This window comes from Impatiens glandulifera, chromosome 4, assembly GCF_907164915.1.
Source record: "Impatiens glandulifera chromosome 4, dImpGla2.1, whole genome shotgun sequence".
Taxonomy (NCBI): Eukaryota; Viridiplantae; Streptophyta; class Magnoliopsida; order Ericales; family Balsaminaceae; genus Impatiens; species Impatiens glandulifera.
In genome coordinates this window covers 27,426,345-27,570,523 of record NC_061865.1, presented here as the reverse complement: position 1 = coordinate 27,570,523, position 144,179 = coordinate 27,426,345, and positions in this window count along the sequence as shown.

The following is a 144,179-nucleotide window of genomic DNA, read 5'->3' as shown; positions in this document are numbered from 1 at the left end:
GAAGAAGGGGTAAATATACTCCAAACATCCATAAACTCTGTGTCTTGAATTGCGTGTTCTTCATTATCTCATCATTCCTATTGATCATTTGTTGCTTCAAGACCAAACAAACAGTTCCTCACTTGATTTTGTCAAGAGTTTGTGACAGCTTGTGTAGAGTAGAAACAAGATAATCAAACTCTAATAGGGTTATTATTGAACGGTGTGTATGTAAGTGTTCAACGTTGCGAGACCCCGTCTCCTTCGGCGATCCCGATCCCATCAAGTGGTATCAGAGCAAGGTGTCTCTACTCTCAAGCAATCAAATATCAGCATGTCTATCGTTAACAAGGCCCCAATGTTCGAAAGTGAAGACTTAATTGACTAGAAGTTACGCATACAAGTGTACTTAGCTTCACTAGACAATGACATGATGTATATTATCTCTGATGGTCCAATAAAGATTGACAAGGAAAAAATGAGTGGATAAATGATGATAAGAGGAAGAACAATCTTGACAATCTGGCCAAGAATGCTATCTATAACACTCTGGATAAAAACACGTTCGCAAAAATCAGAGCATGCACTAATTCCAAGGAAGTATGGGAAAAAATCATTCAGCTTAACGAAGTCAACGAGCGAACCAAGGAAAACTAAATCATTGTGGCCACTCAGAATTTAACAACGTCAAGATGCGCCCAGGAGAAACCATAAAAGAATTCGGTGATCGCTTCACAAGTATTGTGAATGAACTTTCCCTTCTGGGAAAAACTTACGACAAAAAGGAGACAATCGTCAAAGCGCTAAGAGCTCTTCCTTGCTCTTGGGATGTCAAGACAATGGTGATGAGGGAATCCAGAAGTCTTCATAAGATGCAGTTGCACTTTATATTTGAAGATCTGAAAGCTTATGAGTTCGAGATGAACTCAAGAAATGAAGATGAGCCTTCAACTTCAAATGTGACCAGAGCTCTAGATCTGGTGTCCTCTATGGAACTAATAACCCCTATACCTATCAAGTCAGTTGAATAGTTCAGCGAAGATGCAATGGCTATGCTCGCAAAGAAATTTGAATGATTCATGAAGAAGAGCCAGCCACACTCATCCTACAACAATAACAACGATTACAAGGCTAAGTATGTTATTTCAACTGTGATGCTTTTGGTCACTACAAGTCAGAATGTCGAAAGACAATAAGAGATGATAGAAAGTCAGTCGATCAAAAGAATAAGGAAGATCAAAAATCATCCAACAAGGATCAGAAGGCTTTTGAAGCCAAATCTGATGTAGAAATTATGTTAGGGTATTCTTCTGTGAGTAAAACATATAGAGTACACAATAAACAAACTCTAACTATTGAAGAATCACCCCATGTTATGTTTGATGAATCTGTTGAAAGTAATACCCCTATATCCATTGACTTGTCTAAGAGAATGGAGGATGTCAATCTCCAATCTGATAGCGATGATGAAGTTATAGTGGTCAACTAGAACATTGCTCCTGATCAAGCGATTGAAATGTTGAAGCTCAACAAAATCAGACCACAACTCAACAGACGGATAATAGTCTGTCTAACAATGAGCATATCGGTCGGTCAGATGTTGATCAATTAACCGATCAATCAAATCTTGACCAAATAACCGGTCGGTCAGAAAGTGTTTCGGAACCAAACTTCAAATGGAACAGAAATTGTCCTCTAGAGCTAATAATATGTGACCCCTCTACGCCTATTAGGACTAGACATCAACTTTTAGAAGAATATGCAAATTTTGCTTTCATCTCACAGATTGAACCTAAGAAGATTAACAATGCATTGCTTGATCTAGATTGGATCCTGACAATGCAAGAGGAACTTAATTTTTCACGTCTTAAAATGTTGCATCTTAATAAATTACTCATTTCTAATATGAAGTTTGAGCACCTTACTAGCACTATCTTTGAGTTTCAAAATCTTTTTTAGAGACTACGCCATTTCCATATTAATTTTGCACGTCCAAATGTTGTTCTCCTTCCTTATGAATCTTGAACGCACCATCGAATCCAAAGTGAATCTTGTCACTTTTTCAATGCCCAAAAATGCATATACGTGAGAATTTTGTTCCAATAAATATAATTCTTAATTCCAATACCTCCTTCCTCCGACTTACAAACATCCAGCCATTTCACCTTCATGTCTCTACGTCCTTGACTCCCCCAAATGAAGGTTTCCTAGTATACTAACAAAATATCTAAGAGCTCTACCATTACATAGATGAGGAGGTATATTACGAAAATTTACCCAAATCTGCTCCAATTCTGAAGGTTTGCCATCAAGATTCATCCCTTCTTCCAATTGTTTAGCTTGAAGCATTGATTCCAAGAAACAAAAGTCACTGGTATAGACCATCCTTGTTTCACTTCCATTTATGAAACATAGAGAGTAGCATCCAAAATCATTATTTGCATTGGGTATATAATTCAGGTTACATCCAGATTTAAACTTGCACCATGGTAAAATAATTTTTGATTAAACTGAATTAATAACCCCTTAGTTCTCATGATCTTATTATCTGATTTATCCAAAATTTTGAAATTCTCTCCTTTCAAAAATATATTTGAGTTTTCAGTGCACACTATATATATATATGAACAAACCTCTCAGTTTAGACTTTATCAAAAATTTTAGTTTATATAAGAAATAATATCACCTTTAGTGTTCGTTACTCATATTTTTTAGGTGAATTATACAATGTCAATTCATTCGGCCTCATTAATAGTAAATATCGACTCTATATCATTATACATATTTAAAATAAGTTTGATTTCGTCTAAAAATATATGGATCAAAATGAGACATGATAATATTCTAGTATGAAGATACAAAATAAAATTTCATTTCTAGTCATTTATTTTTGTGATCAAAGTTTGTTTGTTTTCTCACATGTGGACTCATCATTTGAATATAAGCAATTGTAGTGACCTTATACTTCAAAACTATGTTTTCTTGAAAATTGAACATTAACACATATAATACTTGATTAGTCAAAATTTATAGATTTTTTTTTCATTTATGATGAGCATGTGTTTTTATTTAAATATAATGTCTAATTTAGTAATTTCTACTCTATCACATATTTGTTATAGGATTAAGATCTGTAAAGCCCATATTACTAAGAATCATTTATTTTTTTATTGAATCAAGTGCATCAGTTTTGTTTGATTTGTTATTTTTCATCCAAATAAAACAAGTTAATTTATGGTTTAGTATGAATTTAACTTTTCTCCTGAGGTTTTAAAAGATGACATGACACTCACCAACAAATTAATTCAACAATAAAAAAAGTATGACCTTTGGTGAAAATTTAAACAATGTATGATTCCTATAGTTAAAATTGGAGAGATTCTCTTTTATAGAATGAAAACTTTTATTTTTCTTGCATTGTATGTACACGTTCAAGATGTATTTGATTTATTTTCTCTTAATCATAACCCAAAAAAATGAAAAAGATTTGTATTTGTAATTTTAGGATTCAATAAAGGAAAGCAAAAGAGAAGACAATAATTTCACTTTTGTGATATTAACACCAAGAAGACCATAATTGAAGAGGTCATATCCGAGAAGTTCACGCGAACGAGAGCTTTCTTCTGTTTCTGTTGATTCTTCTTCTTTTCCTCTATTCTCTTTTAATTATGCTAAAAATCTAGTTAATTCTCCTTCTCCTTTATTTTCTGAGTTGGATGTTGTTGATGAGGATTCCAGTGTCGACTTTAATGCAATTCATGATTCTGCTTTAGAATCAAATGATGTTCTTTCTAATAATGACGTTCCATTTAAAATGAAACGATTTCTAGAAAATGTAAACGGAGTCTCTTTTGTTGAAGATATTGTTGAAATTAATTTGAATTCAGAAGAGGACCAACAAATTGTCTTAATAGCCCAAAGCTTAAACAAAAACGAGCGTTGAGCTGTTGAAAATTAGTCTTTTGTTTTGGGAATTGAGCTAGGGTATTAGATTTGGAATATTTGCTGAGAGGTTCGGCGGAGGTATTGGGTTTGGGATGGCGTTGTTAGAGATTTAGGTTATCTTCTCGACATTCGTGCAAATAAAAAAATAATCAATATTCAATTTCAAAATCAGATGTGTAACCCCAAAGCGTATACGAAATACAAATATTACCTCTTTCCACGCGTTTTCAAAATAACATTACCTGAATTATTTACTTTTTGCTTTATCACAATAAAATTCAAATCTTTTCTAACCCAACGGTAATAACTAACAACTTATAAATATACCTGGTTTATTCATTTTTTTTAATTTGTTCACAAGTAATTGAAAGAAATTCTTTTCTAACTCTTTTCCCTCTATTTATAGTGGTGAAACAAGTTGAAAAAAAGAATACGATCAATGATGGAAAGAAGGAACAACAATCGACGAAGATGATGATGAACATCAAGAAGAAAAGTATGAATCTCTCCTACTTGTGCGACATTGATGTTTGTTTCCTCTATTTGGGAGAAGATAAGATAATAGAGACATGGCCTAAGAATCCAAATCAACTGAAACTTATCCTCTAATGCTAAAAAAAGAGATTTCAAAGAAGAAAAATAAGGTATCAGCTACTGCTACAAATCGCGTTCAAATATCGACTTCTGAATTGTCTAAAACTAGAAATGGATCTCTACTTGATGGGTTGTCTCAGAAATCTTTAAAAATATTCTCAAACCAAATTGTAGAAAGACTAGAGTTGATTACCTACCAATTATCATTCAAGAATCAATATTTACCTTTGTTAAACTCGGAAGAAGAGACGAGGACCTTTCCCTCCATGGAAAGATCAACACAGGAAAAAATTATTGAAGATGATTTTGATATCGAACATATATGGTCTGAATTTGAGATATTGGAGGATTAAGAGATCATGACACTTGATCAATCATTCTTTTTTGAGTCAAATTATTTTGACTAAGGGTCAAATCATTTTGACTAACGAAATTTTGATGATGAGTTTGTGTAAAACTTGAATAAGAAGGAAACTAAGATGTCTAATTGTTTTTGTGCAGGTGCATCAAAACGTGCTAAGTTAGACTTAAGTCTGAATGAGGTTCATTAGACTTTGACTTACTGACTATTAGACACATGTAGTTAAACGTGTAGTCTAACAAATACGTAGTTAGACGTGCAGTCTAATAGATACGTAGTTAGACATGTAGTCTAATAGATACGTAGTTAGATGTGCAGTCTAACAGATACGTAGTTAGACATGCAGTCTAATAGATATGTAGTTAGACTTGCAGTCTAACTGAGACGTAGTTAGATGTGCAGTCTAACAGAGACATAGTTAGATGTGTAGTCTAACAGAGACATAGTTAGACGTGCAGTCTAATGGATATATAGTTAGACGTGCAATCTAACAGATACTTAGTTAGACGTGTCGTCTAACATATACGTAGTTAGACGTGTAGTCTAACAGATACGTAGTTAGACGTGCAGTCTAACAGATACGTAATTAGACGTGCAGTCTAACAGATAGGTAGTTAGACGTGTAGTCTAACAAATACGTAGTTAGACGTGCAGTCTAACAGAGACGTAGTTAGACGTACAGTCTAACGGATATGTAGTTAAACGTGTAGTCTAACAGATACGTAGTTAGACGTGCAGTCTAACGGATACGTAGTTAGACGTGCAGTCTAACAGATACGTAGTTAGACGTGCAATCTAATAGATACGTAGTTAGACGTTCAGTCTAACATATACGGAGTTAGACGTGCAGTCTAACAGATACACAGTTAGACGTGCAATCTAACAGACGTAGTTAGACATACAGTCTAAGAGATGAATGTTAGACGTGTAGTCTAACTCCTTCAGATTAGTCTGAAGGGACACGTAGTTAGATGTGTCGTCTAACTCCATTAGACTCGGTGGTCTAATGGATCCTGTTATTAGACGGGGGCGTCTAATTTCATTAGACTTGTTAGTCTAATTTGAGCACGTCTAATGCCTTGCTTGCAGCTAGCATCCGTCTACCCACGATTAACTAGTTTTACGCTACTCATGCTCCACCTATTCCGTGCAGATCAGTACGACAGCTAGGTACATCCATTGAATTAATGTCACATAAGAAAATGTTATTCTCACTACTTATTTCTTGCAGGACAATCCTAGAAGAATATTCGGTGCACTACCAGATTGGTATGGCCAAGATCTTTATGCACAGAGTCTGTTGCACCTAGGTACTATGAAGGTTTTCTAATGGGTGCTTTCCACGTGTCATTCTAGAAGATTCGACCGTTGGTACATGTTCTCTATTTAAAGACCCTCGAGGACAACGGACGAATACATATACACGAACACACAAGTTGATACACGAACGAACTACTGAACTTATAATCTCACGAATTACTTTCTTGTTTTACTGTGTTTATACATCAAGAGAGATAGAATCAAAGTATTGTCTAACTGAGTGATATTCTTCAATATACTCTAAGTTGAATAGAGTTTGTTCTATTCAATAGTGAGCTAGCCTTGCAACTATATTTGTTTCTAAGAAAAATATAGTGAATCCTTCTGGTAGTTAGAAGAAGGAGTGACGTAGGAGAGTTTTTCTCCGAACATCCATAAATATCTCTTTGTGTGATTTATATTTTGTCATCTTCTCCTTCATCGGTTCTTAGCTTCAAACTTGAGCAAACGTTTCCGCACTTGAATCGTTCAAGAGTTTGCAAGGGTTTGTGAAGAATAGAAAGTGATACAAATCTCTAACTGCATTTCTATCAAACCATTTTTGTACGAAGTTGTCATCAATAGCTAGACCCCTATCTCTATTGGTGTCACCGATCCTTTCATTCTTCAACATGGAGGAGGAGATAATGAACCTTGATGCCATTACAGGATCCACGCTGGAAAAATACATTGAAGCTGATTATTATATGGAACATATATGGTCTGAATGTGGGACATTGGAGGAGGAGGTCATGCGCCATGATCAATCATTTCCCTTCTTGTTCAACTCGGAGGAGGAAATCAATACCCATGACAGGATCTTCCAATGATAACTCGTCTCTTTTACCACTATACATGAGCCACAAAAACTTGAAAATATTGATTCTACAAGTACAAATGGTAACAACATCAACATAAATGGTCGAATTATCCCCTGCCTACTGGTTTGAACAGGTGAAACTAGCTATCATCATCCTATTATAGATTTTAAAAAATTGTGTAATAAATATATATTAGAGTATATATGGATATTCATTATTTCAAGAACATTCTTTATTGAGTTTATCAACATATATTGAATCAATTTATTAAGTGCTATATTTATATAGGTCCCGCTCTACATTTTTTTTATATGCAAAATTTAAGATGAAGAATTCATTCCATCCATTTCAATTATCTTAAAAATATGAATTAATAGTTATTAAACTTAGATTATTATTATTTTAAAATAAAAATGAATTTAATATAAAATAATTAAAAAACAATTAAAATTTAAATAAATTTAGTAAAAAAATAAAAATAGATTAAAAAAAATAGTATAGTTAAAAAATATTTTAAAATAACATGAATAATTAAATAAAAATAATTAAATAAGTAAACTACTTACCTTATATTCTAAAATTAAATAAAAAAATATTTTATAAAAAAGAAAGAAGAAGTCGTTAACAAAATAAAAAGGCAACCTTATCAATTTTCTAAACTTATATAACAATATTTATAATCATTTTTATAAATATAGTTAGAAAAAATATTATAAAAAATAAAATATTTATTTTATTTAAAAAAACTAAAAATATTAATATAAAAAAAATTATTAACCAATTTATACAATTAAGTTTTTCAAATGAATGAACGAATTATCTATTAGAGTCGATATCGTGTCGTTCATGCCGATTGTGTCGATTGTGCCATTCGTGTGCACGTTCTTGATTTGACAAGTGACCCTAAGAGATTGGCAATCGCGACCACATTAAGAAAACCGCAACCTTGATACTGTGTCATCGTGTTTTTTTTATGAGAGAATTTGATAAGTATCGAAAAATATCAATTTTAATTTAAAAATAAAATCAGATCAATCTCGATCCACTTAAAAATCTAACTGAATCAATTTTAATCTAACTATAAAATTTAACCGAATCAATTTTAATTTAAAAACAAAATCCAATCAATCTAGATCATCTACAAAATCTAACTGAATTAATTTAATCTAACCATAAAATCTAACCGAATAAATTTTAATTTAATTATAAAATCCAATCAATCTTTAACCATTGTTGTTCTTCAATACCAAAATTAAAACATCAAGTTAGACCAATATTCATCATTAACAAAAAAAAATAACAATTTATTAATATTTTGTTGTTTAAATTCTGACTCAAATTCAACTTTAACAAAATATTTGTAAATCAAACATAATCACAACCAAAATAAATAAAAATTCAGTTTCCAAAATAATATATTTAAATGATTTTATAAAAAATATATATATGTTTTTTAAATATCAATAAAAATAAGACTAAACGATAGAGGCCATTAAAAAATTAATTTTGATAAAATGACCTAATCTCTACACGTGGTAATACATTTATTTATTAAATTAATAAAATTATTTATTTTATCAGTATTACAAAATCAAAGATAGCCACTCGAAAAAAAAGCGAGAAGATTGAAGTTGGCGCCTAGTAAAAATAACTCTTTTATCGAAAGTATAAACTCTGGTAAAAGTCTTCTCCCGACAACATGTCAGACTGTCGGTATCTGTTGAGACCTAAGCCGATAGTTTTCATATCTTTCGGTATATTCTTTTCCGAAAGTTTTAGTTAAATTTTTCGGAAATGCTTTTACTACGTTTACCGAAAGATTTATTGAAAATCTTTCGGAAATGCTTTACTTCCTTTCCCGAAAGATTTATGCATATCTTTCGGCTCTGCTTTACTTCCTTTGCCGAAAAATTGTTGCATATCTTTCGGGTTTTCTTTACTTCCTTTTCGCTCTGCTTTATTGCTTTTACCGAAAGATATATGCATATCTTTTGGTTTTGCTTTATTGCTTTTACCGAAAGATATATGCATATCTTTCAGTTTTACTTTATTGCTTTTACCAAAAGATATATGCTTATCTTTCGGTTTTTCTTTATTGCTTTTACCGAAAGATATATGCATATCTTTCGGTATTTTCTCTTTATAGATTTTGAATATTTTGTTTGTTTTTTACATAACATTAACCTGTTTAATTATCAGTCAAACCAAAGAAATACAATAATAAAAAAAAATCATTAAATTTTCTAAAATTCAAAACCAATACGTATTACAAACACGTGTTACAAACACGCGTGTACTAATCCAAAAACATAATCCAACATACTTGTTCCAAACACGATAACATTATCCAAAAGCTACATAATAAACGTACTAACTCGGCGGTGGTTGTGGTGGTTGATTCGATAACCTTGCTAATATTTCTGTAATCTGTTTTTGCAGGTTTTCGTTATTAATTTGAACTATCTCTTCCAGTTTATTGACCCGCGCCCAGAGTTGTTGGTTCTCTTCTCTTAATGACGACCCTCCACGTTGAGAATTTTCGCTCCTCCACCGATCACCGTGAAAGCGCGATGGCCGGACGCCTGACCCCATACCCATCACTTGCCCATGTCGTTGGGGCCCGAAGGCTTTCTTGGTCACCTCAAAGTTGGAGATATCGGGTGTTTCACTAATTATTTACTCCATATCCGCCTGCACATTTTAAAGTTTCATTGTATAAACTATAGTTCTATTAAAATTTCAAATAAACTTTAATTTACGATTTTCTCTTGTGACAGTTGGTCTAGCGTTGGGGTCGGGTTGTCTATGGTGACTCTCGGGGTTTGAGTGTTTCTGAACCTCTCTATAATAGTCGGTGGACGTCCGAGTTCAACCTCCTATTCAATAAATTGTTCATTAGTATTAATTATATAGTTGCATTATTTATAGTAAGTTTAATTGTATTGAATAATGTACATACCAGTTCTTGTTTCACTTGTGAAAATAGTTTACTACCCATATGGTGGGGAAACCTCACTTGTCTTCGGTTTCCAATACTGATTGAGCTTTTTTTCTACATTTAAAATAAAATTATAGTTAGAACTGTCGTCGGTACATATATATTTTTATTATGAAATTGTACATACCTTGAAATTCTCCGTGAAATAGTGGTTTTTGCAGAGGAACTCCCAATCTGTGGGATCATAGCATGGTGGAGGACGTGCAAGTATAGCCGTCTCATCTCCGTTATGAATCCGCACGTAATCCCGACTCAAATCGGAGCGCCACCTGTCCCATATTTGCTTGGCGTGTGATATCCCGGTCTATCTGTACGTGTCTAGAGGGATATCTATGCTCTCGAATGGATCCCGAAGTATAAAAAACAACAAAGGTTAACTTCAATTGATAGTTAATTAAATACAAATTCAATTTCTCACTGTGTCATGACACGCCATAGTAAATCTAGCTGATCGGTACTCAAGGCCTTTCATTTTAGCTAGCGATGCGAGATGAGTGCGGGGTCCCGCACCATCGACCCCACATATCTAGACCACAAACGTCTAGCATCACCATCTGGCCTCCCATGTATATCTCCGAATCTAAGTGGAACCCTCGATCCCTGAGGCCTTCTCGAAAACTCGATATTTTTGTTACGACCACGTCTCCTCGTAGCAAATTAATAATATATGGTCAAATTAATATAAACAATAAATATAATTAGTGAAACATTTACCGGTATCAGCAGTGTCCGGAGTAGACTGGTCACGTTCATCCTCTTGCTCATCCTCACGCTCATCCTCACACTCATACTGCTCAGTCTCCGGATTCTCTTGCTGCTCCGCATATGTACTCTCAATGAATTCCTCCTCAAGATCATCATTCTGTGTTTGGGGTACTTTTGGTGGGGAAAAAGCTATTGGGACCGGATTGAACACCCATTCCCCTGAAGATAACACACGGTCCACTATCGGTTCCCCTGAATGCTCCCCCCGACTCCCTAAAGACCGGGTGGTAAGGTCGCCAACCTGTGAAATGAGCCCCCTAAATTTGTTAACGAGTTTTCTTGGCGACATGGTACCTGTTCACAAATATATTAGTACAAGCATATTGAAGTTTAAGGTAAACATTAATCTAATCTTAACTATATATTTGTAAAACGTAGATTTATTTTTGTCACAATCTTTCAATCGGGTCGTGATGTCATATTAGGGGCGTAGAATACTTGTTTTGCTTGACTTGCCATATGTTGGGGGAATTTCTCCACGGGACTCCATGTTATTACATTCCTGCACATACTCGTTGCACATGTATTTAATATAAAATCATATCTAATGTTAATAATTTGTACTAATATCGCAATACGAAATCATACATGTAATATGGTTCTGCTTCCGGGCAATTTTTCAAGATGTATGAATGAGCACTATCTCGATCACAATAATCCAAGTTGTATATTGTTCTGTTAGATAGTTCTTCCAACGATGAAAATATTGAGAGGCTAGGGATTGAACTGTTCTTTCGGTAAAACCCCTTTTTTTACTAGTGTTTTGTAATTCCCGTTTATCATCTTCTTTCTCTCAAATCAATTTAAAGGACTATATCTTCTATATATATGCCCTTTTCAAAATATCATTAAATAAATGCAATTCAAATTTCAAAATCTTTTATAACTTAACGGTAACAATTAACAACCTATATTATCTGATTTATTCCGTTTTTTGACTTTGATCACAAGTAATTGAAAGAAAGTCTTTTCTAATTATTTTCTCTCTACTTACAATGTTTAAAGAATGTGGGAAAAATAATACAATCAAGGGTGGACAGAAGAAACAATAATTGAAGAAGATGATGAGCATCAAGAAGAAAATCATGGAGCTCTCCTCCTTGTGCGATATTGATGTTTGTTTCCTCTGTTTGGGAGAAGATAAAAAATAGAGACATGATCTGAGAATTCAAATTAACTGAATCTCATTCTCCAACGCTACAAAAAAGAGATTTCAAATAAGAAGAATAAGGTTTTCGTTACTATTGCAGATCGTGTTCAAATATCGACTTCTTAATTGTTTAAAGAAGGAATTGGATCTCTACTTGATGGGTTTTATCAGATATCTTTAAAAATATTCTCAAACCAAATTGCAGAAAGACTAGAGTTGATTAATAACCAATTATCATCCAAGAATCAATATTTTTAGAAGAAAAGACGAGTACCATTCACTCTATGACATGATCGACACAATAAAAAAATATTGAAGATGATTTTGATATCGAACATATATGGTCCAAATTTGGGACATTGGAGGATGATGAGATCATGACACTTGATCAATCATTCTTCAACACGGAGAAGGAAATGATGGACCTTGATATAATTGCAGGATCCACGCTGGAAAAATACATTGAAGATGATTATGATATAAAACATATATGGTCTGAATGTGGGACATTGGAGGAGGAGGATGTCATGGACCATGATCAATCTTTTCCCTTCTTCTTCAACTCGAAGGAGGAAATCAATACCCATGATTCCAAGAAATTGGCAGGATCTCCTAACGGTAACTCTGTCTCTTTTACCATTGTACATGAATAACAGAAATTTGAAAAATATTGATATCACACGTATGAACGGTAACAACAACATCAACATAAATGATCGAATTATCTCCTACCTGGTTTGATAGGTAAAACTAGCTATCATCATCCTTTTATAGATTTTAGAAAATTGTATAGTAAATATATGTTAGAGTATATATGAATATTTATTGTTTCAAGAACATTCTTTATTGAGTTTATCAATATTTCAAGATATATTGAATCAATTTATTAAGTGCTTACAATTTTTGATAGGATCGGCTTTATCGATAGAGATGGGGTTTGGCTATTAATGAAGGCTTATGAAAAACGGGTTGAAAGAAATCTTGTTAAGAATTTAATTCACTTTCTTTTCTACACAAACCTTTGTAAACACTTGAAACATATTCAAGGCGGAATTGTTTACTTGGGTTTGAAGCTCAAGATGAAGAATGAAAAGATGACAGAAATGAAAGAACACAACAGTTTGTTTATGGATGTTCGGAGAAACTCTCCTACGTCACCCCTTCTTCTAACGACCGGAAGGATTTACTATAAAATGGTTAGAATCAAATACAGTTTGCACACACTTAGCTCACTATTGAACAGAACACACTCTAATTAATTTACAAGATGAAGAATATCAATCAGCTAAATGTGTTTTTGATTCTATCTCTCTCTTGATTCACACACAGTACAATCAGGAAAGCAGCTTCACAGTATGAATATTCAAAGGCTTGATTTCTCTTTCTGAAATCTCAGCAAGCAAGACTGTAGATTGGCTAATCAGTTCGTTCGGTAAGGCTCGATTATGAAAATCCAGTGCTTCGTCCATTGTCCTTAGGATTTGATAAATGCTGGGCAGAGGCTAACGGTCGAATCTTTTAGAATGATACATGGAACTCTTCCATTGGAAAGCCTCCATTATACACAACAGGTTCTGAGCACAAGGATCGTGGTCGTACACCACTGGTAGTGAGGCGAATATTTCATCAGAGATGTACCTGCAAAACAAGTAATATGAGGGAAATTCTCTTACGTGGCATTCGTTGGTTGGTTGCATATATCTGTCGTACTAATCTTCAATAGAAAGTGGAGTAGGAGTAGGGTACAACTACAACACGTGGGTAGGCGGGTGCTAGGTTCAAGCATACTGCTTAAGCTTAGCATTAGACGTATTTCAGTTAGACGACCTTGTCTAATGAAATCAAACATCCCTGTCTAAGAGCAGAATCCATTAGACCGCCTAGTCTAATGGGATTAGACTTACGTCTAATTACAATCACTTCAGACTAATCTGAAAGAGTTAGACTTACGTATAACTTTCACCTATTAGACTACACGTCTAATTGTTAAAAACCATTAGACTGCACGTCTAACTCCACTGAGTTAGAATGCACGTCTAATTCCGGTTCAACTTTAGACTTGTCTAAAGGAGTTAGACTTACGTCTAACTTTCACAATCCATTAGATTGCACGTCTAACTCCACTGAGTTAGACTGCAAGTCTAATTCCGTATACATTAGACTGCACGTCTAACTCCACGAGTTAGACTGCACGTCTAATTCCGAGATCTATTAGACTGCACGTCTAACTCCACTGAGTTAGACTGCACGTCTAATTACGAGATCTATTAGATTGCACGTCTAACTCCACGAGTTAGACTGCACGTCTAATTCCGTGATCTATTACACTACACGTCTAACTCCACTGAGTTAGACTGCATGTCTAATTCCGAGATCTATTAGACTGCATGTCTAACTCCACGAGTTAGACTTCACGTCTAATTCCGAGATCTATTAGACTACACGTCTAACTCCACTGAGTTAGACTGCACGTCTAATTCTGGAATTTATTAGACTGCACGTCTAACTCCGCTGAGTTAGACTGCACGTCTAATTTTGTGCATCTAATGCCAAGATCGGTCTAATGAGCCTCATTAGAGCCAAGTCTAATGAAATATGATTTCGATACACCTGCATCAAAACGCATAAATCATTTCATCATCAAAATCCCATTGGTTAAATTATTTCAACACTTAGTCAAAATAATTTGACCCAACAATTTCTCCATTTTTGATAAAACAATTGAAAACCTGCATATATATACCAAAATACGCATTCATCACATAAATAAACAAACGCCTGTTTACTTACATCAAACTTCCCAAAACCAATATTCAGAACATTATCAAAGAAACATTGTTTGAAAGACTTAAATAGAGTAGGAAAAAAGAAGTTATTGTTCTTCCATTTTTACTCGAGGATTGGTTGGGCTCATGTCTTGGCCGGTTAACATGTTGAGAAAAGGAGGAAGACTGCGACCACCACGACCGCTTCCACTTGATCTACCACCACGATCACCGCCACTGGCACGGCCTCTTTGATCAAAGCCAGATTGCCTACCACGGCCACCACCACTGCTTCGGCCTCCACGATCACCACCGCTTCGATCTCCGCCTCTCTTAGTTGGCCTAGGATTTTCATCGTTGCTCGGCGCTCGTCTAGATCTAGTGTCGGTTGATACACCGTCACTTCTTCTGCTTGACTCACCTTGGGTGATACGGGGTTGATCTTTTTCAGCATCAGCTTTTGCATTCTCTTTTGCTTGAAACTTTCTTGCAATAGAGTCAGCAAATTCCAGTCGCTCACCATCATTTCTTCTTAAACATCCTTGGATTTCCATCATCTGGTTCTTCAGAAAGCTGAGTTCATCCAAAGTCTCCCTATGACGATCATCATTGATGTGCCTTTCAAGGTCCATCATTTCAGATTGACGACTGTATAGCTTCTTTTCAAGATTGGAGAAGTTTAAGTTTGAGACGTGAGTCTCATACGTGTTCTTCTTCAGAGTATTGTCCAATTCAGTAAGAACTTTGATGACTTCAGCAAAATCCTTTCTTTCTTCTTTCTGGGTGTTCAAAGCTTTTATCATGTTTGATCCCATTGAAACCACGTTCTTTTGAAGAGAAGAAAGCACAGAAGTCATAGACTTCAGAAGCTTAATACCGTCAGTAGAGGATTCTTCGTTGGATGAATTCTCTTGAGACTCTGTTGTCATACTCTGAATGGGTTCGAAATGGGTATGGATCTGTATGGATTGCTCCGGTTGATCCTTCTCAGCTACCTTAGCAGCTTCATTCTGCTCGTCTTCTAATAGTTCCATTTCAACTCTTTTACCATAATTTTCCATGTCACTAATATCAAATTAACCATAATTTCATATTATAAACTTTTTTTTTAATATTATTATTTTTTTAAAATTGTTATCTTAATCAAAAGTAGTTTTAAAATTATCAGAATGAAAAGTAAAAAATATATTATCTATATTAAAATAATAATGAAATGCTTACCCTATAAAAATTATCCATGATAACATTTTTTAAAAGTGTTATTTTATCAAGATCCTTATCAAAATCATAATTATTGGTAAAATTGGTCAAAATAAAAAGTGAAAAGTTATATTATTTATAAAATTGTGATTGAATTAAATGAGAATTTTATTATGATCAAATTTTAATATTCGGAATTGTCAAATAATATATATATATATAGAAAACGGTTAGAATCATTTCATTAAAATTCCAAAAATAAGAGGGTTCCTCTTCCTTTTCTCGTTCCTCTCACGATTAAAGGAGGTTGTATTGAAGATGATGATGATTATTGTTGTTTCTCATTTTGAATTCTCTCTTTGTACGAGCTCATTTTGATTTGATAGAGAGAATTGTTTCTGAGAATTTCAGAGTTTTTATCTTTGTTATCTTCAACTTTAATTTATATGTTCTTATCTTCATTATCTTTAGCTTCAGACTCCACATTGGTTTTGGAATCTTCTTTATTGGCTTTATAATTTTTTGTTTCATCTTTAAAATTTTGGGTATCTTCCTCTTGAGTTTCCTCAACAACAAATCGAGGTTCTTCTTCCATTTTCATTCTGATCCTTCGCATTATAGAAATTTTTTTCCTCTTCACCTTGATTTCCTTTACTTTATTTCCTTCACTACTTTCTTTTTTCCCAGAATCCTTCTTACTTTTGTCCTCTGCATTTTTATCTTTTTTATCACTATCCTTGACTTCCACAATATGCTCTTCCATTCTTGATTCTTCCGTTTCATTTTCTTACTTTTTTTGCTTCATGGGCGTTCGTGATTTTTTATTTTTCCTCAATTACTTTGGCACATTTAGTACTAATTAACATGTTTGAAAGTATTGCAGAAAGCACACTTGTTTGACCTCCATTCATATGAGATTTTCATTACTGTGGGCTTTCCCTTCCTATCAACAACTATCATGTTCTTTGGAAGTGTACTTTGAGGATGCACTTCAATGCTTATTCTAGAAAAAGTAAGGTTCTCTCCTCCCTCTGTAATTGAGTCCATATATAATAGTTTCCCCAATAGACTAGCAAAGTGACTTTAGAGCTTCTATATTATAGATGTGTGCTGAGATGTTCCTAAGTTTGAACCATATTTGCACTGTTTCCTCTAACTTGCTTAGAACACTCAATTCTTTAGACCATCTCTCAAACTTTATACAGCTGGATCTAATATAAGTATTCCCAATTTTTAGAATATCATCAAAGTTCGTTCCATTTTTGAATTGCAAAAAATAGAGATCATGAATGTTTGCAGAAACTTTCTCCAGTCCTTTCTGCTCCCATTGTTTCATTAGTGATTCCTTAGTGTCTGGGAAAGATACATGGTTCTTTTCTATGTAGTTCCCAACAACTACATTTTCCCATTCTTTGACGCATTTCTCCTCCACTTTAGTGGGAAATTTAAATTCAAAAGGAGAGTTGAGAATCTCAACTTTTATTTAAAACTCACCCAAGTAGATTTGACCTTTGTATGCATGATCTTCTGCTTTCTTTTTTGCATTCTTTTTTTAGACTTCATTTACCTTCCAGTTGGAATTGCTCCTGATAGTATAGCTCTTTGATTTTGGGGACTTCATTAGCTCCCTCATTATTTCTATTGACCAATTTACTATCTTTTCGTATTCTTCCTTCTTCAGTAGGTTCCAATCTTGAAGATAATGTATATTCAATTGGACAGTTGTTTGTTGTATTTTCTTTTTGTTGAGAACAATCTCTCATTTCTTTGCATGCATCAGTAGCTTTGTGATTTGATTTTTAAGTCCAAAAAGGTTTGCTCTTCCATTATATTCAACCTTCAATGTTCCTTCATTTTTCTCCTATTTTTCTGCTGCACTTTCTTTAGAATTAATATCAGTAATTTGTTCTTTACCTTTGCTGCATTCATGCTTTTCATGGATAATTTTTTTCAGCAATTCTATCGATTTCTTTTTCAGCTACCTCCCTTATTCTTTCCATCATAAATTCTCTGACTTTCTTATTCTTATTGCTTTTCTTTCTTCTCATTTTGATGAATAGTAGAACACAACAATAACACAGAACAATAACATAATAGGGTACACTAGAAACCCTAACCTTCCAACCAAGCTTTACAGATGAATGAACGACCTAGTTATTAGAGTCGATACCATGTCGATCGTGCCGATTGTGTCGATTGTGCCGATCATGTCGATCATACCTTTTGCATATGTTGTTTATAATTATAAATAATATTTTTATATTTATTATATTTTATGAGTAAACAAGTAAAAGACACTATGTTATTTTATTTGTAAGAATTATATATATTTAGATTAGTTAAAATTAAAATATTAGTAAGATAATAATTATTCATTAAAATCACTATGGCTAATGTTTAATTTTATAAAGTAATTTATTTTATTATAAAATACATATATTAATATTAAATTATTTAATGTAATAAAATTTAAACTAAAGGTCATGTCTTGTGATGCTACCCTCCTCCATGAAATAAATTATCTGATTGAAAAAAAGACTTCAATTCATAATTTATCATTAATGAAAATTATAAATCAAACTTATTTGTATTTTATTTTACTAATAAATATAATAATTCAATACCTTTTATTTTATGGTCTTAGTATGGCTTATTTTATACATGAAATATTTAAATTTAGATTTGAGTTATATTAGGAAAGGTTAAGTTTCTTTTTTAAGTTTAAAAAACAATTCAATTCAATATTTATGTTATTTATCCTAACATAAAACATTTTAAGTGAGAATTAAATTATAATATTTTATAAACTATTATAGTGAGTAAAAAAATATTAATGATATTATTATTTAATTCATATTTATATTTATTGGGTATATAATTCATGTTACATCAAGATTTAAAACTACATTTTGGTATAAGTGAAAATATTATTACCGGACCGGTAACCCTGAGAAAGTTCTCACGATATTTATCCAAAATTTTGAAATATTTATTTCTTTCGTCATTTCAAAAAGATATTTTTGAGTTTTCAGTACACTAGATATATAAATAATTTTCCCACCAAAGTCTTGTTTAGTCTCTATCTCAAATTTTAGTCTTTGTATATGAGACACAATGTGTTACGCCCTGAAATCCTAATTTCTTGCACCTAATTCAACGTAAATTTGATCATAAATGCGGAAGCGCTAGGGTGCCTTTCTAGGGTTGGTGTTGAAATGGTTGATCTAAAAGTCGGTCCTACGGTCTCGGTCCCTCCTTCCACACACATCTCTAACACCATGCTTTGCTCCAAATCTTCCTTCACTTGTCATAAAAACCTGTGGCTGGGTACCCTACACCACACAAGCGTAGTGAATCGATAGACCTAGAAAGCATATAAAAGAAGACATTAAAGACATTTTAACTACATTGCATCCATGAGTGTTTTTAAGGGAATATCATCATCCATGTGTACAGTTTTATACTTGAGCACATGTTTGGGACCCTAGACCTTGGGAGTTGATCCCCCAAGGTGAGGCATCCCTCCGTCAATATCGTCAGCACATATTTTGGAATCCGACTACTATAGTTCATCTTGGTAGCCATCCTCCCATGACCGTCAATTCCTTCATCATGATCACTTCGATTCCATAACCCTTAACTTAAAAACATCCTTCTTTAGAAAACCATAAACTTGCAATGAAAACATGCTTTGAAAACATTATGCATCGTTTATATAAAATACATGAATAAATAGCACTGTATGGGTTTAGAAAACAATAGAAAAAATACTTACTAGATAATTCCTTGTCTGCAGAATCATCGGTCGGACAACTCGGTCCTTGGTGCCATCATCTACGGTCTTAGATCTCTGTCATGACCGTAGATTCCTCGGTCTAGAAAAGCTGATTTTTAGGGTGTGACAAACTACCCAACTTATAAGGAATTTCGACCCGAAATTTGAAACTATGGGCCGTGCTAAAATTTTGATTTTGAAAACAGCTTCATGCAAAACCTTATTTAAAATCATTTTGAAAACAATTTCATGTCTTGAAAAACATTATTTTAAAACCATTAAATACCCAAAGGCCTTGGAGGTGCATCTGCAGGTGCATGTGTGTGAAAGTATAAAGGTTCGGAACCATTGCTCTGATACCAACTGTAAAACCTTTGACTCCTAAATTACTTAGACCGAGTGAGGGATGTTTTAAAATATTAACATTCATAAACGGAAAAATAGTAACATATGCGGAAAAGATATATATATTCAAGTGGTACTACAAAAATTCGGTCTTTTAAATCAAGATACGGTCTTTTACTACACAATTGTTTAAGATATGGTCAATTGTTACAAAAACTTTGGTCTTTAAGTACTCAGACCCAAAATAAGTACTATGTCTTCAGTCCTGGTCCCTCCCCTCACACATACCCATCACCTTTCCCCACTTCAAGCCTTCCTTCATTGTGTCCCATAAATCTATTATTGTGTACCTAAACCACACAAGTATAGTAAGTCTAAAGACCCAGAAAACATTTATAAAGTGTATAGTAAATGCATTTAAAAACTTCTTGTATTGATATGATGGTTTATAAAATAATATTCCATAGTGATGAAACAATAACATTTCGAGCACATATTTGACCCTTGACCTTGAGAGATGATGCTCAAGGTGAGGTATCCATTTTGAGCACATATTTAGAGGGCACTCTTCGGAGTCTATCTCTAAAGTCCACAACCTGGTTAGACACATTTTGTGTGGGTAGATATTTTGATAGCTCATGTTCATAAATCAGTCTTATAATAAGCAACCATCATTTTTGGAATCGGACTACCAGAGCTCATGTTGGCTAGCCTTCCTCCCATAATCATCATATACATCTTTATTCACTATGTTTTCCACAAAAAACATATCATACCTTAAAAAAATAGATTATACTTAGGGAAAACAGATCATAGTTTGGAAAAACAGATTATGCTTTTGGAAAACCGAATATACTTTGTGAAACAGAATATACTTTGTGAAACCGATCATAGAAGATATATGAACTATATAAACTGGCGTGGGTTTTTAAAGATGGGTTGAGAAAAGATTGATTGCCTTAGATGATCTTGCTAAAGTTGTATGATCGTACTAAAGATGTTATGATCTTGCTTCTAAAATACGCCTTCTGTTTTCTTAATATAGAGGAAGAGAAAAGGGATAAAATGAATAAATTGGTGTAGTATATATATAGGAATCCTAAGGTTGGTTGAGGAAAAAGGGTTGATCACTTGTTGTTCATAGCATGGGTTGAATAATATTATAATGAAAAGTGTTGGTCATTAGCTTGTCATTGGCATGGGTTGGATAATATTATAATGAAAAGTGTTGGTCATCAGCTTGTCATAGGCATGGGTTAGATAATATTATAATGAAAAGTGTTGGTCATCAGCTTGTCATAGCATGGGTTAAATAATATTTATAATGAAAAGGGTTTTTCATTAGATTGTCATAGCATGGGTTAAGTAGTTGTTTAATAAAAAGGGTTGGTCATGGATTTGTCATAGGCATGGGCTGGACAAGTTGATAAAGGAAAGGGTTTGTCATAGCATGGGTTAAATAATTGTTTAGTATAAAGGGCTTGTCATCAGCTGGTCATAATATGGGTTGCATATTTAAATATATAAAGAACTTGTCATGACATGGGGTGACATAGGCATGATGTGGAAGAAGTATGGGTGGCTGAAGTATGGGTTTGAATGACGTGGCATAAGTATGGTTTTGTAGAAGTATGGGTTGGTTGAATTATGAGTAAGGCAATAATATCCTCGGTCGGACCTCCTCGGTCCTAACTCAGATTTTCCTCGGTCTTGACACATATTTTACTCGGTCTTGACACCTATTTTCCTCGGCCCTGACACAGAATTTCCTCGGTCTTGACATAGATTTACCTCGGTCCTGACATAGGTTTGCCTCGGTCCATGATTTTGGCCAAGACCGAAGATACTCTGTCTAAAATGAGTTTTTGGGTGAGATACCAACTTTGTAATGTTTTCAAATGAATAAAATGAGTGAGCAATAAACTAGTGTGAAATGTGTGGCTATTATAGTCATTATTTATAAATTATGAGTTGATTATAAGGGATATGGTTTATAATCAAATAGTTAATCGGTAGATATGTATAAATTCATGTATGGATTACAGCTTGGGCTTACCACTCGCAGCACTTCCATATGGGAGAAATGTAGAGTTACCATGTTCCACCAATAACACCTAACGATTTTGACGGATCGTGCTTTACCCTGTGAACTCATGCGGTTCACCCTGTAAACTCATGCGGTTTACCCTATTTAATAATATTATATTTTATTTATAGTTTTTAAACATTTTTTTTATAAAATAGTGGTTCGATTATTAGTTCAAATTTCACCAAATTTTTTTATTAATTAATTTAATTATATATATAATAAAAATAATAATATGTAGTGAGAGATTTTCTCTCTCTTTTTAATTATTTTTTTAATTATTATTTTAATTATATATAAATAAATTACAAAAATGTATATAACATTTTAAATTTTAATTATATATATAGAATTCAAAACTTGTGGATCGACACTTGAAGGAGGATGATACACGTTCAGAATAAAAAACAATAGAAATTGTGAGTTGTCAAGTCTCGCATTGACATGTTTTTGGTTAGTGAGTCGAAATTTCGGAGAGGTTAATATTTATCAAAAGGTACTTCTATGGAGTTGTTAGGATAATCGACTTATTATATTGGAGCGTAGAGTTGTGACCTATTGTTAGGTTTGTTAGTTATTAATCTTTTTGAGCTATGTAAAGAAGAAGATATCGGGGTTAGACAACGTAGCAGGCTACTTGGATGAGAGTTGGGGATAAATTGTTTCAAGGGTCTTGAAGGCACATGTTGAGTCAATTAAAATGAACTTAGGAAATAAGTTTATTTAAATAAACATTGTTCAAGTTATGGACTAACTGTATTTTGATGATGTGCGGATTAATTAAAATAAAACTTAGTTGTGCACAGGCAAAACTGAAAAACTCTATTTATTATTGCAATCGAACAAAACTAAGATAGGCTATTTGTTTTGTGCATGCACAAATTTAAAGAATTATGCTACTTTAGACGTGGTCTGAAGCAGGCGCTAATAGATGTTTTGCTGCTACAGGCGGAGTCTAGAGTACGCAAGTAGATGTCGTCTAACTCCTTTAGACGTGGTCTAAAGGAAAACGTAGTTAGACGAGGTCTAACTCCTTTAGATGTGGTCTAAAGGAAAAAGCAGTTAGACGAAGTCTAACTCCTTTATACGTGGTCTAAAGTGAAGCACAGTTAGACGAGGTCAACTCCTTTAGACGTGGTCTAAAGGAAAGCGTAATTAGACGAGGTCTAACTTCTTTAGACGTGGTCTAAAGGTAAATGTAGTTAGACGAGGTCTAACTCCTTTAGACGTGGTCTAAAGAAAAGCGTAGTTAGACGAGGTCTAACTTCTTTAGACGTGGTCTAAAGTGAAGCGCAGTTAGATGAGGTCTAACTTCTTTAGACGTGGTCTAAAGAAAATCGTAGTTTGACGAGGTCTAACTCATTTAGATGTGGTCTAAAGGGAAGCGCAGTTGGACACGATTTAACTCCTTTAAATGCGGTCTAAAGGGAAGCACAATTAGACGCGATCTAAAGGGAAGCGTAGTTAGACAACGTCTAATTCCTTTAGACGTGGTCTAAAGGAAAGTGTAGTTAAACGAGGTCTAAAGGAAAGCATAGTTAGACGAGGTCTAACTCCTTTAGACCGTAGTTAGACGAGGTATAACTCCATTAGACTTGGTCTAAAGGAAAGAACAGTTAGACGAGGTCTAACTCCTTTAGATGTGGTCTAAAGGGAAGCGCAGTTAGACGCCGTCTAACTCCTTCTTAGACGCGGTCTGAAGAAGAAAGTCTAATGATTTGCTTTAGCAGTCGTCTAAAGGAAGCATCTGTCTAACTACGTATTCAGCTCATCTAAAGTTACCATTTTCAATAGTCTAACAAGCTATTTGATCCCAACAAATACCACGTACGCGTTTATCAATCAAATTGCCCACGATTGTATCTCTCTACTACAAGACAATATTAGAAGATAATCGGTGCACTACATGTCTAGTACGGCCACGATCCCAATGCTCAGAGTATGTTGTACTCTCGTACTATTAGCGGTCGTCCAACAAAAGGAGGAAACGTGTCTACAAAGAATATTCGACCGTTGATGTACTTCAATTATAAATAAAAGCCAAGGATAACCGACAAAATACTAGAACTCAACAACTTGATAATTGAGTGAATCTTGCTTTTTATATATTGTTGCTTAATCTCTTTCTTTGATTGTCTAATCTCTCCAGCTCAAGCACAAATTACTCACTGTCTCACTGTGTGATTACTTTATAATTCATATATTATCTTTTCTGTGTGAAATCTTAGCGTTGTAAATTGAACAGAGGGTGTTCTATTCAACAGAGAGTTAGCTAAAAGTTCATAAGCAGGCGGTTGTTAAGTCTTTTGGTTTCTGACTGGGTCTGTGTAGTGTGTTCTATACCGATCAAATCCTTCTAGTGAATATCCTTCCAGTTGTGGAAGAAGGGGTGACATAAGAGTTTTATCTACGAACATCCATAAAACTCCATGTGTTCTTTACTTTCTTTTACTTACATTCATTTGTCTGAAACTTCAAATCCAACAAACGATTATGCACTTAAATTTGTTCAAGAGTTTGTGAAGATTTGTGAAGAATAGAAACAAATTTTAACTTCTAATAGGGTTAAAATTGAACTGAAGTTAGTAAGCTGTTTATAATAGTCAGACCCTAGTCTCTATTGTCAACATCGATCCTAACAGCGTAGGCTAGGAATAATGCAATTAACTCAATTTCGGTGAAGGGTGTTGCCCAAGATTGTGAGCATGCGATTTCAAATATTATTGTGCAATTCTATAAAGATTTATTCAAGGAACGACATAGGCTTAGACCGAAGTTGGATGGTGTGAATTTTTTTGCTATTAGCGTGGAGCAAAAGAACACATTGGAAGCTCGTTTCATGGAAAAAGAAGTGGATGCAGCGGTAATGGGTTGTGGGAGTGATAAGGCCCCGAGAAGTGATGTATTTACTCTAGTATTTTTAAAAAAAATATTATTTTTCTCAAAATTTATATCATGGAAGCGATCGAGCAATTTTTAAATTTCCATCATTTGACAAGTGTTATAACACTTTGCTAATATGCATGATTTGTAAAGCGCTTGAGACAATTGATGTGAAACGTTTTTGACTTATTAGTCTTGTTTCACTATAAGATTGTGTCTAATGGAGAATAGGCTACGCGAAGTTCTTGATTCAGTAATCTCGACAAATCAAATGAATTTTATTAAAGGTCGTCAATTTTTTTATGCGTCTTTTATTAAAATGAATGTATTGATTCAACAATAGGGGAGATAAGTGTGCCTTCGTGAAACTAGATATTGAAAAAGCTTATGATTATTCTAATTGAGATTGTTTATTCGATGTAATGGGTATGGGAGAGAATTTGATAGATTAGATCAAATTATGCGTATCGACAACTAAGTTCTCTATAATTATGAATGGAAGCCCTAAAAGTTTTTCAAAAGCTCGAGGGAAATCAGGTAGGGTGATCATCTTTCCCATTCCTATTAGTCCTTGTCATGGAAGATTTTTCAAGAATGTTGGCTTTCGCCGAGCATGCTAGCTTCATTATAGGAGTGGGTTGTGGGATGAGGAGGTCTTCATTTTTCATTTCACATTTACTTTTTGTGGACGATACATTATGTATGATTCATGCCACTAAAAGAAATTTCAAGCATCTTCGAAATATTCTCTGGTTGTTTGGAGATTGTTCTGAATTGTAGGTTACCTCATTAAATCTGAGATCTATGTTTCTCAAATTACGTATCCAATAGAAGGAAGATGACACTTTTGAGCATCTTGGGCATCAGGGTAGGATCATTTCTATCTACTTATCTTGGGATGTCTTTAGGTTCTAAAGCCCGTTTCAAAACTTCTTGGAATTCGATCATCACTAAAATGGAAAGAAAGTTATCATTTTAAAAGAGCAAGATGATTTCAAAATGTAGGATTCTCATCAAAAGTGCTCTAGCATTTATACCTACTTACATGATGTCTATATTTCTTATACCTAAAAGTGTGCCGATAAAGATGGAAAGAATTATTTGTAAGTTTTTTTAGGGGGCCATCCGAGTCATCATTTCGTTATTTGGTAAGCTGAGCTAAAGTGAACAAATTTAAGGACCAAAGAGACTTGAGTATACGAGATTTCACATCATTTAGTAAAGCTCTTTTATCGAATTGGTGTAACAGATATTCCTCGGAGCCTACCTCTTTGTGGCCTACTATGATCAGATGTAAGTATGAGTAGGATTGGTCTGACTGGTTCATCAAACCTATTAACCGGAGAGTGGGATGTAGTATTTAGAGTGACATCTTGATAATATGGAAGTCTTTTCGTGGACAATGCAGATTTTTAGTTGGTGATGACTCTTTGATTAGTTTTTGGGATGATGTGTGGTGTAGTGTCAGTTTTCTTTCTTTATCGTACCTGGTCCTTACCACAATTTCTATATGTAGAGATGCTACCATTAATGATATGTTTGACGCGAGTCTAATAGTTTTGCAATGAGAATCATGTATAAGAGAAGACTAAATATTGAAGAGTTGACTTCACATGATAGAGTGTTGAACTTGATGAGGCATAAATAGGTGAATCATTCTTTGTGTGATATTTTGTATTAGCGAGATGTAAATAATTTTAAGGTTACTCATGGTTACTCTTTAATTACAAAAAATGCTCCTTATGAACTCATATGGGATAAGTTGTGGGACTCTACTTACATGATGAGGCATAAAGATTTTCGTGCTTATTAAAATTTGTTCTCTTTGTTTGATCATTGGTGAATTATTTTTTGTTGTTCTTTTTTCTAAATGTTTTTTCTTTCAATCTTGGTAATATTTTTATCGTTGAACTTAAATAAATCTCGTTCATATCATTTTGTATTAAAACATGTTTAAAATATCACAGGTTGAATCCTATTTTAGCTCATTACATATTAACACTCCCAAACTTCATATATTTTCAAAATATTACAAAATTAAAATTAATATAATTTAATAATAAATTATAATACCTAAATCATAATAAATTAAACATTATTTTTAAGTTTTAAACTATTTTTTTAATAGGTTATAATGTGTTATATATTTATCCTCTATAATATATATATATATATATATATATTTATTGTAATAATTCTTCATAAATGTTATTATTATGACTTAAATGAATGTTCTTGGTCAGTTTTTGATAGAAAGGAAATGTATTTTTATTTGTATATTATATTTTATTATAAATTTGAGGTAAATGTTAATCCAATAACAAGTAATTGATAAAGTTGTAATGTCTAAATTTATTCAGGGACTTTAATGTAATTTACACTTACCTAATTGCTCTAAACAAAACTGGGCTGGGCGGTCCGGGCCCATAAGAAATGCCCGGAATTTAACCTAGCAACATTTTATAGCTAGCCGCCGCTTATTCATTTGTGGAACAATATTTTTGAATATGTGATTATCAATGGAGTTCTGATTGTTGGAAGATGTAAGGCGAGAATCTCCTATTTAAAAAAAAATTAGTGTAACAATATTTTTTTCTCTAGCTCCAGAAGATGAAATCCATTTCTACTCCAGGGAGGAGGAGATTGATACGAGAATACAAACACAATGTAAGTGTATCAGTAAATGTCTATGATGATTTATATAGAGTGACAGAAAACGGGTGCATTTATCCTTCTCCTCTCTCACTAACCTCAATCCATTCTTAGCCTTGATATTTCTATGGGTAAAGAAAGATTATTTCCAATCTCTCATGATTGTGGAAAGTACATTTCCACAACCATTTTTCCTAGTACGGTTAATCTCACTCTCGATGAAGATTTTGGATGTGAATGTGTTGACAACTGCTCGTGTTATTGGAATAATGAAGGCAATTTCCCATACGACTTCCGAGGAGTTCTGATCAGAGGTAAACCAATTATATATGAGTGTGGGCAAGGTTGTATGTGTCCTCCGACTTGTAACCGTAACCGTGCGTCCCAGAATGGGTTGACCAAGCAGTTTCAAGTATTTAAATCGAGAGAGATGGACAATTGGGGTGTCTGGTCATTAGATTTGATCAAATCGGGTCATTTTGTATGTGAGTTTGCAGGGGAGGTGGTCATGAGTGCACAAGCACGGGAAATGTCTATTAATCGAGATCTTAAAGAATGGGAGATTTATCTAGGGCCGTGATGATTACGTGGTCCTAACGTATCCTCTATCCTCCCTGGCAGCCCTTGGATTTCATGATAGACTTGTCTAAGTTTATTGCAAATGTTATGGTGCAAAAGGTGTTGTATAGTCATCATAATATTTTTTACCCACATCTATGCTTTTTGCAATGGAGAATATCCCTACTTGTATAGAGCTTATTCTTGATTATAGAGATGTTTAGCCTTAACTATAAAGATTGGAGTTCAAATGTAGAATCAATAAAACATTGTAATAGTTTATTTCTTCATTTATACTATTAAAATAATTTTGATCAACTAATTTTGAGTGTTTATTTTATTAAAAGAGTTATCAGAACACATATTTCAAATATTTGGTAAAACAATATATATATAAATAAAGTATTAACACATATTTCAAATATTTAGTAAAACAATCATTCTTATTATAATAAAGTTAGATAGTTGAAAAAAATTATTATAAGAAAGAACAGAAGTTAATTTACAATTGTAATATTGCACATTTGGGAACACTTGCGTTATATAAATATATATATTAGAATAAAAAGTAATTGTATGAAATAATATTGAATTATGTGTCCCAAAAGAATGACTTAAGTTATATAGACATTAAATTAAACTTATAAAAAAATTAATATAATATAATATTAATATTATCATAATAATATCTTACATAATTAAATTTACAAGTAAATTAATATAATAATATTATCACAATTTATTATAATATGATCTTACCGTTATATTATATTATACAATATATAAGAAAAAAAATTAACATTAACCTTGTTACCATCTAAATATTATTTGTTTATATAATAATTTGTGAATACTTTATTGATCCAAATTTAATATTTAAAAGTAACATTTTATTTGTTAAAATAATTATTTATCATGAACTTTAACTTTTGTATTTTTATCTGCATTTAAATACTTGTGAATGTTATTGTTAACATGGTTTTGCAAAATCTTAATAACATGTCTAATTATACACATTGTAAAAGTACTATATTTTTCTATGAATAATTTAATTTGTATTTATAATTCAATTAAATTGATTGAAAAGTTAAATTAGAAGACAACAAACATTATGTACGATATTGTTAAGTATGCAGGTTTGCATTTATTTATGTTTTTCCTTGGAGAAAATAATATTGTCACCTTACCAATATTATTTTTTTATAAAAATATTTGTGTATATTCGGTTAATATAAAATTTAATATTTAAAATAGTATTGTTTTTGCTTAAAAAATATTTTATAGTTTGTTTTTGTGTGTCTATTTGCCTTTAAATGTATTTCTTAACATAATATTTTACATTTTTGTTTGTCTATTTTAAATGTATTTCTTAACATTAAAATATCAAGTCTAATTATACATTTTTTTAAAAATAATTATAAAAGTTAATACAAACATTTTTTAATGCTAAGGCATTTCAATAAACGCTTGGAAAATTTTGATCTTCCTAAACAAAACTGGTGCATGTAATAAATTGACATTGATTCTGTTTAAAATAAGTATTCAATGTTTTGCATATGTTATTTATAATTATAAATATTATTTTTATATTTATTATATTTTATCAGTAAACAAGTAAAGAACATTATGTTATTTTATTTGTATGACTTATATATTTAGATTAGTTACAATTAATTAAAATTAAGCAAGATAATAATTATTCATTAATACAAACTCATGGCTAATGTTTAATATTATCAAGTAATTTATTTGATTATAAAATACATATATTAATATTAAATTATTTAATGTAATAAAAATTAAATTAAAGGTCATGCCTAGTGGTGATGCTACCCTCCATGAAATAAATTATCTGATTGAAAAAAAGACTTCAATTAATAATTTATTATTAATGAAAATTATAAATCAAACTCATTTGTATATTATTTTACTAATAAATATAATAATTAAATACTTTTTTATGTTCTAAGTAGGGCTTATTTGTATCACACAAGATCCTCTGCTACCAAATATTAGATGTTCTAGTGTTCTTACACACAAATTTTGATACTAAAATATGTATTTACTGATTTACCCCTTTCTCCTTTTCTCCTGTGAAAGAGGAACAGGGCAGTAGAAAACTTTAGTAGCAGAGAAACTCTGTTCTATTTGTATACCTAAAATATTTAGGTTTAGATTTGAGTGATATTAAGAAATGTTAAGTTTTTTTTAAGTTTAAAAAACAGTTCAATTCAATATTTATGTTATTTAACTTAACATAAAACGTTTTTAATTCAATATTTATGTTATTTAACTTAAAATAAAACGTTTTAGGTAAGAATTAAACTTGTAATATTTTATAAACTATTATAGTGAGTAAATATATATATATATATATATAAATATATATATATATATATATATATATATATATATATATATATATATATATTTAAACATTTTTACACTTTTTATAGATAAATTTAATTAATACTTATTTTTATAATTTTATATCAACTAACATTAAAGAATGTATTTTATTTATCATTACATATTAATTATTAATAATAGAAATATTATATTTGTTATATATATATATAGATATTCATATTAATGAAAAAAATATAAATAAATAAATAAGTAGATAGATTATATTTTATGTAGCTTAAAAATAGTGAGTTAATAAAGATACATATAAATAAAAAGTTTATTATACGTTATATAAATCTTTATTTATAATAAAAATAAGGGAAAAATAAAAATTAAAAGAAAATATGTATAGTAACAAATTATTTAAATAATTTATAATATTATTTTATACATACTTATATAATTAAGAGAAAGAATATTATATAAAATATAAAAATTTATTATGAGATTATTATAACTAGATTTACACAATTGTCTTAAAAAAACATATAACAGATGAAAAGTGATTGTAATTCTGTTAAAATATTATTTTTTAAAATTAAAAAATATCTATAATTAAGTTTATTTCCTTATCTTTGCTTTTGACAAATATATAAATCTAATTATATTGTAGTAAAAATATTTAATAATATATATATGAATATTTAAATATTTTAATTTTAATTTCCACAATTTTTATAAGATTTCATCTAATTTATATATATTTTTTTAATTTTTTCATTATATAAATTTTATTATTTTATAAATGTGAATTGAATATTGTTGATAAGGAATAACATAAAAAATTTCTTTTTATGGTAAAATATTACCTTAATCTTCTTAATTTAGAATTTTAAAAAAATATCACTTTATAAACTTTGATATTATAAGTTGAATATGGTTGAAAATATTACATCATACATATTCTCTTTTTCTTTTTAATGATTTAATTGAATATGGTTGAAAAATATTATATATAATTATATATAATATCACATTGTACCATTATTTAATAATATATATATATATATATTTTCACATTATATAAGATTTCATCTAATGTATATATTTTTATATTTTATTTTATTTTATTTAATATATTAAATTTATCACTTTATAAATATATATCTTATAATTTGAATATTGTGTATAAGGAATAACATAAAAATATCTCTTTATTTATGATAATATATTCAACTAATCTCAATTTAAATTATGAAAATAATATTATTTAATAAAATTTTAAATTTATATGTTGAATATAAAAGTATTACTAACATAAATAATTTTTTGTAATAATATATTCACATAATCTTAATTTAGATTATGCTAGTTTTTATTATTATTATATTTTCATTAAAATAAATAATAATTTATTTTGTTGAAAATTAATAATTATTGTTTAATACTTTTTATGAAAATTAAAAATAAATATTGATATAATGCGAAATTTATTTCATGAGAATACTGTATAACTAATTTTTTAATATTATTTTTCATATTATATAAGATTTAATTTAATATATATTTTTATTTTTTTATTTAATGTATTAAATTTATTACTTTATAAATTTTTACCTTATAAGCTGTTGATATGTATTAACATAAAAATTTCTTTTTTTATGATGATATATTCCCTTAATCTCAATTTAGATTATGAAAATAATTATTACTTTTCATACAAAGTAAATATATGGCTGAAAAGTAATATATATAAATATTATCATTTTTTTATGATAAATATATATATTCATACAATCTTATTTTAGATTAAGATATTTTATTTTAACAATATCTCTTTAATAAAACAAATTATTATTATTTTTTGTTTAAAAATAAAGCTATTTTTAATAGTTTTATGATATTATATTATTTATTTTTTAAAATTGATATTAAGTATTTTTTATAATGTAATTTTAATCAATAAATATAATTAATATTTTATTTTGACAATTTTATAAAAGATTATTTAAATAATTTTGGAAATTACATAATGAATATAATTAGGTTATTCTTCATTAAAATTTATTCTTGAATATTTGATTTGTATTTGTTCATAAAATTCATGCACTTCAATTTTATGACTTCTTATTGAAAATTGAACTACTAATAGGTCTCTTATACACAATTTATTATAACATTAAAGGTTATATAATATTTTTTTTAATGGCGAGAAGATAATTAGTGAGATGTACGTTTAATTAAGTTTTAAATATATTTTATTGTAACTTTCGCAGATTCTGCACTAGTAGTTTAGCACGTGTTTGTGGACATGTATCAATACGAGGATGGGCTCCGGAGTGGCTCAATGTTCGATACGTTTGAACATTGGTTTTCATGCCAAATATCTTTTTAAAATAAAATATTATTTTAAAAGATTTTTGACGGTACCTGGCTGCTTTAAAAACCAATTATTTAAAAATAATTAATTTTATTCAAATTTTAATAATTTAAGTATTTGATTGTAACAAATGATAATTTAACTTAAAATCTGATTTAAATTAATTAAACATAATTAATTTAAGGGATTATTAATTTGAAAATGGAGTCGTCTAATCATTTTAGAAAAATAAGTAAAATATTTGTGTATAAACATATTTTTACCAAAGTTTCTACAAGGGGTTCGTTATTTGATTACGCTCGAGAAATGGTTTTTGCTCTATGTCCTTCGCGCCAGTCAAAGGACGATTTTATTTATTTTTATATAAGTCTGTTATTAAAGATTTATTTATAACAATTTATTTATTAGTAGTTCGGGGGTCCTAAACAAGGATGCGTTTAGATTACGTAAATAATTATACAAAATTATTTAGAAGGGCGTATCTGCGATTGCGTTGATAATAGATTAAACAAAATTTGAAAAATATCAAATAAAGTATTATAATTTAAAAATAAATCCAAACGAGGCCTTATCCAAAATATATGTTTGGGAAATATCTCAAAAATATTCGTATATCATTTTATGACCTTTCGGTCCCAGGCTAAGAACCTCGATCCTTTGCCTTTGTCCAAGAGGACCCGAGTGTTCTTCATTTGGTATGAAGATTGCAGATCTTATAACTTTTGATACAGACCATAAAATCATGACCGGTAAGCTGCAAGCAACTCCTATGGATGTAATAATCATAACCCCTAACCCTAATCCCAATTAATTGATCTTTACAATGATCATTTTTTCAAAACCGTTTTTAGGGAAAATTTTGAGATATTTTGAATTAGGCCATCTCATGGCCTTATTCTTGTTTCAACAACTTTGAAATATTGATTATAGTCGAACACAACCAAAAAAAAGAACATCAATCAAGCTCTGTAACAATTTTTAACACTAATATTCAAATTCATTTTTTTTAAAATTTCAGTTGAATCAATCATGATCAGGATGTTGATATTATGATTTGGAAATCATCCTAACATGTTTACAAATATGTTAGAAAACTATTTGAATCAAAATTCAAGCATAAAAGCTCAATAACACAAAATTCATAGTTTTCAGATTTTCAAATCAAATTTGGATATTTTCAATTTAGGTTGAATTGATTGAATTTCTTCCGTCATAATGCTTATAAATCATTTAGGGATTGGTTTTAAATCACATAATCAACCCGATCAAACTTGGAAAATTCAATTTTGAATAACAAATTGAATTGTAGAATGTCTAGAAAATTACCAACGATTGAAGAACACTCCAATGATGTGTAGGAAGCTTTCCCAAATCCTAGATCAAAGTTTGATCGTCGGAGAAATTTTTACAGAAATCAGTTCGCCAGAATTTTCAAGATATTTGATTTAAGCTATAATATTTGATGATTGTTTGATTGATTGGAAGCTTAACACATAGGGAGTATTTACACTCACCTAGGTCGATTATTTGACGTCAAATTCAACTTCGATTTGGCTATCGAAACTCTTCTTCCCCGTTTCTCTTTTTGGGTTATTTTGAATTCATAAATTCAAAATATTATCTTAATATTATTATAAATTAATAATATTATTTATAAATTATGGTAGAACAAAATTTTATGTTTACACTTATACATATCTTGTTTAATTTTTCTCTTTATATACTTAATTTTATTTGAATTTATATCTTAATATCTAAAATAATTAAAAATATTATAAAATCGTTAATTTGTATTGAAAATAGCACAAATTTCTCTTATAAATATTATATTTGTTTTTCTGTATTTTGTTTTTTAAGTCCTACTACGGGCAAAATATTCACCTTCGTTCTGAGATGACTTTTTTAATTTCATATTAAAAGAACGACGCACATGCTCTGTTTTATTTTTTAGATAATGATGTTGCAGAATAAGGCGGCGACAAAGTTGTTACTCATTCGTCTCCTCCATATTTAAATATTGTGTATTTGTAGTGTGCCTTCAAAAATAAAGAATAATATTGGTGTTGAAGGAAATAAAGATGTTTGATAGTCATATAGTTAAAATATAAATAATATGATAGAAATTACGAAATATAAAATATGATATTATAATACAAAATCTGTAATATATTTGAATTGTCAGACTAGACATGACTTACACTTAAAAGACAGTTAAACTTTAATGAGAATGAATTTAATTTGATTTGAAGAAGAAATTAGTTGATTAGTTAAAATTATGATCTAATCAAAATCTGATAAACATAACATAGTAGGAAGATGATTTTAAATTAGTTATTCATAATCAAAATAATAATTGTTTATATTTGGAGTTAAGTTCTACAGTATCTAAATAATTTAACAGAAATATTTAAAACATAATTATATAATTATACCTATAACTTATATTATTCTATCACATATGATGATGATTTAGTTGAATCGTAATGAAATGTTGCAATCTGGTGTTGAAATCATATAAGTTACTTTTTATAAATTGATTAGGTGTAATTTGACGATGAATTAATTTTTTTCCAGAAAATGACTTAGCGTAATTTCATTAAAAATCCTAAAAAGGAATAAACCGAGATGAGTTATTTGAATAATGTTAGACGAACCCTAGACTTAATTTTTAAAGACAACAGATGACAACAATGAATAACAGAATTGTTAGATCAAATTAGCTACTTAATCTAGAATAATTAGCCAACGATTTTAAATTGACTTGGTTTTGAATATTTATTCTAAATAATGAAAAATGGAGAAATTGTTAAATAAAAATAGTTAATTAAATATTAGTATTAATTAACTATTAAATAAAAAACATAACTGTGATAACTGTGTGAATTTTATGCCGGATTAAATTAAAGATTCCCAATATTGAAATCGACATTTTGTGAAAATCGGTACTTTATCATTTCGATAGTCTTAAAACGAAGCCGGCAATTTGTAAAATCGGTTATTTAAGAAGATCGACACTTTAGATATCAGTTTTATCTCAAAAGGAAGAATCAACACTTTAAATATCAGTTTTATCTCAAAAGGCGGAATCGACACTTTAGATATCGATTTTATTTCAAAAGACGGTATCTTCTTTCTGCAAATTGGTATTTTGTAAAAGCACGTATTCGACATATTGTACATATCGGCTTTCTACAAATCAGTATTTTGCAAAAGCACGTAACCGACATTCTAAACATATCGTCTTTCTATAAATCGGTATTTTACAAAAGTATGTAACTGACATTCTAAATATATCGACTTTCTACAAATCGGTATTTTTGCAAAAGCACGTAACCGGAATTTTAAACATATCGATTTTATGAAATGAAGCGTAATCGGCATTCTAGACATATCAATATTTTGAAGATCGTCTTTTTGTAAAGGAACTTCCGGTATTTTGCAGATCGGCTTTCTGCAAGCACATCCGACATTCTACATTCCGACACTTTGCATTTCGGCATTCTATGAGGCGCGTCTGGCTTTTTACAATTCCCATACTCAATCAACCTAGAGAATATATATATGGACATTTCTAGAAAAGTCAGACATCATCTTTATACTTCCCAGATGAGCATTTCCATGTAAGTGTAAAAACTGATGAAAATCTTCCTGTAGAAACAGAATCATTATCAGACACATGTCAAACAGTCTGATAAATACATTCATTGAAGGTTGAAATCGCATTAATAAGAATTTGGCTTATTATTATCCAAGTACAGACAAGATCAAAGAATATCTCATCTAATGTACTATCCTAGACTTCAACTAATCAAAATCAAGATAGTGGTCTTATGAAGCAGATATAACCGTTGAGCAGCAAATGTATCCGTTGATACTTTTGCCTACTTAAGAATACATAAGTCAATCTTCTTTAACACCTTTTACCTTTTCACCTCTTTATCTTCGAACAACTGACTCTTGAGAACAATTTTTTGTCATCAAATCTTTCAAGCTCTAAAAGTTACACAAGTTCTCTAAGTGTGTTAGAGTTCTAAACTTGTATTACAATACTAGCTATTATGTGTGAGTGGCGAGTATTGTAAGTTTATAAAATTTGTTTATGTTCAACATAGTGAGTGTATTGGAAGATTGAAAATAGGCAATAAATAAGCCATGGTTATTTGACTGAGTTTGTATACGTGTTGTAAAAAGACTGAATATTCTAGTGAATATCCTTCTCAAAGGTTTGAGAAGAAGGGGTGAATATACTCCAAACATCCATAAACTCTGTGTCTTCAATTGCGTGTTCTTCATTATCTCATCATTCCTATTGATCATTTGTTGCTTCAAGACCAAACAAACAGTTCTTCACTTGATTTTGTCAAGAGTTTGTGACAGCTTGTGTAGAGTAGAAACAAGATAATCAAACTCTAATAGGGTTATTATTGAACGGTGTGTATGTAAGCGTTCAACGTTGCGAGACCTCGTCTCCTTCGGTGATCCCGATCCCATCAAGTGGTATTAGAGCAAAGTGTCTCTACTCTCAAGCAATCAAATATCAGCATGTCTATCGTTAACAAGGCCCCAATGTTCGAAAGTGAAGACTTCATTGACTAGAAGTTACGCATAAAAGTGTACTTAGCTTCACTAGACAATGACATGATGTATATTATCTCTGATGGTCCAATAAAGATTGACAAGGAAAAAACGAGTGGACAAATGATGATAAGAGGAAGAACAATCTTGACAATCTGGCCAAGAATGCTATCTACAACACTCTGGATAAAAACACGTTCGCAAAAATCAGAGCATGCACTAATTCCAAGGAAGTATGGGAAAAAATCATTCAGCTTAACGAAGACAACGAGCGAACCAAGGAAAACTAAATCATTGTGGCCACTCATAAATTTAACAACGTCAAGATGCGCCCAGGAGAAACCATAAAAGAATTCGGTGATCGCTTCACAAGTATTGTAAATGAACTTTCCCTTCTGGGAAAAACTTACGACAAAAAGGAGACAATCGTCAAAGCGCTAAGAGCTCTTCCTAGCTCTTGGGATGTCAAGACAATGGTGATGAGGGAATCCAGAAGTCTTCATAAGATGCAGTTGCACGTTTTATTTGAAGATCTGAAAGCTTATGAGTTCAAGATGAACTCAAGAAATGAAGATGAGCCTTCAACTTCAAATGTGACCAGAGCTCTAGATCTGGTGTCCTCTATGGAACTAATAACCCCTATACCTATCAAGTCAGCTGAATAGTTCAGCGAAGATGCAATGGCTATGCTCGCAAAGAAATTTGAATGATTCATGAAGAAGAGCCAGCCACACTCATCCTACAACAAGAACAACGATTACAAGGCTAAGTATGTTATTTCAACTGTGATGCTTTTGGTCACTACAAGTCAGAATGTCGAAAGCCAAAAAGAGATTATAGAAAGTCAGTCGATCAAAAGAATAAGGAAGATCAAAAATCATCCAACAAGGATCAGAAGGCTTTTGAAGCCAAATCTAATGTAGAAATTATGTTAGGGTATTCTTCTGTGAGTAAAACATATAGAGTATACAATAAACAAACTCTAACTATTGAAGAATCATCCCATGTTATGTTTGATGAATCTGTTGAAAGTAATACCCCTATATCCATTGACATGTCTAAGAGAATGGAGGATGTCAATCTCCAATCTGATAGCGATGATGAAGTTATAGTGGTCAACTAGAACATTGCTCCTGATCAAGCGACTGAAAATGTTGAAGCTCAACAAAATCAGACCACAACTCAACAGACGGATAATAGTCTGGCTAACAATGAGCATATCGGTCGGTCATATGTTGATCAATTAACCGATCAATCAAATCTTGACCAAATAACCGGTCGGTCAGAAAGTGTTTCGGAACCAAACTTCAAATGGAACAGAAATTGTCCTCTAGAGCTAATAATATGTGACCCCTCTACGCCTATTAGGACTAGACATCAACTTTTAGAAGAATATGCAAATTTTGCTTTCATCTCACAGATTGAACCTAAGAAGATTAACAATGCATTGCTTGATCCAGATTGGATCCTGGCAATGCAAGAGGAACTAAACCAATTCGAAAGAAACAAAGTATGACATTTAGTTCCAAGACCAGCTAATCAATCTATCATTGGAACTAGATGAGTCTTTCGAAATAAACTCAATAAAGATGGTTTGGTCACGAGTAATAAGGCTAGACTAGTGGCCCAATGCTATAAACAGGAGGAAGGAATTAACTTCGAGGAGTCATTTGCTCATGTTGCCAGACTTGAGACTATTAGAATATTTCTAGCGTTTACTGCTTTCAAAAATTTCAAAGTTTTTCAAATGGATGTTAAGAATGCTTTCCTTAACGGTATATTCAATGAAGAAGTTTATGTTGAACAATTCCCCAGTTTTAAGAATCTTGCATTGATTAGTCATGTTTATATATTGGATAAAGCACTTTATAGTCTTAAACAAGCTCCTAGAGCATGGTATGATACTCTTACAAAGTTCTTATTTGATTATGATTTTACTATAGGATTTGTATATAAGACATTATTTAAATTTTAGAAAGACGATCATATTTAATTGTACAAATTTATGTGGATGATATAATATTTGGGTCAACTAACCCCAAACTGTGTGATAAATTCTCTAAGTTAATGACATATAAGTTTGAAATGAGCATAATGGGGGAGTTGAATTTCTTCTTGGGCCTTCAAGTTCGTCAACATTCCTTCTTAATTTTTCACGTCTTAAAATGTTGCATCGTAATAAATTACATATTTCTAATATGAATTTTGAGCACCTTATTAGCACTATCTTTGAGTTTTAAAATCTTTTTTAGAGACTACGCCATTTCCATATTAATTTTGCACGTCCAAATGTTGTTCTCCTTCCTTATGAATCTTGAATGCACCATCATCCAAAGTGAATCTTGTCACTTTTCTAATGCCCAAAAATGCATATACGTGAGAATTTTGTTCCAATAAATATAATTCTTAATTCCAATACCTCATTCCTCTGACTTACAAACATCCAGCCATTTCACCTTCATGTCTCTACGTCCTTGACTCCCCCAAATGAAGGTTTCCTAGTATACTAACAAAATATCTAAGAGCTCTACCATTACATAGATGATGAGGTATATTACGAAAATTTACCCAAATCTGCTCCAATTCTGAAGGTTTGCAATCAAGATTCATCACTTCTTCCAATTGTTTAGCTTGAAGCATTGATTCCAAGAAACAAAAGTCACTGGTATATACCATCCTTGTTTCACTTCAATTTATGAAACATAGAGAGTAGCATCCAAAATCATTATTTGCATTGGGTATATAATTCAGGTTACATCCAGATTTAAACTTGCACCATGGTAAAATAATTTTTGATTAAACTGAATTAATAACCCCTTAGTTCTCATGATCTTATTATCTGATTTATCCAAAATTTTGAAATTCTCTCCTTTCAAAAATATATTTGAGTTTTCAGTGCACACACACACTATATATATATATATATATATATATATATATATATATATATATATATATATATATATATATATATATATATATATATATATATATATATATATATATGAACAAACCTCTCAGTTTAGACTTTATCTTAAATTTTAATTTATATAAGAAATAATGTCACCTTTAGTGTTCGTTACTCATATTTTTTAGGTGAATTATACAATGTCAATTCATTCGGCCTCATTTATAGTAAATATCGACTCTATATCATTATTCATATTTAAAATAAGTTTGATTTCGTCTAAAAATATATGGATCAAAATGAGACATGATAATATTCTAGTATGAAGATACAAAATAAAATTTCATTTCTAGTCATTTATTTTTGTGATCAAAGCTTGTTTGTTTTCTCACATGTGGACTCATCATTTGAATATAAGCAATTGTAGTGACCTTATACTTCAAAACTATGTTTTCTTGAAAATTGAACATTAACACATATAATACTTGATTAGTCAAAATTTATAGATTTTTTTTCATTTATGATGAGCATGTGTTTTTATTTAAATATAATGTCTAATTTAGTAATTTCTACTCTATCACATATTTGTTATAGGATTAAGATCTGTAAAGCCCATATTATTAAGAATCATTTATTTTTTATTGAATCAAGTGCATCAGTTTTGTTTGATTTGTTATTTTTCATCAAAATAAAACAAGTTAGTTTATGGTTTAGTATGAATTTAACTTTTCTCAGATGACATGACACTCACCAACAAATTAATTCAACAATAAAAAAAAGTATGACCTTTGGTGAAAATTTAAACAATGTATGATTCCTATAGTTAAAATTGGAGAGATTCTCTTTTATAGAATGAAAACTTTTATTTTTCTTGCATTGTATGCACACGTTCAAGATGTATTTGATTTATTTTCTCTTAATCATAACCCAAAAAAATGAAAAAGATTTGTATTTGTAATTTTAGGATTCCATAAAGGAAAGCAAAAGAGAAGACGATAATTTCACTTTTGTGATATTAACACCAAGAAGACCATAATTGAAGAGGTCATATCTGAGAAGTTCACCGAACGAGAGCTTTCTTCTGTTGATTCTTCTTCTTTTCCTCTATTCTGTTTTAATTATGCTAAAAATCTAGTTAATTCTCCTTCTCCTTTATTTTCTGAGTTGGATGTTGTTGATGAGGATTCCAGTGTCGACTGTAATGCAATGCATGATTCTGCTTTAGAATCAAATGATGTTCTTTCTAATAATGACATTCCATTTGAAATGAAATGATTTCTAGAAAATGTAAACGGAGTCTCTTTTGTTGAAGATATTGTTGAAATTAATTTGAATTCAGAAGAGGACCAACAAATTGTCTTAATATCCCAAAGCTTAAACAAAAACGAGCGTCATCATTTGGTTGAGCTGTTGAAAATGAGTCTTTTGTTTTGGGAATTAAGCTAGGGTATTAGATTTGGAAGATTTGTTGAGAGGTTCGGCGGAGGTATTGGGTTTGGGATGGCGTTGTTAGAGATTTAGGTTATCTTCTCGACATTCGTGCAAATAAAAAAATAATCAATATCCAATTTGAAAATCAGATGTGTAACCCTAAAGCGTATACGAAATACAAATATTACCTCTTTCCACGCGTTTTCAAAATAACATTACCTGAATTATTTACTTTTTGCTTTATCACAATAAAATTCAAATCTTTTCTAACCCAACGGTAATAACTAACAACTTATAAATATACCTGGTTTATTCATTTTTTTAATTTGATCACAAGTAATTGAAAGAAATTCTTTTCTAACTCTTTTCCCTTTATTTACAATGGTGAAACAAGTTGAAAAAAAGAATACGATCAATGATGGAAAGAAGGAACAACAATCGGCGAAGATGATGATGAACATCAAGAAGAAAAGTATGAAGCTCTCCTACTTGTGCGACATTGATGTTTGTTTCCTCTATTTGGGAGAAGATAAGATAATAGAGACATGACCTAAGAATCCAAATCAACCGAAACTTATCCTCCAATGCTAAAAAAAGAGATTTCAAAGAAGAAAAATAAGGTATCAGCTACTGCTACAGATCGCGTTAAAATATCGACTTCTGAATTGTCTAAAACTAGAATTGGATCTCTACTTGATGGGTTGTCTCAGAAATCTTTAAAAATATTCTCAAACCAAATTGTAGAAAGACTAGAGTTGATTACCTACCAATTATCATTCAAGAATCAATATTTAACTTTGTTAAACTCGGAAGAAGAGACGAGGACCTTTCCCTCCATGGAAGAATCAACACAGGAAAAAATTATTGAAGATGATTTTGATATCGAACATATATGGTCTGAATTTGAGATATTGGAGGATTAAGAGATCATGACACTTGATCGATCATTCTTTGTTGAGTCAAATTATTTTGACTAAGGGTCAAATCATTTTGACTAACGAAATTTTGATGATGAGTTTGTGTAAAACTTGAATAAGAAGGAAACTAAGAGGTCTAATTGTTTTTGTGAAGGTGCATCAAAACGTGCTAAGTTAGACTTAAGTCTGAATGAGGTTCATTAGACTTAGACTTACTGACTATTAGATGCATGTAGTTAGATGTGTAGTCTAACAAATACGTAGTTAGACGTGCAGTCTAATAGATACGTAGTTAGACATGCAGTCTAACAGATACGTAGTTAGATGTGCAGTCTAACAGATACGTAGTTAGACATGCAGTCTAACAGATACGTAGTTAGACTTGCAGTCTAACAGAGACGTAGTTAGATGTGCAATCTAACAGAGACATAGTTAGACGTACAGTCTAACGGATACGTAGTTAGACGTGCACTCTAACGAATACTTAGTTAGACGTGTCGTCTAACATGTACGTAGTTAGGCATGCAGTCTAACAGATACGTAGTTAGACGTGCAGTCTAACAGATACGTAGTTAGACGTGTAGTCTAACAAATACGTAATTAGACGTGCAGTCTAACAGATAGGTAGTTAGACGTGTAGTCTAACAGATACGTAGTTAGACGTGCAGTCTAACAGAGACGTAGTTAGACGTACAGTCTAACGGATACGTAGTTAGACGTGTAGTCTAACAGATACGTAGTTAACCGTGCAGTCTAACGGATACGTAGTTAGACGTGCAGTCTAACAGATACGTTGTTAGACGTGCAGTCTAATAGATACGTAGTTAGACGTTCAGTCTAACATATACGGAGTTAGACGTGCAGTCTAACAGATACGCAGTTGGATGTGCAGTCTAACATACGTAGTTAGGCATACAGTCTAAGAGATGAAAGTTAGACGTGCAGTCTAACTCCTTCAGATTAGTCTGAAGGGACACGTAGTTAGATGTGTCGTCTAACTCCATTACACTTGGTGGTCTAATGGATCCTGCTATTAGACGGGGACGTCTAATTTCATTAGACTTGTTAGTCTAATTTGAGCACGTCTAATGCCTTGCTTGCAGCTAGCATCCGTCTACCCACGATTAACTAGTTTTACGCTACTCATGCTCCACCTATTCCGTGCAGATCAGTACGACATCTAGGTACATCCAATGAATTAATGTCACATAAGAAAATGTTATTCTCACTACTTGTTTCTTGCAGGACAGTCCTAGAAGAATATTCGGTCCACTACCAGATTGGTACGGCCACGATCTTTATGCACAGAGTCTGTTGCACCTAGGTACTATGAATGTTTTCCAATGGGTGCTTTCCACGTGTCATTCCAGAAGATTCGACCGTTGGTACATGTTCTCTATTTAAAGACCCTCGAGGACAACGGACGAATACATATACACGAACACACAAGTTGATACACGAACGAACTACTGAACTTATAATCTCACGAATTGCTTTCTTGTTTTACTGTGTTTATACATCAAGAGAGATAGAATCAAAGTATTGTCTAACTGAGTGATATTTTTCAATATACTATAAGTTGAATAGAGTTTGTTCTGTTCAAAAGTGAGCTAGCCTTGCAACTATATTTGTTTCTAAGAAAAATATAGTGAATCCTTCTGGTGGTTAGAAGAAGGGGTGACGTAGGAGAGTTTTTCTCCGAACATCCATAAATATCTCTTTGTGTGATTTATATTCTGTCATCTTCTCCTTCATCGGTTCTTAGCTTCAAACTTGAGCAAATGTTTCCGCACTTGAATCGTTCAAGAGTTTGCAAGGGTTTGTGAAGAATAGAAAGTGATATAAATCCCTAACTGGATTTCTATCAAACCATTTTTGTACGAAGTTGTCATCAATAGCTAGACCCCTATCTCTATTGGTGTCACCGATCCTTTCATTCTTCAACATGGAGGAGATAATGAACCTTGATGTCATTGCAGGATCCACGCTGGAAAAATACATTGAAGCTGATTGTTATATGGAATATATATGGTCTGAATGTGGGACATTGGAGGAGGAGGTCATGGGCCATGATCAATCATTTTCCTTCTTGTTCAACTCGGAGGAGGAAATCAATACCCATGACAGGATCTTCCAATGATAACTCGTCTCTTTTACCACTATACATGAGCCACAAAAACCTATAAAATATTGATTCTACAAGTACAAATGGTAACAACATCAACATAAATGGTCGAATTATCCCCTGCCTATTGGTTTGATCAGGTGAAACTAGCTATCATCATCCTATTATAGATTTTAAAAAATTGTGTAATAAATATATATTAGAGTATATATGGATATTCATTATTTCAAGAACATTCTTTATTGATATTGAGTTTATCAACATTTCAAGATATATTGAAACAATTTATTAAGTGCTATATTTATATAGGTCCCGATCTACAATTTTTTTTATATGCAAAATTTAAGATGAAGAATTCATTTCATCCATTTCAATTATCTTAAAAATATGAATTAATAGTTATTAAACTTAGATTATTATTATTATTTTAAAATAAAAATGAATTTAATATAAAATAATTAAAAAACAATTATAATTTAAATAAATTTAGTAAAAAAATAAAAATAGATTAAAAAAAAATAGTATAGTTAAAAAATATTTTAAAATAACATGAATAATAAAATAAAAATAATTAAATAAGTAAACTACTTACCTTATATTCTAAAATTAAATAAAAAAATATTTTATAAAAAAGGAAGAAGAAGTCGTTAACAAAATAAAAAGACAACCTTATCAATTTTCTAAACTTATATAACATAATGTATAATCATTTTTTTAAATATAGTTAGAAAAAATATTATAAAAAATAAAATATTTATTTTATTTAAAAAAACTAAAAATATTAATATAAAAAAAATTATTAACCAATTTATACAATTAAGTTTTTCAGATGAATGAACGAATTATCTATTAGAGTCGATATCGTGTCGTTCATGCCGATTGTGTCGATTGTGCCATTCGTGTGCACGTTCTTGAGTTGACAAGTGACCCTAAGAGATTGGCAATCGCGACCACAATAAGAAAACCGCAACCTTGATACTGTGTCGATCGTGTTTTTTTTTATGAGAGAATTTGATGAGTATCGAAAAATATTAATTTTAATTTAAAAATAAAATCAAATCAATCTCGATCAACTTAAAAATCTAACCGAATCAATTTTAATCTAACTATAAAATTTAACCGAATCAATTTTAATTTAAAAACAAAATCCAATCAATCTAGATCAACTACAAAATCTAACCGAATAAATTTTAATTTAATTATAAAATCCAATCAATCTTTAACCTGTTGTTCTTATACCAAAATTAAAACATCAAGTTAGACCAATATTCATCATCTAACAAAAAAAAAACAACAATTTATTAATATTTTGTTGTTTAAATTCTGACTCAAATTCAACTTTAACAAAATATTTGTAAATCAAACATAATCACAACCAAAATAAATAAAAATTCAGTTTCCAAAATAATATATTTAAATGATTTTATAAAAAATATATATATATTTTTTAAGTATCAATAAAAATAAGACTAAATGATAGAGGCCATTAAAAAATTAATTTTGATAAAATGACCTAATCTCTTTACAGATCTACAGATCTACACGTGGTAATACATTTATTTATTAAATTAATAAAATTATTTATTCTATCAGTATTACAAAATCAAAGATAGCCACTCGAAAAAAAAAGCGAGAAGATTGAAGTTGGCGCCTAGTAAAAATAAGTCTTTTATCGAAAGTATAAACTCTCGGTAAAAGTCTTCTCCCGACAACCTGTCATACTGTCGGCATCTGTCGGTATTGATCTTGTCGGTAAAGTTGTTGAGACCTAAGCCGATAGTTTTCATATCTTTCGGTATATCATTTTCCGAAAGTTTTAGTTAAATCTTTCGGAAATGCTTTTACTACGTTTACCGAAAGATTTATTGAAAATCTTTCGGAAATGCTTTACTTCCTTTCCCGAAAGATTTATGCATATCTTTCGGCTCTACTTTACATCCTTTGTCGAAAGATTGTTGCATATCTTTCGGGTTTTCTTTACTTCCTTTTCTCTCTGCTTTATTGCTTTTACCGAAAGATATATGCATATCTTTTGGTTTTGCTTTATTGCTTTTACCGAAAGATATATGCATATCTTTCAGTTTTACTTTATTGCTTTTACCAAAAGATATATGCTTATCTTTCGGTTTTTCTTTATTGCTTTTACCGAAAGATATATGCATATCTTTCGGTATTTTCTCTTTACAGATTTTGAATATTTTGTTTGTTTTTTACATAACATTAACCTGTTTAATTATCAGTCAAACCAAAGAAATACAATAATAAAAAAAATCATTAAATTTTCTAAAATTCAAAACTAATACGTATTACAAACACGTGTTACAAACACGCGTGTACTAATCCAACATACTTGTTCCAAACACGATAACATTATCCAAAAGCTACATAATAAACGTACTAACTCGGCGGTGGTTGTGGTGGTTGATTCGATAACCTTGCTAATATTTCTGTAATCTGTTTTTGCAGGTTTTCGTTATTAATTTGAACTATCTCTTCCAATTCATTGACCCGCGCCCGGAGTTGTTGGTTCTCTTTTCTTAATGACGACCCTCCACGTTGAGAATTTTCGCTCCTCCACCGATCACCGTGAAAGCGCGATGGCCGGACGCCTGACCCCATACCCATCACTTGCCCATGTCGTTGGGGCCCGAAGGCTTTCTCGGTCACCTCAAAGTTGGAGATATCGGGTGTTTCACTAATTATTTACTCCATCTCCGCCTGCACATTTTAAAGTTTCATTGTATAAACTATAGTTCTATTAAAATTTCAAATAAACTTTAACTTACGATTTTCTCTTGTGACAGTTGGTCTAGCGTTGGGGTCGGGTTGTCTATGGTGACTCTCGGGGTTTGAGTCTTTCTGAACCTCTCTATAATAGTCGGTGGACGTCCGAGTTCAGCCTCCTATTCAATAAATTGTTCATTAGTATTAATTATATAGTTGCATTATTTATAGTAAGTTTAATTGTATTGAATAATGTACATACCAGTTCTTGTTTCACTTGTGAAAATAGTTTACTACCCATATGGTGGGGAAACCTCATTTGTCTTCGGTTTCCAATACTGATTGAGCTTTTTTTCTACATTTAAAATAAAATTATAGTTAGAACTGTCGTCGGTACATATATATTTTTATTATGAAATTGTACGTACCTTGAAATTCTCCGTGAAATAGTGGTTTTTGCGAGAAACTCCCAATCTGTGGGATCATAGCATGGTGGAGGACGTGCAAGTACAGCCGTCTCATCTCCGTTATGAATCCGCACGTAATCCCGACTCAAATCGGAGCGCCACCTGTCCCATATTTGCTTGGCGTGTGCTATCCCGGTCTATATGTATGTGTCTAGAGGGATATCTATGCTCTCGAATGGATCCCGAAGTATAAAAAACAACAAAGGTTAACTTCAATTGATAGTTAATTAAATACAAATTTAATTTCTCTCTATGTCATGACACGCCATAGTAAATCTAGCTCATCGGTACTCAAGGCCTTCCATTTTAGCTAGCGATGCGAGATAAGTGCGGGGTCCCGCACCATCGACCCCACATATCTAGACCACAAACGTCTAGCATCACCATCTAGCCTCCCATGTATATCTCCGAATCTAAGTGGAACCCTCGATCCCTGAGGCCTTCTCGAAAGCTCGATATTTTTGTTACGACCACGTCTCCTCGTGGAGGAAGAACCTCTTGTAGCAAATTAATAATATATGGTCAAATGAATATAAACAATAAATATAATTAGTGAAACATTTACCAGTATCAGCAGTGTCCGGAGTGGACTGGTCACGTTTATCCTCTTGCTCATCCTCACGCTCATCCTCACACTCATACTGCTCAGTCTCCGGATTCTCTTGCTGCTCCGCATATGTACTCTCAATGAATTCCTCCTCAAGATCATCATTATGTGTTTGGGGTACTTTTGGTGGGGAAAAAGCTATTGGGACCGGATTGAACACCCGTTCCCCCGAAGATAACAGACGGTGCACTATCGGTTCCCCTGAATGCTCCCCCCGACTCTCTGAAGACCGGGTGGTAAGGTCGCCAACCTGTGAAATGAGCCCCCTAAATTTGTTAACGAGTTTTCTTGGCGACATGGTACCTGTTCACAAATATATTAGTACAAGCATATTGAAGTTTAAGGTAAACATTAATTTAATCTTAACTATATATTTGTAAAACGTAGATTTATTTTTGTCACAATCTTCCCATCGGGTCGTGATGTCATATTAGGGGCGTAGAATACTTGTTTTGCTTGACTTGCCATATATTGGGGGAATTTCTCCACGGGACTCCATGTTATTGCATTCCTGCACATACTCGTTGCACATGTATTTAATATAAAATCATATCTAATGTTAATAATTTGTACTAACATCGCAATACGAAATCATACATGTAATATGGTTCTGATTCCGGGCAATTTTTCAAGATGTATGAATGAGCACTATCTCGATCACAATAATCCAAGTTGTATATTGGTCTGTTAGATAGTTCTTCCAACGATGAAAATACTGAGAGGCTAGGGATTGAACTGTTCTTTCGGTAAAACCCCCCTTTTTTACTAGTGTTTTGTAATTCCCGTTTATCCACTTCTTTCTCTCATATCAATTTAAAGGACTATATCTTCTATATATATGCCCTTTTTCAAAATATCATTAAATAAATGCAATTCAAATTTCAAAATCTTTTATAACCTAACGGTAACAATTAACAACCTATATTATCTGATTTATTCCGTTTTTTGGCTTTGATCACAAGTAATTGAAAGAAAGTCTTTTCTAATTATTTTCTCTCTACTTACAATGTTTAAAAAATGTGGGAAAAAGAATACAATCAATGGTGGACAGAAGAAACAATAATTGAAGAAGATGATGAGCATCAAGAAGAAAAGCATGGAGCTCTCCTCCTTGTGCGATATTGATGTTTGTTTCCTCTGTTTGGGAGAAGATAAAAAATAGAGACATGATCTGAGAATTCAAATTAACTGAATCTCATTCTCCAATGCTACAAAAAAAGAGATTTCAAATAAGAAGAATAAGGTTTTCGTTACTATTGCAGATCGTGTTCAAATATCGACTTCTTGATTGTTTAAAGAAGGAATTGGATCTCTGCTTGATGGGTTTTATCAGATATCTTTAAAAATATTCTCAAACCAAATTGCAGAAAGACTAGAGTTGATTAATAACCAATTATCATCCAAGAATCAATATTTTTAGAAGAAAAGACGAGTACCATTCACTCCATGACATGATCGACACAATAAAAAAATATTGAAGATGATTTTGATATCGAACATATATGGTCCAAATTTGAGACATTGGAGGATGATGAGATCATGACACTTGATTAATCATTCTTCAACACGGAGGAGGAAATGATGGACCTTGATGCAATTGCAGGATCCACGCTGGAAAAATACATTGAAGATGATTATGATATAAAACATATATGGTCTGAATGTGGGACATTGGAGGAGGAGGAGGTCATGGGCCATGATCAATCTTTTCCCTTCTTGTTCAACTCGAAGGAGGAAATCAATACCCATAATTCCAAGAAATTGGCAGGATCTCCTAACGGTAACTCTGTCTCTTTTACCATTGTACATGAATAACAAAAATTTGAAAAATATTGATATCACACGTATGAACGGTAACAACAACATCAACATAAATGATCGAATTATCTCCTACCTGGTTTGATAGGTAAAACTAGCTATCATCATCCTTTTATAGATTTTAGAAAATTGTATAGTAAATATATGTTAGAGTATATATGAATATTTATTGTTTCAAGAACATTCTTTATTGAGTTTATCAATATTTCAAGATATATTGAATCAATTTATTAAGTGCTTACAATTTTTGATAGGATCGGCTTTATCGATAGAGATGGGGTTTGGCTATTAATGAAGGCTTATGAAAAACGGGTTGAAAGAAATCTTGTTAAGAATTTAATTCGCTTTCTATTCTACACAAACCTTTATAAACACTTGAAACAGATTCAAGGCGGAATTGTTTACTTGGGTTTGAAGCTCAAGATGAAGAATGAAAAGATGACAGAAATGAAAGAACACAACAGTTTGTTTATGGATGTTCGGAGAAACTCTCCTACGTCACCCCTTCTTCCAACCACCGGAAGGATTCACTATAAAATAGTTAGAATCAAATACAGTTTGCACACACTTAGTTCACTATTGAACAGAACAGACTCTAATCAATTTACAAGATGAAGAATATCACTCAGCTAAATGTGTTTATGATTCTATCTCTCTCTTGATTCACACACAGTACAATCAGGAAAGCAGCTTCACAGTATGAATATTCAAAGGCTTGATTTCTCTTTCTGAAATCTCAGCAAGCAAGACTGTAGATTGGCTAATCAGTTCGTTCGGTAAGGCTCGATTATGAAAATCCAGTGCTTTGTCCATTGTCCTTAGGATTTGATAAATGTTGGGCAGAGGATAACGGTCGAATCTTTTAGAATGATACATGGCACTCTTCCATTGGAAAGCCTCCATTATACACAACAGGTTCTGAGCACAAGGATCGTGGTTGTACACCACTGGTAGTGCGCCGAATATTTCATCAGAGATGTACCAACAAAACAAGTAATATGAGGGAAATTCTCTTACGTGGCATTCGTTGGTTGGTTGCATATATCTGTCGTACTAATCTTCACTAGAAAGTGGAGCAGGAGTAGGGTACAACTACAACACGTCGGTAGGCGGGTGCTAGGTTCAAGCATACTGCTTAAGCTTAGCATTAGACGTATTTCAGTTAGACGACCTCGTCTAATGAAATCAAACATCCCTGTCTAAGAGCAGAATCCATTAGACCGCCTGGTCTAATGGGATTAGACTTACGTCTAATTACAATCACTTCAGACTAATTTGAAAGAGTTAGACTTACGTCTAACTTTCACCAATTAGACTACACATCTAATTGTTACAAACCATTAGACTGCACGTCTAACTCCACTAAGTTAGACTGCACGTCTAATTCCGGTTCAACTTTAGACTTGTCTGAAGGAGTTAGACTTACGTCTAACTTTCACAATCCATTAGACTGCACGTCTAACTCCACTGAGTTAGACTGCAAGTCTAATTCCGTATACATTAGACTGCACGTCTAACTTCACGAGTTAGACTGCACGTCTAATTCCGAGATCTATTAGACTACACGTCTAACTCTAGTGAGTTAGACTACACGTCTAATTACGAGATCTATTAGACTGCACGTCTAACTCCACTGAGTTAGACTGCACGTCTAATTCCGAGATCTATTAGACTACACGTCTAACTCCACGAGTTAGACTACACGTCTAATTCCGAGATCTATTAGACTACACGTCTAACTCCGTTGAGTTAGACTGCACGTCTAATTCTGGAATTTATTAGACTACACGTCTAACTCCGCTGAGTTAGACTGCACGTCTAATTTTGTGCATCTAATGCCAAGGTCGGTTTAATGAGCCTCATTAGAGCCAAGTCTAATGAAATATGATTTCGATACACCTGCATCAAAACGCATAAATCATTTCATCATCAAAATCCCAATGGTTAAATTATTTCAACACTTAGTCAAAATAATTTGACCCAACAATTTCTCCCTTTTTGATAAAAAAATTGAAAACCTGCATATATACACCAAAATACGCATTCATCACATAAATAAACAAACGCCTGTTTACTTACATCAAACTTCCCAAAACCAATATTCAGAACATTATCAAAGAAACATTGTTTGAAAGACTTAAATAGAGTAGGAAAAAAGAAGTTATTGTTCTTCCATTTTTACTCGAGGATTGGTTGGGCTCATGTCTTGGCCGGTTAACATGTTGAGAAAAGGAGGAAGACTGCGACCACCACGACCGCTTCCACTTGATCTACCACCACGATCACCGCCACTGGCACGACCTCTTTGATCAAAGCCAGATTGCCTACCACGGCCACCACCACTGCTTCGGCCTCCACGATCACCACCGCTTCGACCTCCGCCTCTCTTAGTTTGCCTAGGATTTTCATCGTTGCTCGGCGCTCGTCTAGATCTAGTGTCGGTTGATACACCGTCACTTCTTCTGCTTGACTCACCTTGGGTGATACGGGGTTGATCTTTTTTAGCATCAACTTTTGCATTCTCTTTTGCTTGAAACTTTCTTGCAATAGAGTCAGCAAATTCCAGTCGCTCACCATCATTTCTTCTTAAACATCCTTGGATTTCCATCATCTGGTTCTTCAGAAAGCTGAGTTCATCCAAAGTCTCCCTATGACGATCATCATTGATGTGCCTTTCAAGGTCCATCATTTCAGATTGACGATTGTATAACTTCTTTTCAAAATTGGAGAAGTTTAAGTTTGAGACGTGAGTCTCATACGTGTTCTTCTTCAGAGTATTGTCCAATTCAGTAAGAACTTTGATGACTTCAGCAAAATCCTTTCTTTCTTCTTTTTGGGTGTTCAAAGCTTTTATCATGTTTGATCCCATTGAAACCACGTTCTTTTGAAGAGAAGAAAGCACAGAAGTCATAGACTTCAGAATCTTAATACCGTCAGCAGAGGATTCTTCGTTGGATGAATTCTCTTGAGACTCTACTGTCATACTCTGAATGGGTTTGAAATGGGTATGGATTTGCATGGATTGCTCCGGTTGATCCTTCTTAGCTACCTTAGCAGCTTCATTATGCTCGTCTTCTAATAGTTCCCTTTCAACTCTTTTACCATAATTTTCCATGTCACTAATATCAAATTAACCATAATTTTATATTATAAACTTTTTTTTTTAATATTATTATTTTTTTTGTTAAAATTGTTATCTTAATCAAAAGTAGTTTTAAAATTATCAGAATGAAAAGTAAAAAATATATTATCTATATTAAAATAATAATGAAATGCTTACCCTATAAAAATTATCCATGATAACTTTTTTTAAAAGTGTTATTTTATCAAGATCCTTATCAAAATCATAATTGTTGGTAAAATTGGTCAAAATAAAAAGTGAAAAGTTATATTATTTATAAAATTGTGATTGAATTAAATGAGAATTTTATTATGATCCAATTTTAATATTCGGAATTGTCAAATAATATATATATATAGAAAACGGTTATAATCATTTCATTAAAATTCCAAAAATGAGAGGGTTAAATCAAAGCTAGACAAACCCTAGCTATAATTAATGATAACAATCAAAATTCCCTAAAAAACTGATTGGTAACATTCATACATTCTAAAAAAAATAGAGATTACAAATAGAAAAGACTACATTCAAACTTAACTATCATAGCCTATCATTTTCCTATGCCATCCATTTTTATTGAGAGACATTCTTCCCATTCCTCTTCCTTTTCTCGTTCCTCTGACGATGAAAGGAGGTTGTATTGAAGATGATGATGATTATTGTTGTTTCTCATTTTGAATTCTCTCTTTGTACGAGCTCATTTTGATTTGATAGAGAGAATTGTTTCTGAGAATTTCAGGGTTTTTATCTTTGTTATCTTCAACTTTAATTTATTTGTTCTTATCTTCATTATCTTTAGCTTCAGCTTCAGACTCCACATTGGTTTTAGAATCTTCTTTATTGGCTTTATAATTTTTTGTTTCATCTTTAAAATTTTGGGTATTTTCCTCTTGAGTTTCCTCAACAACAAATCGAGGTTCTTCTTCCATTTTCATTCTGATCATTCGCATTATAGAAATTTTTTTTCTTCTTCACCTTGATTTCCTTTACTTTATTTCCTTCACTACTTTCCTTTTTCCCAGAATCCTTCTTACTTTTGTCCTCTGCATTTTTATCTTTTTTATCACTATCCTTGACTTCCACAATATGCTCTTCCATTCTTGATTCTTCCGTTTCATTTTCTTACTTTTTTTGCTTCACGGGCTTTCGTGATTTTTTGTTTTTCCTCAATTACTTTGGCACATTTAGTACTAATTAACATGTTTGAAATTATTGCAGAAAGAACACTTGTTTGACCTCCATTCATATGAGATTTTCATTACTGTGGGCTTTCCCTTCCTATCAACAACTATCATGATCTTTGGAAGTGTACTTTGAGGATGAACTTCAATGCTTATTCTAGAAAAAGTAAGGTTCTCTCCTCCCTCTGTAATTGAGTCCATATATAATAGTTTCCCAAATAGACTAGCAAAGTGACTTTAGAGCTTCTATATTATAGATGTGTGCTGGGATGTTCCTAAGTTTGAACCATATTTGCACTGTTTCCTCTAACTTGCTTAGAAGACTCAATTCTTTAGACCATCTCTCAAACTTCATACAGTTGGATCCAATATAAGTATTCACAATTTTTAGAGTTCCATTTTTGAATTGTAGAAAATAGAGATCATGAATGTTTGCAGAAACTTTCTCCAGTCCTTTCTGCTCCCATTGTTTCATTAGTGATTCCTTAGTGTCTGGGAAAGATACATGGTTCTTTTCTATGTAGTTCCCAACAACTACATTTTCCCATTATTTGACGCATTTCTCCTCCACTTTAGTGGGAAATTTAAATTCAAAAGGAGAGTTGAGAATCTCAACTTTTATTTAAAACTCACCCAAGTAGATTTGACCTTTGTATGCATGATCTTCTGCTTTCTTTTTTGCATTCTTTTTTTAGACTTCATTTACCTTCCAGTTGGAATTGCTCCTGATAGTATAGCTCTTTGATTTTGGGGACTTCATTAGCTCCCTCATTATTTCTATTGACCAGTTTACTATCTTTTCGTATTCTTCCTTCTTCAGTAGGTTCCAATCTTGAATATAATGTATATTCAATTGGACGGTTGTTTGCTGTATTTTCTTTTTGTTGAGAACAATCTCTCATTTCTTTGCATGCATCAGTAGCTTTATGATTTGATTTTTAAGTCCAAAAAGGTTTGCTCTTCCATTATATCCAACCTTCAATGTTCCTTCATTTTTCTCCTATTTTTCTGCTGCACTTTCTTTATAATTAATATCAGTAATTTGTTATTTACCTTTGCTGCATTCATGCTTTTCATGGATAATTTTTTTCAGCAATTCTATCGATTTCTTTTTCAGCTACCTCCCTTATTCTTTCCATCATAGATTCTCTGACTTTCTTATTCTTATTTCTTTTCTTTCTTCTCATTTTGATGAATAGTAGAACACAACAATAAAACAGATTGATAACATAATAGGGTACACTAGAAACCCTAACCTTCCAACCAAGCTTTACAGATGAATGAACAACCTAGTTATTAGAGTCGATACCATGTCGATCGTGCCGATTGTGTCGATTGTGCCGATCGTGTCGATCGTGCCGATCGTGCCTTTTGCATATGTTGTTTATAATTATAAATAATATTTTTATATTTATTATATTTTATGAGTAAACAAGTAAAAGACACTATGTTATTTTATTTGTAAGAATTATATATATTTAGATTAGTTAAAATTAAAATATTAGTAAGATAATAATTATTCATTAATATCACTATGGCTAATGTTTAATTTTATAAAGTAATTTATTTTATTATAAAATACATATATTAATATTAAATTATTTAATGTAATAAAATTTAAACTAAAGGTCATGTCTTGTGATGCTACCCTCCTCCATGAAATAAATTATCTGATTGAAAAAAAGACTTCAATTCATAATTTACCATTAATGAAAATTATAAATCAAACTTATTTGTATTTTATTTTACTAATAAATATAATAATTCAATACCTTTTATTTTATGGTCTTAGTATGGCTTATTTGTATACATGAAATATTTAAATTTAGATTTGAGTGATATTAGGAAAGGTTAAGTTTCTCTTTTAAGTTTAAAAAACAATTCAATTCAATATTTATGTTATTTATCCTAACATAAAACATTTTAAGTGAGAATTAAATTATAATATTTTATAAACTATTATAGTGAGTAAAAAAATATTTTATTGGGTATATAATTCATGTTACATCAAGATTTAAAACTGCATTTTGGTATAAGTGAAAATATGATTACCGGACTGGTAACCCTGAGAAAGTTCTCACGATATTTATCCAAAATTTTGAAATGTTTATTTCTTTCGTCATTTCAAAAAGATATTTATGAGTTTTCAGTACACTAGATATATAAATAATTTTCCCACCAACGTCTTGTTTAGTCTCTATCTCAAATTTTAGTCTTTGTATATGAGACACAATGTGTTACGCCCTGAAATCCTAATTTCTTGCACCTAATTCAACGTAAATTTGATCATAAATGCGGAAGCGCTAGGGCGCCTTTCTAGGGTTGGTGTTGAAATGGTTGATTTAAAAGTCGGTCTTACGGTCTCGGTCCCTCCTTCCACACACATCTCTAACATAATGCTTTGCTCCAAATCTTCCTTCACTTGTCATAAAAACCTGTGGCTGGGTACCCTACACCACACAAGCGTAGTGAGTCGATAGACCTAGCAAGCATATAAAAGAAGACATTAAAGACATTTTAACTACATTGCATCCATGAGTGTTTGTAAGGGAATATCATCATCCATGTGTACAGTTTCATACTTGAGCACATGTTTGGGACCCTAGACCTTGGGAGTTGATCCCCCAAGGTGAGGCATCCCTCCGTCAATATCGTCTGCACATATTTTGGAATCCAACTACTATAGTTCATCTTGGTAGCCATCCTCCCATGACCGTCAATTCCTTCATCATGATCACTTCGATTCCATAGCCCTTAACTTAAAAACATCCTTCTTTAGAAAACCATAAACTTGCAATGAAAACATGCTTTGAAAACGTTATGCATCGTTTATATAAAATACATGAATAAATAGCACTGTATGGGTTTAGAAAACAATAGAAAAAGTACTTACCAGATAATTTCTTGTCTACAGAATCATCGGTCGGACCACTCGGTCCTTGGTGCCATCATCTACGGTCTTAGATCTCTATCATGACCGTAGATTCCTCGGTCTAGAAAAGTTGATTTTTAGGGTGTGACAAACTACCCAACTTATAAAGAATTTCGACCCGAAATTCGAAACTATGGGTCGTGCTAAAATTTTGATTTTGAAAACAGCTTCATGCAAAACCTTATTTAAAATCATTTTGAAAACAATTTCATGTCTTGAAAAACATTATTTTAAAACCATTAAATACCCAAAGGCCTTGGAGGTGCATCTGCAGGTGCATGTGTGTGAAAGTACAAAGGTTCAGAACCATTGCTCTGATACCAACTGTAACACCTTTGACTCCTAAATTACTTAGACCGAGTGAGGGATGTTTTAAAATATTAACATTCATAAACGGAAAAATAGTAACATATGCGGAAAAGATATATATATTCAAGTGGTACTATAAAAATTCTGTCTTTTAAAACAAGACATGGTCTTTTACTACACAATTGTTTAAGATATGGTCCATTGTTACAAAAACTTTGGTCTTTAAGTACTTAGACCCAAAAAAAGTACTATGTCATCAGTCCTGGTCCCTCCCCTCACACACATAGCCATCACCTTTCCCCACTTCAAGCCTTCCTTCATTGTGTCCCACAAATCTATTATTGTGTACCTAAACCACACAAGCATAGTAAGTCTAAAGACCCAGAAAACATTTATAAAGTGTATAGTAAATGCATTTAAAAACTTCTTGTATTGATATGATGGTTTATAAAATAATATTCCATAGTGATGAAATAATAACATTTCGAGCACATATTTGACCCTTGACCTTGAGAGATGATGCTCAAGGTGAGGTATCCATTTTGAGCACATATTTGGAGGGCACTCTTCGGAGTCTATCTCTAAAGTCCACAACCTGGTTAGACACATTTTGTGTGGGTAGATATTCTGATAGCTCATGTTCATAAATCAGTCCCATAATAAGCAGCCATCATTTTTAGAATCGGACTACTAGAGCTCATGTTGGCTAGCCTTCCTCCCATAATCATCATATACATCTTTATTCACTATGTTTTCCATAAAACCATATCATACCTTAAAAAAATAGATTATACTTTGGGAAAACAGATCATAGTTTGGAAAAACAGATTATGCTTTTGGAAAACAGAATATACTTAGTGAAACAGAATATACTTTGTGAAACCGATCATAGAATATATATGAACTATATAAACTGGCGTGGGTTTTTAAAGATGGGTTGAGAAAAGATTGCTTGCCTTAGATGATCTTGCTAAAGTTGTATGATCGTACTAAAGATGTTATGATCTTGCTTCTAAAGTACGCCTTCTGTTTTCTTAGTATAGAGGAAGAGAAAAGGGATAAAATGAATAAATTGGTGTAGTATATATATAGGAATCCTAAGGTCGGTTGAGGAAAAATGGTTGATCACTTGTTGTTCATAGCATGGGCTGAATAATATTATAATGAAAAGTGTTGGTCATTAGCTTGTCGTTGGCATGGGTTGGATAATAGTATAATGAAAAGTGTTGGTCATCAGCTTGTCATAGGCATGGGTTAGATAATATTATAATGAAAAGTGTTGGTCATCAGCTTGTCATAGCATGGGTTAAATAATATTTATAATGAAAAGGGTTTGTCATTAGCTTGTCATAGCATGGGTTAAATAGTTGTTTAATAAAAAAGGTTGGTCATGGATTTGTCATAGGCATGGGCTGGACAAGTTGATAAAGAAAAGGGTTTGTCATAGCATGGGTTAAATAATTATTTATTATAAAGGGCTTGTCATCAGCTGGTCATAATATGGGTTGCATATTTAAATATATAAAGAACTTGTCATGACATGGGGTGACATAGGCATGAGGTGGCAGAAGTATGGGTGGCTGAAGTATGGGTTTGAATGACGTGGCATAAGTATGGTTTTGTAGAAGTATGGGTTGGTTGAATTATGAGTAAGGCAATAATATCCTCGGTCGGACCTCCTCGGTCCTAACTCAGATTTTCCTCGGTCTTGACACATATTTTACTCCGTCTTGACACCTATTATCCTCGGCCCTGACACAGATTTTCCTCGGTCTTGACATAGATTTACCTCGGTCCTGACATAGGTTTGCCTCGGTCCATGGTTTTGGCCAAGACCGAAGATACTCTGTCTAAAATGAGTTTTTGGGTGAGATACCAACTTTGTAATGTTTTCAAATGAATAAAATGAGTGAGCAATAAACTAGTGTGAAATGTGTGGCTATTATAGTCATTATTTATAAATTATGAGTTGATTATAAGGGATATGGTTTACAATCAAATAGTTAATCGGTAGATATGTATAAATTCATGTACGGATTACAGCTTGGGCTTACCACTCGCAGCACTTCCATATGGGAGAAATGTAGAGTTACCATGTTCCACCAATAACACCTAACGATTTTGACGGATCGTGCTTTACCCTGTGAACTCATGCGGTTCACCCTGTAAACTCATGCGGTTCACCCTATTTAATAATATTATATTTTATTTATAGTTTTTAAACATTTTTTTTATAAAATAGTGGTACGATTATTAGTTCAAATTTCACCAAAAATTATTTATTAATTAATTTAATTATATATATAATAAAAATAATAATATGTAGTGAGAGATTTTCTCTCTCTTTTTAATTATTTTTTTAATTATTTTAATTATATATAAATAAATTACAAAAATGTATATAACATTTTAAATTTTAATTATATATATAGAATTCAAAACTTGTGGATCGACACTTGAAGGAGGATGATACACGTTCAGAATAAAAAACAATAGAAATTGTGAGTTGTCAAGTCTCGCATTGACATGTTTTTGGTTAGTGAGTCGAAATTTCGAAGAGGTTAATATTTATCAAAAGGTACTTCTATGGAGTTGTTAGGATAATCGACTTATTATATTGGAGCGTAGAGTTGTGACCTATTGTTAGGTTTGTTAGTTATTAATCTTTTTGAGTTATGTAAAGAAGAAGATATCGGGGTTAGACAACGTAGCAGGCTACTTGGATGAGAGTTGGGGATAAATTGTTTCAAGGGTCTCGAAGGCACATGTTGAGTCAATTAAAATGAACTTAGGAAATAAGTTTATTTAAATAAACATTGTTCAAGTTATGGACTAACTGTATTTTGATGATGTGCGGATTAATTAAAATAAAACTTAGTTGTGCATAGGCAAAGCTGAAAAACTCTATTTATTGTTGCAATCGAACAAAACTAAGATAGGCTATTTGTTTTGTGCAGGCACAAATTTAAAGAATTATGCTACTTTAGACGTGGTCTGAAGCAGGCGCTGATAGATGTTTTGCTGCTACAGGCGGAGTCTAGAGTACGCAAGTAGATGTCGTATAACTCCTTAGACGTGGTCTAAAGGAAAACGTAGTTAGACGAGGTCTAACTCCTTTAGACGTGGTCTAAAGGAAAGAGCAGTTAGACGAAGTCTAACTCTTTATTCGTGGTCTAAAGTGAAGCACAGTTAGACGAGGTCTAACTCCTTTAGACGTGGTCTAAAGGAAAGCGTAATTAGACGAGGTCTAACTTCTTTAGACGTGGTCTAAAGGTAAATGTAGTTAGACGAGGTCTAAATCCTTTAGACGTGGTCTAAAGAAAAGCGTAGTTAGACGAGGTCTAACTTCTTTAGACGTGGTCTAAAGTGAAGCGCAGTTAGATGAGGTCTAACTTCTTTAGACGTGGTCTAAAGAAAATCGTAGTTTGACGAGGTGTAACTCATTTAGATGTGGTCTAAAGGGAAGCGCAGTTAGACACGATTTAACTCCTTTAAATGCGGTCTAAAGGGAAGCACAATTAGACGCGGTCTAAAGGGAAGCGTAGTTAGACAACGTCTAATTCCTTTAGACGTGGTCTAAAGGAAAGTATAGTTAGACGAGGTCTAAAGGAAAGCATAGTTAGACGAGGTTTAACTCCTTTTGACTGTAGTTAGACGACGTATAACTCCATTACACTTGGTCTAAAGGAAAGCACAGTTAGACGAGGTCTAACTCCTTTAGATGTGGTCTAAAGGGAAGCGCAGTTAGACGCCGTCTAACTCCTTCTTAGACGCGGTCTGAAGAAGAAAGTCTAATGATTTGCTTTAGCAGTCGTCTAAAGGAAGCATCTGTCTAACTACGTATTCAGCTCATCTGAAGTTATCATTTTCAATAGTCTAACAAGCTAGTTGATCCCAACAAATACCACGTACGCGTTTATCAATCAAATTGCCCACGATTGTATCTCTCTACTACAAGACAATATTAGAAGATAATCGGTGCACTACATGTCTAATACGGCCACGATCCCAATGCTCAGAGTATGTTGTACTCTTGTACTATTAGCGGTCGTCCAACAAAAGGAGGAAACGTGTCTACAAAGAATATTCGACCGTTGATATACTTCAATTATAAATAAAAGCCAAGGATAACGGACAAAATACTAGAACTCAACAACTTGATAACTGAGTGAATCTTGCTTTTTTATATATTTTATGCTTAATCTCTCTCTTTGATTGTCTAATCTCTCTAGCTCAAGCACAAATTACTCACTATCTCACTGTGTGATTACTCTATAATTCATATATTATCTTTTCTGTGTGAAATCTTAGTGTTGTAAATTGAACAGAGGGTGTTCTATTCAACAGAGAGTTAGCTAAAAGTTCATAAGCAGACGGTTGTTAAGTCTTTTGGTTTCTGACTGGGTCTGTGTAGTGTGTTCTATACCGATCAAATCCTTCTAATGAATATCCTTCCAGTTGTGGAAGAAGGGGTGACATAAGAGTTTTATCTACGAACATCCATAAAACTCCATGTGTTCTTTACTTTCTTTTACTTACATTCATTTGTCTGAAACTTCAAATCCAACAAACGATTCTGCACTTAAACTTGTTCAAGAGTTTGTGAAGATTTGTGAAGAATATAAACAAATTTTAACTTCTAATAGAGTTAAAATTGAACTGAAGTTAGTAAGTTGTTTATAATAGTCAGACCCTAGTCTCTATTGTCAACATCGATCCTAACAACGTAGGCTAGGAATAATGCAATTAACTCAATTTCGGTGAAGGGTGTTGCCCAAGATTGTGAGCATGCGATTTCAAATATTATTGTGCAATTCTATAAATATTTATTCAAGAAACGACATAGGCTTAGACCGAAGTTGGATGGTTTGAATTTTTTTGCTATTAACGTGGAGTAAAAGAACGCATTGGAAGCTCGTTTCATGGAAAAATAAGTGGATGCAGCGGTAATGGGCTGTGGGAGTGATAAGGCCCCGAGAAGTGATGTATTTACTCTAGTATTTATAAAAAAATGTTATTTTTCTCAAAATTTATATCATGGAAGCGATCGAGCAATTTTTAAATTCTCATCATTTGACAAGAGTTAGAACACTTTGCTAATATGCATGATTCGTAAAGTGCTTGAGACAATTGATGTGAAATGTTTTTGACTTATTAGTCTTGTTTCACTATAAGATTGTGTCTAATGGAGAATAGGCTACGCGAAGTTCTTGATTCAGTAATCTCGACAAATCAAATGAATTTTATTAAAGGTCGTCAATTTTTTTATGCGTCTTTTATTAAAATGAATGTATTGATTCAACAATAGGGGAGATAAGTGTGCCTTCGTGAAACTAGATATTGAAAAAGCTTATGATTATGCTAATTGAGATTTTTTATTCGATGTAATGGGTATGGGAGAGAATTTGATAGATTAGATCAAATTATGCGTATCGACAACTAAGTTCTCTATAATTATGAATGGAAGCCCTAAAGGTTTTTCAAAAGCTCGAGGGAAATCAAGTAGGGTGATCATCTTTCCCCATTCCTATTAGTCCTTGTCATGGAAGATTTTTCAAGAATGTTGGCTTTCGCCGAGCATGCTAGCTTCATTATAGGAGTGGGTTGTGGGATGAGGAGGTCTTCATTTTTCATTTCACATTTACTTTTTGTGGACGATACATTATGTATGATTCATGCCACTAAAAGAAATTTCAAGCATCTTCGAAATATTCTCTGGTTGTTTGGAGATTGTTCTGAATTGTAGGTTACCTCATTAAATCTGAGATCTTTGTTTCTCAAATTACGTATCCAATAGAAGGAAGATGACACTTTTGAGCATCTTGGGCATCAGGGTGGGATCATTTCTATCTACTTATCTTGGGATGTCTTTTGGTGCTAAAGCCCGTTTCAAAACTTCTTGGAATTCGATCATCACTAAAATGGAAAGAAAGTTATCAATTTAAAAGAGCAAGATGATTTCAAAATGTGGGATTCTCATCAAAAGTGCTCTAGCATTTATACGTACTTACATGATGTCTATATTTCTTATACCTAAAAGTGTGCCTATAAAGATGGAAAGAATTATTTGTAAGATTTTTTAGGGGGCCATCCGAGTCATCATTTCGTTATTTGGTAAGCGGAGCTAAAGTGAACAAATTTAAGGACCAAAGAGACTTGAGTATACGAGATTTCACATAATTTAGTAAAGCTCTTTTATCGAATTGGTGTAACAGATATTCCTCGGAGCCTACCTCTTTGTGGCCTACTATGATCAGATGTAAGTATGAGCAGGATTGGTCTGACTGGTTCATCAAACCTATTAACCGGACAGTGGGATGTAGTATTTGGAGTGACATCTTGATAATATGGAAGTCTTTTCGTGGACAATGCAGATTTTTAGTTGGTGATGACTCTTCGATTAGTTTTTGGGATGATGTGTGGTGTAGTGTCAGTTTTCTTTCTTTATCGTACCTGGTCTTTACCACAATTTCTATATGTAGAGATGCTACCATTAATGATATGTTTGACGCGAGTCTAATAGTTTTGCAATGAGAATCATGTACAAGAGAAGACTAAATATTGAAGAGTTGACTTCACATGATAGAGTGTTGATCTTGATGAGGCATAAATAGGTGAATCATTCTTTGTGTGAAATTTTGCATTAGCGAGATGTAAATAATTTTAAGGTTACTCATGGTTACTCTTTAATTACAAAAAATGCTCCTTATGAACTCATATGGGATAAGTTGTGGGACTCTAAGTTCTCATCGAATATCTCGGGCTTTCGATGGAGGGTCATGCATGAAGGGATTTTGACAGATGATAATTGCATAAAAAAGAATGTATTATGATAAGTGTTGTAAAATGTTTCATAAAGAGATAGAGTCGACGCCTCAATTTCTCTTTACATTGTGATGGTGTTGTTGCGATTTGGAGCTTATTTGGAACATGACTGATATTTAGTGGGTAACGTCAGATTCTATCATTAGTTGTTGGAAGCGTGTATAGAGACGGTGAGCTCGGTTGGTCTAAGTCATTGGACCCCTATCTCGCTTATCTTCTAGTGGACTATTTGGTTTGAAAGGAACCATAGACCGTTTGTTTAGTGATCGTTATCGATCGATGTGTTTAATTCATAATTCTATTATTATGAAAATTAGAAAGATTTCATTGGATAAACCAATTGAGGAAGTTGGGGAACTTATTAATTTTTTAAAGATTTTCGTGCTTATTAAAATTTGTTCTCTTTGTTTGATCATTAGTGAACTATTTTGTGTTGTTTTTTTTTTTCTAAATGTTTTTTCTTTCAATCTTGGTAATATTTTTATCGTTGAACTTAAATAAATCTCCTTCGTATCATTTTGTATTAAAACATGTTTAAAATATCACAGGTTGAATCCTATTTTAGGTCATTACATACTAACACTCCCAACCTTCATATATTTTTAAAATATTACAAAATTAAAATTAATATAATTTAATAATAAATTATGATACCTAAATCATAATAAATTAAACATTATTTTTAAGTTTTAAACTATTTTTTTAATAGGTTATGATGTGTTATATATATATATATATTGTAATAATTCTTCATAAATGTTATTATTATGACTTAAATGAATGTTCTTGGTTAGTTTTTGATAGAAAGGAAATGTATTTTTATTTGTATATTATATTTTATTATAAATTTGAGGTAAATGTTAATCCAATAACAAGTAATTGATAAAGTTGTAATGTCTAAATTTATTCAGGGACTTTAATGTAATTTATACTTACCTAATTGCTCTAAACAAAACTGGGCTGGGCGGTCCGGCCCATAAGAAATGCCCGGAATTTAACCTAGCAACATTTTATAGCTAACCGCCGCTTAATCATTTGAAAATCTATAAATAAATTGTAATAGAGCACAAATAAACCATAGATGATACAGAGAATTAAGAATATGTGATTATCAATGGAGTTTTGATTGTTGGAAGATGAAAGGTGAGAATCTCCAGAGGAGAGTGATACGAGAATACAGATTAAATGTAAGTGTATCAGTAAATGCCTATGATGATTTATATAGAGTGACAGAAAACGGGTGCATTTATCCTTCTCCTCTCTCACTAACCTCAATCCATTCTTAGCCTTGATATTTCTATGGGTAAAGGAAGATTATTTCCAATCTCTCTTTTTAATGATGTTGACAATGATTGTGGACCAATGCACTATAAGTACATTTCCACAACCATTTTTCCTAGTACGGTTAATCTCACTCTCGATGAAGATTTTGGATGTGGATGTGTTGATGGTTGTGTTGACAATTGCTCGTGTTATTGGAATAATTATTTCTCATACGACTTTCGAGGAGTTCTGATCAGAGGTAAACCAATTATATATGAGTGTGGGCAAGTTTGTATGTGTCCTCCGACTTGTAACCGTAACCCGTGCGTCCCAGAATGGGTTGACCAAGCAGTTTCAAGTATTTAAATCGAGAGAGATGGACAATTGGGGTGTCTGGTCATTAGATTTGATCAAATCGGGTCATTTTGTATGTGAGTTTGCAGGGAGGTGGTCATGAGTGCACAAGCACGGGAAATGTCTATTAATCGAGATCTTAAAGAATGGGAGATTTATCTAGGGTCGTCGATGATTATGTGGTCCCAACATATCCTCCCTCGCAACCCTTGGATTTCATGATAGACTTGTCTAAGTTTAGTTGCAAATGTTATGGTGCAAAAAGGTGTTGTATAGTCATCATAATATTTTTTTACCCACATCTATGCTTTTTGTAATGGAGAATATCCCTACTTGTATAGAGCTTATTATGATTATAAAGATGTTTAGCCTTAACTATAAAGATTGGAGTTCAAATTTAGAATCAATAAAACATTATAATAGTTTATTTCTTCATTTATACTATTAAAATAGTTTGGATCAATTAATTTTGAGTGTTTATTTTATTAAATTAGTTTTTATAACACATATTTCAAATATTTAGCAAAACAATATATATAAATAAAGTATTAACACATATTTCAAATATTTAGTAAAGCAATCATTCTTATTATAATAAACTTAGATAGTTGAAAAAAATTATTATAAAGAAGATAAGAAGTTAATTTACAATTGTAATATTGCGCGTTTTGAAACACTTGCGTTTTATAAATATATATATATATATATATATATATATATATATATATATATATATATATATATATATATATATATATATATATATATTAGAATAAAGAGTAATTGTATTGAATGATATTGAATTATGTGTTCTAAAGTAAGTAAACTATATAGAAATTAGATTAAACTTATAAAAAAAATTAATATAATATAATATTAATATTATTATAATAATATCTTACATAATTAAATTTACAAGTAAATTAATATAATAATATAATATAATAATATTATCACAATCTATTATAATGTGATAATATCTTACCGTTATATTATATTATACAATATATAAGAAAAAAAATTAACATTAACGTTGTTACCATCTAAATATTATTTATTTATATAATAATTTGTGAATAATTTATTTATCCAAATTTAATATTTAAAAGTAACATTTTATTTGTTAAAATAATTATTTATCATGAACTTAAATTTGTGTATTTTTATCTACATTTAAATATCTGTGAATGTATTTGTTAACATGGTTTTGCAAAATCTTAATAGCATATCTAATTATACACATTGTAAAAGTACTATATTTTTTTATGAATAATTTAATTTATATTTATAATTCAATTAAATTGGTTGAAAAGTTAGATTAGAAGACCACAAACATTATGAACGATATTGTTAAGTATGCCGGTTTGCATTTATTTATGTTTTTCCTTGGAGAAAATAATATTGTCACCTTACCAATATTATTTTTTATAAAAATATTTGTGTATATTCGGTTAATATAAAATTTAATATTTGAAATAGTATTGTTTTTGGTTAAAAAAATATTTTACAGTTTTTGTATATGTCTATTTGCCTTTAAATGTATTTCTTAACATAATATTTTACATTTTTTATTTTGTCTATTTTAAATGTATTTCTTAACATTAAAATATCAAGTCTAATTATACATTTTTTTTAAAACAATTATAAAAGTTAATACAAACATTTTGTAATGCTAAGGCATTTCAATAAACGCTTAGAAAATTTTGATTTTCCTAAACAAAACTGGTGCATACAATAAATTGACATTGATTTTGTTTAAAATAAGTATTTAGTGTTTTGCATATGTTATTTATAATTATAAATATTATTTTTATATTTATTATATTTTATCAGTAAACAAGTAAACGACATTATGTTATTTTATTTGTAAGACTTATATATTTAGATTAGTTACAATTAATTAAAATTAAGCAAGATAATAATTATTCATTAATACAAACTCATGGCTAATGTTTAATATTATCAAGTAATTTATTTGATTATAAAATACATATATTAATATTAAATTATTTAATGTAATAAAAATTAAATTAAAGGTCATGCCTAATGATGCTACCCTCCATGAAATAAATTATCTGATTGAAAAAAAGACTTCAATCAATAATTTATTATTAATGAAAATTATAAATCAAACTTATTTGTATATTATTTTACTAATAAATATAATAATTAAATATTTTTTTATGTTCTAAGTAGGACTTATTTGTATACCTAAAATATTTAGGTTTATATTTGAGTGATACTAGAAAATATTAATTTTTTTTAAGTTTACAAAACAGTTCAACTCAATATTTATATTATTTATCTTGTAATATTTTATAAACTATTACAGTGGGTAAATATATATATATATAAACATTTTTACATTTTTTAAATTCACTATATTAACTAAGTTTCTCATCAAAGGATATGATAGATAAATTTAATTAATACTTATTTTTATAATTTTATATCAACTAACATTAAAGAATGTATTTTATTTATCATTACATATTAATTATTAATAATGGAAATATTATATTTGTTATATATAGAGACATATTAATATTAATGATAAAAAAATATAAATAAATAAATAAGTAGATAAATTATATTTTATGTAGCTTAAAAATAGTGAGTTAATAAAGATACATATAAATAAAAAGTTTATTATATGTTATATAAATCTTTATTTATAATAAAAATAAGTGAAAATAAAAATTAAAAGAAAATATGTATAGTAACAAGTTATTTATATAATTTATAATATTATTTTATACATACTTATATAATTAAGAGAAAGAATATTATATAAAATATAAAAATTTATTATGAGATTATTATAACTAGATTTACACAATTGTCTTAAAAAAATATATAACAGATGAAAAGTGATTGTAATTCTGTTAAAATATTATTTTTTAAAATTAAAAAAGAACTATAATTAATTTTATTTCCTTATCTTTGCTTTTGACAAATATATAAATCTAATTATATAGTAGTAAAAATATTTAATAATATATATATATATGAATATTTAAATATTTAAATTTTATTTTCCACAATTTTTATAAGATTTCATCAAATTTATATATATTTTTAATTTTTTCATTATATAAAATTTATTACTTTATAAATGTGAATTGAATATTGTTGATAAGGAATAACATAAAAAATTTCTTTTTATGATAAAATATTACCTTAATCTTAATTTAGAATTTCAAAAAAATATCACTTTATAAACTTTGATATTATAAGTTGAATATGGTTGAAAATATTACATCTTACATATTCTCTTTTTCTTTTTAATGATTTAATTGAATATGGTTGAAAAATATTGTATATAATTATATATAATATGACATTGTACCACTATTAAATAATAATATATATATATATATATATGAATATTTTAATATTTATTTTTTATTTTCCACATTATATAAGATTTCATCTAATGTATATATTTTTATATTTTATTTTATTTAATATATTAAATTTATCACTTTATAAATATTTACCTTATAATTTGAATATTGTGTATAAGGAATAACATAAAAATATCTCTTTATTTATGATAATATATTCAACTAATCTCAATTTAGATTATGAAAATATTATTATTTAATAAAATTTTAAATTTATATGTTGAATATGGTTGAAAAGTATTACTAACATAAATAACTTTTTTGTAATAATATATTCACATAATCTTAATTCAGATTATGCTAGTTTTTATTATTATTATATTTTCATTAAAATAAATGATAATTTATTTGGTTGAAAATTAATAATTATTGTTTAATACTTTTTATAAATTAGATGAAAATTAAAAATAAATATTGATATAATGTGAAATTGATTTCATGAGAATACTGTATAAGAATTTTTTAATACTATTTTTCATATTATATAAGATTTAATTTAATATATATTTTTATTTTTTTATTTAATGTATTAAATTTATTAATTTATAAATTTTTAGCTTATAAGTTGTTGATATGTATTAACATAAATTTTTTTTATTTTTATGATAATATATTCCCTTAATCTCAATTTAGATTATGAAAATAATTATTACTTGACTATGGTTGAAAAGTAATATATATAAATATTATCATTTTTTTTTTATGATAAATATATATTCATACAATCTTATTTTAGATTAAGCTATTTTATTTTATCATTATCTCTTTAATAAAACAAATAATAAAACAAATGATCATTTCTTTTTGTTTAAAAATAAAGCTATTTTTTAATAGTTTTATGATATTATACTATTTATTTTTTAAAACTGATATTAAGTATTCTTTATAATGTAATTTTAATCAATAAATATAATTAATATTTTATTTTGACAATTTTATAAAAGATTATTTAAATAATTTTGGAAATTACAAAAATAGGTTACTAATGAATATAATTAGGTTATTCTTCATTAAAATTTATTCTTGAATATTTGATTTGTATTTGTTCAAAAATTCATGCACTTCAATTTTATGACTTCTTATTGAAAATTGAATTACTAACAGGTCTCTTATACACCATTTATTATAACATTAAAGGTTATATAATATTTTTTTTAATGGCTAGAAGATAATTAGTGATATACATTTAATTAAGTTTTAAATATATTTTATTGTAACATTTGGAGATTCTGCACTAGTAGCTTAGCACGTGTTTGTGGACATGTAGCAATACGAGGATGGGCTCCGGAGTGGCTCGATGTTCGATACGTTTGAACATTGGTTTCCATGCTAACCATCTTTTTAAAATAAAATATTATTTTAAAAAAACATTGACGGTACCTAGCTACTTTAAAAACCAATTATTTAAAAATAATTAATTTTATTCAAATTTTAATAATTTAAGTATTTGATTGTAACAAATGATAATTTAACTTAAAATCTGATTTAAATTAATTAAACATAAGTAATTTAAGGGATTATTAATTTGAAAATAGAGTCGTCTAATGATTTTAGAAAAATCAATAAAATATATGTGTATAAACATATTTTTACCAAAGTTTCTACAAGGGGTTCGTTATTTGATTACGCTCGAGAAATGGTTTTTGCGCTATGTCCTTCGCGCCAGTCAAAGGACGATTTTATTTATTTTTATATAAGTCTGTTATTAAAGATTTATTTATAACAATTTATTTATTATTAGTTCGGGGGTCCTAAACAAGGATGAGTTTAGATTACGTAAATAATTATACAAAATTATTTAGAAGGGTGTACATGCGATTGCGTTGATAACAGATTAAACAAAATTTGAAAAATATCAAATAAATATTAGAATTTAAAAATAAATCCAAACGGGGCCTTATCCAAAATATATGTTTAGGAAATATCCCAAAAATATTCGTATATCATTTTATGACCTTTCGGTCCCAGTCTAAGAACCTCGATCCTTTGCCTTGGTCCAAGAGGACCCGAGTGTTCTTCATTTGGTATGAAGATTGCAGATCTTATAACTTTTGATACAGACCATGAAATCATGATCGGTAAGCTGCAAGCAACTCCTATGGATGTAAGAATCATAATCCCTAACCCTAATCCCGATTAATTAATCTTTACAATGATCAATTTTTCAAAACCGTTTTTAGGGAAAATTTTGAGATATTTTGAATTAGGCCATCTCATGGCATTATTCTTGTTTCAACAACTTTGAAATGTTGATTATAGTCGAACACAACCAAAAAAAGAACATGAATCAAGCTCTGTAACAATTTTTAATACTAATATTCAAATTCATTTTTTTCAAAATTTCAGTTGAATCAATCATGATCAGGATGATGATATTATGATTTGGAAATCATCCTAACATGTTAAGAAACTATTTGAATCAAAATTCAAGCATAAAAGCTCAATAACACAAAATTCATAATTTTAAGATTTTCAAATCAAATTTGGATATTTTTAATTTAGGTTGAATTAATTGAATCTCTTCCGTCATAATGCTTATAAATCATTTAGGGATTGGTTTCAAATCACATAATCAACCCGATCAAACTTGGAAAATCCAATTTTGAATCACAAATTGAATTGTAGCATGTCTAGAAACTTACCAACGATTGGAGAACACTCCAATGATGTGTAGGAAGTTTTCCCAAATCCTAGATCAAAGTTTGATCGTCGGAGAAATTTTTACAAAAATCAGTTCACCAGAATTTTCAAGATCTTTGATTTAAGCTATAATATTTGATGATTGTTTGATTGATCGGAAGCTTAACACATAGGGAGTATTTACACTCAGCTAGGTCGATTATTTGACGTCGAATTCAACTTCGATTTGGCTATCGAAACTCTTCTTCCCCGTTTCTCTTTTTGGGTTATTTTGAATTCATAAATTCAAAATATTATCTTAATATTATTATAAATTAATAATATTATTTATAAATTAGGATAGATCAAATTTTCACTTATACATATCTTGTTTAAATTTTCTCTTTATATATTTAATTTTATTTGAATTTATATCTTAATATCTAAAATATTTTAAAATGTTATAAAATTGTTAATTTGTATTGAAAATAGCACAAATTTCTCTTATAAATTGTTAGGATCTAGATCGCGGATGGCGGACCGTGGTCTGGCCGGTTAACGCGTCTCACTCAAAGGTTGGTGGTTAATCCGGTTAGAGATTAACACTGGGGTTTCAATACTACACAAACTGTCACAAATCCTTGAACCGATTTCAAGCACGGAAGTGGTTTGTTTCATGTTGAAGCAGCACTCACACTGGATGGACATAACCGGATGTAGATAAGTTCGGTTTGGAGTATAATGAATCGGTTTTTGGGACTCGGTAATTCGGTTTAGACAGGGTCAGTTAGAACGATATGAATAAGTTAGTACAGATCGGTTAGGATATGAAACCGGCAGAAAGTAAAGAACACGACAAATTTTTATGGATCTTCGGAGATGAAACTCCTACGTCACCCCTTCCTCTCGAAACCGCGAGAAGGATATTCACTAAGGAATACACAAACACAATCCGATCGAGGCTTATTTTCTACTCGATAACACTCGTACAATTTTAACAGAAATTGTAATCACTCTTGAAATAAACGCTTAAGCTCTAAACCTTGTAGAGAAATGAACTTGCAATAAATCTTAGAGCTTGTGGTTGGTAGAACTGATAACTTGGGTAGTTGAAATCTCTTAGAACTGGTTACTGCATTTACTCCTCTTCATCTCCTTGTTTTATAGGTGAAATGTGCCAACGGTTACATTTCATTTCCTTGAGTTTGATTGGTTGAGCAGAGGTTCAGTGATTTAGACCTGGCGGTCTAGGCTTCAGACCTGGCGGTCTAAGCTTCAGTGTGTAGGTCAAACTAGATAGGTTTGTCTTTTACTCAATATGGCAACTGTCGGTTGGACAGTTGCCTGTACCTGGAAGATTGCGTCTCTGATTTATCCTGGAGTGGAAAGATCTTGTCGGACGATCTTCTGCAGCCTGCAGACTGTCCTCAGACTTGTATGAATATGGCAATACTAAAGTCTGTCCCTTCGGTATCATCCTCAACAGATACTCGAAGTATCTATTTGTACTGGTTGATTGTTTATGTTAACCGGATGACTTCCGGTTTTCCATAGCTTTTGATTGACCGAATGTTCAATTATTTTGGCCTTCTGATTTGACCGGTCTTATCTTCTCGTTCGGTTAGGTTCTTGTTCGGTTGGATTGTTTGACCGATTGAGTAACTTGACCGGTTGAGTAACTTGACCGGTTGAGTAACTTGACCGTTTCCTGCACAAGAAGTTTGTTTTTGTTAAGTTCTATTTAACCGATCTAATTTTATCTAATAATTTCTCCCTTTTTGATTATTTTATTTAAAATATTCAAAACTCTATAAGAATGCAAAAGTAGGTCGGTTGTTTAGAAGTTAATTTGGCCGGATTTTTTTGGAAATTGACTTGGAAGAATTTTTCGAAAAATTTTGGAAAATTTTGAGAAAAAAATTTTGGAAATTTTTTTATATTTTATCTAACAATTTCTCCCTTTTTGATTATTTTATTTAAAATATTCAAAACTCTGTAAGAATGCAAAAGTAGACCGGTTTCCAAAAATACTGGATATATATATGAAATATACTAAGGTAAAAATACTTTATATATATAATACCCGAGTAAACATAAGTAAATAAAGTAAATAAAGTCCCTATTTCTTCGATCTGGGCGGCAATAATTTTTCCAACTGTTCATTTGTTCCTTTTTCTTGACCGCTGGAACCGGCCTGGATGAGGATCATTGACCGCCTGAATTGCCGGTGAAGGGAGAGATTGGTTGAGCGAACGATCTAATTGGAACCGTACCGAGACCCCGCTGTCTTCTGAGCTGTGGCTTGACTTCTTCCTCGAAATCTTCATCGGCTTGCAAAACCGGATTGAATGAAGGATCGACAACCGTATCAGTGACTCTGTCCAATAGTGTCGTGATTTCCGCCCTCTTCGAAACAACCTTCCTTTTTCGTGTAACTGGAACGGAAGGGGAAGCAACCGCTTTGGACTTCTTGTGAGCCTTGGCGAACTCATTGTATGTTTCCTGTTGGACGAGTAGCCGAATAACATCTTTATTTTGTTGAATTGCTATGGCCGGTGCACTGTTCTCGATTGTTTGTATATGTCCGGCCAGGTTCGCATCTGCCAGTATCGTTTCCTTCTGAATCCGGACCTGCTCGTCCAGGGCATCTTGAAGCTTCTGGGCCGCGAGAGCATTTGCCTCCTCAAGTGCCTTATCGGCAGCCAGCTTTGCCTCTATTAACTCCGCCACCTGTTCGGTGACCGCTTTTAGATCGACTTCGATCTTGGCATGCTTTTCTTCAAGCGTTACCACCCTCTTAAGAGATGATCCGGCTTGGGCACCGGATTGAGCTAGGTCCTCATCAACCTTCTTCAGCCTTTGATTGGTTGTTTCTTGAGATTGTTCCATCATAGCGACCTTTTGGCTGACAGAAGCGAGGTCGGTCACCAGCTTCGGAGTTGTCTCCTCCATTGCCTTGGTTCTGTCTAGATGATCGCTGTACAATTGATCTGTATTGCCGTAATTTACTTCAACGGACATGATCCGATGACCGCGGATTTGAGCTCCTTGTTTATCGACTCAATCATCTCGACTGATTTAGCCGCAGTTTCTTTGATCTTCTTTTTCCACGGCCGGATCGCGGTATTGACAAATTCTTCGATGAGGTACCTTACCCTCTCTTCCATTATAGCCGGTACCGAATCCCCGGTTTGAACAGAAACTCGCTTGTCGGTGAGCGGTGTACCCGTCCTGAGTTCGGTCATGTTGATTTCCTGTTCCGGTGGAGGAGAGGAATGCTCATTTTCGGTCGGATTCGGACCGCCCTCATTTTCGGTCGGATACATTGATCGGTTTAAAAAAAACACAAGATACATAATTATAACTTATGTAATAACGATTCTAGAGAGTTTATCCTCCACCCCATCCTCATTGAGAACGTTTGATAGGTACGCCGGTGTACCCGGTCCAAAGTCTAAACTGTGTTCAAGAATGAGTCGGCTTATGTGGGGGGCGTAGCCGAGACCTTTCTTTGTCTCGACCATAGTCCTCAGGTTTTGAAAGAGGACTGATGACCAATTTATGGGGGTGTTGCTGACAATGTAGGTCATCATGTCGAAGATCCTCTTGGAGTAGTGTTGGTTCGGAGATTGGCAAATGGTGGATCGGTTGACAATCTCGTAAAGGAGTTGGATGTAGTGGGCAAGGCGGGTTTTCAGACCGTGGTTCTCCACCGGCACCTCGGTTCTGGAGAACAGTTCTGAATAGTCGGTCGCGACGCTTCCCACCCTGGATGGGAAGTCGGAAAACCCTTCAGTGGGCGGATTAAACATTTGAGCAAATTCGGATTCGCTCAGAGAGATGGTGTGCCTTCTCACTGTGGAGACAATGACATCGTCACTTATGTATGCATTGTTGAAGAATTCCAGTACTTCTGGAATGAGCATAGGCCCGGATTCTTCGAGAAAATCACGAAGGCCGGTATCGATTAGAGATTCAAACATAAGTTCCTTTGTTTCCAGATCATCATGTTGAAGGACTGAGTCGAAATCAATGCTCAAATAGTTCCTTAGTGTTCGGCTCGACATGTTTTCAGACTTTGCCAAGAGAGAGAGAGAGTTTAAGAAATTTTGATTTGTTTGAAGGTATGGTGAATTGATAAGGTGGGGTTCCTTATATAGATCTGAAATTGGAGGGAAAATAGGGCTATTTAATGCAGAAATTCAATTTTGTCTCATTTATGAAGGGAATATTTATGTTTCCAAAACTCATTGGGAAGGAGTTACTTTTGACCGGTTGCGGAGCTCGAGGTAGAGAATCTAGTTAGAAAGTAACTAAGTTTGTGTAATTTCCCATGTAGTTGGAAGTTGAAAGTTACTTTTCATTAATGAAAGGGAAGTACAAGAAGCCGAAAGAAACATGGTCTAAACCGAAAAGAATATAGACTAAACCGAAATGATGGAGTGGGATAATAATACAACTGGTGCGTACAGTAAAATGACCGGTTGTAGGAGGTGTGACTTAGTTGCCGGAGGAGTTGAGGTATCGGTTCTTCCTCTTCCATGCCTTCTCAAACCGCTCATAGAATGAGTCGGCAATTTCCTTGGTTATGACTTGGGCCTGATTCAGTCCTTCACCCGGACAAAGTGGAACACCGAGTTCCATGAGTAGGCAGCTGATCTGAGGAATAAGGCCGGTTTGACGGATGCTGATCATCTAGATCAGGATATCAAATAACACCCTGGACTAGTTGACCGGAGTATCTGTTGTGATAGCGGCCATCATATTGAAAGCTGTAGCACAGTAGGTGTTGGTCACATCCTTGCCTAGGATGCCACGACCGATGATATCATTGAGAAGCTGGTATTCAGCTCTCAGTGATGACCTAGCACCGTGGTCATTGACCGGATGGTTTGACCGAGAGAAGCTTAAGAAAATTTCGGCTTTTAGTCCGGCCGGGACGTTTAGATCAATGATCCCTTGCTTCGGAAGATCGAAGCATCTGGCGAAATCACTCTCTGAGAAATCAAACACGGTTCCTCCGACCCTAGATTGAATGAGGGTGTCGAAATGAGGGGTACCACGGAAAACTCTGGCGTTATAAAAGAACTCCAGGACGGTTTCCGGAAAGATGACATGTTTGTCATCTAGGAAGAATTTTAGACGGTATCTTTAAGTGACTTGAGCATTTTGAAGATTTCATAGTGCTCTGTACTTTGAGCTGAGTCGAAATCAACTTGGAGAATGTTTGGAAACTAAGACATTTTTGTCTTAGTGAGAGGATATTTGATACTTGTGAATATTTTGTCTGATGTTTACCTAAGTTATATATTAGTAGAGGGATGATAGTATTATCCAGTGGGTGACAGTTAATGTACTCTATTGACCATAGGATAAAGCAAATTTCATTAAATAAGCATGTCTACAACTTAGGATGTGAGTCATAGGCCTGAACAATGAAAGATATCATATCTTCACGTCTTTTGAGGTATGACCATTTTTCTTTGAAAATTATTTTTCAGAACAGATAAGTCTAAACACAGATAATTATTCCACTTTTGTTTGGAAGCCAAATAATCCGTAGTACAATATTTCCAAACCGGTCGGTTTTCAGTCATTCGTTCCGATGCGGTTAATTGGTGCATGCACTAAGTAACCGGTCGGTTTACTCTAACTGCTGAACAAAGCGGTTCTTCAATAGGTACCTTGGTGAATTTGAAATCCGACAATTTAGGAGGAACTACGGTTTGTCTGTCCGAACTGATTTTCCCTTTTAGATATTTTTAGAGATAAGTTGGTTTATATCGGTTAAACCAAGTATTAGTCTGAAGTGAGAAAACTTAGCTTCCTGCAGAGGCTTTGTGAAGATATCAGCTACTTGTTGTTCTGTTGATACGTATTCCAGCCGGATATGCTTCAACATGACATGTTCCCGAATAAAGTGATGCCTTATGTCGATGTGCTTGGTTCTAGAATGTAGAACCGGATTGTAAGTGATTGCTATGGAACTTGTGTTGTCATAGAATATTAGAGGCTCTTCAACTGTGATACCGAAATCCTTCAGTTGTTGTTGGATCCATAGAAGTTGTGAACAGCAACTTCCGGCTGCCAGATATTCAACTTCTGCGGTTGACATGGCAATCGATGTCTGTTTCTTGCTATGCCATGAAACGAGCCGATCTCCTAGGAACTAGCATGTTCCGCTGGTACTTTTTCTGTCAACTTTACAACTTACATAATCTGCATCAGAGTAACTTGTGAGGTTAAAAGATGAGTCCTTTGGATACCACAGACCGACTTCAGGAGTTCCCTTTAGGTATTTCAAGATTCGCTTTGAGGCTGTGTAGTGAGACTGTTTTGGATTAGCCTGGAATCTTCCACACATACTGACCGCAAATAGTATATCCGGTCTACTTGCTGTCAGGTATAAGAGGGAGCCGATGATTCCTTGGTAAGCTGTCAGGTTACTACTTGACCGTCATCATCATTGTCCAATTTGACCGATGAGCTCATTGAAGTAGCGGCTGAGTAGCATGTATCCATCCCAAATTTCTTTAGAAGTTCCTTTGTGTATTTAGGTTGACTAATAAAAGTTCCTCCATCGAGTTGCTTAACCTGAAGGCCTAGGAAGAAGCTTAATTCTCCCATCATACTCATTTCAAATTTGTTAGTCATTAAGGTTGAGAATTTATCACATAGCTTAGGATCGGTTGATCCGAAAATGATATCATCTACATATATTTGAACAAGTAGGATATTTTCCTTTTTCTCAAATTTAAATAGTGTTTTGTCCACCGAACCGATGGTGAAATCATGTTTTAGAAAAAAATGCGGTTAGTGTATCATACCAAGCTCTTTGAGCTTGCTTTAAACCGTACAATGCTTTGTTCAAGCGGTATACATGATTGGGCAGATAAGCATTTTTGAAACCGGGTGGTTGTTTAACATATACTTCTTCATGTAGCTCACCATTCAAAAATGCACTTTTGACATCCATTTGAAAAACCTTAAAGTTTTTGAAAGCGGCAAAGGCCAGAAAAATCCTAATGGCTTCAATTCTAGCTACAGGGGCAAATGATTCTTCAAAATCAATGCCTTCTTCCTGTTTGTATCCTTGTGCCACTAATCTGGCTTTGTTCCTCGTGACCAAACCGCCTTCATTGAGTTTATTTCTAAATACCCATCTTGTTCCTATGACCGGTTGATCTTTCGGTCTAGGAACTAGGTACCAGACTTTATTACTCTCAAACTGGTTTAACTCTTCTTGCATTCCCAAGATCCAATCCGGATCTGACAATGCTTCATCCACTCTTTTTGGCTCAATCTAGGATATGAAAGCGGAATTGAAATATTCCTCCAGAATTTGTCGCCTAGTTCGAATGGGTTCTGAAGGGTCACCTATAATTAGCTCAGGAGGATGATTTGTGTTCCTTTTGAGATTCGGTTCAGGAGTATCAACCGAATCACCGTTTACTTGATCAAGGCTAGACATATCGGTAGGCTGAACAAAGATGTCAGACCGACCGATTTCCTCAATTTGAACCGAGGTGTCAGCTTCTTGCCGTGGGACAGCTTGATCCGGCTGGGCTTCATCATTACCCATTTGGTCATGGACAAACTGTCTAAAAACCGGAATCTCATCTTCACTATCAGAATGAATATTGTTGTTTTCTAATCTGTTGTGTAGATCAAAGGATGATGCAATGTTGCTTTCAACCGATTCATCGAAAACAACATGAAGTGATTCTTCCACGGTTAAAGTTCTAGTGTTGTACACTCTATAAGCTTTACTAACTGCTGAATAACCTAACATGATCCCAATATCGGATTTTGTATCAAAAGTAGATAGATAAGTTTTGTCATTTATGTGAATATAACATTTACAACCGAAAATCTTAAGGTACTTAAGGTTAGGAGTCCTATCGAAGTATACTTCATACGGTGTTTTGTTGTGAAATTTGTTAATCAGAGACCGGTTTTGTGTGTGACATGCAGTATTGATAGCCTCAGCCCAGAATTTCTAGGCAATACCCGAATCAGCTATCATGGACCGTGCGGCTTCCTTGAGGGTTCGGTTTCTTCTCTCAGCCAAGCCGTTCTATTGAGGAGTCCTAGCACTAGACAACTCGTGTCTAATACCGGATTCATCAAGGAATGCATTTAGAGTACTATTTGTAAATTCGGTTCCTCTATCACTCCTAATGTTCTTGATGCGTGTTGATTTTTCATTTTGCAAGCGTTTAAGCAGTGTAATTAAATTTGATGCGGTTTCACGTTTGGATGCCAAGAATATTACCCATGTATACCTAGAATAATCATCAACAACTACCATAGTATAAAGTATACCTCCTAGGCTGACGACCCTAATCGGTCCAAATAGGTCCATGTGAAGGAGATCTAAGATCGACTAGAATGAATGTGTCATTTACTCTTAAAGGTTGACTTAGTTTGTTTTCCCATTTGACATGCTGAACAGACCTTATTCTTATTGAATACTATGTCTAGAATTCCTTCAACTAGCTTTTTACCGCGGATGTAATTCAAGGTTTTCAGGTTTAAGTGGTTTAACCTTTTATGCCACAGCCAGGTTTGATCGGTTTTAGCCACCATGCAAACAGGGTATTCTACTTTATTTTTCCAATCTACCTTGTATATATTTCCTAACCTATTTCCGGTTAGTAGTATGATACCTTGAGAATTTTTAACTAAGCATGCATGTTTGATGAATTCTACAGTGTATCCAGCATCACACATTTGACTAATGCTTAACAGGTTAAAATGCAGATTTTCAACTAAGAGTACATTATCAATTGTTAAGTTACCATGGACAATCTTACCCTTGCCCACAGTTCTACCTTTTGAGTTGTCACCGAAGGTGATCATTGCACCGATTTCTATTCTAATATCGGTTATAAGATTGTTGTTCCCAGTCATGTGTCTGGAGCAACCGCTATCCAGGTACCATTCGGAGTTTCCTAGCCGTTTCTTCATATCCTGCAAAATATACATATTTACAACTATTTGGTACCCACATTTACTTGGGTCCACAAGAGATTAGTCCCTTAGGTATCCAGACTTTAATAAGTCGGACAACTTTCCCGGTTATGGTTCTAACTAGTTTTCCTGCACTTGGTTTGGAGTCTTTCTTCTTTCCTAAGAATGCCTTATTCGGAGATGGTCTTTGGTTTAACTTATGTGGTTTGGTTTTCTTACTTTTGGGCCGGTTGACTTTCCTCTTCTCAGGGTGAAGCCATTTTTTAGAGCTAGTTGGACTTACATAGATTAGTTTGTCTTCCGGATATGAGGCACTTAGTTCCTCTTCATCGGTTAAGGAACTCTTGACAAAGCTTACAAAGGGAAGGTTGTCCTTTGTGAGCCTCATTTTGTCGGAATGGTTCCGGTTGTTGGATCTGTTGTTCTTGTATCCAAGGCCGAACATGCACTTGGGATGTCTATTATAGTTACACATTCTATTCACCATTTCACTAGATCTTTTCCATGCGGCTATTCGATACTAGATTCGGGCCTCATCCTCTTCGGTCAGCTCTTGGACTGATTCCTCGAACTTTTTGGTCTCAGAGGATAGTTCCGGTGCTATTTCGGTTTCCAGGATTCTATCAGGTTGAATGTTTTTTGGTTCGGTCAAGGTAGGTGCTATGGGGTCGGTTCTAAAGTTCAGTTGGGTAGGTATTAATGTTAATAGGTTCTTATACTCTGCTACCATATCATTTAGTGCATTAAATAACTCATCTTTAGTAAATTCATCACAGGGAGAGTCAAATACCTGTTCCTCATTTGCCATGAGGCATGTGAGTTCATCATCACTATCACTGTGAGCCCATAAGCTTCCTCCGTCATCGGCTATCAGTACTTTCTGAACCTCACTTCCTTCACCGGTTTGTTGATAGTTATTTCAGTGATTCTGATCGTCCGGTTTCCGGTCATCCCGTCTTGGTTTTCTGCATTCCCACCTGAAATGTCCCAACCAATTGCAATTATAACATCTAATATTAGATTTATCACCGTAGTTATAGTTGTTGTTTGTGGGTCTACTTTTCTTCATGAATCGGCCAAATTTCTGTGCAAGCATTGCCATGGCATCCTCGGTGAACTATTCAGTGGTTCTGATCGGTGCAGGAGCAACCGGTTCTATGGATGTGACCAATGCTCTGGTTGAGGTTGAATCTGAAACTTCATCTTTAGTCCTAGATCTCATTTCAAACTCATATGCCTTAAGATCTTCGAATACATCGTGTAGATTCATCTTGCTTAGGCAGTTTGATTCCCTCATCACCATTGTCTTTATATCCCATGCACTTGGAAGAGATCTTAGCGCTTTCATGATGACTTCCTTGTTGTCATACTTCTTGCCAAGAGTTGCTAGCTTGTCTATCACATCTGTGAACCGGTCACTATATTCTCTCATTATTTCTCCCGGTCTCATCTTGATGTTTTCAAACTTTTGGGTAACCACCATTATCTTGTTTTCCTTGGTTCTTTCATTTCCCTCATGAATTTGAATCACCGCTTCCCATATTTCTTTTGCGGTTTTGTAATCTCGGACCTTGCAAAACGTGTTTCTATCCAAACCGTTAGAGATGCGGTTTCTGGCATGGTTGTCCAGATTGTTTCTTCTCCTGTCTTCAGCTGTCCAGTCCTTTCTATCTTTATCAATCTTTACAGGTCCTTCAGTCAGGATGAACTACATCTTGTCATCCATGGTGATTAAATGCAGGTGCATGCGTGCCTTCTAGTTGGCAAAATCGCCACCTTCTCGCATTGGGGGCCTATCAAACGACATGCTTTCTTGAGTGTTGAAACTAACTGCTCTGATACCAATTGTTAGGATCTAGATCGCGGATGGCGGACCGGGGTCTGGCCGGTTAGCGCGTCTCACTCAAAGGTTGGTGGTTAATCCGGTTAGAGATTAACACTGGGGTTTCAATACTACACAAACTGTCACAAACCCTTGAACCGATTTCAAGCGCGGAAGTGGTTTGTTTCAGGTTGAAGCAGCACTCATACTAGATGGACAGAACCAGATGTAGATAAGGTTGGTTTGGAGTATAATGAATTGGTTTTTGGGACTCGGTAATTCGGTTTAGGAAGGGTCGGTTAGAACGGTATGAATAAGTTAGTACAAATCGGTTAGAATATGAAACCGGTAGCCAGTAAAGAACACGATAGGTTTTTATGGATGTTCGGAGATGAAACTCCTACGTCACCCCTTCCTCTCGAAACCGCGAGAAGGATATTCACTAAGGAATACACAAACACAATCCGATCGAGGCTTATTTTCTGCTCGATAACACTCGTACAATTTTAACTGAAATTGTAATCACTCTTGAAATAAACGCTTAAACTCTAAACCTTGTAGAGAAATGAACTTGCAATAAATCTTAGAGCTTGTGGTTGGTAGAACTGATAACTTGGGTAGTTGAAATCTCTTAGAACTAGTTACTGCATTTACTCCTCTTCAGCTCCTTCTTTTATAGGTGAAATGTGCCAACGGTCACATTTCATTTCCTTGAGCTTGATTGGTTGAGCAAAGGTTCAGTGATTTAGACCTGGCGGTCTAGGCTTCAGACCTGGCGGTCTAAGCTTCAGTGTGTAGGTCAAACCGGCTAGGTTTGTCTTTTACTCAATATGGCAACTGTTGGTTGGACAGTTGCCTGTACCTGGAAGATTGCGTCTCTGATTTATCCTGGAGTGGAAAGATCTTGTCGGACGATCTTCTACAGCCTGCAGACTGTCCTCAGACTTGTATGAATATGGCAATACTAAAGTTTGTCCCTTCGGTATCATCCTCAATAGATACTCGAAGTATCTATTTGTACTGGTTGGTTGTTTATGTTAACCGGATGACTTCCGGTTTTTCCATAGCTTCTGATTGACCGAATATTCAATGATTTTGGCCTTCTGATTTGACCGTTCTTATCTTCTCGTTCGGTTAGGTTCTTGTTCGGTTGGATTGTTTGACCGATTGAGTAACTAGACCGGTTGAGTAACTTGACCGGTTGAGTAACTTGACCGTTTCCTGCACAAAAAATTTGTTTTTGTTAAGTTCTATTTAACCGATCTAATTTTATCTAATATAAATATTATATTTGTTTTTCTGTATTTTGTTTTTTAAGTCCTACTACGGGCAAAACATTCACCTTCGTTCTGAGATGACTTTTTTAATTTCATATTAAAAGAACGACGCACATGCTCTGTTTCATTTTTTACATAATGATGTTGCAGAATAAGGCGACGACAAAGTTGTTACTCATTCGTCTCCTCCATATTTAAATATTGTGTGTTTGTGGTGTGCCTTCAAAATCATCTCTAAAAAATAAAATAAAGAATAATATTGGTGTTGAAGGATAGGAAGATGTTTGATAGTCATATAGTTAAAATATAAATATTACGATAAAAATTACGAAATATAAAATATGATATTATAATACAAAATTTGTAATATATTTGAATTGTCAGACTAGACATGACTTACACTTAAAAGACGGTTAAACTTTAGTGAGAATGAATTTAATTTGATTTGAAGAAGAAATTAGTTGATTAGTTAAAATTATGATCTAATCAAAATCTAATAAACATAACATAGTAGGAATCTGTTAGGATCTAGGTCGCGGTTGGGGAACCGGGGTATGGCTGGTTACCCGCCTTCACTCAACGGTTGATGTTTAATCCGGTTAGAGATTAATACCGGGGTTTCAATACTATACAAACTGTCACAAACCCTTGAACCGAGTTCAAGTGCGGAAGTGGTTTGTTTCAGGTTGAAGCAGCACACACACAGGATGAATAGGACCGGATTTGGATAAAGTCAGTTTGAAGTTTGGTGGGTCGTTTGGGATTCAATAAATCTGTTTAAGTGATGTTGAATCGGTTATGGCGGTATGAGTCGGTTAGGATATTGAGTCGGTTGGAAAATAGACCTGACAGAAAAGAAGAACACAAGACAGGTTTTTATGGATGTTCGGAGACAAAACTCCTACGTCATCCCTTCCTCTCGAAACCGCGAGAAGGATATTCACTAAGGAATACACAAATACAATCCGATCGAGACTTATTTGTTGCTCGATAACACTCGTACAATTCTCACAGAAATTGTAATCACACCTAAGCTCTCAATCTTGTAGAGAGATAAACACACTTAATTTATCTTGTCTTGTATCTTTGTTTTTCGTATCTTGTATGCTTTGCCTCTTCAGCTCCTTTTATAGATGAAATGTGCCAACGGTCACATTTCTTCAACGGATACCTTCAGGGTCATCCTTGAGTGTGATTGGTTGAGCAGAGGTTCAGCCTTGCATTAAATGCGGTTCTGGTTTCCAAGGCATAGGTCAAACCGGCTAGGTTTGTCTTTTACTTAATATAGCAACTGTTGGTTAGACAATTGCCTGCACCTGGAAGGTTGCGCCTCTAACTTATCCAAGAGTGGAAAGATCTCTTCAGGAAATCTTCTGCAGCCTGTAGAGTATCATCAGATTTGTATGGATATGGCAATGTCACAGTCTGATCCTTTGATGTTATCTTCTGCAAATACACAAAGTATTTGTTTGCACCGATTTGTAAGTTGTACTTAGTTTGATATTCTTGACTTCTTTCTCTAAGTAGTCTTCTCTTCATTTCGGTTCATTAAGTCTACCAGTTTGATATTCAACCTGATAACTTCAGGTTTGTTCATTTGCTTCTTCTGGCGGTTTGATATTCAACCTGATAACTTCAGGTTTGTTCATTTTCTTCTTCTGGCCGGTTTGATATTCAACCTGATAATTTCAGGTTTGTTCATTTGCTTCTTCTGGCCGGTTTGATATTCAACCTGATAACTTCAGGTTTGTTCATTTGCTTCTTCTGGCCGATTTGATATTCAACCTGATAACTTCAGGTTTGTTCATTTGCTTCTTCTGGCCGATTTGATATTCAACCTGATAACTTCAGGTTTGTTCATTTGCTTCTTCTGGCCGGTTTGATATTCTGACCGGTTAGATTTCTTGATCGTTCTTTCGGTTTACAACTCAACTGGTCCTGATCTTGAACCTGTCCGGATTTCTACACATAGGTTGAACCTGTCCGAATTTCTGCACATAGGTTGAACCTGTCCGGATTTCTGTACATAGGTTGAACCTTTCCGGATTTCTGCACATAGGTTGAACATGTCCGGATTTCTGCACACATGTTGAACCTGTCCGGATTTCTGCACACAGGTTGAAACTGTCCGGATTTCTGCACACAGGTTGAACCTGTCCGGATTTTGAACTTCTTGACCGAACCGGTTGACAATGTCGAGCCGATCTTGCGTATAGGTAAATTTTGGATTTTGCTTAGCTTCCCTGAAATAGCAAAACTTTAAATATTATTTGCAGTCGGTGAGATTTGACCCCTGGTCACCTGTGTGACAAGCATGGGTGTTTACCACTACGCTACAACACCTTCTTGTTATGTTTAAACCAATTAATATACTTGATATGACTTAACGGTTTATTTTCTAACAGAATCTTATGCATTGATGATTTTAAATTAGTTATTCATAATCAAAATAATAATTGTTTATATTTGGTGTTAAGTTCTACAGTGTCTAAATAATTTAACAGAAATATTTAAAACAGTTAGATAAAATTAGATCGGTTAAATAGAACTTAACAAAAACAAATTCCTTGTGCAGGAACCGGTCAAGAGATAAAACCGGTCAAGTCACTCAATCGGTCAAGCAATCCAACCGAACAAGAAGATAAGATCGGTCAAATCAGAAAGCCAAAATCATAGAACATTCGGTCAATCAGAAGTTATGGAAAAACCGGAAGTCATCCGGTTAACATAAACAACCGACCAGTACAAATAGATACTTCGGATATCTGTTGAGGATGATACCGAAGGGACAGACTTTAGTATTGCCACTTTCATACAAGTCTGAGGACAGTCTGCAGGCTGCAGAAGATTGTCCGGTAGGATCTTTCTACTTTAGGATAAATCAGAAACGTAATCTTCCAAGTACAGGCAACTTTCCAACCGACAGTTGCCATATTGAGTAAAAGACAAACCTAGCCGGTTTGACCTACACAAAGGAAGACTAGACCGCCAGGTCTGAAGACTAGACCGCCAGGTCTGAATCACTGAACCTCTGCTCAACCAATCAGATTCAAGGAAATGAAATGTGACCGTTGGCACATTTCACCTATAAAAGAAGGAGCTAAAGAGGAATAAATGCGGTTACAAGTTCTAAGATTTTTCTAAAGTGCTTAAGCGTTCATTTGAAGAGTAATTACAATATCGGTTAAAATTGTACGGGTGTTATCGAGCAGAAAATAAGTTTCGATCGGATTGTGTTGTGTATTCCTTAGTGAATATCCTTCTCGTGGTTTCGAGAGGAAGGGTGACGTAGGAGTTTCATCTCCAAACATCCATAAAAATCTGTCTTGTTATTTACTTTCCACCGGCTTTACATTTTGACCGATCTGCACTAACCTACTAATACCGCTCCAACCGATTCAATATCACCTAAACCGAATCACTAAGCTGCAAAACCGACCTAGGAATCTCCAAACCTATTTTATTCAAATCTGGTTCTGCCTATCTCGTGTGTGTGCTGCTTCAACCTGAAACAAACCACTTCCGCAATTGAACTCGGTTCAAGGGTTTGTGACAGTTTGTGTAGTATATAAACCCCGGTGTTAATCTCTAACTGGATTAGTCACCACCCGTTGAGTGAAACGCGTTAACCGGCCAGACCCCGGTTCCCCAGCCGCGACCTAGATCCTAACAATTGGTATCAGAGTAGTTAGTTTCAATACTCAAGCAAGCATGTCTTTCGATAGGCCCCCAATGCTAGAAGGTGACGACTTTGCCAACTGGAAGGCACGCATGCACCTGCATTTAATCACCATGGATGACGAGAAGCAGTTCATTCTGCCTGAAGGACCGATAAGGATTGATAAAGGCAGAAATGATTGGACAGCTGAAGACAGAAGAAGAAATAATCTGGACAACCATGCCAGAAACCGCATCTCCAACGGTTTCGACAGGAATATGTTTTGCAAGGTCCGAGATTACAAAACCGCAAAGGAAATATGGGATGCGGTGATTCAGATTCATGAGGGAAATGAAAGGACCAAGGAAAACAAGATAATGGTGGCTACTCAGAAGTTTGAAAAACATCAAGATGAGACCGGGAGAAATAATGAGAGAATACAGTGACCGGTTCACAGGAGTGATAAACGAGCTAGCAAATCTTGGCAAGAAGTATGACAACAAGGAGGTCATCATAAAAGCACTAAGATCTCTTCCAAGTGCATGGGACATAAAGACAATGGTGATGAGGGAATCAAACTGCCTAAGCAAGATGAAGCTACATGATGTATTCAAATATCTTAAGGCATACGAGTTTGAAATGAGATCTAGGACTGAAGAAGAAGTTTTAGCTTCAACCTCAACCAGAGCATTGATCACATCCACAGAACCGGTTGTTCCTACACCGATCAGCAAGTAAATGTGGGTACCAAATAGTTGTAAATATGTATATTTTGCAGGATATGAAGAAACGACTAGGAAACTCCGAGTGGTACCTGGGTAGAGGTTGCTCCAGACACATGACCGGGAACAACAATCTTCTAACCGACATCAGAATAGAAACCGGTGCATTAATCACCTTCGGTGACAACTCAAAAGGTAGAACTGTGGGCAAGGGTAATATTTTCCATGGTAATTTAACAATGGATAATGTACTCTTAGTTGAAAACCTACATTTTAACCTGTTAAGCATTAGTCAAATATGTGATGCTGGATACACTGTAGAATTTCTTAAACATGCATGTTTAGTTAAAAAATTTCAAGGTATCATACTACTAACTAGAAATAGGTTATGAAATATATACAAGGTAGACTGGAAAAATAAAGTAGAATACCCTGTTTGCATGGTGGCTAAAACCGATCAAACCTGGCTATGGCATAAAAGGTTAAACCTCTTAAACCTGAAAACCTTGAATTACATCCGCGGTAAAAAGCTAGTTGAAGGAATTCCTGATATAGTATTCAATAAGGATAAGGTTTGTTCAGCATGTCAAATGGGTAAACAAACTAAGTCAATATTTAAGAGTAAAGAACACATTCAATCTAATCGATGCTTAGATCTCCTTCACATGGACCTATTTGGACCGATTAGGGTCGTCAACCTAGGAGGTATGCTTTATACTATAGTAGTTGTTGATGATTATTCTAGGTATACATGGGTAACATTCTTGGCATCCAAACGTGAAACCGCCTCAAACTTAATTACAATGCTTAAACGTTTGCAAAATGAAAAATCAACACGCATCAAAAGCATTAGGAGTGATAGAGGAACCAAATTTACAAACAATACTCTAAATGCATTCCTTGATGAATCCGGTATTAGACACGAGTTGTCCAGTGCTAGGACTCCTCAACAAAACGGTCTAGCCGAGAGAAGAAACCGAACTCTCAAGGAAGCCGCACGGTCCATGATAGCCGATTCGGGTATTGCCCAGAAATTCTGGGCTGAGGCTATCAATACCGCCTGTCACACACAAAACCGTTCTTTGATCAATAAGTTTCACAACAAAACACCGTATGAAGTATACTTTGATAGGGTTCCCAACCTTAGGTATCTTAAAATTTCCGGTTGTAAATGCTACATTCACATAAATGGCAAAACCTACCTATCTGCTTTTGATGCAAAATCCGATATTGGGATCATGTTAGGTTATTCATCAGTCAGTAAAGCTTATAGAGTGTATAACACTAGAACCTTAACCGTGGAGGAATCACTTCATGTCGTTTTCGATGAATCGGTTGAAAGCAACAGTGCATCATCCTTTTACCTACACAATATCCATTCTGATAATGAAGATGAGATTCCGGTTTTCAGACGGTTTGTCCATGACCAAATGGGTAATGATGAAACCCAGCCGGATCAAGCTGTCCCACGGCAGGAAGCTGACACCTCGGTTCAAACCGAGGAAATCGGTCTGTCTGACACTCCTGTTCAGCCTACCAATATGTCTAGCCTTGATCAAGTAAACAGTGATTTAGTAGACATTCCTGAACCGAACCTCAAAAGAAACACAAATCATCCTCCTGAGCTAATTATAGGTGACTCTTCAGAACCCGTTCGAACTAGGCGACAAATCCTGGAGGAATACTTCAATTCCGCTTTTATATCCCAGATTGAGCCGAAAAGAGTGGATGAAGCATTGTCAGATCCGGATTGGATCTTGGGAATACAAGAAGAGTTAAACTAGTTTGAGAGTAATAGGAACAACCGGTCATAGGAACAAGATGGGTATTTAGAAACAAACTCAATGAAGACGGTTTGGTCACGAGGAACAAAGCCAGATTAGTGGCACAAGGATACAAATAGGAAGAAGGCATTGATTTTGAAGAATCATTTGCCCCTGTAGCTAAGATTGAAGCCATTAGGATTTTTCTGGCTTTTGCTGCCTTCAAAAATTTTAAGGTTTTTCAAATGGATGTCAAAAGTGCATTTTTGAATGGTGAGCTACGTGAAGAAGTTTATGTTGAACAACCACCCGGTTTCAAAAATGCTGACCTGCCTAATCATGTATATCGGTTAAACAAAGCATTGTACGGTCTAAAGCAAACTCCTAGAGCCTGGTATGATACATTAACCGCATTTTTGTTAAAACATGATTTCACCATCGGTTCGGTGGACAAAACTCTATTTAAATTTGAGAAAAAGAACATATCCTACTTGTTCAAATATATATATAGATGATATCATCTTCGGTTCAACCGATCCTAAGCTATGTGATAAATTCTCAACCTTGATGACTATCAAATTTGAAATGAGTATGATGGGAGAATTAAGCTTCTTCCTAGGTCTTCAGGTTAAGCAACTCGATGGAGGAACCTTCATCAGTCAACCCTAATATACAAAGGAACTTCTAAAGAAATTTGGGATGGATAAATGCTCCTCGGCCGCTACTCCAATGAGTTCATCGGTCAAATTGGACAAGGATGATGACGGTCAGGCAGTAGACCTGACAGCTTACCGAGGAATCATCGGCTCTCTCCTATACCTGACAGTAAGTAAACCGGATATACCATTTGCAGTCGGTGTGTGTGGAAGATTCCAGGCTAATCCAAAACAATCTCACTACACAGCCGGTTTGTGGTATCTAAAAGACTCATCTTTTAACCTCACAAGTTATTTAGATGCAGATTATGCAGGCTGTAAGGTTGACAGAAAAAGCACCAGCGGAACATGCCAATTCCTAGGTGATCGGTTTGTTTCATGGCATAGCAAGAAACAGACATCGGTTGCCAAGTCAACCGCAGAAGCTGAATACCTGGTAGCCGGAAGTTACTGTTCACAACTTTTGTGGATCCAACAACAACTGAAAGATTTCGGTATCAAACTGAAGAGTCTCCAATATTCTGTGACAACACAAGTGCCATAGCAATCACTTACAATCCGGTTCTACACTCTAGAACCAAGCACATCGACAAAAGGCATCACTTCATCCGGGAACATGTCATGTTAAAGCACATCCGAATACGTATCAACAGAACAACAAGTAGCCGATATTTTCACAAAGCCTCTGCAGGAAGCTAAGTTTTCTCACTTCAGACTCATACTTGGCTTAACCGATATCAATTAGCTTGTTTCTAAAAATGTCTAAAGGGAAAATCAGTTTGGACAGACAAAACCGGTAGTTCCTCCTAAATTGTCGGATTCCAAATTCACCAAGGTACCTATTGAAGAACCGCTCTGTCTAACAATTGGAGTAAACTGACCGGTTACTTAGTGCATGCACCAAATAACCGCATCGGAACGAATGACTGAAAACCGATCGGTTTGGAAATAGTTTACTTCGGATTATTTGGCCTCCGAACAAAAATGGAATAATTATCTGTGTTTAGGTTTATCTGTTCTGAAAAACTACCATTTCAAAGAAAAATGGTCATACCTCAAAAGACATGAAGATATGATATCTTTCACCGTCCAGGCATTTGACCCACATCCTAGGTTGTAGACATGCTTATTTAATGCAATTTGTTCTATCCTATGGTAATTAGAATACATCAATTGTCACCCACTGGATAATACTATCATCCCTCCACTAATATATAACTTAGGAAAACATCAGACAAAATATTCACAAGTATCAACCTATCCTCTTACTAACACAAAATGTCTTAGTTTCCAAACATCCTTCAAGTGGATTTCGATTCAGCTCAAGGCACTGAGCACTATGAAGTCTTCAAGATGATTAAGTCACTTGAAGACACCGGTCTCAAACATTTTCTAGATGACAAATATGTCATCTTCCCAGAAACAGTCCTGGAATTTTTCCACAATGCCAGGGTTTTCCGAGGTACCTCTCACTTCGACACCCACATTCAGTCCAAAGTGGGAGGGACCGTGTTTGACTTCACAGAAAGTGACTTCGCCAGATGCTTCGATCTTCCAAAGTAAGGGCTCACCGACCTAAACGTTTAGGCTGAACTAAAGACCAAAATCTCCTTAAGCTTTGCTCTGTCAAACCACCCGGTCGATGACCACAGTGCCAGGTCATCGCTGAGAGCTGAGTACCAGCTTCTCAACGATGTTATCAGTCGAAGCATCCTAGGCAGGGATGTGACAAACACCTACTATGTGACAATTTTTAACATGATGTCTGCAATTACAATGAACACACCAGTCAACTGGTCAAGGGTGTTGTTCGATGTCCTGATCTGGATGATCGACATTCGCCAAACCGGTCTCATCACCCAGATTAGCTGCCTACTTTTGGAACTTGGGGTTCCACTCTGTCCAGGAGAAGGGTTGAACCAGGCCCAGGTCATAACCAAGGAGGTTGCCGACTCATTTTATGAGCGGTTTGAGAAGGCTTGGAAGAGGAAGAATCGTCATCTCAACTCCTCCGGCAACTAAGTCAACTCATTCCCACAACCGGTCATTTTGCTATACGCACCGGTTGTATCAGTGTCCCACTCTATCATGATCATCTCGGTTTAGTCTATGCTATTTTCGGTTTTAATTATGCCCTTTCGGTTTCATATACTTTCCTCCATTAATGAAACATAACTTTCAACTTCCAACTACATGGGAAAATACAAACTTAGTTACTTTCTAACTAGATTCCTTACCTCGAGCTCCACAACCGGTCAAAAGTAACTCCTTCCCAAGGAGTTTTGGAAATATAAATATTCCCTTCATAAATGAGACAAAACTGAATTTCAGCATTAAATGTCTCTATTTTCCCTCCAATTTCGGATCTATATAAGGAACCCCACCTTATCAACTCACCACATCCTAAAATCAAAATTTCTTGAACTCTATCTCTCTTGGCAAAGTTTGAAAACATGTCAAGCCGAACACTAAGGAACTATTTGAGCATTGATTTCGACTCATGCATGGAATATGATGATCTGGAAACAAAGGAACTCATGTTTGAATCATTAATCGACACTGGTATTCGTGATTTTCTCGAAGAATCCAGACCTATACTCATTCCGGAAGTAACCGAGTTCTTCAACAATGCATCTATGAGAGGAGATATCATTGTTTCCACGGTGAGAAGCCGCTTCGTTTTTCTGGACGAGAGCGCATTCGCTCAAATGTTCTATTTACCCACTGAAGGGTTTTCCGATTTCCCATCCTGGGTGGGCAATGCCGCGACCGACTATTTGGAACTGTTCTCCGGAACCTAGGTGCCGGTGGAGAACCACGGTCTGAAAATCTGCCTTGCCCACCATATCCAAATACTCTACGAGATTGTCAATCGATCCATCATTTGTCAATCTCCGAACCAACACTACTTTAAGAGAGTGTTCGACATGATGACCTACATTGTCAGTAATACACCCATAAATTGGTCATCGGTCATCTTTAATAACCTGAGGACTATGGTGGAGACCAAAAGAGGTCTCGGTTACGCTCTTCACTTAAGCCGACTCTTTCTTAAGTATCGTCCAGAATTTGGACCAGGTACACCGGCATTCCCATCGAATGTTCTCGATAAGGATGGGGTGGAGGACAATATCTCTAGAATAGTTATTACATAAGTTGTATTTTTATTTCTTATGTATTCTAAACCGATCAATGTATCGGTTTCTATCATGTAACCTTTCTTTCAACGATTTTCTGATTTCTAAGCTTGATAACTGGGTCAAAAATTCGCAATATTAGAATATCCATCTAACTGACTAACCGGTTGTTATCGCTAAATTACTTCATTGAAAAATCCGGTCAAAATCGAAAAACGCATCCTCACGGTAAAATAACCGCTTCACTTAATTAACGGTTACAAGAAAAACCACTTCATTGCCGGTTAAATAACCGCAATCAAAAGACCGCTCAAAACCTTTGGAGGGAAAATTCCCGCCCATCTCTTCCCGCTCATAAGTTCCCGCTCATAAGTTCCCGCTCATCAATTACCGCCCATGGTTTCCCGCTCATGGTCTTTGGAGAGAAAATTCCTGCCCAAACCTGATGTGACGGTTCGCGGCGGTTGGAATTCTAAACCGCAACTATAAAAAGGGTCCTTAGTCATTTTCTTTCATTCTCACGCGAATCGGCTTTCTCTATCTAGCTTTCAACTTTCTCAACTCTCTCAAATCTTTTACTCTCTTGATCTCTCGGTCCTATTATCTAACATGGGTCGTGAATCAATGTTGTTCAAACACATTATCCAAGTTGATTTCGAGGAAGTTCGTACGAACGGCTCGGCGGAGGCAAAGCGTGTGTTAACCCAGATCTCCGAGTCCGGTCTCCAACACTTTCTGGGCGGTCCATTCGTCCTATATCAAGATGCGGTCAACGAATTCTTCCTAACCGCATTCTTGACCGAAGGAACAATCATCGCAACCATAGGCGGTCAACGGCTCGAATTGACGAAGAAGTCGGTCGCTAAGATATTGCATCTGCCATCCGAGGGGAGCGACTTCTCGGTGGCCATGGACGAGGAACCCTTCCAGGCGGCTTGCCGGGATCTTTCGGAAACAGCAGTCCCTATCGTGGTATCCGGTAAGAAATCATCTCTTAAACCGGCGTATAGACCGCTGTGTGATATCTTCACAAAATCGGTCCAAGCAAGAAGAGGGAACTTTGACAGTCTCACCCGGGCGAAAATTGAAATGATTGCCGGTTTAGTCAACGACATAAAAATCAACTGGGCAAAGGTGGTTTTCTCAAACCTATGTGAGATGGTGGATCCGAAATCCACTCGGTCATGGGGATACGCCATCCCACTATGTAAAATAATGCGTCATTTCAACATTAACATCGGCCCTAATGTTCTCCTCGCCCCCAGCAAGATTATAAAGTCTCCTCAATTCATCAAACCGGAGGACAGGAAAGGCAAAAGGAAGGCCTCCGGTTCTACAAGTGGCCGAAAGAAGAAGGTAGCCAGTAAGAAAGCGGTTCCGGTCAAAGAAAAATTCGGTACCAAAGGAGATAGACAACCAACCGGATCGGCTAATCCGCTGTCCGACACTGAAGACTCGACATCCAGCTCTAGCCGAACCACTTCACAAGACACTGGAGAAGATCCATCCAGTAAAGGGAAAGGACCGATAGTTGAGGAACAATCGGTCAGTCATGACAATGCTGATGCCGGTTCGGACAGACTGCGAAAGGAAGATGAATCCGCGGATGAACACACCCGACAAACGGCCGAGGATCTCGTCAGCAGAATCATGGACGAGATACATCAGCAGGCTCACGCGACATCCGACGTCTACTATCAATGGGTCCTGCACCGCATCGAATATTCTTCAAAAACATGCTACCGGATCTCACCGATAGCCAGAAATTCGAGAGGTTGGTTGAGGATGAGGAGGAGGTCATCAGCCTCACAAAGGCTCAAGACGTCACGACCGCCCTAGGACGAAGCAAGATGGTCGAACGACATGCTCGGTTACAAGGGCTCACCGAACATATTCGACGCCTCCAAGAAAGGCATATTCCAGGGACACCGGATTCCTCTCTTGAGGTCTTGGTGTTGAACTTGCTAGCGGTCAAAGAAAAGGACCAGACAGAGGATGTGGCACGGCTTGAAGCGGAGCCCGAGCACCAGGAAACATCGAACTTATCCAGATCCCCTCCTGAGGATGTTGGCGGTCAGAATCCGACCGATAATGAGCAATCCTCTCCTCCACCGGAACAGGATATCATCATAACCGAACCCAGGACGGGCACACCGATCACAAAACAGCGAGTCTCTGTTCAAACCGGGGATTCAGTAGCGGCCATAACGGAAGAAAGGGTAAAGACCCTCATCAAAGAATTTGTCAATGACGCCATTCGGACGTGGCAAAAGAAAATCAAAGAAACTGCTTCCAAATTCGTTGAGATGATTGAGTCGACAAACAAGGAGCTCAAGTCCGCGGTCGACCGGATCACGTCCGTTGAAGGAAATTACGGCAATACGTATCAGTTGTACGGTGGTCATCTTGACAGAACCAAGGCATTGGAGGATATAACTCCAAAGCTGGTGACCGACCTCACTTTCGTCAGCCAGAAAGTTGCTATGATGGAACAATCTTAAGAAACAACCGATCAAAGGCTGAAGAAGGTTGTTGAGGACTTGGCTCAATCCGGTGCCCAAGCCGAATCTGATCGTTAGAGGGTAATAACGCTTGAAGAAAGACATGCCAAGCTCAAAGCCGATCTCAAAGCGGTCACCGAACAGGTGGCGGAGTTAATAGAGGCTAAGCTGGCTGCCGATAAGGCACTTGAGGAGGCGAATGCTCTCGCGGATTAGAAGCTCCAAGATGCCCTGGACGAGCAGACCCGAATTCAGAAGGAAACGGTAGCGACAGATGCGAACCTGGCCGGACATATGCAAAATATAGAGAACAATGCACCGGCCATAACAGCGGCAATAGCAGCTCAACAAGCCAAAGATGCTACCCAGCTAATGGTCTAACAAGAAACATATAATGAACTCGCCGCGGCTCACAAGAAGTCCAAAGTGGTTGTTCCTTCTTCCGCTCCGGTCACACGAAAAAGAAAAGCTGCTTCGAAGAAGGCGGAAATCACAACACTTATGAATAGAGTCACTGACACGGTTGTTGATCCTCCACCCAACCCGGTTTTGCAAGCCAATGATGATTTCGAGGAAGAGCTCGAGCCACAGCTCAGAAGACAGCGGGGTCTCGATGCGGTTCCAATTAGATCGATCGCTCAACCGATCTCTCCCTTCACCGGCAACTCAAGCGGTCAAGGATCCTCTTCCAGGCCGGTTCCAACGGTCAAGGGGAAAACAACCGATGAACTGCTGGAACATTTCCTGCCGCCCAGATCGAAGAAATAGGGGCTTTATTTCCTTTATTTACTCCTTTTACCTTATTTCCTTATGGTCACACGGATTTTATATATAAAGTACTTTTGCCTTAGTATATTTCATATACATATCAAATATTTTTGGAAACCGGCCTACTTTTGCACTTTTACAAAGTTTTGAATATTTTAAATAAAATAACAAAAAGGGAGAAATTGTTAGATAAAATATAAATTTTTCAAAATTTTTCTCAAAATTTTCCAAAATCTTTCGAAAAATTCTCCCAAGTCAGTTTCCAAAAATCCGGTCAAATAAACCATTAAAACAACCGGCCTACTTTTGCATTTTTACAAAGTTTTGATTATTTTAAATAAAATAATCAAAAAGGGATAAATTGTTAGATAAAATTAGACCGGTTAAATAGAACTTAACAAAAACAAATTCCCTGTGCAGGAACCGGTCAAGAGATAAAACCGGTCAAGTCACTCAATCAGTCAAGCAATCCAACCGAACAAAAAGATAAGATCGGTCAAATCAGAAGGCCAAAATCATAGAACATTCGGTCAATCAGAAGTTATGGAAAAACCGGAAGTCATCCGGTTAACATAAATAACCGACCAGTTCAAATAGATACTTCGGGTAACTGTTGAGGATGATACCGAAGGGACAGACTTTAGTATTGCCACTTTCATACAAGTCTGAGGACAGTCTGCAGGCTGCAGAAGATCGTCCGGCAGGATCTTTCTACTTCAGGATTAATCAGAAACGCAATCTTCTAGGTACAGGCAACTGTCCACGGAGCAGAACTGGAATATCCGTAGGAACTGGAATTTACCGTTTTTTAAACTCACTAGAATTGAAAACATTGTAAACAAATAATTCATTTACGTTTTTAGCTTTTTAGCTTTTATTCAAAATGTTACGACTTCAAAATCATTCTAGGCCTGTCTAGAATGATCTCTTAAACTCGTGGTTTTTTTTCCCGTTTATGGGAATTTTTAATGAAATGACGCTAAGTCATTTTTCCCAAAAAAAAAAACCTAGCCGGTTTGACCTACACACTGGAAGACTAGACCGCAAAGTCTGAAAACTAGACCGCCAGGTCTGAATCACTGAACCTCTGCTCAACCAATCAGATTCAAGGAAATGAAATGTGACCGTTGGCACATTTCACCTATAAAAGAAGGAGCTGAAGAGGAATAAATGCGGTTACAAGTTCTAAGAGTTATCTACAGCCTAAGTCAAAAATCGTGTTCTATCTCTCTAAAGAGCTTAAGCGTTCATTTGAAGAGTAATTATAATTTCGGTTAAAATTGTACGGGTGTTATCGAGCAGAAAATAAGTCTCGATCGGATTGTGTTGTGTATTTCTTAGTGAATATCCTTCTCGCGGTTTCGAGAGGAAGGGGTGACGTTGGAGTTTCATCTCCGAACATCCATAAAAACCTGTCTTGTTATTTACTTTCCGCCGGCTTTACATTTTGATTTATCTGCACTAACCTACTTATACCGCTCCAACCGATTCAACATCACCTAAACCGAATCACTATGCTACAAAACCGACCTAGCAATCTCCAAACCTATCTTATTCAAATCTGGTTCTGCGTATCTCGTGTGTGTGCTGCTTCAACCTGAAACAAACTACTTCCGTACTTGAACTCAGTTCAAGAGTTTGTGACAGTTTGTGTAGTATTGAAACCCCGGTGTTAATCTCTAACCGGATTAATCACCACCCGTTGAGTGAAACGCGTTAACCGGCCAGACCCTGGTTCCCCAGCCGCGACCTAGATCCTAACAAAAACATAATCATATGTATATAGAAAATTATACCTATAACATATATTATTCTATCACCTATGATGATGATTTAGTTGAATCGTAATGAAATGTTGCATTCTGGTGTTGAAATCATATAAGTTACTTTTTATAAATTGATTAGGTGTAATTTGACGATGAATTACTTTTTTATAAATCCTAAAAGGGAATAAACCGAGATGAGTTATTTGAATAATGTTAGACGAACCATAGACTTAAATTTTAAAGACAACAGAAGACAACAATGAATAACAGAATTGTTAGATCAAATTAGCTAATTAACCTAGAATAATAAGCCAACGATTATAAATTGACTTGGTTTTGAATATTTATTCTAAATAATGAAAAATGGAGAAATTGTTAAATAAAAATAGTTAATTAAATATTAGTATTAATTAACTATTAAATAAAAAACATAATTGTGATAACTATGTGAATTTTATGCAGGATTAAATTAAAGATTCCTAATATTGAAATCGACATTTTGTGAAAATCGGTACTTTATCATTTCGATAGTCTTTAAAGATCGGTAGTCTGTCAAAACGAAGCCGGCAATTTGTAAAATCGGTTATTTAAGAAGATCGACACTTTATATATCAGTTTTATCTCAAAAGGGGGAATCAACACTTTAAATATCAGTTTTATCTCAAAAGGCGGAATCGACACTTTAGATATTGATTTTATTTCAAAAGGCGGTATCTACTTTCTCCAAATTGGTATTTTGTAAAAGCACGTAACCGACATTGTGTACATATTTGCTTTCTACAAATCAGTATTTTGCAAAAGCACGTAACCGACATTCTAAACATATCGGCTTTTTGTAAATCGGTATTTTACAAAAGTACGTAACCGACATTCTAAACATATCGGTTTTCTTCAAATCGATATTTTTGCAAAAGCACGTAACCGACATTTTAAACATATCGATTTTATGAAATGAAGCATAATCGACATTCTAGACATATCAATATTTTAAAGATCGTCTTTTTGTAAATGTGCTTCTGGTATTTTGCAGATCGGCTTTCTGCAAGCACATCCGACATTCTACATTCCGACACTTTACATTTCGACATTCAATGAGGCGCGTCTGGCTTTTTACAATTCCCATACTTAATCAACCTGGAGAATATATATATGGACATTTCTAGAAAAGTCAGACGTCAGCTTTATACTTCCCAGATGAGCATTTCCATTTAAGTGTAAAGACTGATGAAAATCTTCCTGTAGAAACAGAACCATTATCAGACACATGTCAAACAGTCTGATCAATAAATTCATTGAAGGTTGAAATCGCATTAATAAGAATTTGTCTTATTATTATCCAAGTACAGACAAGATCAAAGAATATCTCATCTGATGTACTATCCTAGACTTCAACTAATCAAAATCAAGATAGTGGTCTTATGAAGCAGATATAACCGTTGATACTTTTGCCTACTTAAGAAGACATAAGTCAATCTTCTTTAACACCTTTTACCTTTTCACCTCTTTATCTTCGAACAACTGACCCTTGAGAACATTTTTTTGTCATCAAATCTTTCAAGCTCTAAAAGTTACACAAGTTCTCCAAGTGTGTTAGAGTTCTAAATTTTTATTACAATACTAGCTATTATATGTGAGTGGTGAGCATTGTAAGTTGATAAAATTTGTTTCTGTTCAATAGAGTGAGTGTATTAGAAGATTGAAAACAGACAGTAAATAAGCCATGGTTATTTGACTGAGTTTGTATACGTGTTGTAAACAGACTGAATATTCTAGTGAATATCTTTCTCAAAGGTTTGAGAAGAAGGGGTGACGTAGGAGTTTATACTCCAAACATCCATAAACTCTGTGTCTTGAATTGCGTGTTCTTCATTATGTCATCATTCCTATTGATCATTTGTTGCTTCAAGACAAAACAAACAGTTCCTCACTTGATTTTGTCAAGAGTGTGTGACAGCTTGTGTAGAGTAGAAACAAGATAATCAAACTCTAATAGGGTTATTATCGAATGGTGTGTATGTAAGCGTTTAACGTTGCGTGACCCCCGTCTCCTTCGGCGATCTTGATCCCATCAAGTGGTATTAGAGCAAGGTGTCTCTACTCTCAACCAATCAAATAACAGCATGTCTATCGTTAACAAGGCCCCAATGTTCGAAAGTGAAGACTTCATTGACTAGAAGCTACGCATACAAGTGTACTTAGCTTCACTAGACAATGACATGATGTATATTATCTCTGATGGTTCAATAAAGATTGACAAGGAACAAAACGAGTGGACAAATGGTGATAAGAGGAAGAACAATCTTGACAATCTGGCCAAGAATGCTATCTACAACACTCTAGATAAAAACACGTTCGCAAAAATCAGAGCATGCACTACTACCAAGGAAGTATGGGAAAAAATCATTCAGTTAACGAAGACAACGAGCGAACCAAGGAAAACAAAATCATTGTGGCCACTCATAAATTTAACAACGTCAAGATGCGCCTAGGAGAAACCATGAAAGAATTCGGTGATCGCTTCACAAGTATTGTGAATGAACTTTCCCTTCTGGGAAAAACTTACGACAAAAAGGACACAATCGTCAAAGCGCTAAGAGCTCTTCCCAGCTCTTGGGATGTCAAGACAATGGTGATGAGGGAATCCAGAAGTCTTCATAAGATGCAGTTGCACGTTGTATTTGAAGATCTGAAAGCTTATGAGTTCGAGATGAACTCAAGAAATGAAGATGAGCCTTCAACTTCAAATGAGACCAGAGCTCTAGCTCTAGTGTCCTCTGTGGAACCAACAACCCCTATACTTATCAAGTCAGCTGAATAGTTCAGCGAAGATGCAATGGCTATGCTCGCAAAGAAATTTGAATGATTCATGAAGAAGAGCCAGCCACACTCATCCTACAACAATAACAACGATTACAAGGCTAAGTATGTTATTTCAAGTGTGATGCTTTTGGTCACTACAAGTCAGAATGTCGAAAGCCAAAAAGAGATGATAGAAAGTCAGTCGATCAAAAGAATAAAGAAGATCAAAAACCATCCAACAAGGATCAGAAGGCAATGATGGCAGAGAAAAACAGAGACAAATGAGCTCAAAGTGATTTAGAGTCAAGCGACAATTACGATAATGAAGTCAAATGCTTTATGGACAAAGAAGAAGAGGGAAAACAGGTTAACTACTTGGAGGAATCAGAATGGTATTTGGACAATGGATGTTCAAGGAACATGACCGAAAATAGCAAACTTCTAACCAACATTGTAAGAAAATCTAGATCAACGGTCACATTCGGAGACAACTCCAAGGGTAAGACTATGGGCAATGGTAAGATTGTCCATGGTAATATAACCATAAACAACGTGTTACTCGTTGAAAATATGTGTTTCAATCTGTGTAGCATTAGCCAAATGTGTGATCTAGGATATACTGTTGAATATCATAGACAATCATGCATAAGTCAAGGATCAACAAGGAAGTATTTTGTTGACATGGCATTGGATATGTAATATCTACAAAGTTAACTGGAAAAATAAGCCAACTAACTCTATTTGCATTATAGATAAACATGATAAAAAATGGCTTTGGCATAAGAGACTAAATTATCTAAACTTTAAAACTATTAACACTATCTACTCTAAAGAATTAGTTGAAGGTATCCCTAAACTAACTTTTTCAAAAGATAAAGTATGTTCTTCATGTCAAATGGGTAAAAAAATTAAATCAACTTTCAAAATTAAAGGAAATATTCAATCTGAAAGATGTTTAGAGCTGTTATATATGGACCTTTTCAGCCCAATTAAGATATTAAGCTTAGGAGGAATGAAGTACACCTTAGTAATTATTGATGATTATTCCAGACTTACATGGTTATTTTCTTACCATCAAAAGATCAAGCCACTCCTAATTTGATTAAAATTCATAAAAGAGTACAAAACGAAAAATCAATAAAAGTTAATAAAATTAGAAGTGATAGGGGTACTGAGTTCACCAACAGGACTTTGTCTTTTCTACCTCGAGGAATCTAGAATTAGACACGAGTTGTCTAGTGCTATAATTCTACAACAAAATGGTTTGGCTGAAAGGAGAAACAGAACCCTGAAGGTGACAGCTAGATCAATGATGGCTGACTCCGACGCAGCTCAAAAGCTTTGGGCAGAGGCTATCAGCACAACATGTCATACTCAAAACTGGTCAATGATAAATAAAAGATTTAATAAAAAACATTATGAAATTTATTGTGGTAAAGTTCCAAATGTTAAATACTTTAGGATCTTTAGATGCAAATGCTACATTCATAACAATGGTAAAAATCATTTGACCGCTTTTGAAGCCAAATCTGATGTATAAATTACGTTAGGGTATTCTTGTGTGAGTAAAGCATATAGAGTATACAATAAATAAACTCTAACTATTGAAGAATCATCCCATGTTATGTTTGATGAATCTGTTGAAAGTAATACCCCTATATCCATTGACTTGTCTAAGAGAATGGAGGATGTCAATCTCCAATCTGATAGCGATGATGAAGTTATAGTGATCAACTAGAATATTACTCCTAATCAAGCGACTGAAAATGTTGAAGCTCAACAAAATCAGACCACAACTCAACAGACGGATAATAGTCTGGCTAACAATGAGCATATTGGTCGGTCAGATGTTGATCAATTAACCGATCAATCAAATCTTGACCAAATAACCGGTCGGTCAGAAAGTGTTTCAGAATCAAACTTCAAATGGAACAGAAATTATCCTCTAGAGCTAATAATAGGTGACCCCTCTACTCCTATTAGGACTAGACATCAACTTTTAGAAGAATATGCAAATTTTGCTTTCATCTCACAGATTGAACCTAAGAATATTAACAATGCATTGCTTGATCCAGATTGGATCCTGGCAATGCAAGAGGAACTAAACCAATTCGAAAGAAACAAAGTATGACATTTAGTTCTAAGACCAGCTAATCAATCTGTCATTGGAACTAGATGAGTCTTTCGAAATAAACTCAATGAAGATGGTTTGGTCACGAGTAACAAGGCTAGACTAGTGGCCCAATGCTATAAATAGGAGGAAGGAATTAACTTCGAGGAGTCATTTGCTCATGTTTCCAGACTTGAGACTATTAGAATATTTCTAGCGTTTTCTGCTTTCAAAAATTTCAAAGTTTTTCAAATGGATGTTAAGAATGCTTTCCTTAACGGTATATTCAATGAAGAAGTTTATGTTGAACAACTCTCTAGTTTTAAGAATCCTTCATTGATTAGTCATGTTTATAGATTGGATAAAGCACTTTATAGTCTTAAACAAGCTCCTAGAGCATGGTATGATACTCTTACAAAGTTCTTATTTGATTATGATTTTACTATAGGATTTGTATATAAAACATTATTTAAATTTTAGAAAGACGATCATATTTTACATGTACAAATTTATGTGGATGATATAATATTTTGGTCAACTAACCCCAAACTGTGTGATAAATTCTCTAAGTTAATGACATATAATTTGAAATGAGCATAATGGGGGAGCTGAGTTTCTTCTTGGGCCTTCAAGTTCATCAACATTCCTTCTTAATTTTTCACGTCTTAAAATGTTGCATCGTAATAAATTACTCATTTCCAATATGAATTTTGAGCACCTTACTAGCACTATCTTTGAGTTTCAAAATCTTTTTTAGAGACTACGCCATTTCCATATTAATTTTGCACGTCCAAATGTTGTTCTCCTTCCTTATGAATCTTGAATGCACCATCGAATACAAAGTGAATCTTGTCACTTTTCCAATGCCCAAAAATGCATATACGTGAGAGTTTTGTTCCAATAAATATAATTCTTAATTCCAATACCTCCTTCCTCATTCGACTTACAAACATCCAACCATTTAACCTTCTTGCCTCTACGTCCTTGACTCCCCCAAATGAAGTTCCTCATTAGTTGATCAATTTTTTTCCTGACTTTCTTGGGAGAACCATTTGTTGTGTCCTATAACCGATAATTCGCATAACCACCTTCATGACTAATTCTATACGACCCTCATATGATAACCTCCTCGTAGACTATTGCATAATAGAATTTTTCACCATTTTCAATCAATAACCTACAATGAGATATTTGAAGGTGCTTGGATGAGAACGGAATACCAAGATAACGACCGAAAGAGTGTCTTCATTAATACTCATGATACCATAAATGCTCTCCTTTGTTCCTCATTCACACCGCCATATAATGCCAAAATTTTTCTTTCATTAATGAATAATTCTGTAATACTAGAAAAATGTTAATTCTTCCTTAATAGTGTTTATGGAATCAACATTAGTGTGTGCCACAATGAACAAGTCGTCTGTAAAATAAATATGTGTAATTTTTTCCTTCCTACATTGGGGATGGTAAGTGTATGGACGATTCTTTAACAACATCCTAAAGATGCAGTCTAGGATCTCCATACTAAACAAATCTTGTCTCATCTCCTCTATAGTAACTTTCTCCACTAATCTCAAATTGTCCTCCATTGTGACATTGTCATTGACAATCTAATACAATAAGGCCAAATAACTTGAAATATGTTTCATAGTTCCAATAAGAGTTTATAACACAGTTTCAAATATTTCTGGCTATGCATTTCCAAAAAAAAGAAAGTTGTATTCTTATCTCCAAGTGACAACTAATTTTATCATGATTTTTTCTTAGCAAAGTTTTCCTCTAGCGAGCTTAAATTCCAAAAGTTCGACAATGCATCCTTTTCAATCTATAAATCTGGGCTCAACTCACTACCTTTCAAGTATTGACTTTGAATTTTCTCAAGTTTTGATCTTGCTTCTAAAACTTTCTGGGATATATTACAGTAGCGTTTTCGGTACAATTTTGTAAGTTGAGCCTTAAGATGCCTTAATTTCTCAGAAACTTGATACAATCCATTAATAGGAACTGCCCACACCCTTCCAATAATATCCTTAAAATTGTCGCTAAGTATCCAAAAGTTAAAAAAAATTAAATGGCCTTATGACCTTATTCACATTTTCCTATGACAACTTGATAGGGAAATGATCTAAAATACAAATGTTAATAATCTGAATATGAATCTTTGGGTATTGCATAGCCCATGTCTCATTGATTAAGCCTCTATCAATGTGACTCCTTATTTGATCATTTCTCCTCGTTGATGACCATGGGAAGTGATTTCCTGAATTTGTAGCAACTTATATCCCTAATGTAATTATTAAAGTCAATCATACCCTAGGTAATTTCCTCTTCTAGACTCCTCTCATTTTTAAACCTTGTAACATTGAAATCCCCCATTACAGCCCATGGTCTACGGTCATCAATCCAATCTTTTAAGTTATTCCATAAATGTTTCATGCTACTTTCCGAATTATCTCAATATACCACTACCACATATAAGCACAATTGTATTCTCTAACATTTGATTTATACCATGATGACTTGATCATTAGTAAACATCATACTGACTTCAACTAGAATAGTATCCCAACCAACCCAAATTGTGCCCATTTTAGAGTTCGCATTATGGATAAACCTCCAATCATCACCATGACAAAGTGAGCCAATTCAATCTAAATTATTAAGACTAACTTTCGTTTCCATTATGCCAATAATAGTAACCTTGTATTTTTTAATTATCCCCTTATCTCTTCGCATTTGAGGGGATCATTGAGCCCCTTATATTCCATGTTAGAATATTCATGGATGAAAGAAAGAATTGGATTTTGGACTTTCCTCATCGCTCTTATCGTTGCCTTTTTTCTTATATACTACTTTTCTTATCTTTTCCAATTTAGGGACTGTTGCCCTGTCAATTTCATGGGGATTGAACTGTATCGGCAGATGTTAACTGCATTATATGAATTCTACTTTCGTTGGTAATTGGGCTAGCGTCACTCTTTCCCTTAGAGGATTCAATTACATTCATGTTTTGCAATACAACTTGCATACAACCATAGTTGATGCCACTAGAACTAGAAGACGTATTAACAACTATGCTTGATTATCATACATTATTGAGTCTATTACATTCTTATAAAGCATTCCTTACACATATCTGGCCTCCATTCGTATTTGATTCCAATCTTAAACCCATTACACAATATATTAACGAAATCCAGGTCGTCTAAGTTTTTCTAGACACTACATCGGAAAGTTCAATACACTTTTAGATTAATCTCAAAGCTTACTCTCGATAATGTTTCTCTTTCGTAACTTTCCATTTGTAGATCAAGTCTCAAAGGTTTCCTAGTATACTAACAAAATATCTAAAAGCTCTACCATTACATAGATGAGGAGGTATATTACGAAAATTTACCCAAATCTGCTCCAATTCTGAAGGTTTGCAATCAAGATTCATCCCTTCTTCCAATTGTTTAGCTTGAAGCATTGATTCCAAGAAACAAAAGTCACTGGTATAGACCATCCTTGTTTCACTTCCATTTATGAAACATAGAGAGTAGCATCCAAAATCATTATTTGCATTGGGTATATAATTCAGGTTACATCCAGATTTAAACTTGCACCATGGTAAAATAATTTTTGATTAAACTGAATTAATAACCCCTTAGTTCTCATGATCTTATTATCTGATTTATCCAAAATTTTGGAATTCTCTCATTTTTAAAAATATATTTGAGTTTTCAGTGCACACTATATATATTATATATATATATGAACAAACCTCTCAGTTTAGACTTTATCTTAAATTTTAGTTTATATAAGAAACAATGTCACCCTTAGTGTTCGTTACTCATATTTTTTAGGTGAACTATACAATGTCAATTCATTCGGCCTCATTTATAGTAAATATCGACTCTCTATCATTATTCATATTTAAAATAAGTTTGATTTCGTCTAAAAATATATGGATCAAAATTAGACATGATAATATTCTAGTGTGAAGATACAAAATAAAATTTCATTTCTAGTCATTTATTTTTGTGATCAAAGTGTGTTTGTTTTCTCACATGTGGACTCATCATTTGAATATAAGCAATTGTAGTGACCTTATACTTCAAAACTATGTTTTCATTGAAAATTTAACATTAAGACATAATACTTGATTAGTCAAAATTTATAGATTTTTTTTTCATTTATGATGAGCATGTGTTTTTATTTAAATATAATGTCTAATTTAGTAATTTCTACTCTAGCACATATTTGTTATAGGATTAAGATCTGTAAATCCCATATTACTAAGAATCATTTATTTTTTCATTGAATCAAGTGCATCAATTTTGTTTGACTTGTTATTTTTCATCCAAATAAAACAAGTTAATTTATGGTTTAGTATGAATTTCACTTTTCTCCTGAGGTTTTAAAAGATGTCATGACACTCACCAACAAATTAATTCAACAATAAAAAAAGTATGACCTTTGGTGAAAATTTAAACAATGTATGATTCATATAGTTAAAATTGGAGAGATTCTCTTTTATAGAATGAAAACTTTTGTTTTTCTTGCATTGTATGCACACGTTCAAGATGTATTTGATTTATTTTCTCTTAATCATAACCCAACAAATGAAAAATATTTGTATTTGTAATTTTAGGATTACATAAAGGAAAGCAAAAGAGAAGACAATAATTTCACTTTTGTGATATTAACACCAAGAAGACCATAATTGAAGAGGTCATATCCGAGGAGTTCACCGAACGAGAGCTTTCTTCTGTTGATTCTTCTTCTTTTCCTCTATTCTCTTTTAATTATGCTAAAAATCTAGTTAATTCTCCTTCTCCTTTATTTTTGAGTTGGATGTTGTTGATGAGGATTCTAGTGTCGACTTTAATGCAATGCATGATTCTGCTTTAGAATCAAATGATGTTCTTTCTAATAATGACGTTCCATTTGAAATGAAACGATTCCATTTGAAATGAAACGATTTCTATAAAATGTAAACGAAGTCTCTTTTGTTGAAGATATTGTCGAAATTAATTTGAATTTAGAAGAGGACCAACAAATTGTCTTAATAGGCCAAAGCTTAGACAAAAACGAGCGTCGTCATTTGGTTGAGCTGTTGAAAATGAGTCTTTTTTTTGGAATTGAGCTAGGGTATTAGATTTGGAAGATTTGTTGAGAGGTTCGGCGGAGGTATTGGGTTTGGGATGGCGTTGTTACAGATTTAGGTTATCTTCTCGACATTGGTGCAAATAAAAAAATAATCAATATTCAATTTCAAAATCAGATGTGTAACCCCAAAGCGTATACGAAATATAAATATTACCTCTTTCCACGCGTTTTCAAAATAACATTACTTGAATTATTTACTTTTTGCTTTATCACAATAAAATTCAAATATTTTCTAACCCAACGGTAATAACTAACGACTTATAAATATACCTGGTTTATTCATTTTTTTTAATTTGATCACAAGTAATTGAAAGAAATTCTTTTCTAACTCTTTTCCCTCTATTTACAATGGTGAAACAGGTTGAAAAAAAGAATACGATCAATGATGGAAAGAAGAAACAACAATCGACGAAGATGATGATGAACATCAAGAAGAAAAGCATGAAGCTCTCCTACTTGTGCGACATTGATGATTGTTTCCTCTATTTGGGAGAAGATAAGATAATAGAGACATGACCTAAGAATCCAAATCAACTGAAACTTATCCTCCAACGCTAAAAAAAGAGATTTCAAAGAAGAAAAATAAGGTATCAGCTACTGCTACAGATCGCGTTCAAATATCGACTTTTGAATTGTCTAAAACTAGAATTGGATCTCTACTTGATGGGTTGTCTCAAAAATCTTTAAAAATATTCTCAAACCAAATTATAGAAAGACTAGAGTTGATTACCAACCAATTTTCATCCAAGAATCAATATTTACCTTTGTTAAACTCGGAAGAAGAGACGAGGACCTTTCACTCCATGGAAGGATCAACACAGGAAAAAATTATTGAAGATGATTTTGATATCGAACATATATAGTCTGAATTTGAGATATTGGAGGATTAGAAGATCATGACACTTGATCAATCATTCTTTGTTGAGTCAAATTATTTTGACTAAGGGTCAAATCATTTTGACTAACGGAATTTTGATGATGAGTTTGTGTAAAACTTGAATAAGAAGGAAACTAAGCTGTCTAATTGTTTTTGTGCAGGTGCATCAAAACGTGCTAACTTAGACTTAAGTATGAATGAGGTTCATTAGACTTAGACTTATTGGCTATTAGACGCATGTAGTTAGATATGTAGTCTAACAGATACGTAGTTAGACGTGTAGTCTAACAGATACGTAGTTAGACATGCAGTCTAACAGATACGTAGTTAGATGTGCAGTCTAACAGATACGTAGTTAGACGTGCAGTCTAACATATACGTAGTTAGACGAGCAGTCTAACAGAGACGTAGTTAGACGAGTAGTCTAACAGAGACGTAGTTAGACGTGTAGTCTAACGGATACGTAGTTAGACGTGCAGTCTAACGGATACGTAGTTAGACGTGCACTCTAACGGATACGTAGTTAGACGTGTAGTCTAACATATACGTAGTTAGACGTGCAGTCTAACAGATACGTAGTTAGACGTGCAGTCTAACAAATACATAGTTAGATGTGTAGTCTAACAGATACGTAATTAGACGTGCAATCTAACAGATACGTAGTTAGACGTGCAGTCTAACAGATACGTAGTTAGACGTGTAGTCTAATAGATATGTTGTTAGACGTGCAGTCTAACAGAGACGTAGTTAGACGTACAGTCTAACGGATACGTAGTTAAACGTGCGTTCTAATAGATACGTAGTTAGACGTGTAGTCTAACGGATACGTAGTTAGACGTGTAGTCTAACGGATACGTAGTTAGACGTGTAGTATAACGGATACGTAGTTAGACGTGTAGTCTAACAGATACGTAGTTAGACGTGCAGTGTAACAGATACGTAGTTAAACGTGCAGTCTAACAGACACGTAGTTAGACGTGTAGTCTAACATATACGGAGTTAGACGTGCAGTCTAATAGATACGCAGTTAGACGTGCAGTCTAATAGACGTAGTTAGACATGCAGTCTAACAGATGAAAGTTAGACGTGCAGTCTAACTCCTTCAGATTAGTCTGAAGGGACACGTAATTAGATGTGTCGTCTAACTCCATTAGACTCGGTAGTCTAATGGATCCTGCTATTAGACGGGGGCGTCTAATTGGAGCACGTCTAATGCCTTGCTTCAGTAGTTGCTTGAAGCTATCATCCGTCTACCCACGATTAACTAGTTGTGCGCTACTCCTGCTCCACCTATTCTGTGCAGATCAGTACGACATCCAGTTACATCCAATGAATTAATGTCACGTAAGCAAATATTCTTCTCACTACTTGTTTCTTGGAGGACAATCCTAGAAGAATATTCGGCGCACTACCAGATTGGTACGGCCACGATCTTTATGCACAGAGTCTGTTGCACCTAGGTACTATGGAGGTTTTCTAATGGGTGCTTTCCACGTGTCATTCTAGAAAATTCGACTGTTGGTACATGTTCTCTATTTAAAGACCCTCGAGGACAACAGACGAATACATATACACGAACACACAAGCTGATACACGAACGAACTACTGAACTTACAATCTCATGAATTGCTTTCTTGTTTTACTGTGTTTATACATCAAGAGAGAGATAGAATTAAAGTATTGTCTAGCTAAGTGATATTCTTCAATATACTGTAAGTTGAATAGAGTTTGTTCTGTTCAACAGTGGGCTAGCCTTGTAAATGTATTTGCTTCTAAGAAAAATATAGTTAATCCTTCCGGTGGTTAGAAGAAGGGGTGACGTAGGAGAGTTTTTCTCCGAACATCCATAAATATTTCTTTGTGTCATTTATATTATGTCATTTTCTCCTTCATCGGTTCTTAGCTTCAAACTTGAGCAAACGTTTCCGCACTTGAATCGTTCAAAAGTTTGCAAGGGTTTGTGAAGAATAGATAGTGATACAAATCCCTAACTGGATTTTTATCAAACCATTTTTGTACGAAGTTGTCATCAATATCTAGACCCCTGTCTCTATTGGTGCCACTGATCCTTTCATTCTTCAACATGGAGGAGGAGATGATGCCATTGCAGGATCTACACTGGAAAAATACATTGAAGCTGATTATTATATAGAACATATATGGTCTGAATGTGGGACATTGGAGGAGGAGGTCATGGGCCATGATCAATCATTTCCCTTCTTGTTCAACTCGGAGGAGGAAATCAATACCCATGATTCCTTGAAATTGACAGGATCTTCCAACGATAACTCGTCTCTTTTACCACTATACATGAGCCACAAAAACATGAAAATATTGATTCTACAAGTACAAATGGTAACAACATCAACATAAATGGTTGAATTATCCCCTGCCTGGTTTGATCAGGTGAAACTAGCTATCATCATCTTATTATAGATTTTAAAAAATTGTGTAGTACATATATATTAGAGTATATATGGATATTCATTATTTCAAGAACATTCTTTATTGAGTTTATCAACATTTAAAGATATATTGAATCGATTTATTAAGTGCTATATTTATATAGGTCCCGATCTACAATTTTTTTTATATGCAAAATTTAAGATGAAGAATTCATTCTATCCATTTCAATTATCTTAAAAATATGAATTAATAGTTATTAAACTTAGATTATTACTATTTTAAAATAAAAATGAATTTAATATAAAATAATTAAAAAACAATTATAATTTAAATAAATTTAGTAAAAAAATAAAAATAGATTAAAAAAATAATATAGTTAAAAAATATTTTAAAATAATATGAATAATAAAATAAAATAATTAAATAAGTAAACTACTTACCTTATATTCTAAAATTAAATAAAAAAATATTTTATAAAAAAGGAAGGAGAAGTCGTTAACAAAATAAAAAGGCAACCTTATCAATTTTCTAAACTTATATAACAATATTTATAATCATTTTTTAAATATTGTTGAAAAAATATTATAAAAATAAAATATTGATTTTATTTAAAAAAACTAAAAATATTAATATAAAAATTATTAACCAATTTATACAATTAAGTTTTTCAGATTAATGAACGAATTATTTATTAGAGTCGATATTGTGTCGTTCATGCCGATTGTGTCGATTGTGCCATTTTTGTGCACGTTCTTGATTTGACAAGCGACCTTAAGAGATTGGCAATCGCGACCACAATAAGAAAACTACAACCTTGATACTGTGTCGATCGTGTTTTTTTATAAGAGAATTTGATGAGTATCGAAAAATATCAATTTTAATCTAAAAATAAAATCTAATCAATCTCGATCAACTTAAAAATCTAACTGAATCAATTTTAATCTAATTATAAAATTTAACCGAATCAATTTTAATTTAAAAACAAAATCCAATCCATCTAGATCAACTACAAAATTTAACTGAATTAATTTAACCTAACCATAAAATCTAACCAAATAAATTTTAATTTAATTATAAAATCCAATCAATCTTTAACCATTGTTGTTCTTCAATACCAAAATTAAAACATCAAGTTAGACCAATATTCATCATCTAACAAAAAAAAATAACAATTTATTAATAGTTTGTGTTAATTTCTTTAGTCTAAATCTGTAATCCTTAAGTCTATAATCTGTATACTCTATGTCTATAAATCGAGATAAACTGTAATTGCAGAAACGTACCTGGATCTTGAATGAAGAACGGTTCATTAAGCCGTTCTTCGTTATTCTCTTCTTCTTGATCTTGGATCTGGACCTGAATCTGAATGTGGATCTTCTCGTTCTGGATCTGGACCTAAATCGGAATGTTTGATGTGGGTGGGGTTTAAGTCTTCCAACCCTATATTGATAGCCCTTCTTTAGTATTCTTGAGAGATGAACATAAACCTTATTGTTCGATGAGAGAAACAAATAGGTAGGCTATTTATATGGGTTGGGGACCTAGCCCTAATATACCCATTTATTATTCGGCCCATCAACGAAATAATAAATGGTATTTCTGCTTCTACACAAATATCTCCCCATACTTATTATAAATGTCTAAATAAGCCCATAACCTTTATACTTTAATAGATCACTTTATTTGGGCTTTAATCTTTATTATGATAACAACTAATATACAATTATTAAATAATATATGTACCCAAATATTGGAAATAATTCCAACAATCTCCCACTTGGGTCATATAATATTTCCTGCAATTGTATATTATAACCTTAAGATCTCAAAATATTGTTATCATTACAAATACATCTATATCAATCTCGTCCATCAATTATAACAACATAGGATTAAAGCGGTTTTTGTTACATTAATTCGTAACTAAACCCTCAATAGTCACATATGTCAATACAATCAAATGACATGATTAAACATGGGTGTGTAGTGTGGATTAACATGTAGTGTGATCTTTAACATGTCTAATACCAACTGGTCCTCCTTTATTCCTTATAGAGATCAATCTGAATAACTTTAAAATCTTGATTTTCTTTAAAAACTAAATCTTTAATTTCTTTAGAAACTAATTCTTTAATGTGCACATAAATTCTAAATTGTATCTATACAAGCATCACAATATAAACTCCCACTAAAAACTGTATATCATCTAAATATGTAATATCCATATGAACAATATGTTCATGAAAGACCTCGGATAACAAATATTTAGAGAACGGATCCGTAATTTTAGAGTTTGTCCTAATATGCTCAATAGATAAATAAACATTCTGAATTCTTTATTTTCCAAATAGTTCGACTTAGTCAAACTCATATTACTATTAAAGTAAAAGAACTGCAAATTATTGTCACGTAATAACTTTAGTGGTCTTTCTATATCATCCATAATTTGCAACCTCGTGACAAAATTTTGCAGTCAGATTCTTTAATTGGATACCACAAAACACCTAATAAATTCTGCCATCAACTTGAAATAATTCGAGTGTCTACTTAACACTCTTCCAAAAAATTAATTCTTTAAACTAAAATGATGTGGCACGAATTTTCGATTGTTTTAGTATCCAACAAAATTCGAATCAATATACCAAATGATCTCTATCCGATTCGATTTCACTATATGAGTATGCAATGTTTTGTTCTTAAAATATCACATTAGTTGTTTGGTTGCTTTCTTAATGATCCAAACCAGGATCCTTCAAGTATTTGTCCAACATCATAAATATTCTTAATTTCTTGATTCATATAATCTAGAGCATACATTAAACTCTTGTTTAAGGAGTATTATGTATATATATTTATTTTCAAGGCTAATCTTGAAGTACTTATGAGACTAAATTTATCTCTAGATCTTTCAAAATATCCAATAATTAACATCTAGAAATTCTTTAGTCTAGTTTATTTTCTTTACACCTATAAGGCCTGACCTTAACTGGACAACTCCAAAAGAATTTACTAGTTGTTTTAGTTGAATCTTTATTCCATATATAAGTTGTAATTCTTAACTCTTCCTTCCAAACGAATCAATTACATGAAGATATTCCATAAATTTTTGTTTCCAAATAAAAAAAAGTATCTAAAGTAGTTCTTTATTTCTTCATCTTTAATATGAATTGTCAATGCCCACGCCGATGTTTCTTTCACCATCAATTGACTTTTGACAATTAACTCAACCGTACATCAACACATTTACTTTAGTAATACTGAAGTTACCATCAAATGTGTATGAGTACTGAAGTTAAATTACTCTTAGAACAAACAAAACAAACTATAATATGTATTCTTTTATGCACCACTTTCTTTAGTAATTTTCTTTTAGGTGCAATATCTGTAATTCTCACAACTTCATTTCTTTATTATGTATTAAGGTATTTGCTAAGTGAACACTATTTATGTTATTTTTGTTTCAATCTTTTATTTTTCTTACACACAATTGATGTGAGTTCATATAGAGACCATGTCTCCCTTTAGACAACTACAATTCACATCAATAAACTTAAGTGTAAATAAGAAAATCCAAATTAGATGCATGAGATTACATTATTGTAACACTGACTTTAATGCATTACTTTTGAAACAAAATAAAACATATATTATTTATGAAATCTTTATTCTAATAATACCCTTAGCAATTTTAACCATTTTAGATATAATTCTTAAAAATACAACAAATTCTAAATATGTCTTAAAAATTATATCATATAAAATGAACTTAAGATGTTGACAAAAAAAAATAATTCGTATAAGCAGAAGTGTTAACTTGATTAGATAACAAAACAAATGAACAACCATACTCACAAAATTTTAATAATCACATAAATTCAAAATAATGGTACGTCTCATCATAAGATACCAAACGCAACATTAATATTTAGTCTTTGGACATTAAATATTAACTTGCAAATGGTACTCTTTTGTAGTAATCAAATATTAACAATAAGTCCTGTCAAATAATTGGTTATCTTTGGATATTCCAATTATTCACATGGCCCACCGAATAATTGTTACATATTTATTACCACATGTGCATAATGTTATTCTGACCAATTATTTATCTTCCTTTGGGCCGATTAAATAACCGCATGAAATACATACACACTACCTTCTTAATTTATAAAACATATTAACCTTCACAAGAGAGCCTACTTTGGTAGGATGTTGCTTCAATTAATTGATTTAATAAATTAATAACTTATGTACATACTTTAAGTGTGTAACTCGACCAATTATTAAACTTTCTTTTGTCCGATTAATAATCGCATAGTTACAAACACAACCGTCTTAATCTTATAAAACAAATATGTTCTATAAATTAATAATTTGTACATTATTTAAATTTGCAATCCGACCAATTATCCTTTGGGCCGATTAACAACCGCATAATTACAAATTTAAGTGGGCCTAAAATTGTACCAAATTTTGAATGTGTTATTAACACCGAAAATCCGAATGTTGTTTTATGTATCAAAATTGCATAAATTCCATATGTGTTACACAAAACAAATAATTGTGATTTTACTAATCACTCAATTATTTCTTAATATCAATCAACACAATATATACATAAAGACCGAAATATGTATATATATTTGAATGTGTAATATAACATGATTGATTATTCATCCAAATATAATAAATAATTAAATAATCAATTACACAGATTACTCAAAATTCTAAATTTATCAATTATTAGGTTAATTGATTTCCTTAATTCTGAATAAATAACTTAATTCTTGATAAATAAGTTATTGATATTTATTTATTCTTTAATTGTAAATTATTATTATTAATAAAATAATAATCTCTTTATTCTTGTCTTTTCTTAATTTCTGAATATATTTATATAAATTGACTTTTTCTTAATTTCTAAATATATTCCATACATTAATTAAGTCATAAACTAAATGGTTGATACATCCATTTTTATACTAATTCATTAAATATATTACAAACTTAATGTAATCAATATTTATAAAAGATTATAAACATTAAGTAACTATTTTTCTTTACTCAATTCTCAAATCATAACCTATATCATAGATATATTAAAGTTTTAAAATTCTAGAATTCCATAATATATTTTACTTTATTCTTAATTGTATATAAATGTATTAATACATTAACAATTATTTCAGGAATAAATATTTATTCAATCTTTAACTAATTAAAATAATATTATCATTATTTTAATTCCTTAAATTAATTATAATAAGTATAATAATTAATTATTATTCTAATAAAACTGAATTCCTTACTTCTTTACATAATTATATAATTATTATTATTTTAATTCCTTAAATTAATTATAATAATTAATTATTATTCCAAAACTGAATTCCTTAATTCCTTATATATATTATTATTATTATTTTAATTCCTTAAATTAATTATAATAATTAATTATTATCCCAAAATTGAATTCCTTAATTCCTTATATAGAATCTTAATTCCTTACATAGAATGATAATAAATTATTATTCTAAAATTCAAATTTCCTTAATTAATTCGTACTCAAAATATATATATATATATATAACCAAAATATATATAATATATTTATTAATATCTCTTTAATTATCAAATTAATAATAAATAGATATTAATTTGATCAAATTCTTTAAAAAAAATTCAACTTCTTTACCATATATTTCTGACTTAAATTCAGATTATTAATTTGAATTATTATTTTCAAATTAATAATTAAATCCAATTCTTAAATAAAACTTTTCCATCTTCTTTATTCTTTATGATTCTAAAACCGTTTATTCTTTATGATTTCTGAAAAAACGTTTAGATGTCTAGAGTCTTTAATTCTTTACTATAACATATAATTTAATAAAGATCGTTTCTAAACTGTTAATCTTCCTCATGCTTTAACAAATATTCTTTAATAAATCCTTTTTAATATTTGATATCTTTCTTTATAGCATATGATCAGTTCTTTATTTTAACTTCTTTATTATATCTTTCTAATTAATTAAATATTCATATATTATATCTAATTAGAGAATATGAACCATTCTTTAATCATAATTCTTTAAACAAAATATATTAATCTAAATATCTAAAATTATTTAGATACTTGATGTCTTTTCTTTATTTTAATCTAATCCAAAATTTTAGATTAATATATACATCAAATATTGTTGTTACTATTCATTAATTCATTCTATCATTATCCGTTCTAGCCAAATTAGATGAAGAACATAACTAGCCAGATTAGATCAAGAACAAAAAAATGTCTAATCATATTCTTAAAAATTCTTATAAACTTAAATCTCAATAGATCGACATAGAGAGGGCTCTGATACCACTTGTTAGTTTCTTTAGTCTAAATCTGTAATCCTTAAGTCTATAATCTGTATACTCTATGTCTATAAATCGAGATAAACTGTAATTGCGGAAACGTACCTGGATCTTGAATGAAGAACGGTTCATTAAGCCGTTCTTCGTTATTCTCTTCTTCTTGGTCTTGGATCTGGACCTGAATCTGAATGTGGATCTTCTCGTTCTGGATCTGGACCTAAATCGGATTGTTTGATGTGGGTGGGGTTTAAGTCTTCCAACCCTATATTGATAGCCCTTCTTTAGTGTTCTTGAGAGATGAACATAAACCTTATTGTTCGATGAGAGAAACAAATAGGTAGGCTATTTATATGGGTTGGGGACCTAGCCCTAATATACCCATTTATTATTCGGCCCATCAACGAAATAATAAATGGTATTTCTGCTTCTACACAAATATCTCCTCATACTTATTATAGATGTCTAAATAAGCCCATAACCTTTATACTTTAATAGATCACTTTATTTGGGCTTTAATCTTTATTATGATAACAACTAATATACAATTATTAAATAATATATGTACCCAAATATTGGAAATAATTCCAACAGTTTGTTGTTTAAATTCTGACTCAAATTCAACTTTAACAAAATATTTGTAAATCAAACATAATCACAACCAAAATAAATAAAAATTCAATTTCCAAAATAATATATTTAAATGATTTTATAAAAATATATATATATATATGTTTTTTAAGTATCAATAAAAATAAGACTAAACGACAGAGGCCATTAAAAAATTAATTTTGATAAAATGACCTAATCTCTTTACAGATCTACGCGTGGTAATACATTTATTTATTAAATTAATAAAACTATTTATTCTATTAGTATTACAAAATCAAAGATAGCCACTCGAAAAAAATAAGCGAGAAGATTGAAGTTGGCGCCTAGTAAAAATAGGTCTTTTATCGAAAGTATAAACTCTCGGTAAAAGTTCTATATCTGTCGATAAAAGTATTCTCCCGACAACCTTTCAGACTATCGGCATTTGTCGGTATTGATCTTGTCGGTAAAGGTGTTCAGACCTAAGCCGACAGTTTTCATATCTTTCGGTATATCCTTTTCCGAAAATTTTAGTTAAATCTTTCGAAAATGCTTTTACTACGTTTACCAAAAGATTTATTGAAAATATTTCGGAAATGCTTTACTTCCTTTCCCGGAAGATTTATGCATATCTTTCGGCTCTACTTTACTTCCTTTGCCGAAAGATTGATGCATATCTTTCGGCTTTTCTTTACTTTCTTTCGGCTCTGCTTTATTGCTTTTACCGAAAGATATATGCATATCTTTTGGTTTTGCTTTATTGCTTTTACCGAAAGATATATGCATATCTTTCGGTTTTACTTTATTGCTTTTACCGAAAGATATATGCATATCTTTCGGTTTTTCTTTATTGCTTTTACCGAAATATATATGCATATCTTTCGGTTTTGTTTTATTGCTTTTACCGAAAGATATATGCATATCTTTCGGTTTTTCTTTATTGCTTTTACCGAAAGTATATCTTTCGGTATTTTCTCTTTACAGATTTTGAATATTTTGTTTGTTTTTTACATAACATTAACCTGTTTAATTATCAGTCAAACCAAAGAAATTCAATAATCAAAAAAATTCATTACATTTTCCGAAATTCAAAACCAATACTGTTAGGATCTAGGTAGTCGCTGGAGGACCGGGGGTTGGACCGGTTAGCGGTTCTCACTCGAAGGGTGGTGGTTAATCCGGTTAGAGATTAACACTAGGGTTTCAATACTACACAACCTGTCACAAACCCTTGAACTAGGTTCAAGTGCGGAAGAGGTTTGCTTTCAGGTTGAAGCAGCACACTTGTTTGATAGACAAGGCCGGTTTCGGATGATGGGGATTTGAAAATGATGTGTCGGTTTCGGTAATCTGGAAATTCGGTGTGGTTAGTATAGAGTCGGTTTAGAGCGGTGTAGTTAAGTTAATCGGTTAGACAATGGAGCCGGCAGAAAGTAAATAACAAGACAGATTTTATGGATGTTCGGAGATAAAACTCCTACGTCACCCCTTACTCTCGAAACCGCGAGAAGGATATTCACTAAGGAATACAAGTACAATCCGATCGAGACTTATTTCCTGCTCGATAATACTCTTACAATTTACACCGAAATTGTAATACACACTTTAGCTTTTGCACTTAGGCTTTCTTAGAATAGCACAATTTTATCACTTGTAGTAAATGCTCTTAGCGCTTCACTTGTCTCACTGAGTGTCCTGCATTTACTCTTCTTCAACTGCCCCTTTTATAGGTGAAATATGCCAACGGTCATATTTCACTGCCTTGAATCCGATTGGCTGAACAGAGGTGTAGTGATTCAGTGTTTCAGAGATTCAGACCTGCGGTCGTTCCCTCAGACCTGGTATTCTGTCTCAGACCTGGCGGTCTGTTCTTCCGGTATGTAAGACAAACCTGTCGGGTTTGTCTTTTACTTGATGTAGGCACTGTCTGTTGGACAGTTGTCTGTACTTGGAAGATTTCCTTTCTGGCTTATCCCGAAGTGGAAGGATCCGGTAGTACTGTCTTCTGCAGCCTACAGTCTTTGCCTTAGACTTGCATGAATATGGAAGTATTCAGTCTGTTCCTTTGGTATCATTCTCAACAGATACCCAAATTGTCTTCTTGTACTGGTCGGCCGCTTGACTTAGCCGAAAGGCTTTTGGTATGAGTGATGTAACCGGACTTCTTCCGGTTATTCTTCTGCCTTGTGGCTGATCGGCTGTTTGATGATTCCGGTTTTAGGCTTTGGCCGATCCTTTCTTTGTGCGGTTACGTTCCGAATACTCTTGGTCGGTTTACTAGCTTGACCGGTTAGTTTTCTTTAGCCGGTTCCGGTTCGGTTCCTTGTTCCTGCATGTTAAGTTTATTTAAGTTAGGTATGTTTGAACCGGTCTGATTTATCTAACAATTTCTCTCTTTTTGATTATTTTATTTAAAATTATCAAAACAAAGTAAGTTTGCAACCGTAGGCCGGTTGTTTTGTTTGGCCGGATTTTGAAACTGACTTAGGAGAATTTTTCGAAAAATTTTGAGAAAAATTTTGGAAGAGTCTTTATCTTTTATCTTATCAATTTCTCCCTTTTTGATTATTTTATTTAAAATTATCAAAACAAAGTAGAAATGCAAGAGATGGCCGGTTTCAAAAATAACTTTATATATAGATAACCGAAAGAGACAAAATATATAAAAACACTAAGGCAAAGAAAGATAGTCCCTATTCAGAGTCCGAGAAGTCGTATATGCTCTTTTTCTTCTTCGGTTGCTGTCGACTGGTCGGTTTGGAAGGTCGTCGTTTTGTAGACCGGGACTACAATTGTTCTTCGACTTCCTCTTCGACTTGGTCGGCCTGCTGCGATGCACTCGTGATGACCGGTTCAGAGACCTCATTGAGCAGCTCGGCTATTTGAACTTTCTTAGGGGCCTCCTTCTTAGGAGCCTCCCTCTTCCGCTTTTTCGGCGTTGAGGCGGAGGCGGCCGCCTTCTTCTTCTTGTTTTCGGCGGCGAATTCTTCCAGCTTCTGTTTTTGCCTTTCCAACCGCTCTGCATCCTCCGCTGCTTGAGCGGCTGCTTTCTCTGTAAGTCCTGGGAAGATGGCCTCTGCCCTTTTAATCCGCGCGGCTTCCTCTTCCTCTTCGGTAAGCTGTGAAGAACGCGATGCCTCTTTATCTTTGCCTGCTTCGGCATCCAGCGCATCCTGGACCCTTTTAGCCACTTGAGCATCAGCCGCTACAGCCGCGGCGTCCGCGTTCACCTTCACCCTTAGCAATTCGGCAACCTGTTCGGAAAGCGCCTTTAGTTCGGCCACGAGACCCACATTTGTCTTCTCGAGTTCGGAGACCCGTTGAAGTGTTGTGTCAACCAGGTCATCACTCATTGATGTCAACCGTTGATCGGTTTTTCTTTCAAGCCGGTCGAAGTCTTTCTTTAAATCGGAGGTCAAGTCCTCCAGAATTGCAGTTCACTGAACACATTTACTGCGCATAACCGCCTCTTCCCGCAGATCTTCGCCGATTTCTGAGAACCGTTCCTGATTTCTTTCCAGAAGACACCTTGTGGCGTCGGTGAACTTGAGGGCCGAATCAAATATTCTGTTGGATCTATCCTTGAACGGCTGAACCGCGAAGTCTTCAAACTCCTGAATGCGGTTATCAATCAGTTCTGATGTGGAGGCTTCAAGCTTTTGAAGACGGTCCTCAACCCAATCTTTCGTGAAGTCTGAAGCGGGGACTTCCGGTTCTGGAGGAGGGGATTGCCTGGTGGGGTTGGGGTCGGCTCTTTCATCGGAATCTTTGGATGCCGCATTCTCCTGTGGAGGTGTTGGGCAGTGTTCCGGAAACGTATCGATCTGGGGAGGAGTATAGACCGGTATTTTCATCCGGCTGCATATGGCCTCTAGCCGTTCGATTTCTTGAGTAAGTTCCCATTTGGCTTTTTCAAGCCTTGCTAACACCCGCGGCGCTACGGTGTCTTCCTGTCCCAACCCTTCGAGCTCCTCCGTAATTTTCTGGATGCGTGTTGCTAGCTTCCGTAGTTGGACCTTCGGTTTTAAGAGGCAGGTTCGGTATTGTACCTCTTGGAGTGTGTTGGAGTTTGTAAGGTTCATGAGCATGTCTTCTACCTCCTCCAATCTTTGGATGCACTCCTCGTCTGTGTGGCCCGGTAGGATTTCTCTATACGGTGTGCCGTACCGGTGATCGTGTCATTCCAGATAGAGTTCTTCAATTGACTCGGCTCGCTTTTTGACGCCCTGAAGAAGTTTCCGAGATATCCTATCGGCCTCTCCTTCTTCGGCCTCCTCCTTCTCTTTGTCACCGTCCTCATTACCGGCTTCTTTATCACCCTCTTCTCCACCCTCGGTTGTCTCAGGGTTGGTGTTTGTTTCGGCATCATTGGGGCTCTGGGCCGGATTGTTGGCTTCATTGACCGTTCTATCATCCTCGGTCTTTTCCGTATCGGTTCTCTCAAAGAAGGAAGCCGACTCCTCATCTTCTGTTTGTTGCGGCGGTTCCGAGGAGGTTTTCTCCTTTCCTTTGCATTCAGCCTTTGCTTTGGCTGGGACAGCTTTCTTGGCGGCTTTCTTCTTTCGGCCACATGTGGAACTGGAGGCCGCTGCTTCCTTTCTAGGAATTGCCTCGATCTGATGAGGCATCGTTCTGCGACAGCGACCCCGGGACCGATGTCGAGATTGAGGTGAAGGAAGATCTTACCTAGAGGAACGGCGTATCCCCACGACCGGTTTGAATCCGGTTCCACCATATCTATTAGGTTGCTGAACACCGCCTTTGCCCAGTTAACCTTTCGTCCCTCCAATAGACCGATCAGCATCTTGATTTTGTCTTTGGTGAGGTTGCTGAAGTTTCCTCCCCTCGCCAGAATCGCCCTTGCGAAGATGTCACATATTGGGATATACTCCGGCTTCAACATTTGTTTGTTGCCGGATGCTTTGATTGGCTCTTTAGTTGCCGATAGAATCTTGCAAGCCGCCTCAAAGGTGTCCTGCTCTATTTCTGTCGTTGCATCCTGGCCGGTTGTCGGAAGACGCAGGCTTTCTGCCACCAATGCCTCGGTGAGCTCTATTTCAGAACCGCATACAGTCGTGGTGATTTTGTCGTTGGAGACGGTTGCGGTTTTGAAGAATTCTTCGACCGCATCTTTGTAGATCACATGAGGACCGCCGAGGAAAAATTCCAGACCGGTTTTGACTACCCGGTCAAGAACCACCTTTGCCTCGGACGTACCATTCAGCCGGATTTCCTCGAAATCCACCTGAGATAGGAGTCTAAACAGAGCCGAATCACGTCCCATGTTAGAGAGTTTGAGAGAGTATGAGAGATAGTCGCTTCAGAAAGTGAGAGAGCTTAGAGAGAGAAAGCAGATTCGTGTGAGAATGAAATAAAATGACCAAAAGTCCCTTTTATAGATGCGGTTTGGAATCCCAACCGTCCCATCAATGTTGGGCGGGAATTTTCAAAATGAGGAAGCGGCAAACCGTGGGCGGGAATTTTCAAATGAAATAAGCGGCAAACCGTGGGCGCCAAACCATGGGCGGTAAACAAAAAAAGGGGGGCGGCAGTTTTGGGCGGGAAATTTCCCTCCAAGGCTTGCTTATGCTATTGATGACGCACTCTTCTTTTTGAAACCGATTGATGGTACGGTTTCTAGGTCTAACCGGTTATTCCGAGTGTTTACAATTTATTTTAAGCAATTTTAAGTGACCGAATAAGAGCACGGTTTGAAGGTGTTAACCGGTTACTTAGATAGATGGTCAAAGAATTAAGAAGACACGGTCATTTAAACTGAAATGAGATTGAATTCAAAAAGAGAGAAAACCGACAGAAAATTCGGTATTGAAATAGGCATACATAAATAATGGAAAGGACAGCGTATGAAAAAGACATTCTAGAAATTCGGTCTATCGCCGAATCCTTGTCTAGGATGTTTGAGGAAGAGGCCGGTGTGCCCGGTCCGAACTCTGGCCGGTACCCAAGAATCAGCCTGCTGATATGCGGTACATATTCGAGACCTCTCTTAGTCAGCACCATATTCTTGAGGTTTTCGAATATGACCGTTGACCAGTTGATGGCCGATTCGCAAAGGATGTGGGTCATAATATTGTAGGTATTTCTAGAATACCGTTGATTCGGCGATTGACACAGAATCGAACGAGTCACGATTTCGAGAAGTAGTTGACCATGACTAGCAAGTTGGGTTTTCGGCCCATAGTGTTCCACCGGAGAGGGGGTGGCCGATAGGTATTGGGCGAGTTCAAATCCCGCAAGGTCCTCTATGGTCGGAAAGTCAGAGAACCCTTCAGTAGGTAGATCGAATAGTGAAGCAAATCCAGCTTCATCGATCCAGAATGTGTGGTCTCTAACGGTAAAGACGATATATTTCCCCCTGATGCAGACGCTTCGAAAGAAGGCCTTGACATCGTCTAGGAGGATTGGACCGGCTTCTTCAAGAAAAGGTTGAAGACCGGTTTCAGTGAGAGAGTGGAACATTAACTTTTTTTCAGGACTTCCGTCTTCCATGCAAGAGTTGAAGTCAATGCTTAAGAAGTTACCCAAAGTTCGGCTCGGCATAATTTCGATGTGGAGAGAGATGGGATTCAAAGGATTTCAGAAGTATTTTAATGCTTTCGAATGTGGTAATCTGAATAGAGGATGGCTCCTTATATAGGATCGGTTTTGGAGGGAAGATCTAAGCATTGATTGTCAGATTTTGTTTTATTAAGGAAAAGAATCTTTACCTTTCCAAGGTGCATGGGGAAGCGGCAGATTGCGAAGCCCGAGGTAGGTGTTAGTTGGGAAGTAACCAGGTTAGTTGGATATTAAATGTTCAGGTGGTTGGTGATTATCTCATTAATTAGAGATGCACTTAAACATAACCGAGATTAATTAGATGAGACCGAAAATATCATAGAACAATGCCGAAATGGCATAAATAACAATGAGGGGGAACATGAAATTAAAAGAAACATAACTGAAACCGAAGGGAACATGGATGAAGCCGAAACGATCAAACATGAGTTGGATAAAGATGCACCCGGTGCATGAAGCAAAACGACCGGGTGCAAGAAGGAGTGACTTAGTGTGCACGGGAAGGGGCTTCACGGGGGCGGTTAAAGTTCCTCCTCCTCCAGGCTCTCTCAAACCGATCATAGAATGAATCGGTTATCTCTCTGGTTAGCACCTGGGCTTGGTTCAAACCCTCGCCAGGACAGGTTGGGACACCAAGTTCCACGAGAAGGCTGCTTATTTGGGGAATGAGACCGACCGACCGGATGCCGACCATCCAGATGAGGACGTCGAATAGCACCCGGGACCAGTTGACCGGCGTACCAGTGACAATAGCCACCATCATGTTGAAGGTCGCGGCACAGTATGTGTTGGTGACATCCCTTCCAAAGATGCCCCTACCTATCACATCGTTGAGGAGCTGATATTCAGCCCTCAGGTGTGACTTAGAGCCATGATCATCAACAGGCTCATCCGACCGGGCAAGAGAGAGGGAGACTTCAGCTTTAATGTCGGCCGGTGGGTTGAGGTCTGTGAGCCCTTGCTTGGGCAGACTGAAGCACCGAGCGAAGTCCTGCTCGGTGAAATCGAAGATAATACCCCCAACCTTGGATTGAATGTGGGTATCAAAATGAGGGGTACCCCTGAATACTCTGGCATTATAGAAAAACTCCAGAATAGATTCAGGGTAGATAGTTTTCTTATCGTCCAGAAAATACTGAAGGCCAGTATCTTCCAGAGCCTTAATCATCCTATACACTTCATAGTGCTCGGTACTGGAGCAAGATTCAAAATCAACTTGAAGAATGTTTGGGAACTGAGACATGGTTGCCTTAGTGAGAGGATGTGTTTTGTCTTGTGAATGTTTTAGTGAATGTGTGTTTCCCTTAAATACTAGTTTGGGGGCTATCCTATTGTCCAGGTAATGACCGCAGGGTACAAGATATTGCATGAAATAGGCAGGATTTTCAGACTAGGTTGTCGGTCATAGGCCTGGACTTTGAAAGATATCAAAAGATCTTCACGTCTTTTTAGGCGCGACCTGTTTTACTTTGAGAGGGTAATGTTTCAGAACAGATATCCTTAAACCCTGATAATTATTTCTCTTCTGTTTGAAATTCAAATAATCTAGGATAGCCTGCTTCCGAGCCGGTCAGGTATCAGTTGTTCATCCCGATGCGGTTATTTGGTGCATGCACCAAGTAGCCGGTCGGTTTACTCTATCTGATAAACTGGGCGGTTCTTCCACAGACACCCTGAAGATTCGAAGTTCAACAGCTTAGGAAGAATTACCGGTTTTGTCTGTCTGAACCGGTTTTCCTTTAAGTATCCTTTGGAAGGATTTGGCTAATGTCGGTTAAGCCGAGAGTAAGTCTAAATTGAGAGAACTTAGCTTCCTGTAGCGGCTTTGTGAAGATATCGGCTACTGGTTGATCGGTCGATACGTATTCCAGCCGGATATGCTTCAGCGTGACATGCTCCCGGATGAAGTGATGCCTGATGTCGATATGCTTGGTTCTGGAGTGGAGAACCGGGTTGTAGTTGATTGCAATGGCACTCGTGTTGTCACAGAAGATCGGGGACTCTTCGGCTATAATACCGAAGTCCTTCAGCTGTTGTTGAATCCAGAGGAGTTGAGAACAGCAACTTCCGGCCGCTAAGTATTCAGCCTCCGCGGTTGATGTGGCCACCGATGTCTGTTTCTTGCTGTGCCATGACACCAGTCGGTCACCTAGGAATTGGCATGTAACGCTTGTGCTTTTCCTGTCAATCTTACACCCTGCATAGTCTGCATCTGAGTAGCTTGTTAGATTAAAGGATGAGTCATTTGGGTACCACAGACCGACATCAGGTGTGCCCTTTAGATATTTCAGTATCCTCTTTGCGGCTGTGTAGTGGGATTGCTTTGGATTTGCTTGAAATCTCCCACACACACCTACTGCAAACAGAATGTCCGGTCTACTCGCTGTCAGGTATAGTAGAGAGCCGATCATGCCCCGGTATGCAATCTGGTCTACCGATTGGCCCTCATCATCCCTGTCCAGTTTAATTGATGAGCTCATTGGAGTAGCCGCCGAGGAGCAAGTGTCCATCCCGAACTTCTTTAGCAGCTCCTTGGTGTATTTAGGTTGGCTGATGAATGTTCCTTCTTTGAGTTGTTTAACCTGAAGACCTAGGAAGAAACTTAATTCTCCCATCATACTCATTTCAAACTTGTCAGTCATCATTTTTGAAAACTTATCACATAGCTTAGGATCGGTTGAGCCAAAAATAATATCGTCTACATAGATCTGAACAAGTAGGATATGTTCCTTCTTTTCAAATTTAAACAAAGTTTTATCCACCGAACCGATGGTAAAGTCATGCTTTAATAGAAATGCGGTTGGTGTATCATACCAGGCTCTAGGTGCTTGCTTTAGACCGTATAAAGCTTTATTTAGCCGGTATACATGGTTTGGAAATGCAGCGCTTTTGAAACCGGATGGTTGTTCTACGTACACTTCTTCACGTAGGTCACCGTTCAGAAATGCACTTTTAACATCCATTTGAAAAACCTTAAAGTTTTTGAAAGCCGCAAAAGCTAGAAAAATCCTAATGGCTTCAATCCTAGCTACAGGGGCAAATGACTCTTCAAAATCAATGCCTTCTTCCTGTTTGTAGCCTTGAGCCACTAATCTGGCTTTGTTCCTCGTGACCAAACCGTCCTCATTGAGTTTGTTTCTGAATACCCATCTTGTTCCTATGACCGATTGATCTTTCGGTCTGGGAACTAGGTACCAGACTTTACTACTCTCGAACTGGTTTAGCTCTTCTTGCATTCCCAAGATCCAATCCGGATCTGACAATGCTTCATCTATTCTTTTCGGTTCAACCTGGGATATGAAAGCGGAATTAAAATATCCTTCCAGAAGTTGACCCCTAGTTCGAACAGGTTCTGAAGGGTCACCTATAATTTGCTTAGGAGGATGTTTACTGTTTCTTCTGAGATTCAGTTCAGGAGTGTCTACCAAATTACCGTTAACTTGATCAAGGCTAGACATGTCGGTAGGCTGAACGAGATTGTCAGACCGACCGACTTCCTCGGATTGGACCGAGGTGTCAGCTTCCTGTTGTAGAACAGCTTGATCCGGCTGGGTTTCAATATTACCCATTTAGTCATGGACAAACCGCCTGAAGACTGGAGTCTCATCTTCACTATCAGAATGAATATCATTATTTTCCAATCTGTTGTGTAGATCAAAGCATGAAGCAGTATTGCTTTCAACCGATTCATCGAAAACAACGTGAATTGTTTCCTCCATGGTTGCAGTTCTATTATTATATACTCTATATGCTTTACTTACTGCTGAGTATCCTAGCATGATCTCGGTATCGGTTTTTGCATCAAAAGCAGTGAGTTGGTTTTTACCATTTATATGTATGTAACACTTACAACCGAAAATCCTGAGGTACTTAAGTATGGGAACCCTGTTAAAATAAACCTCATACGGTGTTTTGTTGTGAAATTTGTTTATTAAAGACCGGTTTTGAGTATAACATGCAGTGTTGATAGCCTCGGCCCAAAATTTCTGAGCAATGCCGGAATCGGCTATCATGGACTGTGCGGCTTCCTTGAGAGTCCGGTTTCTTCTCTCGGTCTGGCCATTTTGTTGAGGAGTCCTAGCGCTAGACAACTCGTGTCTAATGCCGGATTCATCAAGATATGCAGTTAATGTACTATTGGTAAATTCGGTACCTCGATCACTTCGAATGCTATTAATGCGAGTTGATTTTTCATTTTGCAGGCGCTTAAGGAGTGTAATCAGGTTTGATACGGTTTCACGTTTAGATGGTAAGAATATAACCCATGTAAATCTAGAGTAATCATCAATAACTACCATGGTGTAAAGCATACCTCCTAGACTAACAACCTGAATTGGTCCAAACAAATCCATGTGAAGAAGATCTAAGCATCGACTAGATTGAATATTTCCTTTACTCTTAAAAGATGACCTGGTCTATTTACCCATTTGACATGCTGAGCAAACCTTATCCTGGTTAAATACTATATCAGGAATGCCTTCAACTAGCTTTTTACCACGAATGTAGTTTAAAGTTTTCATGTTTAGATGGTTTAGTCTCTTATGCCACAGCCAGGTTTGATCAGTCTAAGCTATCATGCATATAGGATATTCTACTCTAGTTTTCCAGTCTACTTTGTAAATATTACCTATCCTATTTCCGGTTAGTAGTACAATACCTTGAGAGTTCTTAACTAAGCATGCATGTTTAAGGAATTCTACAGTATATCCAGCATCACACATCTGACTAATGCTAAGCAGGTTAAAACGTAGGTTTTCAACTAAAAGTACATTATCAATAGTTAGGTTACCATGGACAATCTTACCCTTGCCCACAGTTTTACCTTTTGAGTTGTCACCGAAGGTGATTAGAGCACCGGTTGCAGCTCTGATGTCAGTTAACATATTACTGTTTCCGGTCATGTGCCTGGAGCAACCGCTGTCCAAGAACCATTCAGAGCTTCCTAGCCGTTTCTTTGAGTCCTACAAAATGTACATATTTACAACTATTTGGTACCCACATTTACTTGGGTCCACATGCGATTAGTCCCTTAGGTATCCAAATTTTGATAAACCGGACGGTCTTCTTTGCTAGGGTTTTAACTGTTCTTTTGGCACTTGGTCTCGTGTATCTTGGTCTTTCTACAAAGGTCTTGAATGGTGATGGTCTTTGGTTCGGTGATCTATGGTTTGACCTACGTGGTTCAGGGAAGGCTTTCTTATGTCTGAGGATTTCGGCTTTTCTTTTCACAGGGTCAAGCCATGATTCGGTTGGACCAACATAGAGTCGGTTTAGAGCGGTGTAGTTAAGTTAATCGGTTAGACAATGGAGCCGGCAGAAAGTAAATAACAAGACAGATTTTATGGATGTTCGGAGATAAAACTCCTACGTCACCCCTTCCTCTCGAAACCGCGAGAAGGATATTCACTAAGGAATACAAGTACAATCCGATCGAGACTTATTTCCTGCTCGATAATACTCTTACAATTTACACCGAAATTGTAATACACACTTTAGCTTTTGCACTTAGGCTTTCTTAGAATAGCACAATTTTATCACTTGTAGTAAATGCTCTTAGCGCTTCACTTGTCTCACTGAGTGTCCCGCATTTACTCTTCTTCAACTGCCCCTTTTATAGGTGAAATATGCCAACGGTCATATTTCACTGCCTTGAATCCGATTGGCTGAACAGAGGTGCAGTGATTCAGTGTTTCAGAGATTCAGACCTGCGGTCGTTCCCTCAGACCTGGTATTCTGTCTCAGACCTGGCGGTCTGTTCTTCCGGTATGTAAGACAAACCTGTCGGGTTTGTCTTTTACTTGATGTAGGCACTGTCTGTTGGACAGTTGTCTGTACTTGGAAGATTTCTTTTCTGGCTTATCCCGAAGTGGAAGGATCCGGTAGTACTGTCTTCTGCAGCCTACAGTCTTTGCCTTAGACTTGCATGAATATGGAAGTATTCAGTCTGTTCCTTTGGTATCATTCTCAACAGATACTCAAATTGTCTTCTTGTACTGGTCGGCCGCTTGACTTAGCCGAAAGACTTTTGGTATGAGTGATGTAACCGGACTTCTTCCGGTTATTCTTCTGCCTTGTGGCTGATCGGCTGTTTGATGATTCCGGTTTTAGGCTTTGGCCGATCCTTTCTTTGTGCGGTTACGTTCCAAATACTCTTGGTCGGTTTACTAGCTTGACCGGTTAGTTTTCTTTAGCCGGTTTCGGTTCGGTTCCTTGTTCCTATATGGTAAGTTTATTTAAGTTAGGTATGTTTGAACCGGTCTGATTTATCTAACAAATACGTATTACAAACACGTGTTACAAACACACGTGTACTAATCCAAAAACATAATCCAACATACTTGTTCCAAACACGATAACATTATCCAAAAATTACATAATAAACGTACTAACTCGGCGGTGGTTGTGGTGGTTGATTCGATAACCTTGCTAATATTTCTGTAATCTGTTTTTGCATGTTTTCGTTATTAATTTGAACTATTTCTTCCAGTTCATTGACCCGCGCCCGAAGCTGTTGGTTCTCTTCTCTTAACGACGACCCTCCACGTTGAGAATTTCCGCTCCTCCGCCGATCACCGTGAAAGCGCGATGGCTGGACGCCTGACCCCATACCCATCACTTGGCCGTGTCGTTGGGGCCCGAAGGCTTTCTCGGTCACCTCAAGGTCGTAGATATCGGGTGTTTCACTAATTATTTGCTCCATCTCCGCCTGCACATTTTAAAGTTTCATTGTATAAACTATAGTTCTATTAAATTTTCAAATATACTTTAACTTACGATTTTCTCTTGTGACAGTTGGTCTGGTGTTGGGGTCGGGTTGTCTATGGTGACTCTCGAGGTTTGAGTCTTTTTGAACCTCTCTATAATAGTCGGTGGACGTCCGAGTTCAGCCTCTTATTCAATAAATTGTTCATCAGTATTAATTATATAGTTGCATTATTTATAGTAAGTTTAATTGTATTGAATAATGTACATACCAGTTTTTGTTCCACTTGTGAAAATAGTTTACTACCCATATGGTGGGGAAACCTCACTTGTCTTCGGTTTCCAATATTGATTGAGATTTGTTTTCTACATTTAAAATAAAATTATAGTTAGAACTGTCGTCGGTACATATATATTTTTATTATGAAATTGTACGTACCTTGAAATTCTCCGTGAAATAATGGTTTTTGCAGAGGAACTCTCAATATGCGGGATCATAGCATGGTGGAGGACGAGCAAGTACAGTCGTCTCATCTCCGTTATGAATCCGCACGTAATCCCGACTCAAATCGGAGCGACACCTGTCCCATTTTTTGCTTGGCGTGTGCTATCTCGGTCTGTCTGTACATGTCTAGAGGGATATTTGTGCTCTCGAATGGATCTTGAAGAATAAAAAACAACAAAGGTTAACTTCAATTGATAGTTAATTAAATACAAATTCAATTTCTCACTGTCATGGCACGCCATAGTAAATCTAGTTGATCGGTACTCAAGGCCTTCCATTTTAGCTGGCGATGCGAGATGAATGTGGGGTCCCGCACCATCGACCCCACATGTCTAGACCACAAACGTCTAGCATCACCATTTGGCCTCCCATGTATATCTCCGAATCTAAGTGGAACCCTCGATTCCTGAGGCCTTCTCGAAAGCTCGATATTTTTGTTACGACCACGTCTCCGCGTGGAGGAAGAACCTATTGTAGCAAATTAGTAATATATGGTCAAATGAATATAAACAATAAATATAATTAGTGAAACATTTACCGGTATAAGTAGTGTCCAGAGTGGACTGGTCAAGTTCATCCTCTTGCTCATCCTCACGCTCATCCTCACACTCATCCTTCTCAGTCTCCGGATTCTCTTTCTGCTCCGCATGTGTACTCTCAATGAATTCCTCCTCAAAATCATCATTCTGTGTTTGGGGTACTTTTGGTGGGGCAAAAGCTATTGGGACCGGATTGAACACTCGTTCCCCCGAAGATAACACACGGTCCACTATCGGTTCCCTTGAATGCTCCCCCCGACTCCCTGAAGACCGGGTGGTAAGGTCGCCAACTTGTTAAATGAGCCCCCTAAATTTCTTAACGAGTTTTCTTGGCGACATGGTACCTGTTCACAAATATATTAGTACAAGCATATTGAAGTTTAAGGTAAACATTAATTTAATCATAACTATATATTTGTAAAACGTGGATTTATTTTTGTCACAATCTTCCAATCGGGTCGTGATGTCATATTAGGGGCGTAAAATACTTGTTTTGCTTGACTCGCCATATGTTGGGGGAATTTCTCCACGGGACTCCATGTTATTGCATTCTTGCACATACTCGCTGCACATGTGTTTAATATAAAATCATATCTAATGTTAATAATTTGTACTAACATCGCAATACGAAATCATACATGTATTATGGTTCTGCTTCCGGGCAATTTTTCAAGATGTATGAATGAACACTATCTCAATCACAATAATCCAAGTTGTATATTGGTTCTGTTAGATAGTTCTTCCACGATGAAAATACTGAGAGGCTAGGGATTGAACTGTTCTTTCGGTAAACCCCCTTTTTTTACTAGTTTTTTGTAATTCCCGTTTATCCTCTTCTTTCTCTCAAATCAATTTAAAAGGACTATATCTTTTATATTTCTGCGCTTTTTCAAAATATCATTAAATAAATGCAATTTAAATTTCAAAATCTTTTATAACTTAACGGTAACAATTAACAACCTATATTATCTGATTTATTCCGTTTTTGGCTTTGATCACAAGTAATTGAAAGAAAGTCTTTTTTAATTATTTTCTCTCTACTTACAATGTTGAAAGAATGTGGGAAAAAGAATACAATCAAGGGTGGACATAAGAAACAATAATGGAAGAAGATGATGAGCATCAAGAAGAAAAGCATGGAGCTCTCCTCCCTGTGCGATATTGATGTTTGTTTCCTCTGTTTGGGAGAAAATAAAAAATAGAGACATGAACTGAGAATTCAAATTAACTTAATCTCATCCTCCAACGCTACAAAAAAAAGATTTCAAATAAGAAGAATAAGGTTTCCGTTACTATTGCAGATCGTGTTCAAATATCGACTTCTTGATTGTTTAAAGCAGGGATCTCTACTTGATGGGTTTTCTCAGATATCTTTAAAAATATTCTCAAACCAAATTGCAGAAAGACTAGAGTTGATTAATAACCAATTATCATCCAAGAATCAATATTTTTATAAGAAAAGACGAGTACCATTCACTCCATGACATGATCGACACAGTAAAAAAATATTGAAGATGATTTTGATATCGAATATATATGGTCCAAATTTGAGACATTGGAGGATGATGAGATCATGACACTTGATCAATCATTCTTCAACACGTAGGAGGAAATGATGGCCCTTGATGCAATTGTAGGATCCACGCTGGAAAAATTCATTGAAGATGATTATGATATAAAACACATATGCTCTGAATGTGGGACATTGGAGGAGGAGGAGGTCATGGGCCATGATCAATCTTTTCCCTTCTTGTTCAACTCGAAGGAGGAAATCAATACCCATGATTCTAAGAAATTGGCAGGATCTCCCAACGGTAACTCTGTCTCTTTTACCACTATACATGAACAACAAAAATTTGAAAATATTGATATCACACGTATGAACGGTAACAACAACATCAACATAAATGATCGAATTATCTCCTACCTGGTTTGATAGGTGAAACTAACTATTATCATCCTTTTATAGATTTTAGAAAATTGTATAATAAATATATGTTAGAGTATATATGAATATTTATTGTTTCAAGAACATTCTTTATTGAGTTTATCAATATTTCAAGATATATTGAATCAATTTATTAGGTGCTTACAATTTTTTTATATGCAAAATATTAAGATCAAGAGTTAATTTGATCCATTTCAAGTATCTTAAAAATACGAATTAATAGTTGTTAAACTTAGATTATTATTTTAAAATAAAATTGAATTCAATATAAAATAATTAAAAAAACAATTATAATTTAAATAAATTTATTTTAAAAAAATAAAATTTAATAAAAAAATACAGTTAAAAAATATTTTAAAATAACATGATAAAGAAATAAAAATAATTAAATATGTAAACTACTTACAGTATATTCTAAAGTTAGATAAAAAAAATATATTTAAAAATATATTTAATTATTTTTATTAATATAAAAAGTATACAATTGATGAAGTTAAATTTATTATTATTAATGTATTTTCATCAAATAACTATAAATTTAGATGAGCTTGAATTTTTTATTTTTATTTTTTTTAAGCTTTCAATCAAAACCCGAGGATAGTTCAAAATTTTAAATGTGTACTTATCGAATAAATATATATTATATTGTTTGGATAATAATAAAATAATTATTATGAATTATAATAATTGAATATTGAATTGTTTAAATTTCCTTCTTTTAAGTTTTTTTCATAATTTCTTAATTATTTAGTATTTGATCTATAAATCAATTATATAACTCTTCAGTTTGAAATGATATTTCCATGAGATATACTTCTTAATATATCATTTATTTGAGATTATAGCTAACAAATCTGAACTACCAAAATTAAGGCAGATATTGAAACTTAAAAATCTATTCTTATTCTGACATTTGATAAAACAAAATAACCTTAACCATAACAAATAAATATTATTAAGACTTAGATTTAATTCCTAGACTTGTTTAGGAATTTGAGAAAAGATGTTTAAAATTATATAATAAGTATTACTAGGACTTAGTCACTTACTTGTATATAAATTAAGGATACAACCTTTGGAAGCAAGGTCACACGATCAGTTTCAACGGAAACTTGAGAAAACTTGAGATATGAAGTCCTATATATGACATAAAATCTTCAGTACCCAAAAACAAAATTTCCTATCGAACATGGAAAAATCTACATTTATTATATTTCCGCTTCCAATTTTAACTTTGAAAATATTTTAATAAGATCGTAATTGCGACTAAGATCGTGATAAAATGTCAGTTTTCAAATCAATATGTTAGGCTAGAGAACTTTAGAATATGAAGGGACATCCTAATACTCCAAAGGGAAATGACATGTAATAGTATCAAGCTACCTTCCTATATGAATGTGGCAGAGTTCTTTCTAGTTTTTTGTCAAGCTTCTTTAGTGATAACCCACTGCATATATAAACAAATGGAAGAACATCTTGTTTACAAGTAAAAGAGATCATATGTCCTAAGAAATAAACATAAACACAACGTTCTTGCTTACATTTCATCAATTATGTCTCTTAGGGCCGCTATGAATGTTTCTACGCTTTCACAAGCAATTAATACAGGTAATTTATTATAGATAATATGCAATTTTAATTTGAAAGATTTTTTTTTAAATGTTAAAGTTTTTCTATGTACAAATAGATAAATGTATGCAATTATACTTCTATCATTTTTCTTATACATAAAAATATTTCTATTATTTGGAGCAAGATTACTTGTTACTCACAGACCTTTTGATAATGAGAATAAGCTTCCAAGACTCTAATTACGGTGATAATCAAAGGAGTCTGTACTGTAAGGTTGTGGCACAACACGACCTTTGAAGATGTTCCAAGGGTTGCGGCATAGCGTGAGCTTCGAAGTTGCGGCATAAGAAATGTGAGCAAAGGTTTGAATGTTTTGAGGGAGAAATAATATTGGAAGATTTGAAAAATATTATTATTATATTAAACAATAAAAATAAGGGTTTGAGAATCAATTAAATTGAGAGGGTCGATGAATTATTAAAAAAACATTTAATAAACATATACCGACTAATTTTGTTCCGTTCGGCATTTGTGGTCGCTATTGAATTTTTTTACTAGTGGTATAAATTATTATTTTTTATATTGTTAACTGCCTACTTAAACTGTTTATTTCTTACCCCATGTCTTAATAACTATAAATATTTACCTTCATATAGAAATATGAATATGTTTTAATACTATTAATTTTTTTGGACATGGATATAGAAGTGTATTTTTTTTTTTAAATAAACTTTATTACAATTTTATTTGATTTATCATTAAAACATAGAAATGAGAGAAAGAAACTTCTCTATTCAATCTTGGAAGTTAAAACAAAAATGAAGAAATGAAATAAAAAAATAAGTTTTACCTGAAAATTTATCTGAAACAATTTTCATGGCAAATAGATTGTAGATGACAACGCCACGTATTAGACTAGAATACCTAGATCCACTCTATGCCCACAAAAAGAAAAGAACTACGTAAAAATTGACATATGGACTCCTAATAAATTTGTAGTTAGATTATGCGGGGTACAAAATGATATATTTTTAAAATTTCCTCGTACTCTTGGAAATAAGAAGAGGCATGAGGTTAGAAGACTGTATTTTGATCATATATATTGCAAATTATCACTTCCCAAAAAAGCTTCACTTAAAGAAGATTAATAAGAAGGAAATTGAATTGATGTTTTAATTATGATTGAATTGAAAAAAACTGAACTATAAATGATTTGTTTATATTAGACACCTTACTCATTTAACATTATTATACAATATTCTTATTTTAAATATATGATTAACATTTTAATTTAATTATTTGAAATAAAATATTTTTAAATTATGATTTATTATTAACTTTATTAATAAAATGAATAAATTTAATTTATATATATATATATATATTATATTTATAATTGTTAAAATTAATAATAATACAAATCAAATAATTCTATTTTATAATATAATAATGAAAATTTTAATAGGATTAATTATTTTAATACATATATATAATTAAATTTATAATATATTGTTATTTAAAATATATAATTGATTTAAATAAGTTTATAATATAAAAAGTGCTTTAAAATTTTAATAATATATTATAAATATATTGAATTATATTTATATTTTTAATATATACATATATATGATTTAAATAAATTAGATACAAATTAATATTATATTTCACCATGTTAATTTTATACCTATATATTTTAGTTTATATATTTTAAAAAATTAATTAGAATAAAATTGATAAAATCTTACTTAGTGGGCCTGATTTTCAGGAGCAAGTGTGAGCTTCCAGTCAATAATCATAATTCACAGACTTGGGCTGGGCTCACAGGCGTGGGACACGAGTTTGGAGTTAGTGCATCACCATCTTGTTGGTAATCTTATCTTATAAAGTTTACACGTAAAAAAATATATGAAAATAATACAATGATAATAAAACAGATACAACAGATTATTTAAGAAATGAAGAAAAATCTTCTCGTTTGCTCCGAGGCCTGTGGAATCACAGTTCCCTTAAAACAGTTTCACCGTCTCTCGTTTGTGCTGGAGAGTTTCGTCGGTGGCTACTTCCCAGGGTACAACGGAACCTGCAATGATTTAGCACAAAAAACCACTACAACAGCGAACTAGACAAAAGTATCTGAATCACAATCACCGGGTTTTGCACAAAAATGGTCGAATCAAGAAACTCGAAGAACACTCACAAGAACACTCACAAAAACACTCACAGAACAAGGAAAGACTATAGAATTCTAGAGTGAGAAGTGATAAGATAATGTGTGGAGAAGAATACAATGTGAAGGGATATTTATAGTTGAAAATTAAACTCATAATCAATTTTTTAATCCAACGGTCACTAATCCATCATCCATTCATCCAACGGTTATCGTTGCTTGCCTTTTCATCATCTTTGCAAGTTACATCCTACGATAAATATTTTGTAGTTACAATGGCAATTAACACCATTTGTTAATTGCCTCATTCAAGACAATTATGTTAATTGTAACATTTAACAAATTTAATTCACAATGAATTTGATGTGAATTTCATTTGGATGAAATTTCACTTTAATTAACATTTGAATTTGATGTGAATTTTATTTGGATGAAATTTCACCTTAATTCACATTTGAATTTGATGTAAATTTCATTTGGATTAATTTCACTTTAATTCACATTTGAATTTCATGTGAATTTCATTTGGATTAATTTCACTTTAATTCATATTTGAATTTCATGTGAATTTCATTTGGATTAATTTCACTTTAATTCACATTTGAATTTCATGTGAATTTCATTTGGATTAATTTCACACTTAATTCACATTTGAATTTGGTGTGAATTTCATTAGCCCAAATATCATTTCCATTTAATTAATGGAATTAGTTTAATTCCAACAATCCCCACATTAATGGAAATTGAATGATTAACCCGGTGAAAGGTTCAACAGTTGAATTCTACATAGGATAGGTAGGTGTAACCCTTTGAACCTTCACTTATGAAAGTATATAACTTTACTAGCCGATTAATAGACTCGATGTCCTTGAACTATTCTGCCTTTTGTGTAAACGATTACACAGTTTCACATAAAATTCTTCCTGATACATGTCAGTTCTCATGATTGTGTTCGTTTTGGCCATGAACACTCGTCTGGTTCAGTGAGAGGGTCTAGAATTGAGCCGTGCAATTATTTCGAAGCGGCCCCACTTCTCTCTCACATAGGTGATCTCTTTATTCATAAAGAATCATTAAAAGCCTGTGTGCTTATCCTTTCCCGAAATGTTATTTTATCGTAGAATTTTTTTTACCCATAGCAATCTACCAAGTTTAGTATAATTAGGTTGTCCCATTGAACCTAGTTCTTGGGATCTCCAGTCATCATAAGTTGAGTTTCCCTTCATACTAACTTATTGTAGGCTTAAGTCCCATTCCTTGTGAGGACTTTAACACCAACTCTCTATTTAACCCTTTGGTTAACGGATCCGCAATATTATCTTTTGATTTTACGTAATCAATTGAGATAATTCCAGTAGAGAGTAGTTGTCTAATGGTATTATGTCTACGACGTATATGTCTAGACTTACCATTATACATATGACTCTTAGCTCGTCCAATCGCAGATTGACTATCACAATGAATAGAAATTGCTGGTACGGGCTTAGACCATATTGGAATATCTTCTAAGAATAGATGTAGCCATTCAGCTTCTTCACCACATTTGTCGAGAGCTATAAATTCAGATTCCATCGTGGATCTAGCAATAACAGTTTGTTTAGAAGATTTCCAAGATATAGCTGCACCTCCAAGTGTAAATACATATCCACTTGTTTACTTAGAGTCTTTCATATCTGAAATCCAATTAGCATCAGTGTACCCTTCGATAACAGCAGGATGTCTCGTGTAGTGCAGACCATAATCACGAGTATTTCTTAAATACCTAAGTAATCGTACAATGACTTTCCAATGATTATTACCCGGATTACTTGTGTATCTACTTAGTTTTTCTTACTGCATAGGCTATATCTGGTCTTGTACAACTCATTAAGTACATTAGACTCCCAATTATTCGAGAATATTCTAATTGAGAAACACTCTCTCCGCGATTTTTAGATAGATGTTGAGTCGTATCTATCGGAGTCTTAGTCAATGCCGAATCATCCTTGTTAAATTTTTCAAGGATCTTATCCACATAATGTGATTGACTTAGAACTATCCCTTCCGATGTTCTAATAACTTTGATTCCAAGAATCACATCAGCCAATCCCATATCTTTCATGTCAAATTTTGAATTTAACATATCTTTAGTGAATTTAACCATTTTATCATTACTTCCAATGATAAGTATGTCATCTACATAAAGACATAAAATGACGTAACCATTTTTTTGTCTTTAATATAAATACATTTATCACATTCATTGATCTTAAATCCACTTGAGATCATAACATGATCAAATTTCTCATGCCATTGTTTTGGAGCTTGTTTTAAGCCATACAATGACTTAACCAATTTACAAACTTTATTTTTTGCCCTTGAGAAGAAAACCCTTGAGGTTGATCTATGTAAATTTCTTCTTCCAAGTCTCCATTTAAGAAAGTTGTTTTTACGTCCATTTGTTGAACTTCTAGATTACGCATAGAAGCAATCGCAAGAATCAATCGAATAGAAGTTATTCTCGTAACTGGACAATATGTATCAAAATAATCAAGACCTTCTCGTTGGCGATATCCTTTTACCACCAGTCTTACCTTATATTTATCAATTGATCCATCAGCTTTCATTTTCCTTTTGAAAATCCATCGGCAACCTAGTGGTTTATTTCCCGGAGGCAGATCCACTAGTTCCCATGTATGGTTTTGTAAGATAGATTATATCTCATTATTAATTGCCTCTTTCCATTGAGGCCCTTCAGATGAGGCAATTGCCTCATTATACGTTTGAGGTTCACTTTCCATCATGAAAGTAATAAAATCTGGACCAAATGATTTTTCGGTTCTAGCTCGTTTAATTCGTCTAAGTTCAACCTCAATTTCATTATCCTTTTCTTGTTCATCTAGTTCAAGAAATCTTTTTGGAGAACGTTGTTCTTCATTAGACTTATATGGAAGTACATGTTCAAAGAACGATGCATTTCTCGATTCCATTATTGTATTCTTATGAATATCCGGAATGTCCGATTTAAATACAAGAAAACGATAAGCACTATTGTTATGTGCATATCCAATAAATATACAATCAACAGTTTTTGGTCCAACTTTCACCTTTTTAGGTAATGGTACGGCTACCTTAGCTAGACACTCCAACATTCATAAGTATTCATATGATGGTTTTTGTTCATGCCATAATTTATATGGACTCTTATCTAGCTTCTTTCGTGGAACCTTATTTAAAAGGTAATTAGCTGTCAAAATAGCTTCTTCCCACATGTTCTGTGGTAGACCAGAACTTAATAGAAGTGAATTCATCATTTCTTTTAATGTTCTATTTTTCCTCTCAGCCGTACCGTTTTGCTGAGGAGAATAAGGTGCATGTTGAGCACATAGCTCGGCAAAAGGTGATTCATATTCACCTCCTCTATCACTTCTTAACACCTTGATCTTTTTACCAAGTTGGTTTTCAACATCATTTTTATAGAGAGTGAATTTTTCTATGGCTTCATCTTTACTTTTAAGAATATACACAAAACAATATTTTGTATTATCATCAATAAAAGTAATGAAGTATTTTCCTCCACCACGTGTTGGTGTTCCTTTTAAATCACACACATCTGTATGAATTAAATCAAACGGTCTATTACTTCTTTCAACGTTTCGAAAGGATGATCTCGTCAATTTCGCTTCAACACAAATTTCACACTTGTGTTTTTTATTTATTTCGAATGTAGGTATACTCTTCAATTTTATTAATCGATGCATCGAATCATAATTAATATGACCTAGTCTACCATGCCATAAAATGGAAGACTCCAACAGATAAATAGAAGAGTTATTCTTTTTATTCATATTTGGCTTAACTGCCATTACATTGAGTTTAAAAAGCCCATCAGTAACATAACCTCCACCTACAAACATTTCACCTTTGGATAAAATAATTTTATCCGACTCAATCACAATTCTAAAACCATGTTTACTTAGAAGAGATCCGTATATCAAATTTTTCCGAATCTCTGGAACATACAACACATTAGTTAAAGTTAAATCTTTCCTTGAAGACAACCTTAACACCACTTTTCCTTCACCTCGTATGTTAGAAGTGACAGAATTCCCCATGAAAAGTTTTTCACTATTCTTCACTTCTTCGAGGCTTGAAAATACTTCTTTATTGGAGCAAACATGTCTTGTAGCTATTGTGTCAACCCACCATTCTCGTGGATTAGACCCCACCAAGTTAACCTCAGATATCATCGCACATAGATCCATGTCCGATAATCCTTGAGTCAAGTTAGCCTCTCGAACTCTTCTCGGCTTCTTGCAATCGAAAGATCTATGTCCCATACCATTGCAATTGAAACACTTGC